Consider the following 144,179-nt stretch of genomic DNA (forward strand, 5'->3'; position numbering starts at 1 on the left):
TCGTGTGGACGGAGGAGAAGGTGGCACAAACCAGTGGAGCGGCAGCGGCTGCGGTGGACGCGGCAGCGGGGTTGCGGACCGCGTGGACGAGGGGGAGCCGGAGCGGTGTAGACAGGACTGTGGCAGGGCTTGGGCGGCGTGCACAGGGCAGCGGCGAGGCGTGGACGGGGCGCGCGGTGAGCGAGTGGCGTGGATCCGGATCGGCGAGTAGAAGCGGGGCGGGTTCCGGCTGCCCTCTCCCCGAGACTGGAGGGAGCGTCGTGCGGCCACGCGCGGCCACGCGCGGCCCCTTACCCGGTGGCGCAGCCGGGTCCCGCCACCCCCGGCAACTTTGCGCTGGCAGCTCGCGCAGGCCCCCTACCCACACCCAGTACCTTTCTTCTGATGGCTCCGTCGAGCCTGAATTCCCTGGAGGGGGCTGGGAGGGTTAGGTGCGAGCGGGGGTCGAACTTTTATTTAAAACAGTTCTAAGATTTGCTGCCCAAGCATAATGATTTCTGAATCTAGCACATGGACTGCTGCCGTTCTTGGTCATCTTTCTGTCCACCCAGTGAATGCTTGGAAGCCCTTGCTCTGCCCCCCAATTTCATGAATCAGAGCAGCTCGCTGGTTAGCGGATAGCGGAGCATTTCAATCCAGACCCAGTGAGTCCCCGAAGTCCCCGCCGTAACCACTACCCCACACTGCTCTGTGCAAAGTTTGCACACAGACCCAGGCTGCGAAATTGAGGCCAGAGAGCTCCCTGGCACTGAATGTTTCTGCCCCTCCCTCCACCCCAAGCTTGGGGGCTGGTGTGGCCTCCTGACCCCCACCAGTCCCAAAGTATTAGAAATAGAAGGGACCAAAGGGATGGCTTATCTAGTCCTGGCCTCTCATATTCAGAGATGTAAGCTGTCTTGTTCATTTATGCCTGGCAAAAAGCCTTCGTTAACAAAGTCAAAGAGAGGGGCCGAACTGAGGGAAATGATTTGAAATTGATATTAGAAAGGGCTCGTTCCCCTCATATATGTAAAGCTCTTAAGAACCATTAAGAAAACGATAAAGAACCCAAGAGAAAAATGAACAGTCTACGGACAGTGCACAGAAAATGCAATGGCTCCTATAAGCATAGGAGGTGCTAGTCACCTATATTGTTGCAGCCATGTATGTAAAGCAAAATCACAGTGAGATCATTTTTATCAATTACATTAGCAAAGAATTTTCAAAGTTGAATAGCATGATTTTGGAGAGACTGTGGAAAAACAAATGTTCTCATCCTTTCCAGGTGGGAGATTTAACGGGTACAGCCTCCATCCAGGCCATTTGTCAATATCCACAGAAATTCTAGATGCACATAGCCTTTAGCCCAGCAGTCCCACCTGCAGGAATGTATCCTTCAGCCAGACTCACTTGTATTGGTATGTGTTTGAGGTTGATCTTTTTGGCTTGTGGGACCTTAGTTCCCTGACCAGGGATTGAACCTGCGCCCTCGGCAGTGAAAGCGCGGGGTCCTAACCACTGGACCGCCAGGGAAGTCCCCATCAGCAGGGCACATCCTCAGGGAGTGGGGAGGGAGCCTGCAGGGTGTGCAGTGCTGCGGGGGCTCATTTCGCCGCCCCCCATGCTTGATGTTCTGCAGTGGCTTCCCAGTGGCACTCACAGTAGGTCTGCACCACAGCCTCCTACACCTAGATCACCTCACCTGTGTCCCCTCACCTCCATCCTGCTAGTGGCCCCCACTCCGCCTCCAGCGGTGAAATCCCAGCCCGCCGCCAGGCTTCTGTTCCTGCAACACATTCCCAAGATCTGTACTCATTCCCACTATCTTGGAACACGCTCCCAGGTTCTCCACCACCATCTCCCCGTCATTCAGGTCTTTGCCCAAATGTGCCCCAACTCCCAAAAGCCCCAAACTGACCACGACAGCTAATGTGCTCCCCCACCTACACACCCACCCCTCTGGTGACATCACTCACAATTCTCATCCCAGATGGCTGGTTCTCTGGTCTCTGCGCACTAAGTGCTGTCATATAGGCACAAAAGCAGGTCGTTTATATAAAAAAGTGTCAGGTCAGAGCCAGAGTGGAAAAGCAGACAAGACCTCAATCCCCCTAAAGCCATTTCTCATAGCAACACATGCAGCCCAGGGCTGGGTCCACATTCCCCAAGGTCATTGCATCTGCAAAAGAAAGCTCAGCCTGCATTAGATTCTGTCTGTGAGGGCTGGAAATAATTCCTTTTAAGGCAGATTTGTAGCCAAAATTCTAAAGTTAAAAAAAAAAAAGGTTTGTTGCTGAAAGTGTCAAATTCTTATTGTTAACAACTAATGCAACAGGCCTTCACTGAATTCCAGGCAGAAAAAAAGGAAAACCACCTATAAAGGATGTCATGGAGGCAGTCGGGGAAATGTGAATATAGACTGTGATACTAGATAATAGTATCGCATTGATGTTAAACTGAAATTTTTAAACATTAATGTTAAATTCCCCAGACATGATCATTGCATTGAATTATGGCATGAAGATGCCTGTGTTCTTAGAAAAAGGCTTCTGAAGAATTTAGGGTGAAACATGATGTCCTCAAACAATAATTGATCGATTGACCGATAGATGCTGGATAGAGCAAATGCAGCAAAACTGGGGAATCTAGGTGAAGGGTATGTAGGTCATTCTGTAGGTTTGGAATTTTTAAAAATAAATTGGGAGAATTTAAAAAAAACATAAATAGGGAAGAGCCTCCCTTACTGTCAGTGGATTTTCCTTCCTGAACAGAGACTAGCTGTGACGTTAAGATGTCATCAGTTTACCGCGTGGCCCCAGATTGGGTGTCATGCTCTCAGTCCTGACATTGGCTTGCCTGACGTGTACTTTCCAACTAACTTGTCTCATCAGCTCTGGTTTTTTGTTAATTTAGATATAAAACTCCTTTGCTAGGGGACATTATGGATGTACATATCCTAAGCTTCACTTCTTTACACCACCTTTAGCTTCTACTTTCATTCTGGCTAATTCTTCCCATCCAGATAAAGAGAGAAGTAATCAGCAAATAATCTCATTCCTACTATGTGCAAAGCAGTGCATCTCACTCTCCATCATTCTCACCCACAACAGGGAGCATTAAAGTTCAGGAGAGACTGCATAAGGCCACAAGTCCTTGGTCTCTCCAGTTGACACAAGGCAGTAGAGACTTGTGGTCACGAACATGGAGTCTCCAGCTGGACAACCTGGCTTCAGATTCTGGTTCTGCCACTAATCAGCTGTGTGATCTTGGGCAAGTTACCTAACCTCCCTGTACCTCAGTTTCCTAATCTGTAAAGCAGAGATAGATCATAACTCATGGGGTTGCTTCAAAGAGTACAGGAGTCGGTATCTGTTAAACACTTTGCAAAATTCCTGGCACATAGTAGGTGCTCAGTTAGTATTGGCTATACTCACTGTGATCTCGAGTCTTTCCTGGTATTTCTCTAAAATATCAAGTAACCCAAGGCACCTAGGCAAGCATCCAACTTTATAAATATTGATGACATCAATATAATGAATAGTTTTTTTTTGTTTTGTTTTTTGCGGTACGCGGGCCTCTCACTGCTGTGGCCTCTCCCGTTGCAGAGCACAGGCTCCGGACGCGCAGGCTCAGCGGCCATGGCTCACGGGCCCAGCTGCTCCGCGGCATGTGGGATTCTCCCGGACTGGGGCACGAACCCGTGTCCCCTGCATCGGCAGGCGTGCGCCACCAGGGAAGCTCCAATAATGAATAGTTTTGAGTGCCTGGCACATGCAGGGCACAGCTTGGCGATTTGCGTTATGGACAGTCATGGTTACAGAGCCAAGGTGAGCAGTGGACAATGGTGAAAGTTGATGCTTCAGGGGGTCTGGCCTTGGCAGCGTTCTCTTGAGGGCGGGCACCGTGCAAGGTCCTTCGTCCTGGTGGCCAGCCCTCTGTGGTGAGTGAGGTGCATTTTCTTTTAATAAACGATTTATTGACATATACACACAGCACCCTATAATTGTAGGAAGTGACCGAGATCAAGAGCAGCACGGTTTTTGTCACGTGCCGCCCCTCCATGTCTGGCTCTGTCCCCTGACCCTGGGCCCTGGGGTAGGATGGGCGGAAGCAGACTTCCTATTTGAGCTTATAGAAAGCTGTCTGCTGACGTCCATCATTGCTCTAAGTGGGCACCATCCTAAAGCCAGGGCATACGGACACCTACATTCTTGCTGGGGTGCAAGGCTAGGAGAGAGTGAGATGGGGCCAAGTGACGGACTGAAGGATGCCAACGGAAGTGCCCTGGAGCATCCGAGGTGGCCGAGCGCTTCATGCAGGAGGCTGGGCTTGTGTTTGGTTAGATCGTAAGAATAGGGAGAAGTGCATCCTGGGGCCGAGGGGTGTGCATTCCAGAATGCCCAAAGGTGGTGGAAGTGGATGCGTTTGGGCTGTACGGAGGGGACCGGCAGGAACAGTGTGTGCCTGCAGGTGACCGCAGGAGATCGGGCTGGGAAAGCTGGCCCTCCAGCAAGTCCCTCCGGACTCCTAGAGTGTCAGTGCAGAGTGGACCACCGGCCACACGTGAAGCAGCAGTTCAGTCCCGGGCCCCAGGATACCTTAATCCCAAACCAGTCGCAGCACCATCGCCACCTGCCACGTCCAGAGCACAGAATCCAGGGTCTGAGCCCCGCTAACACTGGGGCTTTGCGTGGGCAGACTCTTCCTCTGGGATGCAGAGCTGTGCGTCCGTCTCGGCCCTCAAGTGACCACTCCACACCCGAAAGGACGGGCAGGGTCAGGACAGCTGAGAGGAAGGGTGAGGGGATGGGTGAGGGGCTGGGGTGGGTACCAGTCTTCTAAGTGCCAGGTGCTTGGGCAGATTAGTGGGATGAAACTGCTGAAACCGGGAAGCTGATGACCAGGAGAGACGTGAGGCCTGCGGGGCTGGTGCAGGACGCTGTCTGTGCACCCCTCCCGGCCCCTGCCCCGTCCCCACCCAATAACCGTGGAAGAGCCCAGGCCAGCCTGGATGCCAGCCACCACAGAGCCCCACCTGGCATATGCCCCTCTGACCCCGTGCAGGTGTTCACTGTGCACCCACCCTCGGGCGACTGCTGGGACGGGGCGATGGATGGATAAAGGCTTCACGGCCCAAGGGGACAGCACTCCTCATAAGGTCCCTGGGGACCTTACAGGGTCACGTGGCCACTGGGGGACCCAAGCCAAGCAGACCCTGACTGGCAGCACCTACAATTCACCAGAACCCAAAAGTTCACGGGAGACATGGACGGTCTAGTAAATGATTTTTGCCCCAGGCCTAAAGCAGGTGCTAAGTGACTTACAAGTCACCTAAGGAGAATGTTAGGAGGACAGCTCCTGGTTTAGCCAGCTGACCAGGGTGGCGCCTGACAAAGGAAAGACCAGGATTCCGGCGCCTCAGAGAAGCCGCTGGACTTTGGGGACAGCGCAGGACTCGGCAAAAACGACTCAATGTTTAGTGTTGCATGGGCACGTTTATTTCCTTCAAAGACCGTTCGTGTTCCAGCCACACCTTCCCCGCATGAACCCAACTGCACAGGGCTGGCGCAGGACTGCAGTCTGTTTTTAAAATGCTTCCCAGGGATCCAATCATCGTCGGGTAAAGTCGTCACCACACTTGGTCATCAAGCCAAACCTCTCCACATACCTGGAAAACCTCTTATTTTCTTCTTTAAGAAAAAAAAAATGTAGCTTTGATACGATATCGGGGGGAAAAAACCCTACAAGCCTAAGTTATAAACGGCACGTCACTGACCAGTTGGCAGCTGGGTGAATGGGGCAGTTTGTTGTATTTCAAATGCGTCCTCATCCAGAAAGTAGGAATGTCCCCCCCCCCCCCAAAAGGAACCAGAGAGGTGTAACCTAAGTTTGCTTCGCAGGATTAGCGGTGCTGGCGTCCCTCTGCCACCTGCTTTGGTCATCACACCTTCGCAGGTTTGGGGCAGCAGAGGCAGGGCCTGGCCTCAGGGTCTAGGCCGGCGCTGAGACCTGTTTTTCCTCTGATGGGGTTAAGTGTTCTGACTTCGAACATCCACCAACTTACACTGTCAGGTTTCAAGAGAGCCGAGATGGTTACTCAGAAAACATTGGAATTGAGTGGCAGCAGCGTAAATGAATCTTTCCCTTTCTGTTCGAGAAGAAAATCTGCAAAATTCTTCTATAGGTGTGGCCAGCGAAACAAACATCTGGACAGGCACCCAGCTTGTGACTGGTTGGCAGCGGCAGGCCAGGTAGCCCTCTCTAGGAACCAAGGGCCGCTTGTGAACTTAAACTTGAGACCTGATTTAAATAAAGTGCTCGGTCTGAATCTTCTTCCTCACGGCAGGTTTTCAACTGGAACGATGAGATGGGTACTTCTGTTGATGCTACATGAAAACATACACGCACACCTAAAGGTCCATTTCATTCCTCCGCAAAGAACACAGGCTCGTCCTTAAACAAATCCAAGAGAATTGTTGACAGCTCACTAAAACCAACGTGACCAGCTGGTTCCGGACATACAGACGTACATTAACATTAGTGCTCGCGAGAAACTGCTTTCAGAGCACCACTCTGCAAAGATTTCATCGAGACAAAACAGAAACCAAACCAAAAGCCCTCAGAACACTCCAGCATGTGGAAAAGGTAAGGGAATAAGGTGACTGACAAATGGGTAGGTTTTGCATTTGGTGTATAATCTAGATTGATGTTATGACATTTACTTTGACATAAATATCCTACACCATTAAAAACCAGATCTGGATAAACAGCTTGGAAAGGGAACATTCACAGTATCGATACAGCCCCTGTTCTCATGGTGCGACCCTGACCCTACGCTTCTTTTCTCTCATCCTATTCCCTGCTACGTTAGTGTCCTCCGTAACTTCAGAAAAAGCCATTTGATGGTGACTATGTGTGTGTGTGTCTGGAGGGTAAGCTCTGGGATTGACTCAAATGTACAGGGTTCTTGATGTGCACCCAACAGACACCAAGAAATATGCATCTCCCAGCAACACTGTCCCCCTCGTGTTAATCCACGCGCTTCTCACACACGGAGTGGACGCAGCCCACCTGACACATGCCCAGGACCCTGAAGAGGTTTCAAGTCACGAGGAAGCTGAGAGAGCAGAGCCCCGGATAAAGGTATGAAGCAGAGAACAGAATGCTCATGGGGTCATTCAGGAATGGGAACAGCTAAGACTTCTTTTTAGAGCGAGAAACTTGGATCTAAAACTCTTGACACCTTCACGCTTGAATAAATCGAGTCCATCTGAATTTCCAAATCAAAAACAAATTGTACTAACTACTTCTGATCAGTGCCTGAAATTCGACACACAATATCCTCTTAGAATTAATTCTGGAACGTCACAGGTTCTGTCGACCACATGAGAGAGAACAGTAATCCTTCAAGTAGAAGAGAACATTAATGAGACCATCGGTTCCAAAAAGACTAGTAGCGATTACTAGCCTATGGGGACTAACTTGGTATGAATATACTGTATTTTGGAATACCGGGTGCTAATTTACAGTGATTACAATTGGAGTATAATCTTTGAAAGCAAACTATGCTGAAAAAGTCATTTTACAGTTACTCGATAATTCTTGGGATACCTAAGAATTTTAAATGTGCATTTTACAAAATTCTTAATGTAGCTTTCTAATCTCTCCCTCAAAACAAAGGAAAGGAAAAAATTCTATAATTTTGATTTTTATAAAGGTTTTGCTCATCCATGGCTCTCTTACTCCTGAAATATATGTTTAAGGATTCACAAAAGCAGCTATAGGAAGGAACTCACCCAATTTCACATCTGTGACAGGAGCCAAGTTTTCATTGTAGCCTTTAAATCTTATTGGAGGAAAATGAATCTTACTCAAAACCTTTCACCCTGATGACAAGTGCTTTTTTTTTTTTTTTTTTTTTGCGGTACAAGGGCCTCTCACTGCTGTGGCCTCTCCCGTTGCGGAGCACAGGCTCCGGACGCGCAGGCTCAGCGGCCATGGCTCACGGGCCCAGCCGCTCCGCGGCATGTGGGATCTTCCCGGACCGGGGCACGAACCCGCGTCCCCTGCATCGGCAGGCGGACTCTCAACCACTGCGCCACCAGGGAAGCCCAACAAGTGCTTTTTAATAAGCATGTCTCCTTAAAAGTGTTTCATTGAGAAGGAGTGGATGATGTGAAAACTGTGAATGAACCCCAGGGTAACGGCGTACAGATGAGAAAAGTGGTTTGGAAGACATGTAGGGATATTAACATCGTGTGCCGAACTGACTGTTTTTTCCACTGGAAATCAAAACAAGGGCATCCCAAGAGTTGCTAAACACAGTAGAATTCTGAAGAGCTCACAGAAGAAGTGTGACACACGTTTGGCTCATTTGTTATTAAACTTCCATTCCTAAGACTCACACCTGAGACATAAAATAATTTCCTCTCTTGCCCTAAAAGTACTTTGTTTCGGCTATGGGCGATATTTGGCAAACCAACCTTGGACTGCAGGAAAACCATATGTGTCTGGTGCCCGTGTCCCTCTAGCTGTGGCTTATTGCTCCTAACTTCATCTTTTGGTGCTTCTGTGAACAAGGAGGCCGCACGGGAGAGAAACATTCCCTGTGTTGGCTGCTCTGTTGGTATTATTACAGCTCTGATGCTATAGAGAAAAATATAAAAACCACATAAGGATTTATGTATCTCCCACTCGTAAATAGGCTCAAAGCAAACTTAGAAAAGTGTTCAGTGTAATATGCATAGGATATATTTAGTATTTGCATAATTTTTCAAGTTATATGGCTAATATCAAAGGCAAATGTCTTCCTACGTTTGTCAGTGTTTCCATTCCCATGGTAATTTCTCTTTGCCTGTGTCCCACCTCTCAGTACTCAGGGCGGCCTGCACTTTTTATTCTGAGCAGCCAATTAGGAGAGGTGACCCATCCATTCCGTTCACAGTGACAGCACAGAGGCGGCCTCCTCTTTGTGATGTGGTCCAGGCACAGACCAAAGTTAGAGCATGGAAGGCAAAGCTTGTCCCCCTCCCCTGCCCGTCCACAGCCCCTTATGGTAAGTTCCATAGTTCACACAGTGGTAAATATCCTTCTCCCATTTAACTTCAACTCTTAGACGTGAGCACCGCCCACGCTGCAGAGCCGTCGGGTCTCGTGGCTTCCGGTGGCGAACTGGGCTTTGTAGGTTCTCTCTGGGGGCAACCTCCTGGCTGGAGACTCAGACTGTTTTTTGTTGGGGTTTTTTTCCCCTTTAAAAGATGAAATTGTTGGAAAAAACCCCAGCTAGACTGGGGACAGGGAGGCCGTCCACAACTCACGGGCCCTCTGGCTGTGTCCTGGCAGGTGGCTACGGAGGGTCCACGTCTGCAGCATCGCGGGGAAGGAGGCGCGCGCCGGCCTACGGGCAGGGGTCCAGGGGGGCGCCGTTTGCAGTGCTCTGGCCCCGGTGTCTGGAGAGCAGCTTCTTGTTCAGGAACCGGGCAAGCGTCGACCCCTTCCTCCGCGGCCCTGCCGGCTGCTGCAGGAACACCAGGTCGTTGTGGGACTGGCTCAGGCCGGGGTCTTTCTGCTGGTGCCGCCGGCGGAAGAACAGCTTCGCGCCCTTCCTTAAAATCCCTCCTGCAAGAGCAAGGCACGGGGTCAGCGGGGCTGCGGGTGAAAAGCCGGGTGGGCGACGCGTCCAGGAGGAAAGGAAGGAAGGCGGCTCCCTCCAGCGACTCTAATAGAAGGCAGCCTGTGACTGCAGCGCGCCTCCCTGTTGGCACAAGAAAGGCAGCTGGGTCTGGCCTGAGCACAGCACAGGTGCTTCCAAGGCGCAGTGAGCAGGTAGGTCACTTGGAATCCATTCCCAGGCAGGCGTCTAGATCCCTGACTTTTAGAGACTCCCCATCACGAGGAGGGGTATAGACGGCAGAGTGCTGTGTGCCCCAGAAAGGACGCTCATGCTATTAAAACCAAATTAAGGACTCTGAGAACAGTGGGATTCACTCTCTTAGGAAATTTAAGGAACATTTATTCTTTTGGGGAGGAAGATCTTTTACAACTTCAGATCCAGCACGTGTGTATCAGGCTAAGTCACATGAAATGTCTGTTACTTGATCGCTTTAGACCTAAAACCCTCAATTTTGTTTCCTTCGACCTATCCGTATATGACGTCAAGTGGTGTCACATCCTGTGAACAAGGCCCAGGGGGATCAGGGGGGCCCTTCCAGCCAGGCTGGGAAACCCATGACCCCACCCCTGTAGGTGTGAGTGACTTTGAAAGAATGGCCTGACCATCTCAATAAGGAGCTTTACAGCTAATTTGGCAAAATCCATTCTTTTCACGACAGATCCAAAGAATACTTCAACACCTGTGACATACGCAGAAACCATCCTGGTTTATCCAGACGGGAGGCTGGAAGGCGTCACTTTGCTTTTCTACATGAAATGTATGGACAGTTGTGGAATCTGACTCAGCCTTGTCCACAGACCCTTGCATGATCAGCACTTACCTCGGGAAAACCAGCATGCCGGTGACCTTTAGAGGCCATGTACTGGACCTGAACTTAAGGATGCATGTCCGAGGGGATATACATATATATATATATATATATATATATATATATATATATGTATATGTAGAGCTGGTTCACTTTGCTGTACAGTAGAAACTAACACAACATTGCAAAGCAACTGTACTTCCATAAAATTTTTTAAAAGAAATTTTCCAATTAACAATGAAGAAAAAAGGAAAAGGATGTGTGTCCTACTTGCTCTGCCTGGGTTAACCAGCAGAACACAGCTCAAAGCTCAAGGAATGGGCCGAATTTAATTTGGTCAAAGCTGTCCAAAAGATGTGTTTTTCATTTGCTCTTTGGGTGCAATCAACCTATTGCAAAGACTCACTCGGACGTTTTCTACCATTATCTAAAGCTGGGAGGCGGTGTACGGGGGCGCTGAGGAAGGCTGCAAAGGGATGAAGCAGAAGGGCGAGTATAAAAGTGTCAGTGGCTTTAGGCTCAATGGGCTTCTCCTTGGGCCAGAAAGGTCTGTTCCGGGAGCCGTTCCAATCCCTGTAGGATGCAGCGTATCTCAAAAAACCACCGGGTAGGGTGTGTTACGGCAGGGGTCACCACCACCGACAGGGCTTGACTCTGGACTCTGGCCAGTCCCGGGGGCAGATGCAGTGATGCCCACCGGCCAGTTACCCAGCAGATTGCAAGTCCTGGGGCCTCCCAGCCTGACCAGGTTACCTCAGATTGGGGTGGGGGGGGACCTAGGAGGTATTTCTGATCTCTAGGTACCTGCTTTGGGTTAAGCTTGGAGCCCCCAAATAGCACGTGAATGGGGGGCTGTCACATTGGAACAGAGGCGAGGAAGGAAGGTCTGATGGATCTACTCCGTTAACCTGGACCCTAACGCCACACCCCACCCCCATCTCCCCGGGGCAGGGGGCAGGGGATGGAAGTGTGGAGAGGGGAACAGACCAGTCCGTCCCCCAGGCCAGCTGCAGATCTAGGGATGTCGAAGCCCGGCAGAAAGAGGATCTCCCCTGGAAGGCTCCATCTGCAAAGCCCATGCCATACATGTCCCTGTGCTGAAATTCAGTCTGGGGTCTGGAGCCAAGGTCTGAGGTGTGAGCGGGGGTGGTGTCATGGGTTGGATCGTGTCCCTCCAGAATTCTTATGTTGGGGTCCGAATCCCAGTACCTCAGAACGTGACCTTGTTTGGAGATACGGTCACTAAAGAGGCAATTATAAAGAGGCAATTAAGTTATAGTGAGGTCGTTAGGACAGGTGCTAATCCAGTATGACTACTGTCCTTCTAAAAACGGGAAATTTGGACAGAGACACAGCGAGACGCCATGTGAAGATGAGGGCAGAGCTCCAGGTGATGCGTCTACAAGCCTCGGAGTGACAACGATGGCTAACAAACCCTCAGAAGCTGGGGGAGAGCCTGGGACAGATTCTCCCTCGTAGCCTCAGGAGGAACCAGCCCTGCCACAACTTTATCGTGGACTTCCAGCCTCCAGAACTCAGAGAGAAGAAATCTCTGTTGTTTAAACCACCCCATCTGCGGTACTTTGTTACAGCAGCCCCAGGAATCTAACACCGACAAGAAAGGGCAGGGGAGGATGTGACTTAAGATGAGCGTCCTGAAGTAGCGGCCACGTCCTCCTGTTTATCCTCGGACCCTGGACGCCCCGTGTTAGATCAGGGCAGAGGGCAGATGCTAGAGCAGTCTTCTCAGCCCCAAGACACGCTGGAGTCGGGCAGCAACCTGGAAAAACTCCAGACGTCCAGATCTCAGCCCTGGGGAATCTGATGTGAGGGGTTCTGGGGAGACATCTGGACATTAGCATCTTTAAAAAATTCCCAGGTCTTTCTAACATGCAGCTGGGGCTGGAAACCACCCACCAAGGTCTGGTCAAACCGCCATCAGTACTTGGTACGTGGAAAACTGCTAAGGACACAGACGTCAGCACCGGGGACCGGACCAGAGGGCAGAAGGTAAGCAGGGCGTTCACTTTCTTCTACATAGTTTCCTGATGCCCCTTCACGTTTTAATATCTCAGGGCCGTGCGGGACGGGGGATGGGGACATGGCAGCCTAGCCCGCAGGGCACAGCACCCGGTGCTGAGGGTCTGGCTTTGCCCCCTGGATTGAGCGAGAAACCAGAACACAGGAACAGGCAAGGGGCAGCTGCGCTCAAAACTCCTTAAAAAGGGAGTCTGCACGCTTGTGAGCGGTCGCTTTCTCTCGTTTACATGACACGGCACCTGAAACGCCTAAACTTCAAATTCTCGGCACGTTAACAAAGAACAGCAAGGACTTGCGCCCTGGGAGCAGAGCTGGTAGAGGAGATGTGTCGGCCGTAACTGTTTAAACGGCCCTGCTGGCTGTGCTTTGTTTCAACAGCGTCCCCGCCCCAGCCAGCGCCATGTCGGCCGCGGACCTGGGCTGCCCCGACAGGCCTGCCACGCGGTGTTTCTGTTCTTGGTCCTTACGCCCACCCTCTGGAGCAGGTGTGCTGTGCTGTTAACTTTGCCTGTTCAGCGTCATCGCCTGAACCGGATGCTGTCATGTGTACCCTGGTGTGCTTCGTCCTGAGGTCACGTGCACGGCTCACCAGGTCCGCGTTTCCCCTAACTTGACACCACTTGTCATGGCTTCTGTGGGGACGTCGGCTTCTTGGACAGAGGACAGTCATGTGAGGGGAGACACAGAGGTTTGCAAATCTACAGGCTGGAGTCCCGGTTATGTCTCCCAGCCACCTCTGAGGGTGCTCTTATCTCTTGCTTACAGATAGGGAAGCAGAGACTCGGAGGGGTGACGTGCTCTGCCCTACAAAGCCGTGCTCTCGAGCCTGGCTCTTCTGTGCTGCTAAGGATGGCATCTGAGCTGGAAGTGGCCAGTAGGCGTCTGGAGCGCCGGTCTGCGGGTGGCCGCTGGCGAAGCCTCTGGAGGGCGAGATGGACGCAGCTCCCAGAGGGATCGCAGAGCAGAGCCCTGCTCTCTGGGAACGACTCTGACAGGCTTTCCAGAATGATGTAAATCTCCCGAGAGGCATGCTGGCAGCCTGGGTAGGACAGAACATTCTAGCATGTGAGCCCATCTCCAGGGTCCACAGACTAACTCATCAAACATGAAATATAACCGGCACAAACAGAGGTTATTCCATTTTCATGACTAAATTAAAAAGTTATCGTCCGTCTAAACTTGGCCAGTAAAGCACACGACCTTTGGGGTAAGTAACGCCGGAAGGACGTGGCCACAGGTGGGCTCAGCGGACGCTGATGTGGCCGCACCACAGGTGGGCGTGAGGTCGTAGCTCAGACGGGCCAGTGCCCCCTCGGCTGCTGGCAGGTGGCGCCGTAAGGCGCCGCTGTGACTAATGGACATCGGAGCTTGGTTTTCTGTGCCAGTTTGTCCCAGAACGCCCAGTGAGTCCATCCCAATACTGAGCTGAGTGCCGCAGGGAAGGCTCCTGGTCGATGTGGTCCAGATCTCCCTCAGTGCCTGAGCTCTAGGAGATAACCCGGAGTGAGGTGGGTGGGCTTCATCCAATCCCTGAATGCCTGAGAACAAAAGGAAGGTTCCCGGGGGTGGAGATTCTGCCCCAAGACTGCGGCGCCAGCTCCTGCCTGCCCTGCAGATTTCAGACTCATCAACGCGAACCGGTTCCTTGAAATACAGAACCTGTCGGTTCTGCCTCCCTGGAGAACCCTGGCCGAGAGAAGAACTCCAGTTTGGTATGTCACAGTTGACTCCGGGCCCACAGAATCTGTCACCTTTTGCTGAAAGGGAAATTCACATCAATGGGGCAAGGCCGCTGGGGCCGTTTGGGTTTAGGAAGCCCACCTCCTTCACTCTGGGCTACCTCGTCCACACAACAAGAAGCAAGACGCATGCCTCACTCCCAATCTTAAAGATGCCTGAAGGTAAGATCTGGAAACAGGTTATGTGAAATTTCAGGCAAATAACCAGAATCTTAGATGGGACAGGGAAGAAAACAGATCTTTCCCGGGTTCTAAAAACAATCGTAAGACTAAAGGTTAATACAAAGACAATCAGAAGGGCTAAGGTATAGACAGATAAATGAAGGAACTAAAAATAATTCCTCTAAATTATAGCTTTAATGTTGCAAACGTCCCCAAGTTTATTCCCACTCGTCTCAGTTCAACAGACGTAAACTGCTCATTGAAGAACGCATCTTAACATCTTATAGGTAGGAAAACAGTGACCAAAAGCAACCTTATAAATTACAGTCTGCTGCCCAAAGAACAGCTTTAGATTACAAGGGGAACCTCGGAAGGCCCAATTACAGAAGTGACGACTTTTTAGAACCAAGGACGATTAAGGGAGTCGGTCTGTCTGAATTTCTTGGCGAGGTGGTTTTGTCACGTCAGCTAACACAGGGATGCCTTCCCCTGAGATGATGGCCCTCTACTACCAGACCAGGGCACTCTGAAGGAGGAAGATGGGAAAACTGGCACCCGGGGACGGTCCAAGTGGAAAGCGATGGGAGGGAAAAGGAAGCGGGGAGGGGTTAACTTCCGGCTTAGTTACGATATGTGCTCTTCTCATAGCAAGGCTATACTTAATTAAAAATATATATATATAGAACAAAAATAACTTACTGTGTAGGCAATTAATTCTGGTTGGCATAGCGATCCTCTTAAGTTAAAGGGCATGAGCAGGGATGGAGAGAAGGAAGAGGTGAAAAGAAAAGTTTGCAACGGCAAAATCAGAACGAGAGACGTGCGAGTTTGAAGCGTTTGCGTTAAATACAACATGGGACGCTACTGCACAGGACGCTTGGAAAGGTTTGTTTTTTCCTTTTTAATATTTTTCAGAGTCTCCACCAATGCTTTTGTTCTTACTTGTGGTAAAATACACATAACATAAAATGCACCATCGTAGCCAGTTCTAAGTGTAGAGTCCGGTTGTATTAAGTACATTCACATATTTGTACTAGCACATCAATGCTTTGTTAAGATAAAAATGAAACCAAATTTGACGAAGGCATTTCCTGTCTTGGCTGTGTCATAACCATACGTACATTTCCAATCAGCAGGGCTCCAGGGGAATTCTAAAGAGGCAGTTCTGGAAAGCTAGAGCCAACTCCTTCCTAGGACAGGGGTGCAGGTGGTTCTTGAACTGAAAAATAGGCTTCAGTTTACAAAGGAGAGAAAACCCCACAGAGCTGCCCCCTAGATCACCAGTTTGGAAGAAATTCTGGTGGAAAAGGAAGACTATTTGGTACCCATAAAGCATAATCATCTAAGGTTCTGACAGTATCTCGTAGAGATGCCGAGTGCAAATCTCTCAGGAAACAACGGAATGAAAAGCAATTTTTAAAACGCTGCCCAGTGTGTCCCTTTAAAAACTCCCGGGTCTGTGCAGCGCTAAGAGTGAGGTGCATGACCGCTGGCTCAGCGTCCGTGCCCGGCCCCAGCTGCCAGGCCTCAGGGTGGAGCAAAAGGCACACCTGCCTTTTGGGCACCAGGTCCCCAAAAGTGAGGGTGTCATCCACCTGGCCGGTGACGGGAGAGGAGCGGGGTGGCCAGGACACAGCAAGGACGGAAACCCAAGGGAAAGAGCTCCCCGGAAGGGACAGCAGAGGGAGGGAGGGAGGCAGGGCAGGAGGGATGGGATGAAGGAACAGCGGTCTCCGAACGGGCCCGGGGTGGTGAGGCTCGGCCTTCCAGAATGAACGGACGGCGGGAGGGAGGGGCGGGTTCTGTGAGAAGAGGAGGTGGCCTGCTGGTCCATCAGGTCACAGATGGGGCACCCCACCTGCACTCCACCCTGCCCAGCGCCCACCTGCCTTCCTCAGGTCCAGGGGAGCCCCCTTGGGCTGCTCTGGCCCCAAGACAAAGCCCAGGCCGGGGGCACGTGCCGGGCTGTGTACCAGCGGCCAGGCCACCTTTTCCAGAACAGAAAGAAGCCAGGGAGCCACCACAGAGGGCGGTGCTCATTGCCACGCTGCTCCCGGCCCCCCGACAGGGTCCTCGGGATGACGCCAAGCCCAGGTAGCAGGCAGATAGAGCCCGACCTCCATCGCAGGGTCTGGAAATCACACCCAGGAACCTGCTTCTTCCTCTCTCTCCGCCTCTTCCTTGGCTTCCACCCCGTCTGTCCCGCTCTGCTCCGGCGAGGGGGTGGGTCATGGGGGAGCCCAGGAAGCGGACGGGAAAGAGGAGGGCCAGTCAGGATGCCGACCTTCCCCGGCGGGCCTCTCGCACAGGATGCTGTGGTGGGGTGCTGAGCGCCACCCCTGGCCTCCACCCACCTGAACCCCCAGCACCCTCTGCCCCCAGCTGTGCCAACTGAAACGGTCTCCAGCCATGGCTGGTGCCCCCCAGGGAGGGGGCACGATCGCCCCACGTAGGAACCACTGGTCCGTGGCACCAAGAACAGAGCAGCTCCCCAAGGTTTCCGACCCGATTGGCTGAGACTTCTAATGTCTACACTCGCGGGGGAGCCGGGACTTGGTGCAGAGTTGCACCCAGGACTGCTGGTTTGGCTCCGGCCCCTGCCTGGGCTCTCCCCGCCTGTCCTCCGCACTGGGCTCTCCTATCACCGCCTGGCCGGTGGGGTTCTCGGGGAGGTGGGCGCACGTGGTGGGCACATCCCCATTTACAGAGGAGGGAGCTGAGACTCAGTGAGTCTTGAAGCCTCACGTCTGGAACTGGCCCGAGCCTCTGGACTACATTCCCTCGGCAAGTATCTTCAGGTCACCATCGTGCCAAAGCACCGTCCGGGAAAAACGGCACGCGCTGAAGACATTTACAGGTTTAGAGCACTGATTTAGCGCTAACGGGAAACAGTCGCTTATTCCAATGCGATGATTCCCTCACTACTGCACACATATTAAGTTAATGGCTAGTTTTCTAGGGAGCTCATCTCCCCGTGGACCCTGTCAGGGTTGAGTCTGGTTTGCTTTCCGTTGGTGGGGGGGAGTCTGAGAGGCACACAAGGGGAGGGGTGCCCATCTCTGCAGCTGAGGGAAGCCCAGTCTCTGCCCGGCTGGTCTCTTTGGCTCCATCGTGGTACCTGGCTCTTGGTGACCCCTCTCAATGCTCTGGATACTTCTACTCCTGCGGGGAGGAGTGCCCAGACAGAGGAAGGGGCGCTTCTAGCCATGAACACAATTTGCCTCCACAAATGGAGAGATGACCCGGCCGCTCACACTGGGAAGGATTCTGAATACAGCCCGCACCCCCTACCTCTGCCCATGGGCTCTAAATGGGCTCGGATGTTCAGCGCAGGTGTTTCTGCAGGTGTAGGGGCGCTGAGGGTGGGGTGCCCTTGTAGAGGAGAAGGGAAGGAAAGCAGAGAGTGAGAACTTGCTTAGCTTGGAACTAGTAGGAGAGCAAAGCCGTGGGGCGGGGGGGAGTGGTGGGGAGTGAGGAGGGGTGGGCAGGGCGGGCATGGGAGGGGCTGGTACCTTTACGCTTCTGGGAAGTGCCCGGCTCCAGCTCAGACACACTCAGGGAGTGCTCCGACAGCTCATCCCCAGCGGGGTCCCGCGGGGCCTGGCCACCCCACGCGCCGGCCCCGGCTGGTGGCTCCTCTTCCAAGTCCCAGGAATCCAGCTCAGTCTCCTGGGGCTCCAGGGCCAGCCGGGCCCCTGCGGGGGTCTCCTTCCCCTCCTCGGGTGGGGCAGGGGCCACGGCCGCCCCTGGCTGGTCCGGGGCATCCTTCTGGCAGGTGCTGTCCATGGAGGCTGTGTAGTCCAGCATCAGGGAGGCGTTGTTGTCCTGAGATAGTGAGGTCTACCCGGGGGGTGAGAGACAAAGTCAGGGTGAGGAAGATGCCACGGATACTTGGAAGAAGCAGCGGGCGAGGAAAAGCCTCAGCGGCCCTGTCCAAATATCCTGGCTGACGGTTTCAGCGTCAGAAGGCACCCCGGCCCTCCAAGGAGGCAGCTAAGGGAAGCATGGGCTGAAACGCAGTGGACGAAGGTCTCCTGTGGCAGAGGGTCGGCCCGAGGTCGCAGGCTGGGGGGGTCTGGGGGAAGAGCATCCTTCCTACGTATGGGATGGCAGACAGGGTGACAGAGGATGTGAGCTCCGGGGTGCCAGATTCGATTTATCTTTAACCTTTGTTCCTACAGCATTTTTGTGTTTCCTGCAAGGAGGAACTGACCGCTGTGCACTTTGTATCCTAAGAGTTATATTTATATGTAAAAGAGATGTAGGTGCTTGGGGGTGGGAAAGTGGTTTGCTGGAGGGCAGGAAAGTGACTGCAGGGACATGGCGGGGGGGGGCACCTGGGGGCCGGTCTGCTGTTCCTGATCTGCGTGGCAGTTACACAGGAGAGTCTGCTAAGTGACAGGTGACAACTGCCCTTTTCTGAGCCAAGTCAGAAGTGCCCACTGACTCAGTTTGGGACAATTTTATCATCAGCAAAGATATTAACTGCAGTCGGTTGGATGGACTAAATGATCTAGAATAAAATCTCAGAGAAGGCACAGAGGAGGAGACGGTCACGAGCCTTGCCCTTATTTCACTCATTTATTTATTCATCCTAAAGAAAACCCAGACATTGGGCCAGGCGCTTCCGGGGACGCCATCGCCCCCTGCTGGCTGCCTCTGGAAGCGCACGCAGGTAAGCCCAGAGACTCACCCGGCCCCTGGACACTAAGGCCACATTGGTGACTCACCTCTGGCGCCTCCCAGGACCTGTTCTGGCCCCTCTCCCAGTAGCCAAGGGGTCAACTGTCATCATGTCCTCCCGCCCCACCCTCTCATGCCCTCAAAGTATCAACCCACCCTCCGTGTCTAAAAATTCATCTTCCTCATCCCTCTCCCAGCTACCCAATGTCCCACCCGCCCCTCTATTGCTCACATTCTCCTTGCTTGTTCTGAAACGTTAAAAAGAGTAAGGGACTGTAATGTGGGCCCTCGCCTGCCCGGCGTCCGCCAGGGACGCCTCGCACCCGCCAGCTGCTCTGGACAAAGGTCACAGAGCAGGAGAAGGAAGTAATGGGGGTCAGGATAAGTTTTAAAACAAGCTTCGTTTCTCTGATCGTGAAAGGCATAAACATTCACTGCAGAATGGAAACGGTTTGGAAACGTGTCATGTGTGAAGTGAAAGCTCCCCAGGATGGGGCAGCCGTGAGGGCGAAGGTTCTGCCCCAAAGGGGAGCTGACATCACGCTGGTCTTTTCTCTTTCAATAAGTTTCCTTCACATGATTCACCGACCTCTCGACAACCAAAGCATCCCTGGTCAGAAACTTTCAAGCTTCCTTCCTCAGCAGGACAAGCTGCGTCACGAATGACCCCCCGTGGGTGAGGGAACGTAGCTGACATTTGGGGGTGGAGCTCGCCGGAGCTGATCAAGGGCCGGGGCGGGCTGATGCGGAGCGAGTGGCAGAGGCTCACCTTGGAGACCCCAGATATGACGAGCGTGCTCTTCTTCCGCGGGGATTTGAGCTTCAGCTTCGAGGACTCGCTGAGCTGTCGGATGGCGACTTCGGCCACCGGGTCGGCACCGCTCAGCACCAGTAGCTCTGCCGGAGGAAAAGCGGGCGTGAAGCACATTAACAAAATCTGAAGCTTCGGCAGGAACTTCTGCGGCGACAGATTTGGTCTTTAAGCAGGGGTTGGCAAATATTTTCCGTAAAGGGCCAGACAGTGACTTCGTGGGCAGCCGGCCCGTCACAAGTACTCCACGCTGACTTGGAAGCTAGGAAGCAGAGGCCGGATGTCAAAGTATCCACGGCTGGGTTCTGGGGAAACTTCGTGAGCAGGACAGGTGACGCCCCTGGGTCTGGAGCTGATGCTCTGTGGTTACACACTCACCGAGGTGTACGCTTCAAAGCGTGCACTTTAATAAACGTAAATATGCCTCGACTGAGGTGAAAAACAGAAACCTCTGAGCTTTGGGGAGACTGTGAACTTTGAAAGGCAACGCAGCTACTCCCTGGCCCTCCCAGGAGTGGTCGAACACAAAAACTAGCGTTCAGGGTGACCGGGGGCTGGTTCACGGAAGCTGCTTCTTCCCAGGGTTAATTCCACACCCGGGCCAACATCCGGGGAGGGCTTAACACGGACCTGTGCCCTGCAAGGAGCTCCGTGCACATTATTTCAGGTAATTAACCCCAAGTCCTCTGAGGGAGGTGCCTTTCAGTTTCCATTTGAGAAATGGGGCAGGTAGGAGACAGCCAGGTGGGCGGCGGAGCTGAGATGCCCGGCCAGGTCTCTCCCACTCAGAGCTGATGCTGGAACTCACACTAAAGTGTCTGCTGCTGCAGAAAGATGAAAAGGACAATGGGATTAAGGGGCAGGATGTTACCAGGAACTTTTTCTCAGTTTGGCCTCGACCCGCTGACAACAGATGCTACATTTTGTGTGTGTGTGTGTGTGTGTGTATATTTTAACGACTTAAAACATACATTGATATCCCACAAAAGGAAGATCAACTTTTTTTGGTAAACATATACACATAAAACTTTATGATAACTTTCAGTTAAACAACAAAAAAAATTTATGATATCAATTCAAAGTAGTAAAGGAATTTTAATTCCTGAGAATGTTTTTTACAGAAAAAAATTTCTCAACTTAGAACTTCCTAGAAAATGTCTAGGTCAATGCCAGGAGGGTTTGGAAAGGCCCTTAAGAGAAGGCCAGCCCAGCATCTTTCTCGGAAGTAGAGGTGGATTTGGTTTCAAGAAACTAGGCCTGTTGGAAGTGATAAAATGGAAGAAATCCTTTAGGAATCACTGGATGTAAGATACTATTAAAATCTCTCTAAAAACACGGATGCTACATTTCCCAAGGCAGTGGCGAGGGACCGAGCGGCCGAGAACTCTGTAGCTGCCGACCCGGGGGGAAGAGCGGGACGTGGTGAGGACGCCTGGGGAGAGGGCTGCGCTGTGAGTCCCAGGCCTTGGGACACCAGTCGGGGGGGTGCGGAGCCCAGAGCTTCTGTCCCTCCTCGGCGAGCCCGTCCAGGTGCCAGCTGGGCCTGAGGAAGCTTGCAGGGCTCCTGGCTGCACGGTGCGGGCTGCTGCCAGCACCCACAGACCAGAGGGGGAACCACAGCAGGGATGTCAGCCTGGGGTGAAGGTGCCCCCGTGGTACAAAGCAGAGCTGAGACAGGGCCCCCAGGAGCGGCCAATGAGGGGCATTGCTTCTGTCTAGGATTTTGCAGCTGTGGGGGGGCCCTGCAGCTTCCAAACAACCAGGGAAGCTCCCACAGGGAAAGAGGCAGTTTTCCACTTCCGCCAGGTTCGGAGAACACACGGCCATCCCAAGACAGCAGCCATCACATGAGAGCTGCCTGCCCACTGCCTATCCCTCCCTGTCCTGTTCTTGACATTGGCAGGGTCAGAAACAGGACTCAGTGGACGGCGGTGGGGAGAAGCTGCCCACCCAGCCCTTCTTAGACTGCAGGTCACACGTGAGCGAAGGGAGAAAATCTAACCCCCAAATTTAGATGATGCTCTGATTCCAAGAGATAGTGACCCAGGCGACCATAAAAGTGGGAAATCTGCATTCAGAGTTCCAGGGGAAACTAATCCTATTAAACAGGTTTCAGGGGACAGTGGGGGACAAAATAAAGTTGCCTTTATGATTATGGCCCCTGAGTCCTGCTTATTTTATGACATCTGTGGAACTAGTACGTTGAACAAAAGAAAAAATAACATTCAGAAATTTTACACAGTGAGGCATGAGCTAGCTTTTTGTGCTTATTTTGTTCAAGTGTTCCCTAAAACTTACGGCAGGGATGCCAACGCCACACCTGGTCTTCCGTCGACTTCCATTTCCCTTCTCTCCTTCTAGTTAGTTCCTCACTTACTATATTAAAACACCTCTCCCCAAACTCTAAAAAGGGAAAGCGTCCTTCTCACCAGATGCGGGGCTCGAGGGCAGAGCCTGAAGGAGCTGAGCGGGGACCGTCTCGAGTGGCCTTGCGTTACCTGTATCTGAGGAAGAGAACATCTTGCTGACGGGGGCGCCGTGGCAGGAGATGGCCTGGATGGAGATGTCCTTCTCGATGACCTTCACCTTGACAGGTGTTCTCAGGGGAGATTCTGCCCGGGAGACATCCTGATCACAACAGCCCTCCGAAAGCTGTCTGACTCTTACAGTTACCGGGAAGTGAAATCACACCTCACTTCAGCTCTACTTCATGCAGTTGGAAAAGGTGAGAGGCAAACCTTAAGATATTTTCAACAACCTCTCTGATTCTTTTTTTGGGGAGGGGAGGAATGCCCAAAAGGGGCATTGGAAGCCCAGGTTTAAATAAAATTTCAGAAACCTTTTGATTAAGCCGGAATCTCACTTTCTGTTTTGCATTCAAGAACAGTGCCAGGTGATTTATTCTGGGATGATAATACTTTTGTACAGGCAGGAACACATTATAAATTTAAAAAAATAATAAATCATACACTTATACAGAAGTTGTCTCCAGGGCGGTGGCCATGGGGACAGGTACAGAATTCGGCTAGATCGAAAATGACTGCACGTCAAGCCTTCGAATGAATGGCTTTTTTAACATAAGAAACTCTATGCTGGCCACTCACATCTTATGTTTCAAGACAGTGTGCTGTCCCCACGTAAACACCATGGAGTACTTAATGTAACGGGATATTTCATCTAGTATCCAGATTTTACCTTCAGAATTCACTACAGGTTTGAACCTTGCTTTGGCTTGTCATGTGTCTGACAAGATAGAAAGATAATTGTCTGGAAAAAAAAAAGCTATGCAGAAGCCTTGCCAATTACCATTCTTCCCGTACCAGGACATTTTCTTACAGATAATCCTGCAGCCTACAGCGCTCTGCAGTTTATAGAGGCGAGACATTTACAGGGGAGGCGTGACTTCAGAGTTTCTGCGGGGAGGAAACTCACCGGAGCTCAGCGGGGACGCCCTCCCTGCATCGAAGCGAGGCTTGGTTTTCACGGCAGTGACAGTAGTGACCACGGTCCCGCACGGCATCACCGTGCGGTCTTTTTCTATCTTTGCAGCAGGAACAGATGGAGGCATTTGCCAGGATTTCGCTTCACCGGGTTCGATGTAAGAAAACTGCAGAGAGGGCTGGTTACATGCTTGGTAGTCAGTGCAGATGGACACCCCGCCATGGCACGCTGCCTGCCTTTGCAATAACCTCTGATTTCTTTAGCTGCCACTTAGTATCATAAGTAACTTATAATTACCCAATTTCCCCGGAACTGACACAGGATGACGAGACCCAGGCTCAAACCCAGCCACTCAGCACATAATGATGGGAACAAAAGCTGGAGAACCAAACGAAATAAAAGAGCCCTTTCTGGGTTAGGCCTGCGTGAAAGGGCATCACGGAAAGTTACGTCAGATAGGCAGTGCAACGCAACCCTGGGCAGGAAGCAACCCGTTCATGTCTAGAAATGCCTGGAAGGAAACATCAGGTCTTGGACAAGCTTCTCGCTTTACGTTGAAGCGAGGGCAAGACCCTGACAGACATAAATGAAGATGTCCCTTTTCTCGAGTGGGTTGAGCTGGGCCTTGGCATCGTAGAGAATGACGTCATACCTCTGCAGTGACCGAACCCAATGCTGAGCTGCCCGAGGAGGACCCGCCGGTCAGCGTAAAGCTCTGTGGCCCAGAAGGCTGCTTCTTGAACAAATCCAAGGGGACAGTCGTCATCGCCAACAGAGCTAAAGGGACAGGGGACAAACAGGGAACATCGGGGGTGTCTCCATGGGGTTCCACAGGAACAGGATGCCCGCGAGCGGCTGCAACCAGAACCAACTCTGGACACACGCCCCGCTCACTGGGAGATGCTCCCGTTTCAGAACGTTTTAGAAAAGTCAAGGGCATAAAAGACAAAGGAAGGCTGTGGAACTGTTCCAGACCAAGGGAGGCTACAGATGTGAAAATCAAGAGGTAGTATCTGATCCTACACAGGACTGGGAAATACTGCTGGGAAGGACCTCAGGGGCTTGGCTGATGGAAACTGGAATCTGGGCAGTAAAGAAGTGGACCAGTGTAACTCAGGAAGCTGGTAACTGTGCTGTGGACAAATAATATCCCTACTCTTAGGAAATACGCACTGAAGAATTTAGGGTAAAGGGCCAGGATGCCCGAAACTTACACTCACATGGTTCACACATCTACCCTCGGGGGGTGTGTGTGTGTAGACAGAGAGAGCAAAGTGAGAGCAACCAGCAATTGTGAGTACAAATAATAAAGGAAATGGGGCAAAATACTAAAAATATATGAGCCTGAGGAAAGGTTATATGGTGGTTGTTTGTTCTGGGTTGTTTTTTTTTTTAAGTTTGAAATCTCATAGATCCCATCAGGCTGGACTGGAATGAAATTCCAATGGAGCCAACAGGGGTGGTGCCCCAGGAATGGATTAGGCAAACGGTGGTTCAGCCCTGTGTTCAGACCACACGCCCTCTCTTGGAATGTCAGTTCTTATCTCAGGAGCATCTCTAGACTACAGAACCAGGGAAACTGCCTCAAAAATCCTTGCTAATACCTAGGAGCTTGAATTGTTTTCCCTATGCCTTTGTAACTTTAGGAGGTAACCAGATGGCTAGGTTTCACAGCTGAATAAGCCAGGGAAGGGTCACCTCTCCCAAGTTTGGTATGTTCATAGGGATTCCTAAAAACCTAATAAATACTGAAACTACTGATTTACACACATACACACCAGGTCCATGCTCACTTTAGTGATTTTTACCTCTATTTGTTGCTGACTTGTATCTAAAGCATGTGTCCAAGTTAAGCTGCTATGGCTTATTCTACAAGGAAAAGTCAGCTGTAATTCATGGAGACAGAGAGCAGAAGGGTGGGGGCCAGGGGCTGGGGGAGGGGCCTGGGGAGCGAGTGTCTAATGGGGACAGAGTTTCGGTTTTGTAAGATGAATTCTGGAGATGCATGGCAGTGATGGTTGCACAACCATGTGAATGCACTTAACACCACTGAATTCTACACTCAAAAGTTGCCAAGATGGTAACTTTTAAGTTATATGTATCAACACAATTAAAAACTGAAGAAAAAAAATAAAAGTAAAAGGTCTATTAAGGCTAAGAGGGTTGAGAACTGCTCTAAGCCAAGAACTGTTGAATAAAAGATTTTTGATATTTGTTTAAAAAAAAAGGAAAAGAAAAAGAACCAGTTGAATATACTTTCCCAAAATGTTTGACCTTGCTAATAACAGAATGGACTTCCAACCAAACATTCCCTTGGGAAGACCTGGAGTGGCTTAGGGGGAGGGGCCGAGGCTCTGCTGGGTCTCCCGCCCTCCCCACCCCAAGGCCCTGGTCAGGGCCACTGGATGACCCTCCCAGAGAGCAGGGTCTCCGTCCGCCTGCTGACCACCCACCTTCTGAGGATTGCCCATCCTCTGAAATCTGCAGGTGCAACTCCCTCGACTTGGCATTCAACTCACTGTGGAAAGGAAGAAGGGCCATGAATCCTTAAAAATGCTTTACTATTTTCTTGAAATAGTATTTTTTTTTCCTGATGATAGAAAGGAATGCAAATCACCATCAATATTTAAGAAACAACAGAGATATATAACCAAAATACAAAGATTATCTGCAACTTCACCATCCAGAAATAGTTAATGTTAATATTTGGTGACTAGTCTCCTAGGGTAATCCAATGGGACTTTCTGAATGATGGTGGAAATGTTCTGTAAAGCTGCTATCAAATTCGGTGGCCACTAGCCACATACAGCTATTCAGAACTTGAAACGAGGCCAGTGCAAACTGAGGAACTGGGTTTAATTTTGTTTGCTTTTAATTAATTGAAATTTAAAGAGCTACCTGTGGCTGGTAGGTACTGTATTGAAAGATATAGCCATATAGTTGTCTGAAAACAAATATAGAACATAACATACCTCTCTCCTCCTTTGTAACCTATTTTTTTCACTTAAGATATCATGGACATCTTTCCATGTCAGTAACTACAGAGCAACATCCTTTTTAACAGGTGTCTAGTATTCCACTATCTAGCCTTAAAAGATTTTATTCAGCCAGTTCCTTAATAACCAACCCTTAATAATGGGTTCTTTCCAATATTTTGTAACTATAAACAAGCTGAGATAAATATCCTCACACATGTATCTTTGCACACACTGTGTGATTATTTCCTTAGGAAAAGAGCAATTGCCAATCAAAAGGTACATGCATATAAGAGATTTTCTTTTTTTATACATATTGATGACCTCCAGAATGATTATTCTAATATATACAGTATTTCCACTGGCTTTTCTCACTTTTTCTTTACCAACCTATAAGGCGAAAAACAATCTCTTTTGTTTAAGTTTGCATTACTTCAGCTATTACTGAGATTGAACATCTTTTCAGATGTTTCTGGCTATCTACGGCTCTTACTTTTGCTTTTCTGGTACAGAAGTTTTGCCCAGTTTTCTAAGAGAGTGCTCATATTTTCACTAATAATTTATAAAGGCTCTTTATATTATACATGGGACACCTTCTTCCATTACTTTTTCTAATTATTGTTTATGCACCAGAAAGTGATTGATTTCTGTACTCAGCTACTTTACTGAAATATTATTTACGTTAGTTTTTATAATATTATTATTTCTACCCTATATTCATTATTTCTAATAGCTTCAATTGATTTTCTGGAGTTGTCTAAATATGCAATAATATTATCTCCAAGTAATGATTAGTTTTGCCTCTTAGTTGTGTACTATTTCTTTTTCTTATCTAATTGCATTAACTAGTACTTCTAGAACAAAACAGTTGGTATCCTTCTCTTGACTTTAGTGGGACTGTTCCTACTACTTATGACTTACAGTGATTTTTTGTTTTTAATCATATGAAAAAAGTGACCATAAATCTTGTTCTAATTAAGTTTTAAAAATTAGAGATGGTTATTAAATGTCACTGAATATCGTTTGGGCATACAGAGAAATAATAAGTTTGTTTTCTCCCTTGATCTAGTGACACAGTGGATTTCATTAATAGATCTCGTCACATTAAACCATCCTTGCATTTCTGGTACGAACTCAGTCGGTCTTGGTGTATTATTTTTAATGTGCTACTGGATTCTATTTGATAATACATTAGTCAGAATTCCTACATCATAATTTGTAAGTGGTCTACAATTTTCCTTTTTTCCATTCTCTTTGTCAGATTTTGGTATCAATCGGAAGTTCCCTTCCATTCTGCTCTGGAAGGTGTGTGTTTCTAAAGCAAGTGTGGAAGGCCCAACAACAGATCTCTCGTCACAGCAGGGCATGGGTATGTAGGTGAGGAGTGAATCGATACTAAGAGCTGCCTTCAAAAAGAAATCCAGGGCTTCCCTGGTGGTGCAGTGGTTGAGAGTCTGCCTGCCGATGCAGTGGACACGGGTTCTTGCCCCAGTCCGGGAAGATCCCACATGCCGCGGAGCGGCTGCTACCGTGAGCCATGACCGCTGAGCCTGCGCGTCCGGAAGCCTGTGCTCCGCAATGGGAGAGGCCACAACAGCGAGAGGCCCGCATACCGCAAAAAAAAAAAAAAAAAAAAAAGAAATCCATGTCTGACTTACAGCTTCCTCAGGTGCTTAATATACTTCTTTTTAATTTTTTATATTTTCTTTTTTCCTCCCTCCCTCCCTCCCTTCCATCCTCCCTCCCTCCCTTCTTTTGTATGAACGGTGCTGCAGAATGGTTTTAGAATTTGGCAGTCCTGAGTAGGTGTGGCCATGGAAACCCGGGCCCCTTACGCACAAGGTGAATTCTTCTTCCCAGGTGAGGGTGGTAGTGTTTTTCGAGAGGGTGCTGGAGAACTTCTGGATGGGATCATTCAGCTGAACTACACATACTGGGTTAATGTTGCCTGTAATCAAACAGAGGGGCACCATACTGGCTTTTATTTTTGTTTTCTAGTTGCATTAAGACAGTTTGCATCTAAAAGAAAGGCCGAGTTAAATGTCTGGTCTTGGCTCACTGGACCTGTGGCTCAGAGGGTCCAGTGTTCCTTTCATTTGCCATTTACAAACTCTCAAAGCACCTCATCTGGGGATACTCACTGGATGTCCACAGCCCCGGGCTGCCCCAAGTGCCCCTGCTCCCCCCTCGGTTCTGACTGCGGGCACAGCTCTCTGGTGAGGGCCCTCCCTGGGGGCCACATCACTCCAGCAGAGATGTGGGCCTCACTTTGGACAAAACTAACAGCTTGGAAAAGGAAGGGCATCTGGGGTAACTGCTAAATCTGGGGATACCTCCCAGAGAACCCATTTCCCTCTTACAAAGATGTAGGTTTGTTTTTTTTGCTTTTGTTTTTTTTTTGTGGTACGCGGGCCTCTCACTGTTGTGGCCTCTCCCGTTGCGGAGCAACAGGCTCCGGACGCGCAGGCTCAGCGGCCACGGCTCACGGGCCCAGACGCTCCGCGGCATGTGGGATCTTCCCGGACTGGGTCACGAACCCGCGTCCCCTGCATCGGCAGGCGGACTCTCAACCACTGCACCACCAGGGAAGCCCAGATGTAGGTTTTTATACCTAACTCAGCTCAGTCAAAACTTTTGGAGGTATTTGATCCAGATAACAGGACATTTCACTAGTGAACAATTGTGTCTGCTTCGAGGCAATGCTTGCCCCATGGCAGAAAGCCGTGAATATACTGTGTAATCAATAATCAACGGTAGGGCTTCCCTGGTGGCGCAGTGGTTGAGAGTCCGCCTGCCGATGCAGGGGACGCGGGTGCGCGCCCCGGTCCAGGAAGATCCCACATGCCGCGGAGCGGCTGGGCCCGTGAGCCATGGCCGCTGAGCCTGCGCGTCTGGGGCCTGTGCTCCGCAACGGGAGAGGCCACAGCAGTGAGACGCCCGCGTACCGCAAAAAAAAAAAAAAAAAAAAAAAAAAAATTCAACGGTAAAGGACTGGAATATGTTGGCCCTCTACCGCGTACCAGGTGGTGTTCGGTGTTCTACACACATCATCTTACTAACCACCACTGTCACTTTCAAGGAGAGATTCTGACTCAGATGGGGACCTGCTGGCAGAGGTTAGAAATTGGGACCCCAACCTTGGCGGACTGGGTCCCGGGAGCCCCTCCCGGCTGCTAAGCGGCGTGGCCTCAGGGGGCGAGGTGTGAGTTACCAAAACACCACCCACACCCAGCTTCATTCACAGAGTTTCTAGGTAGTTCAGTGTGTCCCACCTGCACTTCTGGAACAGGAGGAAACTCCCCACAAATCAATATAAGTAACCCCGATGTTCTCAGACAATACAAAGAACTCATCGCTACTCTTAGCAAAAACCACACCACAGTGGAAAGATGTGTCCAGTCCCAGGCTACTAGGCATCCGGGGTCTCAGCGCTGACTCAGAATCACCGAAAAGGAATCACCCATTCTGCAATGTTTCTGTCTTGTCTCCACAGCAGCCTCTCTGGGCAACACAGGGTTCCCGGTGGGCCCAAAGCCTTCCGGACACCCCAAATCCCCCCAGGTGGCACCCCCCTTCCACAGGAGGAAGCAAAGGCCACGGACAACCCACCAGGCACCTCCTCCCCTCTGCTCACACTGCACGCGGTCACATCCACAGCCAGCCGGGTGCCCTGCCCTCACCTGGGTGCCCCTGCCGCGCCACCACCCACCTGAAGCACCAGGATGGCTCAGCAGCGAGGCTCGAATATTCTTCACCAATAGTTTGAGCTCATGAGCCCTTGGAGGTTTGGGGGGGCAGGATTCCTGAGTAGATGAAGTGCGCTGCAGGTGCTGCAAAAAGGAAGACAAAGAACGGTGAGCCGTGGCAAAGAGGCCGTGGCCGCTGGACACCTGCTACGCGGAAGGAATCTTCAAGAAAACCTCCAGAGGGAGCCTGGCTCCCAGGCCTGCTCTGTCACAACTGGGGAGGGAGGGTACCAGTCACCCACAGCTGCTTCCCCTCCTTGGGAGCCTTGTACATCCCACAGAAAGCAAGCGAGGGAGTTAAGCATTCACCCAGAGAGGACTCCCCTGAATCTCACTGTGGGTGGAGATGGGGCCACGCGTGACCCAGGGAAGGAGCTTGAGACAGAGTGGGGTGCCCTCCCTGGGATGCAGGGGCCCACTGCCCACTAGCACTAAGTGTGACACCAGCCAGGACACTGGCTACTTCCCACCTCCTGGCAGACCTGCCATCCACGTGGGGAGGATCTAAGTGTCATCCAGGTGCCACGCTAGGGACAAAGCAGAGGCAGGTACCCCTTGAGCCTGCTTCATCACCATATCCTCAAATGGGCATCAAGGTGTTTCCCACAGAGAGCCTCCCCAAGATTGTGGGACCTCACCTTCAGACCAGCCTTTCTCAAGCTAGCTTCCACCTCCCACTCATGGCTACGAGTGTTATTTACAAGGGGCTCCTTAGGTACAAACATTTGGGAATCCTGGGAAAGCTTCCCAGAGACATCACAGGCCTCTGCACGGCGAGCGCCTCCCAGGGAGGGATCCTAAGAGCTGATCTGACCTCAGAGTGCTTTTGGGGGGGGAGGGGGGATGCTTACTAACATCTCAAGCGACTGTAGTGTTCTTTAGGTCACCACCTAGAAAACACGATTCTGAGCCAGGGCAGGGCCTTGCCCACTGTGAGCTGCAGGTGCTGGGAGGCCAAGAAGTAATCACAGAAGTCCTCAAGACCCAGGTCCCTGTGCACCGGGGACAGAGCAGCCACATGTCTGGGGCGGAGATGCAATGTTTCCTCAATTGAGTATGTGTGATGGCCAATCTTATGTGTTGACTTGACTGGACCACGGGGTGCCCAGCATGTGGTCAGACGTGATTCTGGGTATGTCTTCGAGGAGGTTTCTGCCTGAGATTTACATTTAGATCAACAGACCGTGGAAAGCAGATTGCCCTCCCCACTGCGGTGGGCCTCGTCCAATCAGGTGAAGGCCTGAATAGAACAAAGGGCTGACTCTCCCTCAGATAAGAGGGAATTCCTCATGCCTGACTGCCTTAGAGCTGGGATATCCATTTTTCCCTGTCTTTGGACTTGAGTGGAAACATCAGCTCTCCTGGGTCCCAGCCTGCTGGCTTCTCCTGCAACTCTTGGGGCTTGTCAGCCTCTGGCATGAGCCAACTCCGTAGAATAAGTCTCCTTATATATATAAATATATATATTTTATACATAAATATGTAATTGGCTCATGCGGTTATGAAGGCTATTTTATACACACACACACACCCATTGGTTCTGTTTCTCTAGAGAACCCTAATATAATATGCATGTTATTTTGATACATACACTCTACAAATTTATTTAAAAGCATTATTGAATTTATGGTAGTCCTGGTCCCTCTATTTTCTGAATCAGTGTATTCTAAAAATGCAGTACTATTTTGTGACGTTTCTCAAATTTTGACATTAAAAATGTATAGTCGTATTCAAAACAGGCAGCTCTGATTTGAACTAAGCCACCAGGATAGAATTACTGAAAGAGAGAACAGCCAAGCCTCTGCTCTCGCCTCTGGGAAGCCTGGCCTGAGCCCCCATCTCTGGGCCGAGCCCCACCTGGCGGCACAGCCCTGGGAACCCTGCGCGCACACCCGCAAACCCCTCCCTCTGCTCGTCTTACTCAGCTGTTCCTCTGATGCGTCAGGTTTCTCATGTTCTGATAACCCTCAACACCCAGAGCGAACCACAAAGCACTGTGATCCCCTGATATCTGTGCAGTGAATCAAAGAGATTTTGTCTCCACGCTCTACACATTCACAGCGGTGATGCCCTAACAGGAACCAGAGACCGAGAGCCTGCGTCAAAAAATCATATGAAGAGCTATACTTTAGGGACTTCCCTGGCTCTCCAGTGGTTAAGACTTCGCCTTCCAAGGCAGAGGGTGAGGGTTCGATCCCTGGTCAGGGAGCTAAGATCCTACATGCCTTGTGGCCAGAAACCCAAAACATAAAACACAGAAGCTATACTGGAATAAATTCAATAAAGACTTAAAAAGACACAAAGTTACACTTTCACACGGACTTCACCCCCCACTATATAATAGCAGTGGATAATCTACCCTGCCACATAAAAATACTGGAAAGACAGGAGAAACAACCCTAGCGACTGTAAATGTATGTTTTGCACAGTCATCACGAAAAGATCTGCTCACGACTGGGAGAATTAATTGACCTCAAGCCAAGGGTTTTAGATGTGTCGCCAAAAGAGATGTGCGTGACCAAGCCCAGGGAGGCTGTCCTGGGCAAATGCCCTGGACGTGAATTTAGCCAGAGAATTGGCACCTAATTGGGCGGTGGGGAGGGCCCCAGCATGGGGAGGGGGGTCGTCAGCGTGGGAAGGACCCCACAGAGGAGATGGCCTCATGTGTCCGCACTGCCTGAGGGCGACAGACCCCTGAGAGGCAGTGTGGACGGAGGCTGTCCCCGTCCTGGGCTAGAAGTCTGTGGGTCCAGTGCGCTCACTCTGCCTGCCTCGGGGCAGTCCCCAGGTACCTTAGTTCTGGAAGGGTGCGATCCCAGACAACAGGCTCTGGGGGCACAGCGAAAAGTCAAGTTCTGGCTCCTAAAAGGAGAGGATCTGGGCTACTTCGGCTTGGACTCTGCTGAGTGGGCCAGACTCCTCTTCCTTTCCTCCCATGAGGCTTCGGAACCCTGTGCCCTGAACTCAGAGCTTTGCCCCAGACCGTGGTCATCACTCACCAGCAAGCGACCGTGCAATCTCGCTCTACCGCGGCGGTTGGGGGGGGGGGGGCGGGGGCGGCGGCGGAGGCAAGGTGCAGGGATGGGGGGGCGACGTGGGAAATGCACACAAATTCTCCAGGCGGGTGGACCACGGTCCTTCAGGGGGTCATGAAGCACCCACAACCCGGTGAACTGGTTTACCTGAACTCCCCTCACATCCGTAGGCTTTGTGCTCAGAACCGCTGATGGGGACGCAGAGCTAACCAGGTGCTTCACAATGTCCTTGAGACTTTCAGAGACTGCGTCTGCCCCAACCGCCGGGTCCTGCCGAAAGAGGAGGGAGTCACCAAGCCAGCTCGCAACCAGGCACGTGTACAAGTGGGCAAGCAAATGCATGGCTCTCCAGATGTCCCTGGGACAAAACAGACTTGGGGTCACCAGGGCTCCAGGAGATCAGACTAGGACAGTGAGACACTCACTCACTCTTATCTTTGCCGATCTAGAAGTCACTCATCCTCCTTGTTTTTTTTTTTTTTGCGGTACGCGGGCCTCTCACTGCTGTGGCCTCTCCCGTTGCGGAGCAACAGGCTCCGGACGCGCAGGCTCAGCGGCCATGGCTCACGGGCGCAGCCGCTCTGCGGCACGTGGGATCTTCCCGGACCAGGGCACGAACCCGCGTCCCCCGCATCGGCAGGCGGACTCTCAACCACTGGGGCCACCAGGGAAGCCCCATCCTCCTTGTTTTTAAAAGTTAAAGATAAGACATGTGCAACACAGACATGTGTTAACATTTCTGTGTATATCTTTTCAGTCCTTTCCTGTAAACATACAGGCACACGTTTTTTCTTTCTTGCCTGATGTTTGATTTTTTTTTTTTTTTTTATTAAAAGGTAGTCAAGGGACTTCCCTGGTGGTCCGCTGGTTACAACGTCACCTTCCAATGCAGGGGTTGCGGGTTCAATCCCTGGTCGGGGAGCTAAGATCCCACATGCTTTGCGGCCAAAAACAAAACAAAACAAAACACCAAAACGTAAAAGCAGAAGCAATCATGTAACAAATTCAATAAAGACTTTAAAAATGGCCCACATCAAAAATAAATAAGAAGAAAAAAAAATAAATGGTATTCAAGTAAATGGAAAGGCTCAATAAAAATGAAGACAAGCTTGTAGAAGAATAACACAGCAGGATGACTTGCATCACCAGGTGTCAAGCTCTATAAGGCTACAATAATTAATACCCAACAGAAACGCACTCATGTGTCCTAGAATGTTCAGAGCACCACTATGCGTAACGACCCCAAACAGGAAACTACCTAAGTATCCATCAATACCTGAACAGATACACAAGTTCTGGTACAGTCACACAATGGAATACCACAGGGCGATGAGCACAAACAATGTACAAGCACACACAAAGACACACGTGAATCTCACAGACATAATGTTAAGTGAACGAAACCAGACACAGAAAAACACATACACAGTACTGCATGATTCCTTTATTTAAAGTACCAAAACAAGCAAAACTAAGCTAATGCCGTTTGTGGGCAGAATCCTAAGATGACCCTCAACGAGTCACGTTCTGCATCGTCCCCTCGCCTTGAGGGCAGGTGGCGCCCGTGACTTGCTTCCAGCCAACGGAATACGGCAAAGTGATGTGATGGCCAAAGGTTACGTTATATACCGCTCCCTCTTAGCAAACCAGAGCAAGAGGTTCTCCTCCTAACCTTGAAGAAGTCAGCTTCCATGTGTGAGGGGGCCACACGGCACAGAACCGCAGGGCTTCAAGGAGCTGAGAGCAGCCCCAGCCCACAGCCATCAAGGAACTGAGGACCTCAGTCCTACAACCACAAGGAACCAAGTTTTGCCAACAACCATAGGAGACTGGAAGAGGATCCCGAGCTCTAGGAAGAACAGTCAGCCCAGACCATGATGACAGCCCATGAGACCCCGAGCAGGGGACCCAGTTAAGCCTGGACTGACTGACAGATACTATGCGGTAAACGTGTGTTGTTTCACGCGGCTGGGTTTGAGGTGATTATTAGTTGCAAGCACAGATAAGTCATACATGTTAGAAGTCAGGGGCATGGTTACCCTTTGTAGGGGCTGCAGGTAGTGAGTGGAAGCGGGTGGAGGGGGGTTTTCTGGGGAGCTGACCCTGCTCTGTTTGTGGCGCTGGGCACTCATGAATGGTCAGTGTGTGAAAGCTTCAATCAGCTGCATGCTTACAATACGTGCACTTTTCTGCATATCTTATCTCTCATTTTTTAAGCAAGGAGGATCTATTTTTTAAAATCTCAGTTAAAAGCCTTGTTTAAATATAATAGCTTTCGTTTTGAACTCTTAAGAGCTGGATCTGGCTGGACACTTGCTGAAAGAAAATGTCGAACCCTGCCAGCTCTGCTGCCATCCACGCCATCATTCCGTGGTTTCAGGAGAGCAGCTGCAGTGTGGTGAGTGCCGGTGCTCGGCCACCCTGGCCATGATTCTGGCTCTGCCATTGACGGCTCCAGGGCCCTCTGTGTCCCTCGTCACTTCCGGTGTAAATGTCCCCACTGTGGGGCTCCAGCACCCCCCTGCGCAGGGGGATGGACACTGGCAGGACTTGATTTCCACCAGGACCACAGACCTATTGAAAAATCTTCCAACTTGCGGGGCTGGAAGTGATTTCAGAAATTGGTCTGTGGTGTCCCAAGGACAACCAGCTGGCCAGGCCTTGTTACAACAAACTTAGGCCAAATCGGCCATTTACTGAAAATCTACCCTCTCTGCCAGGAACTCTAAACTACTAATAATCAAAATGGCTCACACTTACGCCACTCTTAGGATGTGTCAGGCTCGATGCTACGCACTTACACATATTAACTAGTTTAATCCCCACAACCACGTTGAAAATCATCATCCCCATTTTACAGATGAGGAAACTGAGGCACAGAGAAATTAATTAGCATGTGTGGGGTCTCGCAGCTCATAAGCGGCAGAGGTGAGAGTTAAGCCCAGGCACTAAGGCTCCAGGGTCTGCACTGAGAACCGCTCCGCCATCATCCTTCTCTTATTGCAATAGGTTCTTGATACCCTGATTTTTAAACTGAGGTGAATTCATATAACATAAATGTAACCATTTTAAGGTATGCATTTCAGTGGTGTTTAGTACATACATACACGGTGTAAAACGATCACCTCTATCTAGTTCCGAAACATTTCCATCACCTCCAAAGTAAACACTTCACTCACTAGCAGTCGGTCCCCAATCCTCCCCACGACAGCCCCTGCCAGCCACTAATCTGCTTTGCATCTTCATGGATTTGTGCATTCTGGGTATTTCATAGAAATGGGATCATATGACAGGGTCACTTATGTCTGGCTTCTTTTACTGAGCACAATGTTTTCAAGGTTCATTCATAATCTAGCACATATTAGTACTCCCATCTTTTTAATGACTGAATAATAGACCATTTATGGATGTACTGCACTTGGTTTATCTATTTCTATCTCTTTTAACCCGCACATTTCTCCTCACTTGACAGAGGAGGAAACCAAGGGGGAAAGATGGGTTCTGGGGTGCTCAGAGACCATCACATTTTAGATCCACAGAGCAGCTGACTTGGCGACCTTCCTTTATAGCTGTCCCCCTGCCCCCGTGCCATCTCAACCACCAGGGGTCCAAGGGGTTACTAAGCCCACAGGACCCAGCTCCAAGGGGCTGTTTAATCCCACAGAATTACTTCATTGGGAAAGTCACGCTTCTCGTTAATATGGGGAGCCCATGGTTGGCAGAGAAACGTACAGGGCCTTGTGGGGAGCAAGGTGTGAAGACTGCGCACAGTATGCCACTGAGTGGGTGGGAATGGGGGAATAAGGTCCGTTTTTCAAAAGGAAACCTAGGATGGGTAAACGAAAACAAAAGAAACAAGCGAGCAGAGAGCAGGGCATGGATGGGGTGGGGGAGGGGAATGGAGACGGGACTTCTGCACACAGCAGTTCATGTAATTTTGACTTTTTTTTTTTTTTTTTTTTTTGCGGTACGCAGGTCTCTCACTGCTGTGGCCTCTCCCGCCGCGGAGCACAGGCTCCGGACGCGCAGGCTCAGCGGCCATGGCTCACAGGCCCAGCCGCTCCGCGGCATGTGGGATCCTCCCGGACCGGGGCACCAACCCGTGTCCCCTGCACTGGCAGGTGGACTCTCAACCACTGCGCCACCAGGGAAGCCCAATTTTGACTTTTGAAGTATGTTAATATTCTGCACGTTCAAAAACTATGTAAATCAACAGAGATGGGGGACAAAACCTGAAACGGCACCAACAGGAGCAAACGCTGACACCTGCTTACATGAACTCACATCAGGTTGGTAACATAACCACACAGAGGAAAGCACTTAATTTGACTAGCTTTTGAACACAGAACTCAGTACCCCCTCGGCGGGATACACTCTGCTATGAAGACCAGCAGAGCAATCTTGGACTTCAGAAGTTTGATGTCAGAGGTGGCAGGGGAGCCGTTTACGGAACCGTTCTGTGTGTACTGCAGGCCTGAAAAAGCAGTGCCAGGTGGGGGAAAGCAGATGCAAACGTGGGCGGAAGGAGAAAAAGAAAATAAAGCAGTGACTAGGGAAACACTTAACACGCGAACTTTGTACAACTAAACGGTCAGGCCAACAATTCCACTTCTGATGTATGCAAGGGAAAAGAATTACAATTCAAACTTCTTAGTCTTAAAAACAAACTGCCTACACCTATATCAAGGCACGAACTTGATTATACTATTTATGGACATGCTCGTTGTCCTATTATGGACAAATTAGTAAATTTTGTTACTATTTATGGACAAATTAGTAAATTTCGCACGATCTTTCCAGCAACTGAAAGTGACAGCACCCATGTGACTCGGCAGGCCCCTCCTTCTCCCAAATTCACTTCCTCACACCCCCAGGACCACAGGAAGCAGGGAGATCACCTTCAGACTTGAGAGACAGCTATGCAAAAGCTGTGGGGAGAAAGGAGGTGGTGGCCTTGGAAGCCAGGCTTTGGACTCAGGCTGAGCTGTAGGTGAGTCGAGCGCCCTCACAGTGAAGGAAAGCATCTGAGGGTCAGGTGTGATAGAACGGTGAGGAAAACCTAGGTTCCATCACTGCCATGGTTTTCAACCACTGCACACAAGTGCTTTAAAAAATCCCCGGTCCAGGGGCTTCCCTGGTGGCGCAGTGGTTGGGAGTCCGCCTGCCGATGCAGGGGAACACGGGTTCGTGCCCCGGTCTGGGAGGATCCCACGTGCCACGGAGCGGCTGGGTCCGTGAGCCATGGCCGCTGAGCCTGCGCGTCCGGAGCCTGTGCTCCGCAACGGGAGAGGCCACAATGGTGAGAGGCCCTCGTAACGCAAAAAAAAAAAAAAAAAAAAATCCCCGGTCCAATTAAACCTGCCTGGGGGACAGGGCAGGCTTCAGGATTTTTAAAAGCCTGGGGGACAGGGCAGGCTTCAGGATTTTTAAAAGCCTGGGGGACAGGGCAGGCTTCAGGATTTTTAAAAGCCTGGGGGACAGGGCAGGCTTCAGGATTTTTAAAAGCCTGGGGGACAGGGCAGGCTTCAGGATTTTTAAAAGCTGCCAGGTGATTGCAGGTGCAGCCCAGGTGAGAGCTGGCATTAAATCCACGGAAGGCCCTCCCCACCTCCCCTACCCCCCACCCCGCCCACCAACGCTGCCCCATCACTGCCCTGTGCATTCCCCGGGATCACACATCAGACACGCATTAATCAGAGGCCCCGTCTCCCAGAGCAGGTGGTCATAACGTGCCATGTTTGCACGTCCACGAGGCAGGAATCACAAAAACTCACGGACTGACCTCCCCCGGTGCTTTGGGCTGGATCGTAATGGCCATCTCTGGCGCGCTGATGAAGGACCACTTGATCTGAATGTCTTCTCTCTTCTCCTTCATGTGGAGCTCCAGCTATCAAAGAAAAAAAAAAAAAAGATTACTGGAGGACTGCTCTCTTCACTGGAGCCTCAAAATGTGTCTGTGTGTTCATTTGTTTTCTTAGAGCGTTATTTATCGCCTCCTTGGCATACTGTGTGCTTTCAAAATGGAAAGGAGGGTCCCAAATCCCCTGACCTCCCTTTCCCCGTTGCGTAGCCCACCCCGCCCTCCCCGGCGCCTTCCTCTGCCTCAGCCTGTCACTTGGAGAGGAACGTCAGGGTCGGGGCTAAAGGCCAGGTGCCATGAAAACCCTGCAGCCTCTTGATGACCAACCCTCTGCCTTGCACCTCTCTTCTGAGAGCATCACCAAGGCATAATGGAGCCGGAGGGACAAAGAGAAGGGAGCCGGACGCCCTGTCCAGCCCCACATGCTGACACAGCCCCCGAAGGTTGTGTACAGAGCCGTCAGCATTCTTATCCTCTCTTGCCGGGGCCACTACACAACCTCCACTTGGACTCTGATCTCTTCCGATGCCCCTTCCGGCCCTACCCATCTGTTGTGGCAGAATAACGCCTGCCCCCGCAAAGATGTCCACACCCCAATCCTTGGAACCTCTGGATATATTACCTCATATGGCAAAAGGGACTCTACAGGCGTGACTGGGGTAAGGACCTTGGGGTGTGGTGACAGCCCTGCATTAACCCAGTGATCCCTGGGGAAGCACAGGAGCCCTTAAAAATGGAAGAGGAAGACAGACGAGCATGCCAGGGAGATGTGACTGGAAGACAGAGAAGGATGCCAGGAACCCAGGAATGAGGTTGCCTCTCGAACCTGGGACCTTGCCCTTAGCTGACAGCCAGCAAGGAATTCGACCCGCAGTCCTGCAACCATAAGCAGCGGAATCCTGCTGATGACGGGTGAGCAAGGAAACAGATTCTCCCCCAAGAGCTTCCAGAAAGGAAGGCAGCCCACCAACACCAGGATTTTAGCCTGTGCTGGACATCCGACCTCCAGAATGGTGACATGATAAACGTGGGCTGTTTTCAGCTAAGATATGGTGACTTGTTTCAGCAGCTATAGCACACTAATACGCCATCCTTCCTCCTTCAGCTGGAGGCTCGTTCTAAGGCCAAAATCTTGACCCTTCCCACCTCCACGCCTCTGCCCCACCACCCAGGGAAAGGGAAGGAGAGAATGGCTTTAGACTTGTTTGCTCAGTACTCAGTACTCTCCCTCACACTAGCAACTAGCATGAAGACAAATGATGCTTCCCTTGCCCTATAATTCCGGGTGACTCTCGCAAAAGTGCACTTCAGGGCTTCCCTGGTGGCGCAGCGGTCGGGAGTCCGCCTGCCGACGCAGGGGACACGGGTTCGTGCCCCGGTCCGGGAAGATCCCACATGCCGCGGAGCGGCTGGGCCCGTGAGCCATGGCCGCTGAGCCTGCGCGTCCGGAGCCTGTGCTCCGCAATGGGAGAGGCCCCAGTAGTGAGAGGCCCGCGTACCGCAAAAAAAAAAAACCAAAAAGTGCACTTTAATTTCATTGCCACAGTCCCCGAGTCGCTCCCACCAGGTCGGGGAGAGGGGTTAGCCGCTCATCTCTATGCATCTTTTATCTGAAGAACGGCAGAGGACGGGATGCCTCCTGCCATGAGCATTAATAATTCACCAACCTCTAGCAGCTGCCCCTGCTCTGAGAGGTAATCCACAGGCTGCTTTGAAACTGTGGTAAGAGATCAAAGATACAATTGTGTTACCTGTATCTGAGCTGCCGAAAAGGGCACATAAACAGCATCTCAGAAACTATGTTTCCTCGGTGAATGTTTGTGGTCCTTGCTGGACTCACCCCACCCTGAAACGTGTGTCACATCGGGTACGTGTGTCCCAGACTTTAAAATAATCTTCTAATCACATTGTCCAAAAAACTAAGTGGGGGAGCAGCAGGGCTTTAACATCTGACAAGTCCACGAGGTCAACTCAACCTCTCCGACTCTCGGAAAGGGAATGTTACCAGGGTAGGGCTGGGGAGGCTGGGTTTCAGAGAAAAGCCATTTAGGGAGCCAGAAATTTTTGCTTGCTCTGGTTGTTTAAAACCATGTCTTTTAAGCAAAGCAAATGGAATATAATCTTCCCCTGCGGTTGAGAACCCTGAATGATTTGCGCTCGTCCCCCAAATTAGCAGTCAAGCACAAGGACAGAGGAGAGGGAACGGCTTGAATCAGCAGTGACCCCCGAAGCAGAAATTCACCATTTTTACACACCGGCTAAACAAGAGCTTCAGTGAACTCCTGCTTCTGTGTGTGTGACGTGCACAGCTACCTGATGGTTTAGGCATCCATAAGTTTCACTAATAAGTCTATTATAATTATTACATATGTCTCTATTTATAATTGCTTTATGTATAATTATTAATGTTATATATACAATATTTAACTATATCAATCATAAAAGTTATAATTATGTAAGTCTAATATAATTATTATAATCATGTCTATTATCCAAAAAACAATGGTGGTACTCATCCTTTAACATATAAAAATAAGAAGGGGTCTTTGAAAGCTGACTTTTTCAAACACTAAAAGGAGGAATGCCAAGTCCAGCCCCAAGCTGTTTTCCAAGCTGCAGGAGACTTCTGAGGTCTAGTACTTGATCCTGAAATAGAACCACCTGCCTTCTCTCAGATGACATTTTCCTTAATCTAACAGTCGACACACCCTTGATATGCTTCAGCGCCTTGAAAAATACCATATCTCCCGTACTTGATGGTTGGGAAACTCTGAATTCGTTATATATACGTGTACATATGTGTGTGTGTATATATATGTGTCTGTGTATACATCTATGTGTGTATATATGTGTGTGTGTATATACATACACCTATCTCACACACACTTTATTTCCTACAGAGACAATATGGAAGGTGCCAGTTCGAAACTTATGAAATGAACAGTAATTAAGGAAAACGGGAGCATGCACGTCTGATTGCACTCCTCTCACCCTGCAGGTTTATGAGAACTGTTTTCCTAGGACTCGCTCAGTCTCCCCAACTTTACCTGTAGATGAAGCGGGGAGAGCCGCACACTGTAGAGCGGGCGCCCCGTGTCCTCGGACGAGGGTAGCCCCACGCTGACCAGGAACTGGATGGTCTCGCCCATCACACGACAAAACACCACCTAGAGGAGGGGCCATAAAACAACGCAACTTTACACAAGAGAGAGGAGAGCTCGCACCTTACCCATCTTCATTTCACTGAACAAATAATCTGGACTCTATAAATCAGCAAGGACAGGAATTCAGAGTTTCAAATATGGATGAATACCCAGATTCACACCCTTTCTACCATGCAGTCATTTGAAAACTAGAAACAATATTTCAGATCTCTTCTTCCTGGTGGATTCCTGGGAGCTAACTCTGGCTTTGCCCAAATCTAGTTAGGATCTTTCCGCTCATAAAGATCTTTTTCTTTAAACATGGTTTCGTTCTATTTCTCCAAGCAGCCGATTTTAAATTGCCCAGACAGTTCCACATTCACATGGAGTAAACGCCATTAGCCACCGTCTCTCACTAAGAATGGGCCTTAAAAAGAAAACTTCTTATGGATGTTACAAGGAAAAAATAAAAAACGTACCCAGAACGCAAGAAATTGTTTCTATTTTAATAAATTTTAACCTATTGTGGTTTTCAAAGATGCAGGGATAATTCAAAGAACGAATGAAATATTAAACAGTTACAAAATGATATAGTATAGCCTTAACAAAAACAGAATTATAAAATGAGCTCAGGGCTTCCCTGGTGGCGCAGTGGTTGAGCGTCCGCCTGCCGATGCAGGGGACGCGGGTTCGTGCCCCGGTCCGGGAGGATCCCGCGTGCCACGGAGCGGCTGGGCCCGTGAGCCATGGCCGCTAGGCCTGCACGTCCGGAGCCTGTGCTCCGCAACGGGAGAGGCCACAACAGTGAGAGGCCCGCGTACCGCAAAAAAAAAAAGTTGTAAAATGAGCGCATTTAAAGACCTACGAGACAAAATTATTACATCAGGAATAAACCTGACCATAGTCCTGACATAAATCGCAAAGCATTTTAGAGGGATGAGTGTGAACGCTGCTACCGCCCAGAGAAGTATGGCGTTTCTGTCACAGAGTCCCCCTACTGGAGCAGACCTTCCAGAACGAGGGGTTGGCCACCCTACTGGCAAAGATGCCAAGCAAGCCCAGTGTGGGATGACCAGAAGGCCAGGTGCCAGGTGTGCAAAGGCAGAGGGAGGAAGGGCAGTGGGAGAGGATGGAGGGGGTCCAGCAGGCAGCCCGTGCATCTGGCCAAAGCCGGGTCGGCAGAGGCTGAGGGTACGGCAGGATGGATCCCACATTCCCCAGGGAACTGCTGACCCCATATTGGACGGTGTCACTTGGGAAGGAAGGAAAAATTCTTTGAATTCTCTGGTGGATTTAGAACCTAAAATACCAAGTAGGAAGACTGTCAAAACATTTACTTTGTCAGGATAACTGCTATTTCACAAAGTTCAGACTAAAAACATGTCCCCCTGCTGATCCCTGGCTAATCCTCTCCGCTCAGGGCCCACCTGCCCCTCCAACAAGAACCTGACCTGGACCATACCAGGCCCCCCAGCAAGGGGCCCATTTCCAGTGTCCACTATAAATGCTCTTGACAGAGCAGGGTTAGAAAAAGAAAATCTTGCCTTTTCCAAATACTGGCAGAAAACCGTACAACCCTTATTTTCATCCGTTCTTGTCAAGTCCCTCTCAGAGGACTGATTTATGTGGATTAGTTCTACATCTTCATCATGTTATTGCATCTCCAGAGCTCATCAAAGGGTGGCACAAAAAAATGTTTGTATAAGAAATGTCATCTATTCATTTTAAAAATAAACGCTCTATAAACAATCCTTTTAGAAGGAACTTGTTTTTGGTTTTGGCCAAGCCACATGGCATGCGGGATCTTAGTTCCCCGACCAGAGATAGAAGCTGGGCCCCCTGCATTGGGAGCGTGGTGTCTTAACCACTGGACCACCAGGGAAGTCCCAGAAGGAATGTATTTTGATGCCGGATGAGTTATACACACAAGTGACACGACCCTCTGTTCTTTGTCTCACTGCTTAAAATTAAAAACCAGACAGTGACTGGTTGACTTCTTCTTTGGAAACTTCTACGCTAAGCGAATTAGAATGTTACCGAGAACACTGACAGCTTCATTAGCGCCCTGACTCAAGAAAGAGTTTGGTTTCCGTTTGTACCCAGTTCTACCAAAAGCTACCCCACTGCTCCATTCCTGATACACAGATAGCCCAAGCACCCGGTTAAAAGCAAATAAACAAATACTCCAACAAAGATTTTAAAAGACTTTAAAACTTCTAGAATGCAAGCCTCCAAAGGTCACAATTACCATTCAAGTCACATGAGGAAAGTAAGTGGAGTCACTAAAAATGGGACATCTAAAGGTCTGAACGCCCTTTCATAGAGACCGCCCTGGAGGGTCTTCCCTGGCCCTATGGCTTTCTGACCCTCTAAATAACACCTGTCATAGAGACCGACCATTTCTTGGCCTCTCTTTAGTATATTCAGCTGGAAAAACTAATTAAATCAACAATCTGATCAGTTTTGATATGACCAAACAAAATGCCACCAGTGTTCCTATGGGTCCAGCTGGAGGGATATGACCATTAGGCCAAATCCGTGTCCAGGGCCAGGCTCTGCCCCTGCCTCTCTGAGAGTAGTAATATCCCATTTGCCAAATGGATGAGAACAAAACAGAAAGCAGGCTTTAAAAATAAGTAATCTTCTTTTAGTGCATTAAGGTGTCATCCACAACGGGGATTAAATTCTCTTACCCAGGCAAACAGCGGCGAGGCCGTCCGCACCCCCAAGGGGTCCCCTCTTGGAACAGCAGAAGGCAGAGTCACCTGATGCCAGGTCAAGCAGACCCTTCCAGCTAGTGCCAGAGCGTCTAGGGTTGACTTCTACCTACATATGGACGAGCGGGTAGAGACCCCGGTCTTGACCCTAGAGTCTCCCTGCCCCAAACACAGTCGTGTTCATGAGGCTCCCTTCTGAAGTTTACAGGTCAGCTCCTTGGAGCATCCCAATGATACAGGGCTGTTTAAATATGGTTGTCAAACCTTTTATGTGTGGGCCTCCCCCCGAAGCAGTCTGATATCGGTACTGGATTTTTAAAGTTAAACTGAAGCAATATCTAGCTTCTGTGGTGGAGGCCCTGAAGCAGGACTCCACAAAGCCAAGATCTGGACGCACAGAAGCGAGCTCCCTTGAAAGCAGCCAGCCACAAATCCACCTGCTTTATTCTTGAGGTTTTTTTCCCAAAGCAAGCAAAGAAATCCTCGATTACACAAACCATTTCAAAAATCACACAACAGGGGCTTCCCTGGTGGCGCAGTGGTTGAGAGTCCGCCTGCCGATGCAGGGGACGCGGGTTCGTGCCCCGGTCTGGGAAGATCCCACGTGCCGCGGAGCGGCTGGGCCCGTGAGCCATGGCCGCTGAGCCTGCGCGTCTGGAGCCTGTGCTCCGCAACACCAGAGGCCACAGCAGTGAGAGGCCCACGTACCGCAAAAAAAAAAAAAAAAAAAAAAAAAATCACACAACAGAAGGCTGAACCGTGTATTCAGATAAATCTCCTTCCTCCCTCCTCTCTACATACGAGAGGCTTTCATGGGGGGTGGGCTCCACATGGGGAGGGTTTCAAAGGTGCAAGTCTTTAGCCCAAGGAGCAGCTGCACTGACAGGTGAAGGGTCAGGGTCCCTGGTACACCCCCAAGGGTCAAGAGGGGAGGCAGCTGCGGGAAGCATCTTTAGGATGTGAAAGTGGACACATTTCGTTATAATGGCAGGGAGGCCATCAGTCAAGGTTTTTTTATTTCTCTCTAGCCTCCTGACCTTAAACTCAGTCACATACCTATGCAAATCGGTCTTATCTTCAACCTATATTCCTTTGTTTAGACAGGGGCCTAAAGAATTCCAGGCCTAGGTAGTCCCAGGTTTTGCTATTGCTTGCCAACAAGAAAGTCCTCGGATATCTGTCAATCTCACCACACTTTTCCACTTTCCTTTTCAATTAAGCCTCTTGTATGATTGCCTCAGCTCCTCCTCTGAGAACACTCTAGAGAACTGGAAATAGTTTAATTACTTTTGTCTCCAAAAGAATCAGGAATACAGCTGAGAAAAAGGACCTAAAAGGTTTATGTCACCCAATATATTTCACTTCAATCACGCTATATGACATCGTGTGGGAAAGAACTCCAAAATAAAAATGGAAGTAAAGACCCTTCGCTAACCCTTCAGAGTTCCCAGTCAGATTTCTTCCCCAACTCTGCAACCCAGTCTTGGCCCTGTTAAGTATGCTTTACGATGGCACGAGCCTGATAGAAAATATTCCTTCTACTCTGGAACAGACTCAATTTAAAAAGTAAACTGCGTCAGAGCTGACTGTTCTCAGAACATCTATAAAGTTAACCCTACTTGCCCGCTTGTTCACAATACCTGGCTGAAGGTGTATTTCTAGCAGGACTCTCCCGGTGGCCCCAGGTGAAAAATGCTGGAAACAAGATAGCAGCCAACCCCAAGGAATGCTGGGTAGATGCTCTATTTCATCCCCTCGAGGGGTGTGCCTTGGACCACACGGGCTCTGATACCCCACCCCCAACTACACCCTCCATCCCTTCTCTTGTTGGGATACTTTAAAAAGAACAACGAGGCTTTTCAGTAATAGTACACGACCAGAAGGTATTGTTACTACATCACGTGGTTTAATGTGAGCATTCCCTGGCTTAAGAATCCAAGAATGTGCTCTTCTCCTCCATGGACTCTATGCATTAAAAGACATATACAGGACACTTCCTTTAAAATGAAGGCACTTGGTCACACCTCCACCTAATGCCGCTGCTGCTTGATGTGTTCCAACTCACAAACAAAAGCCCAGCTTACCCGAGGGTCCTTTTACCTGGTCTTCACCAGGGGAAGTACCTGAGGGCTGACTCAGCCCAGAATTCCACATGCCTTTATCCAAACAAACAGGTGGCCCTCCCAGAGACACTGCTCCCATTCACATCTCAAAGGGCGGGGCCTCCAATGAGAAATTTTGCACCTGCCCTTGGAAAGACCTGGCTTCAAAACAATTTCACAACCGGTCAGTATTTTAGCATAAATACCAGGCTAATGGGGTACCTGGAATTTCAAGACATGCAAAGTCAAAAAAGAGTCAATCAAATTTCCTATTTGCAACTACAACTTTGCGTGCTCTACCCTTGCAAAGTAAGGGGTCCACCAAGGTCTGGAAAGAGCACAGGGGTGCCCAGAAGCTCCCAGGGTATATTTTAGTATATGAATGTATAACAGCCTTAGGTAGAAAAAACCCATGTGCTCACAATATACAATTCATCCCAGTGACGGCTGTGGGGTTCCCCGACATACACTGTGGAATGAGATTCCGGGGGAAATTCTATGCAATTGCCCAAGGTCTGTTTGTTGCTATGGTTTTACGGAAGCAAGGGTTGGTTAGTGCCTTTCAGTTCCTTTTTTCCCATTTTCACTGTCTCTTTCCTGGTGGGGGTGGGTGGGAGCTTAAGTGAAATGATAATAAAAATGTAAAGAACAATAGTAACAGTGCTGTTTATGGTGGATTGCGGTTGGAGCTGGTTTCTGGAGGCTGACTCGGGTTCAGTTCCAGCCTCTGTTATTCAGCAGCTCTTAGTTCCCTTGCCCGAGTGCCCCAGCCTCTCTTGGCCTCAGTTTCCTCCTCCGTACAATGGGCACAATGCTTCCTTGGGCAGAGAAGAGCTGTGGGCACTAATGAGGACAGACACGGCCCTTATTGCCTGACGGCATCAGAGCTACCACGTGGCAGGGGCCCTGCAGGTGCTGCACAGGCCGGGGCCAGGGAGGGATTCATCCTTTACAGACACAAAGCCTGTGGCTCAGTGAGGGCCTCACACCGAGAAGGCCAGCGTCACTGCAGTCCCCCAGCAGCAGGCGACCCCTGCTTTGCCTGGCAAGCCGTCCACTATACATCCCGTTCACAGGGACACTCGCCACGCTTGCTAAGTACATGTGTGGCCTTTGCAGCGAGTGCCTGTCTCCGTACAACACTCCTAACCCTGACTCGCGTTTGGAGGAGCTCCCACGCTGCCCTTGTAGACCTCACGCCTTCACAAAGCTTCCGAACCCACGCATTTGCCCTGGAGGGATTACGGCTGCACCCCAAGAAGGAAGAGCTGCTCTCAGGCCACTTGAAAAATTAAGTTTGCTCCTTCTGGGTCAAACATTCTGGAGCAAACCTCTCCTAGGACATGAGGAAAGAGAACATAGCTTACACTCTTGTGTAAGAGCGCAATTACAGTCTGGGAGAGAGAAATGTACTGGGGGCGTGCTGAGACTGGAAGGGAGGACACAGAGAGCCCTGGAGAGAAGTTGAAGGGCAATGCTCTCCTCCGCAAGAAGTGCCCCACCGAGAATGCCTCTTGGTACCGAGCCCTCACTGGGTCTGCCACCCGGCTAAGCTGAGCGTGTGTCTGCAGACCATGAGCCCTGGAGACCCAGGGGTGCCTCCAGTCGCCACCTGAAAAGATGCCCGTCCACACGAGCACAGGCATCCTGCCCTGCACGGGGAGAACTCCTTTAGAAAAACGCCCCTGCCCCAGCACAGCCTGCCTCTTGGGATAAATATCGCGTCTTTGTCCTCAGTTCCTGGCACACAGCTCCCAAAGCCCGAGGAATCTCGAATGTCTTTTGTATACTAAGGAGATGACTGGTGGTTGCAGGGCGGGGTGGGGGGGGAGCTAGATAACATCAGGATGGAGACTGGGGGCCAGAAAGACCAATGCGTGGTTACAGGGTAGCAGCTTTGCCACCTGGACTTCAGGGGAGGGGATGGCAACTAGAGAGGGAACACACCCATGCCTGTGATTTAATCAGCCATGCCTCCGTAATGGAACCTCCAGAAAACCCCTAAACAATGGGGTTCGGAGAGCTTCTGGTCCTGGGAGGGCGGTACACGTGGAGAGTGTGGAAGCTCCCCACCCCTTCTCCCTTCCCTGTCCCAGGCACCTGCCATTTGGCCGCTCCTGAGCCGTGTCCTTTATTAGACACTGATAATAGTAAGTAAAGTGCTTTCCCGAGTTCTGCGAGCTGTTCCAGCAAACGATCAAGCATTTGGAAGGGGTTGTGGGAACCTGCCGCTTTATAGCCAGTTGGTGGGTACAGGTGGCCCAGACTTGGGGTTGGCGTCTAAAGGGAGGGGCAGTCTTGGGCTGAGCCCTTTACCTGTAGGGTCTGTGCTGTGTGGGTAGTTAGTGCCAGAATCGAGTTGAATTGCAGGACACCCTGTTGGCGTCCCGAGAACTGGAGGACTGCTTGTTGCGTGCAAGAAAAATCGCACACATTTGGTGTCAGAAGAGTCATGAGTAAACTGCTCAGAAGCCCCCAATTCAGCCACAGCTGCAGGGTGTGGACTGTGCGTCTCCCACGGGTCCTGCAGGGTGACTCAGATGTTCTAAGCTATGCAAGACCCCGCTCTCTGTGCAGGACGGGGGGCGGGGGGCTTGCCGATGAGCCAGGTACTTGCAAAGGGAGCTGCTCTGGCACACGGGGGTCTTCGGGGGCTGCAGGAAAAAGTCCGAGCACATGGCAACTGGACGGCAGGGGAGACCCGGTTCTGCTCTGCGAGGGTCGTGCCGGGAGACTCAAGACCAAACCCAAGCTGGGAAGATGCTCACAGAGGGAGACCAGAACCCCATCCTCATCTACTTGATCGAAGACGTGACTAGACACCAGACCCCAGAGTCATCCCTTTCGTTACCTCAAACGTCATCCACATGTCCCTTGTCAGGACTGAGTCAGAAGGATGAGAAACACAGATCCTGACACTCCGGAGGGAGCGTGGAAAGGGGAGGGGGATGTCATTGAATCTCCTGTCTGCATTCCTTGGACACCTTCTGAGTCCTCAGACTCTGCTACGGTTCTTCCCTTCTCAAGAATTACACAGAGCAGAGAGAGCACGTGACGTTGCTGGCCCAGGATTCAACCTAAGTTTGGAACCCACGGCAGGTGTTTAGATCCTAAGAGGAGGAAGACACCGTCATCAGTGTCCTGCCCGACAGGCAGTCCTAGAGCACGAGCTCCTGGGACAACGCCCGTCCTTCGCTTAACGCAGGGGTCCCCAACCCCGGGGCCGGTCTGTGGCCTAACAGGAACCCACAGCAGGAGATGAGCGGTGGGCGAGCGAGTGAAGCTTCATCTGCCGTTCCCCACCGCTCACATTACTGCCTGAACCATCTCCCCTCCACTGCTTCCCACGCCCCATCCGTGGAAAAGTTGTCTTCCACAAAATCGGTCCCTGGTCAAAAAAACACAGGAGTCAAGAACTACGAAGAAACTTGTAAAAGAACACAAGATCGTGTGCACTTTCCCAGTAGTTTACTGGGTAAAAAGCTTCCTAGAAGATAGCGTGGACAGCCGTCCATGGTCCTATCCGGGGGGAGCAGAGGAAGGAAGGCTGAGAGCAGAGAGGAAGGGGGCAGACTTAAAACAAAGCTTACGCACTTCTATATATTGTTTTTAACTTTTTGACGGGTATGCACAATTTCTGTAATGGTATTAAAACAAACGCAGTTTAACTGTCCACTTTCCAAAGGGTGCTTTTCCAGCACTATATATCAAGACCTTTAAAAAGAGTCTATTGCCATTTCCAATCTCTGCTCCCTCCCGGCACCTCCAGGCCAGCCCCTGAGATCTGTCCCTCTCTTAACGCTGACAGTGTCAGGAATCAGCAAACAGAAACTGTCCACCACAAAGGGACCTGGGGTCTATTTGTAACAATAGGGCACTCACTGCACAGGGGCACTTCCCCAGCAGGGGCCTTGGGTAGGTGAGGCCAGCAGCGATCTTTCCCTCGGTCCCCCAGCCTTTGAAACAGGCACTGGAGCATCTGCTCGCAAGGCCCCTTCCAGCTGTTATGGGCTGTGCCGGTGGCAGCATCCTGCCTTGTGGCCACCAGTTTCCTCCCAATATCTTCCAGAGACTTCTCCACGCTTGTTGCAGGGGTTATGGAGCTCTGTGACCCCCGTATCGGCCAAGGGTGGGGAAAGAGAGCTTCCCTGCGCTGCCTCGGCAGAGGAAGCTGGGCCAGCCCCTGGGCGACCAATTCTGGAGTCCACGGCGGAGCTGAAGCGTAGGAATGCCACTCCCGCCCTGGAGATACGCCCGTTCTTGTGCCTGAGGACTCAGGAGACAGTCCACGGCAGCTCTGCTGTACTTGAGAAAAAGAGAAAACTACCTAATTATCCATCAGCGGAAGGTGGAAAAAGCAGCCCTGGTCCACCCAGAATCCTGAACTGTAGTTCCAGCTAATGAACTAGAGCGACACAGATCAACCTGGATGAACCTCCAAACTGTCACGTTCTATAAGGAGAAAGCTTCTTGTGAAATTGTGCACACAGAACAATAAACGTTCGAAATGCCCCAACAATGCTCTAGCTGAGCCAGGGAGGAAATACACAAGAGGTGGGGTTCCAGGGGGCTGGATGGGAGCTCCTTCTGGGCCCGGGGGGCCACCCAGGTGTCCCCTCCTTGCTGTCTGCTAAATGATATGCATTTAATTTGATAATAAAATATACAGAGATACAAGGGTAAGCCTTGTACCTAAGAGTTTCGCAGCACTTCTACAGATACTTTTTATTAAAAAAAAAAAAAAAAAGAAAAAAGAACTTACAATTATTTATGGTATTTGACCAGTCTAATAAAGTAACTTCAGCATGTGAGCTCTTAGCAGCTATAAAATAAACTCTACATAATATCTAAATGACTCAAATCTATATATCGTCTTACGGAAATTATTCACATATTATTTATATAACTATATATATAGAGAGAGAGAGAGATAATTCACCTATTTAAACTATAGAATTAAATGGTTTTTAAATATATTTCACAGCATTGTACAAATATCACCAGTTTAGAACATTTTCGTCACCCCCCAAAACCCTGTCCCCGTTCACCTGAGCAGTCAATGTTCACGTCCCCGCAAGCATTACCCGGCCCCAGCCCCTGGACACCACTAATCTACTTTCTGTCTCTATTGGTTTATCTATTCTGAATATTTCATATAAGGGGAATCTTATGTGTCCTTTCATGTCTGGCTTCTCTCACTTAGTGGACTGTCTCCGAGGCTCATCCACGTGGGAACACGTGTCGAAACTGCATTCCTTTAGGAGGCCAAATAATACTCCATCTTGTGGATATGCCGTATTTTATTTATCTAGTCATCAAGTTGATGGATCAGACTTATTTTTTTGATGTAAGGTGTCTGGCGTTTTCAATAATTCTAAGACAGAATAAATTCCCCCACCCCAGCTTTTCTTCTTTTTTCAGTTGAAGTCTAGCCGATTTACAATGCTGTGCCAATCCCTGCTGTACAGCAGCGTGACCCAGTTATCCAACCCCACTTTATTTTTATTTATTTATTTTTTTGGTACACGGGCCTCTCACTGCTGTGGCCTCTCCCGTTGCGGAGCACAGGCTCCGGACGCGCAGGCTCAGCGGCCATGGCTCACGGGCCCAGCCGCTCCGCGGCATGTGGGATCTTCCCAGACCGGGGCACGAACCCGCGTCCCCTGCATCGGCAGGCGGACCCTCAACCACTGCGCCACGAGGGAAGCCCTCCAACCCCACTTTAAATTCGCTTCCTCGGTGAGGAAAGGCCCAAGGCAGGTGACGGTGCCCGGCTCACCTTCTCCTGGGCTGACTGGGTCACGCTGGACACTTGTCCCATGGCCAGCTCCAGGGGCTGCTGCAGCGGGTCCTCCTGGAAGCAGAGGAGTGGCGGGCCCTGGAACGGAAAAGCACAGTGAGGAGATGGGTGCAGTGCCAGGCAGGGTGACTACTTTCTAAAGGCAGTGACGTACTTGCCGCAAAGCTCGGCAGACCTCAGAACGTATGGTCTGACTTCCTTTGGTTCAACCCATGCCTCTAAATAGCAGCGACGGGCCAATAACAGTAAGGAGCGCAGGGACGAACCCAAAGATGTTGCAGTAAAGGCGGCAAAGGGTATTTTGAGAGTTCGTGTTGACGGTGTAAGGGGAGAAGCCCAGGCTCCTGGGGTGGACGCTGGGTCTGGAGTACACGCACAGCACCTGGCCAGGTACAGCAGGTTCAAGGGCTGTGCTACCCTTCTTCTGGGAAAGCACTCTCTCCGGTTTCAGAGAATCACCTCTCCCTGTTCCACGTGGGCGCTGGCACTCTACTGAGGGTGGCCCCCTTCTCCTCTCCCACTGCCCAAACGGCGCGGGAGGGGGAACCCGGGGGCGGGGGCGCAGTGGGAGGCTGTGGCTGCCTCTCCCTGGAATTTGGGATTCCTTGGCTGGAAATGAACTTGGGCTGGTGGCCATGCCCAAGGATCGGGTTCCTCCAGAGCTGCCAGGCTCCTGCCCTCCAGGGTCTCCTGGTTCAACCCCGCCCTCGGCTCTGTGCATCCCCGTAAGCTTCCAGAAAAGTCCTCTGTGGCTTGTCGCCCTATGTCCATTTTGGTTCTTGCAATTAAAATCTCCAAGTGCAAGACGTGCAAGTGATGGATATGACCACAAGGCAACAAGACTGACGTTTTATAAAAGAACAAATCAGGCTTGGATTGCCAACCAAGTCTTGGCCTTTTAAAAATAAATTCTCTTGAGAAGCTGAACACTTATGCCTACGATACGACCCCCGGCACGAAACTCTTCTTAAATTCTTTTCCTGACATGTTCCAGAAAGTACATCATCGTCAAGCGAGCTCCGATCGACTGGTTAAAAAAAGAGATTCAGACCCACAACTTCCCTCCATATCTCATCGATTTCTGAGACTCTCAGCTGTGATGTGTTGGTTCCAACTACAAGGCCAGATCAAGGGTAGGGAATTAAAATGGTACAAAAAGGCACCAAAGCTCTGCTGGCAAGTGCAGTGCAGAGGAATAAGAATGAAGTCATCACGGGGCTGTGTCTTAAGAATTCCCAGTGACCCAGAGTAAACCTACAAGGCACAGAACATTGTCACTGACATGCTTCTAACCTCACCCTGTCTTAGCAACATTGATCTCACCCCCTAAAAATCATCAGGGAAGAATTAAATCTACTTCTCAAGCGTGATAGAGTCGTGCTTTGGGGGCTGCTCTGCTGACATTCTCCACGGCTAGAGCTTGTTTTGGTGTGACCTGCTGACCAGGGGCTTGGGGATGACATCGTCCTGTGTGCCAAGCTGCGTGGCTGAAAGTGCAGCACCCAGCACAGAGCCTAGCACCAGGCAGGGAGCTGACCCCTTGCGGGAGTCGTTACAGCCGCCGGGACTGCGTGTGAAACAACGCACCTTCTGCAGCAGCCTGAAGACACCATGTTGCCTTTAGCAGCCCCGATGCCACCTCCTGCCCCTGCCCGTCAGGAGGTGCCATCTATGCCCTCTTATGTATGACAGCTTCTGAATGAAAACCCTGGAAATATTTTGCTAGGGAAGTTAATGTCAAGGGGCAGTCTCACGAAGGAAATACATTATGAAATTAAAACAAGGACCCAGAGGTTCCCCATCCCTTTCTGCTTGATCCTTGCATTTCAGGAAGCCCGGCGTGCATGCAGCATAAGCACAAACTCCCACATCTCTGCACCCTGTCCTTGGGAAGGCAGCCCCGTTCCGGACTCAACCCCACTCAGACTAGAGCAAGATTTTACCTCCACAGGAAAAGCAACAGGCAGGAATGGCCAGGAAAACACTGCGAAAGCAAAACAAGAGACTAGCTCTCCTTGACGTTAAGACGTACTCTAGAACCTCTGTGATTCACAGCGTGAACACGCAGACGACTAGCAGGGCTGGGACAGGATGTCCAGAATAGACCCCAACACGTGTGGACACGGTATGTGACAAAGGTGGCATCCCAAATCACTGGCGAAAGATGGATTTTTGAAAAATCTGGATATGGGAGGAATCCCAGATAGAAGGCAAACCTCACTCCACTACAAGTAAAGAACACGACCACGCGAAGGGGTGGGGAACAGATCTAACCCGAGAAACTGAAGAAAACAGTATCCTGGCTGCACATAAATGCTAGAATCTAGTCAGTAAATGTGTTTCTCATGGGGGTACAGGTCAGCAATTCAAAAAGTAAGCTATGTGTAAACTAGAACTGGGCAAATAAATATGTTACAGAGAGTAAGTCCCAGATACATCACTTCTGGAGGAAGAAGTTCGAGATAAGGAAAGGGGAAGGTGAAAATGAACTCTGTGCCATTGACCTGGAATCCAGGATATAGGTATAGTCGTGGTTTCGAAGATGCAGACAGAGAGATGTGTGCACGTGAATGTGTTAGCATCCACATACACATTTCCTAGGTCTGTCCACTAAGAGGGTCTAGGAGCAATGAGACCCCAGCAGTAATGAGCACACCTGATGCCCAGATCTTGTTTTCTAAACACTTCTCCAGGAAAAGGAATCAGAGCGGCTTAGAAAAGTGGCTGAATCCAGGGCCAGAGAAGAGGAAAATACAAGACGAGCTCAGAGCAAACACCTTGTGGAACCGTCAAGAAAGGAAATGCTAAGAAAAGAAAAAAACTATGTGTGTGTATATATATATATCTCGATGGAAGAACACAAAAGAGCTTCTAATGGCCAAAACAAGAACAGTTCAAGCAACAAAATAAATAGTGATGGTACTGAATTATAACCCATGGAATAAAATAAATACCCATGAGTCCATACTGATGTCAATAATCAATTACATATACAGATGGAGAAGTGACAGCTCTTTCCTGCAGCGGAATTCCAATGAATAAATGTAGAAGGAGAGAGGGAAACAGAAAATCATCATTAGGCAAACTCCACGGAAGTCAATGGCTGCAGACCAGATACACAGATGGATGCCAAAATCAGTGAGTGAAAGTATGAGGGGTGACAGGATTTGTACAACCTCAAAGTATCTCCCCAAGTTATGTGGTAATTATAGCAGGAAAGGATAAGAGGAGACCTAAGATGTAAGAAGAGAAACAGGCGGAAATCACCTTAACCAAGGAATGAAGGCCACTGCTTCTCCCCAGCGGTACGCCACGCTGACATCACGCACCCCGTGGCGCAGCACACTGAAAGGGGCGCATCACTTCCGTGGTTTGTATAACTGCAGTCCAACCGTGTGAAAACACCAAACTGAGGGATATTTGGCAAAATAACAATCAATAGTCCTCAGAATTGTCAAGGTCACAAGGAAACAAGGGAAGACTGGGAAACTGTTACAGCCTGCAGGAGACAAACGCAAAGCAGCAACTCAATCATGCAGGACCTGAACTGGGACCCTGGAACGATAAAAGAACACTGGCGGAAAGCCGGTGAAATTCAGGCTGTTGCAAAGTCACGGCCTCTGCTGTTGCAGGCTTGCCCCGCATTCCAATTTTAACTACCGTACCCCTCCCTCCCCCACCCCTGCCCCCGGCCTGAGTGAGCCAGAGTCCCCTCATCAGCCACTGCTTTAACCCTGTCCTGTCTGGGCGGGAACAGATGCCTGAGGGCAACCTACATGTAGAGGCGGAGCCAAATCCAAAGCTGAGGCCCTGGAGCTGTGCGAACAAAGAACAGAAGGGAAATCTCTGTGCAGCCTCAGGAGCAGCGGATTAAATCCCCACAAGCGACGTGAGGTACCTGCATCTGTGGAATACCTGAATAGACAACACATCAACCCAAAATTGAGGCAGTGGACTTTGGGAGCAACTGTAGACTTGGGGTTTGCTGTCTACGACTGACTTGTTTCTAATTTTTATGTTTATCTTAGTATAGTTTTTAGCTCTTGTTATCACTGGCAGATTTGTTTATTGGTTTCGTAACTCTTCTTGTTTTTAAATTACTTTATAATTTTTTATTTTAATATTTTTTTTAATTATTATTTTATTTTATTATTATTTTTCTTTCTTTTTTTCTCCTGTTTCTTCTGAGCCATGTGGCTGACAGGGTCTGGTGCTCCGGTCTGGTGTCAGGCCTGAGACTCTGAGGTGGGAGAGCTGAGTTCAGGACATTGGACCACCAGAGACCTCCTGGCCCCATGTAATATCAATCGGCGAGAGCTCTCCCAGAGATCTCCATCTCAACACTAAGACACAGCTCCACCCAATGACCAGCAAGCCCCAGTGCTGGAGGCCCCATGCCAAACAACTAGCAAGACAGGAACACAACACCACCCAATAGCAGAGAGGCTGCCTAAAATCATACTAAGCTCACAGACACCCCAAAACACACCACCGGCCGCAGCCCTGCCCGCCAGAAAGACAAGATCCAGCCTCATCCACCAGAACACAGGCACCAGTCTGCTCCACCAGGAAGCCTACACAAGCCACTGAACCAACCTTACCCACCAATAAACAACGGGAACTACGAACCTGCAGCCGAGAAAAGGAGACCCCAAACACAGTAAATTAAGCAAAATAAGAAGACAGAGAAACACACAGCAGATGAAGGAGCAAGGTAAAAACCCACGAGACCAAACAAATGAAGAGGAAATAGGCAGTCTACCTGAAAAAGAATTCAGAGTAATGACAGTAAAGATAATCCAAAAATCTTGGAAACAGATTGGAGAAAATACAAGGAACGTTTAACAAGGACCTCGAAGAACTAAAAAGCTAACAAATAACGATGAACAGCACAATAAATGAAATTAAAAATTCTCTGGAAGGAATCAATAGCAGAACAACTGATGCAGAAGAATGGATAAGTGACCTGGAGGATAAAACGGTGGAAATAACTACCCCAGAGCAGAATAAAGAAAAAAGAATGAAAAGAATTGAGGACAGTCTCAGAGACCTCTGGGACAATATTAATCACACCAACATTTGAATTACAGGTGTCCCAGAAGAAGAAGACAAAAAGAAATGTCTGAGAAAATATTTGAAGAGATTATAGTTGAAAACTTCCTTAACATGGGAAAGGAAATAGTCAATCCAGTCCAGGAAGCACAGGGAGTACCATACAGGATAAATCCAATGAGAAACACACCAAGACACATACTAATGAAACTATCAAAAATTAAATACAAAGAAAAAATATTAAAAGCAGCAGGGGAAAAGCAACAAATAACATACAAGGGAATCCCCATAAGGTTAACAGCTGATCTTTCAGCAGAAACTCTGCAAGCCAGAAGGGAGTGGCAGGACATATTTAAAGTGATGAAAGGGAAAAACCTACAACCAAGATTTCTCTGCCCAGCAAGAATCTCTTTCAGATTCAACAGAGAAATTAAATCTTTACAGACAAGCAAAAGTTAAGAGAATTCAGCACCACCAAACCAGCTTTACAACAAATGCTAAAGGAACTTCTCTAGGCAGGAAACACAAGAGAAGGAAAAGATCTACAATAACAAACCCAAAACAATTGAGAAAATGGGAATAGGAACATACACATCGATAACTACCTTAAATGTAAATGGATTAAATGCTCCAACCAAAAGACACAGACTGGCTGAATGGATACAAAAACAAGACCCATATATATGCTGTCTACAAGAGACCCTCTTCACACCTAGGGACACATACAGACTGAAAGTGAGGGGATGGAAAAAGATATTCCATGCAAATAGAAATCAAAAGAAAGCTGGAGTAGCAATTCTCATATCAGACAAAATAGACTTTAAAATAAAGACTATTACAAGAGACAAAGAAGGACACTACATAAAGATCAATCCAAGAAGAAGATATAACAATTGTAAATATTCATGCACCCAACGTAGGAGCACTTCAATACATAAGGCAAATGCTAACAGCCATAAAAGCGGAAATCGACAGTAACATAATAATAGTAGGGGACTTTAACACTTCACTTTCACCAGTGGACAGATCATCCAAACAGAAAATAAATAAGGAAATTCAAGCTTTAAATGACCCATTAGACAAGATGGACTTAATTGATATTTATAGGACAGTCCATCCAAAAAACAACAGAATACATTTTCTTCTCAAGTGACCATGGAACATTCTCCAGGATAGATCATATCTTGGGTCACAAACCAAGCCTTGGTAAATTGAAGAAAATTGAAATTGTATCAAGTATCTTTTCTGACCACAATGCTATGAGACTAGATATCAATTACAGGGAAAAAAAGTGTAAAAAATACAAACACATGGAGGATAAACAATATGTTACTAAATAACCAAGAGATCACTGAAGAAACCAAAGAGGAAATCAAAAAGTACCTAGAAACAAATGACAATGACAACACAACGACCAAAAACCTATGGGATGCAGCAAAAGCAGTTCTAAGAGGGAAGTTTATAGCAATAAAATCCTACCTCAAGAAGCAAGAAAGATCTCAAATAAACAACATAACCTTATACCTAAAGCAATTAAGAGAAAGAAGAACAAAAAAACCCCAAAGTTAGCAGAAGGAAAGAAATCATAAAGATCAGATCAGAAATAAATGAAAAAGAGATGAAGGAAACAATAGCAAAGATCAATAAAACTAAAAGCTGGTTCTTTGAGAAGATAAACAAAATTGATAAATCACTAGCCAGACTCAAGAAGAAAAAAACGGAGAAGACTCAAGTCAACAGAATTAGACAAGAAAAAGGAGAAGCAACAACTGACACAGCAGAAATACAAAGGATCATGAGAGATTACTACAAGCAACTATATGCCAATAAAATGGACAGCCTGGAAGAAATGGACAAATTCTTAGAAAAGCACAGTCTTCCAAGACTGAACAAGGAAGAAATAGAAAATATGAACAGACCAATCACAAGCACTGAAATTGAAACTGTGATTAAAAATCTTCCAACAAACAAAAGCCCAGGACCAGATGGCTTCACAGGTGAATTCTATCAAACATTTAGAGAAGAGCTAACACCTATGCTTCTCAAACTCTTCCAAAATATAGCAGAGGGAGGAACATTCCCAAACTCATTCTACGAGGCCACCATCACCCTGATACCAAAACCAGACAAAGATGTCACAAAGAAAGAAAACTACAGGCCAATATCACTGATGAACGTAGATGCAAAAATCCTCAACAAAATACTAGCAAACAGAATCCAACAGCACATTAAAAGGATCATACACCATGATCAAGTGGGGGTTATCCCAGGAATGCAAGGATTCTTCAATATATGCAAATCAATCAATGTGATAAACCCTATGAACAAACTGAAGGATAAAAACCATATGATAATCTTAATAGATGCAGAAAATGCTTTCGACAAAATTCAACACCCATTTATGATAAAAACTCTCCAGAAAATAGGCATAGAGGTAACTTACCTCAACATATTATAGGCCATATATGACAAACCCACAGCCAACATCATTCTCAATGGTAAAAAACAGAAACCATTTCCCCTAAAATCAGGAACAAGACAAGGATGCCCACTCTCACCACTATTATTCAACACAGTTTTGGAAGTTTTAGCCACAGCAATCAGAGAAGAAAGAGAAATAAAAGGAATCCAAATCAGAAAAGAAGTAAAGCTGTCACTGTTTGCAGATGACATGATACTCTACATAGAGAATCCTAAAGATGCTACCAGAAAACTACTAGTGCTAATCAAAGAATTTGGTAAAGTACCAGGATACAAAATTTATGCACAGAAATCTCTTGCATTCTTATATGCTAATAATGAAAAATCTCAAAGAGAAATTAAGGAAACACTCCCATTTACCACTGCAACAAAAAGAATAAAATACCTAGGAATAAACCTACCTAAGGAGACAAAAGACCTGTACGCAGAAAACTATAAGACACTGATGAAAGAAATGAAAAATGATACAAACAGATGGAGAGATATACCATGTCCTTGGATTCGAAGAATCAACATTGTGAAAATGACTATACTACCCAAAGCAATCTTTGGGTAGTATCAATGCAATCCCTATCAAACTACCAATGGCATTTTTCACAGAACTAGAGCAAAAAATGTCACAATTTGTATGGAAACATAAAAGACCCCGAATAGCCAAAGCAGTCTTGAGAAAGAAAAACGGAGCTGGAGGAATCAGGCTCCCTGACTTCAGACCATACTACAAAGCTACAGTAATCAAGACAGTATGGTACTAGCACAAAAACAGAAATACAGATCAATGGAACAGGATAGAAAGCCCAGAGATAAACCCACGCACATACGGTCACCTTTTTTTTTTTTTTTTTTTTTTTTGGCGGTACACGGGCCTCTCATTGTTGTGGCCTCTCCCATTGCGGAGCACAGGCTCCGGATGCGCAGGCTCAGCGGCCATGGCTCACGGGCCCAGCCACTCCACGGCATGTGGGATCTTCCTGGACCGGGCCACGAACCCATGCCCCCTGCATTGGCAGGCGGACTCTCAACCACTGCGCCACCAGGGAAGCCCTATGATCACCTTATTTTTGATAAAGGAGGCAAGAATATACAATGGAGAAAAGACAGCCTCATCAATAAGTGGTGCTGGGAAAACTGGACAGCTACATGTAAAAGAATGAGATTAGAACACTGCCTAACACCATACACATAAATAAACTCAAAATGGACTAAAGACCTAAATGTAAGGCCAGACACTATAAAACTCTTAGAGGAAAACGTAGGAAGAACAATTTTGACATAAATCACAGCAAGATCCTTTTTGACCCACCTCCTAGAGAAATGGAAATAAAAAAAATAAACAAATGGGACCTAATGAAACTTAAAAGCTTTTGCACAGCAAAGGAAACCATAAACAAGATGAAAAGACAACCCTCAGAATGGGAGAAAATATTTCCAACCAAACAACTGACAAAGGATTAATCTCCAAAATTTACAAGCAGCTCATGCAGCTCAATATCAAGAAAACAGACAACCCAGTCCAAAAATGGGCAGAAGACCTGAACAGACATTTCTCCAAAGAAGATATACAGATTGCCAACAAACACATGAAACATCACTAATCATTAGAGAAATGCAAATCAAAACTACAATGAGGTATCACCTCACACCGTTCAGAATGGCCATCATCAAAAAATCTACAAATAAATGCTGGAGAGGGTGTGGAGAAAGGGGAACCCTCTTGCACTGTTGGTGGGAATGTAAATTGATACAGCCACTATGGAGAACAGTATGAAGGGCCTTAATAAACTAAAAATAGAACTACCATATGACCCAGCAATCCCACTACTCGGCCTACACCCAGAGAAAACCATAATTCAAAAAGAGTCATGTACCACAATGTTCATTGCAGCTCTATTTACAATGGCCAGGACATGGAAGCAACCTAAGTATCTGTTGACGGATGGATAAAGAAGATGTGGCACATATATATACTGGACTATTACTCAGCCATAAAAAGAAACGAAACTGAGTTATTTGTAGTGAGGTGGATGGACCTAGAGTGTGTCAAAAAGAGTGAAGTAAGTCAGAAAGAGAAAAACAAATACCATATGCTAACACATATATATGGAATCTAAAAAAAAAAAAAAAAAAATGGTTCTGATGAACCTAGGGGCAGGACAGGAATAAAGACACAGACGTAGAGAATGGACTTGAGGACACGGGGAAGGGGAAGGGGAAGCTGGGACGAATGAGAGAGTAGCATTGACATATATACACTACCAAATGTAAAATAGATAGCTAGTGGGAAGCAGCCGCATCGCACAGGGAGATCAGCTCGGTGCTTTGTGACCACCTAGAGGGGTGGGATAGAGAGGGTGGGAGGGAGACGCAAGAGGGAGGGGATATGGGGACATATGTGTACATATAGCTGATTCACTTTGTTATACAGCAGAAGCTAACACAACATTGTAAAGCAATTATATTCCAACAAAGATGTTAAAAAAGTAGGGTCTTCAGTTTAGTTAGAAACTTCTGTTAATTTCTTGTACTGTTACAATGTTAATATCATTTCATTATAAAATATAGTAACATTGTGCCAATATTAATTTCTTATAGGTTACAATGATAATGATTGTACCATGAAACATAGTAACATTATAGCAATGTTAATTTCTCATATTTTTACAGTGTTAGTATCATTATACTGTATTGTAGTGACATCGTACCAATGTTAATTTCTTGGTTCTGCCCTTGTGCTATGGTTATGTAAGGCTGGCTGAGGAAAGTATGGAAACTGAATTATTTTTGAAACTTCTCTCTAAATCTAAAAGCAGTAAAAAATTTAAAGCTTTTTTTTTTTTTAAGGAAGATGTTACAAGAAAGCAGCCCATCTTTATTGACTCTGTTGACTAAAGGCCTCGCACAGAACTCATCGCATCTGGAGTGGGTGCTGCTTTCCAGACTGAACCCAAACTTATCCTCTTCCAGGGATGAAGCACAGAGAGGTCAGGGCTTGCCCAAGGTCACACAGCCCCATAGCTGCCTTCCAGCCTAAGCAGTGGCCACACAGCTCTTGCGAGTGGCTCAAGAGGTCCCTTCCCTCCTCAGCAGCCCACGGGGGGCTGACAGGAGTGGATGCTAGCTTTGGCTGCATTTGAGTTGACACTAACACTACACCCACTCTTCCTTCCCCTGAATTCCCGTCTTGCTGAGAGAATGGGTGAATGCAAAGAACAACCCGAACTGGCGCCTACTCCTCGTGTCTATTGACGGTTTGCAAAGTCATCAGTGAGCCTCCTTTGATGTTGATTCTTTAGAAGTGAAAAACAAAGCACATTAAACAGCTTGTTTGGCCCAGGCCTGGCCAGCTCCCAAGCAGGGGAGGCCTGTGTCCAGACGGGGTGATGCGCATCTCCACCGTTTGTCCCCCTCCAGCGACAGGTTTCTAACAGGGCCTGTTATTCATGCTCCAATCGCCACCCGGCCCAAGCCAGCCATGCACTGGGCACCGGGTGCGCTGTGCCTGGACGGACAGGGCTCTGGCCTCCCTCACAATCCCGGGAGCTGATGAGGGCACCAGCGACCACAGGGTCCTGCTGGGGAGAGGGTGGGGCGGCAACCTCCAAAAAATGAGACGGTCAGGGACCCCTGTGCTGAGACCTGAAATACTGACAGGAGTTAAATAAGGAGAAAGGTTAAATAATGTTGGAGACACAAGAAATGCCTTGCGGGAAGATCCCACACAGGAGAGAACACTGAATGTTTGAGCTATGGAAAGGAGACCGGTTTGGGGGTCAGGTAGAGAGTGCCTTCCCATTCTTACCAGCTGACTTAGACTGTGGTCACGGTGGGTGGTCAAGGAGCTTGCATTTTTGGGAGCAGCGCTCAAAGGAAGCTCATTATAGAATAAGGAAACTCCCAAGTCTTGTCACTTTGTTTACTTTTCAAGTTGCCACACCTCCTATACGAGTCAGAGCTATTAATAACATGTTCTAAGTTCACAGGACATTTTTTTTTTTTTTTCCCCACAAAGACCACAAATTGTCCTACAGTCTCGGTCATTTGCATTTAGAACATTCCTCTGAAAAAAATCCTGGGGCAAAAGACTAAAGAGACAAACAGCTCTGTTAACCCTCCCCACCCGGGGCCTGGGCCGGCTGGACAAGTCCAGAACGTGGCCCTCACTCTCAGAATGCTGCTCCCCGCACGTGGTCCCAACAGCAGCAGCCTTGGGAGGAAGGCGCTGTCCAGCCCACCGGGAGGGGGCAGGGGACCATGGGCACACTGGCTTCCATAGCTGGTGACCTGCTGTGGAAACGGCAACACTGGAGCCACCAGGTGTGAACCATTGCTGGGGTGACTGTCACCCCAAACCACTTTGTAAACGTTCATGTAAATAAATGCAGGGGAACCAAAGGGAAAACCTCAGCTGTTGCCTTTAAATAATACAGCATTAGTTCCCAGTCTGGTGACTGAGCCAGTTCCAGGAACTTTCTGTTCTCTGGGACCGAACTGCCATCAGATCAGCTGGAATTAGGTGTTTGCGATGCCAGAGTGGAGAGACGTTGTGGGGTGAGGGGGACCTGACTGACTGACTGGTGGCTGGCTTACGGACACTGTGTGTATCCAGCAGCTTCTCACTAGTGAGGGGCTAGCTCGGGGAACTTGTGAAAAATACAGGAAGCTCCCTGCGCCCCCAACAACTTCCTAAGTCTGAAGTGGGGGAGGGAGCAGGCATGTGTATTTTTTCAAAGCTCTCTAGGCAATTTGCCAGTGTTCCCCAAACACCTGGCATCAGCCCGACCAGCTGGCAGAGCAGCCACGGTTTCCTCACCTGTCTCTCCAATTCACCATTCTAATTATTCAGAGTGAGGGTTACAATCCCAGGGGCCCTCTGACACAGGGAACCTGCAGTGCCACAGTCACTGGTCACCCGGGGCCAAAGGAGACTCCACAAGCTACTGACCCACCCTCAGCTCCTAGGAGATAGGAGCCCCTTTTGTTAGGGATGATGCATTAAACAATCGCACCCTTTTATCCTTTCTTGCTGGACCGCAACTAAAGGAAACATTTGGGTCTCAAGGTCAAGTTTGCTGCCCACAGGGGACCGTGACTGCAGACGTGGATGGGCCAGGAAGACCCCCCAGCCCAGGGTCTAGGTCAACCCTGGCAAGTCTCTCTAGCCCACGGGCCTCAGTCTCGCCTTTCGGAGAAGCAAGAGGTGCTGCGAGAAGCGTTTAGGGTTCCTTGCAGTCCTACAACACAAGCTGGAGTAAAACAGAATGGGAGGAGTCGCTCCATTCAGGAGAGAATCCCACCTCGCACGGAAGACGCTGGAGATGCCTGAGTTACCGCCAATCCCCCAGCGATAGGCAGAGAAGTGGTCTCCTCACGGGCCAGGGCAGACAGATAACAGGACAGGGTGGGGGCAGAAGGGGGACGCTAAGCTGTGGCTCGCCGGGCTGAGTGCAGGCTTGGAGGGTCAACCCTAATCAGGGATTAGTGGAAATCGTGTTGGAGGCAGGGCAGAGGGAGACTCCGCAGGGCTGGCTGCCAGGTCAGGACAGCCGCTAACGAAACACCAGGGCCTGCTCACCCACGCTGTCATGAGTGTCGCGGTCGGGATGGCCCAGGACGGGGGAGAGGTATGCCAAGGCCAGGGCAGGAGTTACCCAGATCCTATCAGCCTGCAGAACGTTCCATCAGAATTCAAATCGAGCAACATTTCCAGGCACCAGGGAGAGCAAAGTGACGCCAGCAATCCCCTCCCCCCATCACACACACACGCACACACACACACACCGCACCTGACACCACAGTCAGACCCAGTCTACCGTCAGAGGAGACTCAGGGCTGCCTTGAGCTTAAACCCAGTACATTATTGCCCCTTCCGGGCAGGAGCTCTGGGAAAACTGGTGTCTAAGACTGCAGTGCATGGCGAATAGCAGAGAACGGAGAAAAGGAGCCAGATCTCTCCCCGCCCCCTGAGCCAAGGGCCCTCTCTCCTCCCACACGGATTCAAGCGAGTAGGGAGAAAGGTTTGCCTCCGAAACCTTCAGGTATTTGCTTCAGTTCTCAGCCTTACCCGACCGGCTGCAGACAAATTCCAGAGCAGGGATATCCTCCTTTCTCTCTGAGGGCTCCAGGCAAGAGGGTAATCTGGAAGCGTTATATCGAAGGCAATCACAGTTTCTAAGCCAATCAGGAAATGTCAGGGAACACGGCAGAATGGTTTAAGCAGGACTGTCCCAGACTTACAGGAGGGAGGCTCGTGCCTCTGCCTGACCCTCTCAGGAGTCCCAGGGGGATGACCAGGACCCTACAGATCATTCACCCAACACCAACACGCAGGTTACAGCTCACGAAAGGCTGAGAAGCAGAATCAGCGGCCCACGTCACGCGCCCTGTCTCATCCAGCTGGGGCAAGACTTTCACCCGCTCACAACTCCAGCCTACAGTGTACTCAGCCCCGGAACGCAGGCCCTGGACACCAGGTCAACCAGGGATCAATGGCAGCAGCTTCGTGGGGAAACAAAGCTGTGTTTGCTCACATAGGTGAGGTCACATGGCTTTAGGGACTCCCACAAGAGGTGGGGTGGCCCCCCTGAAGAGCTGTCCGGTTCTGGCGGCCGCGGCACGGACTCCAGGCACCGAGGCAGACTGCAGTCAAATGACCTTGCAGGCTTTTTTCATCCAGAGGTTACGGTTATTTTTTTTTCCCCCCCAGGGTTCAGAACACGGTCTTCTGTTGGATTTATGCTCATTCACACTCAAAGCTATTTTGTTTTTTAAATCCGTGGCTCTGTGAGTCAGTCAAGGCCATGCGCAAAGACCACACAGAGGGCCCACCGTGGAATATTTTGGAGGTTGATGGTCCAGACACAACAGCACTCACTATTTCCAAAGCAAAGCGCCACAGGCTTCTCCACTGAGTTCCCAAGCCGGTGGCGGAATGTGGTACACCTGGGAGTCATCAGGACAGGCGAAGACTGGGAGGTACCCCAAACCCCCCAGGCCCCCGTTCCTCCTATGGAACACCTAGAAATAGCAGACGCCAGGAGCTTGTCATTAAACCAAGACGTCTTAGAAGCAAAAATAAGTCATCCAGTCATTAACCAGACAAGAAACATAACCACAGGAGCATGAGGTAGCAGAGCTCCGTCATAAGCCCCTGAGCTTTGAGGTAGGAGATAGGTGGGTTCAAATCCCAGCTCTGCCACCCACAGGCTGTGTGACCTTGGGCGGATTACTTAACCTTTCCAGGCCTCAGTTCCCCCACCTGTAAAATGTTGACAACGCCTCTGTCGCAGGAGTTGCGAGGATTCAGAGATGACAGACGTACCTGAAGCCCCCAGTACATGTCTGGCGAGTGGCTACCCCTCAACGGTCACTAATTTTAAATGCCAAGGAATGCAAACCTTCTGGAAATAACACGCTGGGCGAAATTCAGCTCTGTACGCGGAAGCATATTTGGTTCACAGTTATTCAGGTGCAAAAGCAGTTCGGTGTCCACCTGAATACGGGAATCCACCTGGGACGCCAGGAAGGGCGAGTATGAGCCTGAAGGGGAAGGGGCACCCCGAAAAGTCTCTCCAACAGCCAGTCTGTCCCTCCTGTGGAGCCTAGGGCCTGGCACACCTCATGTCTGGTTAATAAAATCGAATCATTTTGTCTTGATTCCCCATCAAGGGTCCTCCAGTCTTCAGGGTCTTTCTCCTAACTTTCAAGGATGCTCTGCCCCTTGAATCAGTCAAGGGCTGTGGCGAGGCTCCAGGGAAGAAGAGCTCTGCTCTGAACCCGCGCCCCGAGAACACCGCGCCCGACCCCGCAGCACGACCGGCCCTCACGGAAACTCACCGCTCTCCGTTTGGCCTCATCGTTCAGGGCGGCCACCCAGGCGGCCTGCCACTGCTTCCTCCAGATGCTCAGCGTCACGATCCAGGCGAGCAGCGCATCCGGCTCGGGGCGCTGGCCCTCGCCGGGCTCCGCCGCCCGCCTCGGGGAGCGGGGTCGTGCCCTGGCCAGCGCCCACTGCGCCAGGTACAGGCCCACAGTGCCCAAGGCCACGACGAAGAGCGCCACCAAGCCCAGCCACTGGACCTCACCGAGCCACGAGTCCAGGCGGGACATGGTGATGGCGCATACCCGGCGCGCCTCGCCCCAACTTCCCAGGCAGCCCCTGGCCGGGCGCACAGCCCGCGGGCGGCGAGCTCAGGACATCAGCTCGCGGCCGGCCGGGGCTCGCGGGGGGCGAGGAGGGGGCGCGGCGGGCGGATCCAGGCGGCTGGCGACGCGGGCCCCGGGCGCCGAGAGGCCGGCGGGCGGGGTGAGCGGGAGGAAAAGCCCAGCCGGCTCACGACGGCCACGGCCCGGGACTGCGCCTCCCCTGGCAAATGGGGACGCGGTGTCCCGCGTTCCCGACTCGGGCGTCTGGTAGTTCCCGGGGCCGTAGCCGGACGCCTTTCCTCTAGTGCGCCGCCCCAGGCGTCCCGCCCGCGGCCCAGCGGCGGCCGGAGGAGGGGCGGGGCCGCGGGGCGGGGGAAGGGGCGCGGCCTGCGGGGCGGGGCGGGGCGGGGCGTGGCCTGGGCCTTCCCTGAGCCCGGGTCGTCCTCGCCGCTCGCCGCTCCCCGCTCGCCGCTCCCCGCTCGCCGCTCCCCGCTCCCCGCGGCCCGCCCCGCCCGCCCCTTGAAAGGCCCAGCGCCCAGCTCCCCTGCCGCCCCCGCCCCCGCCCCCGCTGCGGCCTCGGCCCCCGCCGGCCGTGTGCGCGCGCCGCCTGCCACCTCCGGCGCCTTCGCCCGGACCATGGATGTGCGGTGGCCGCGTGTGCGCCCGGCGCTGCAACCTCCTGCGCGGACCTGTCTCCGGCGTGGAGACGCGAAAGCGCGGGACTTTCCAATTAGTCAGCCCAACCCCAGGGCTACAGTGGGGCGGGCTGGCGGGGCTTCCGTGAGCATGTGTGCGCGTGTGTGCACGCGTGTGCGTGCATGTGTGTGCGCGCGCCTGTGCGTGTGAAAGGGTGATTTCTAGGATCGCCATCTGCCCACCAGCAAAAGACAGTTGTCCGGTTTTAACATACTTGGAAAGCCCCTAGAAATCCACCACTCGCACCCTAAAGTCTGGAACCTCGCTTTAAGAGCTGCCATGATCACTCCTGGGAGGGTCTCAGGAAAATGCCCACTAAGAAGTTTGTGTGTGCGCATGTGTGTGGCGCGCTCCCTGCGCCCCTCACCTTGCAGTCAGCCCCCGTCGTTAGGCAACGCCTCAAAACACTAGCCTGAGATTCTCCAAGGCCTAATGCAAAGCCTGAATCATAAAATAGTGATTTGCTCGTAGTTCTGCGGCTGTATGAAGGAGATTTGACCTTGAATTGGGTTGGTTAGACCTGAGCACTTAGCCTTCTCCTACCTAGCCAGGGTCTGCCTGTCTGGTTGGTAACATCAGTGAGGATTCTGGCCCCGACACTGCAGCAGAGGGTCCTCACTGGCTCCTCCCCAGCCCCTCCCTCTGCCACGGCGGTGGGTAAAGAGAAACCTTACAACCTGGCTCAGAGGGGAGATGGCTAAGAAGACGGACTAGTTGGGCCGATGGAGGTTAGGGTCTGGATCCGGTTCAGAGGCTAATGGCATTTATTGACAGCTATTTTGCGAAAACCCTGGGAGCAGTAGAACAAAGAGAACCACAGATGCTGTGACGAATCTGCCCTGGATACCAAGTATTGAAGAGAGGGTGAGGTGCCAGGCTGGAAAGGGGGAGGTTGGATGTAATGGCATTTGAAGAAGTGTGTGTGTGCAAAGTCCCTGAGGCCTGCATGTAGCTCAGTACCCTAAGCCCTAGAGTGTGGGTCCTCACACGAGAGAGTATTTCTGGCTTAGAGACTGGAGGCCAGGAGATGAAGGTGAGTGAGGGTTTGTTTTTTTAAAAAAATTATTTTATTGAAGCATAGTTGATTTACAAGGTTGTGTTAATTTCTGCTGTACAACAGGGTGATTCTGTTATACATATATACATTCTTTTTCACATTCTTCCCCATTACGTTTTATCCCAGGAGGTTGAATATAGTTCCCTGTGCTCTACAGCAGGACCTTGTTGTTTATAGGGTGGGTGAGGCTACAGCAGTAGGAGGGTGAAGGAGTTTACACCCGAGGGCCCGATTTTCTTTGAGAAGGAGGAAGGAATTGGGAAGTAGGTGGACTGACAGCCCTAGTGGGAAACAGGACCAGGGCTGGCAGGGAGGGGAATTCATCAGGTTGCCCAGGTGAGCTGGGGCCGGGGAGAACCAGCCCTTACTAGGCAGGTCTGATATTAGAAAGTGGAAATAGAATGATCCTATCAACTTCCTGCGAGTTATCTATCCTTTAAACTGTAAGTCTTCCTTCAGCCCCCAGGCTCTAAAGGATTTGGGAGGAGTTGTTCTGCTTTTCTCAGAAATCTCTTCTTATTTGGAAGAAACATCTTAATATTTTCTGACCTGTAGCCAGATCTATGCAGTTGAATAATCCAAGTCATGCTGGCCCCGTTGCCAGAATAACCTGGATAACTGGATACCCAGGGCTCCTCGTCTCCCTGTTCGACGGTGAGTACAGATGTGCGCATGTGCGATGCCTAGCATGGCTGTGTGGCAGGTAGGAGACAGCCGTCCGCATCCCGTGCGACTGGTGGAACCAGTTTCATTCCTCTGCGACAGTGCCTCCAACGGCACGCTCACCCCACTGGCACATTTAGGGGCTTTGTCACACACTGTAAACTAACAACCACCCAGGGTTTAGAATTTGTCACACTGCTGTAAGTTTTTCCAAAGGGAAGGCAAACATATAAATATTGAACTACTTCTGTGTAGAAGCCAAGTGAGGGGAAATGAGGAATGTCATGGGCTTACAGGAAAATGCAGTTGGCCAAAACGTGCAATAGGAAGGAACTAAAACACCTTGTAAACCTACGGAAGAGAACAGACTCCCTTTACTTCTGCTCTGGTGCCCAATTCATCCACTGCCTGGAGTGGATACTGGACAGCTCAGTCTCCAGGAAGAGTAGCATTTCACCACTGTCACACATGGTGACAGTCCCTGCTCCTAGTATGTTGCCCTCTCCTCCACCCCGTGTCCCTTCAACCCAAGGAGCCAGACTGCAGCTCTGCCCAGGAAGGACACTCGCTGTCACCCACCAGACCTTCCAATGGATTGGGGTCCATCACACTCTACACCAGGGGTTTGCTGCTTTTAACCAGTCCTCAAAGGAAACTACCATGCTTTGAATCCTTCAAGCACCCGCACTGAGCTTCTGTGAGCAGGTGGGGCTGGGGTCTAGGGGTCTGGGTGCAGGGGAGGGGCCCACGGGTGCTAGCCATTGTTCCCAAGACAGTCACGCATACTGTGGCCCAAGGGAAACCGTCTTCACATCAACCTACTGGATCGCCCAGAGGCAGCCACCTGCCTGGAATTCTCTGGAATGCATGACTCTGAACCTGAGACCAGGTGGGTCCCATTACTGCGTGAGGAGACAACAGAAACTGTTTCCAAATTCCTCTTTGGAATGTTCCACAGTAACTGGTTGTGAGCCTACACACAGGAAACAGGAGTAAAGGCTCCTTGTTCCCTTCGGTGGCTCATCTCTGCGTCTTCCGTGGAAGGATTTCTTCTTTTAACCTTCTTCTTTTTTATGATGATGATTATTTTTTATTGGAGTACAGCTGCTCTACAATGTTGTGTTAGTTTCTGCTGTACAGCAAAGTGAATCATCTATACGTATACATCTATCCCCTCTTTTTTGGATTTCCTTCCCACTTAGGTCACCACAGAGCACTGAGTAGAGTTCCCTGTGCTATACAGTAGGTTCTCACTAGTTATCTGTTTTATACATAGTATCAATCCCCATCTCCCAATTCCTCCCACCCACCCCCTTCCCCATTGGTATCCATACGTTTGTTCTCTACATCTGTGTCTCTATTTCTGCTTTGCAGACAGGCTCACCTGTACCATTTTTCTAGATTCCACATATAGGCATTTAATATACGATACGTATTTAATATTTAATATACTTTCTGACTTACTTCACTCTGTATGACAGTCTCTAGGTCTATCTACGTCTCTGCCACTGGCACAATTTCTTTCCTTTTTATGGCTGAGTAATATTCTGTGGAAGTATTTTAATGTTTCCCTCTACCAAGCCCAGGAGGTTCTATGATGATGTTACATTTTTTTAAATTAATAAATATGTCTAGTGTCATATATGTTTCATAACTACAAACAAAGTTATACTTGTCAATACTAGAAAATATCCATTATCATTGAACCAGATATTCTTATGGGCTTTTAAAAATACTTAACAAAAAATTGGGATAGATACTTAAACACTTACCAACAGTGTCATTGAGTTTCCAGTTCCAATCTTACATTTCGAGAAGAGGAAAAGGGCAGATCTCGTTTGTCTCTGACTTGGTGGAGATGCTTCTCCCTCACGCTGCAGCCATCTGCGTGACTGTGAGGAAGATGATCGCCTGAACTATCACCTTGTGCCCGCACTGCCCCAATGGACCGATGGACCGGAGCCTGGGCCCCAGCGGGGCTGTGACGGGCGACCTGGGAAGACAAACGCGCAGCTTCCACTGGCAGTGCTTGATGGGAGACATTCCGAGAATTCCTTCTTAGCCAAACGCTTTTAAGATTTGGATCTGCGCCCACGCCCTCAGCAGCGGGGTCCGTGGGGACGTTTGACCCAATCTCCTAGGCTGCACTGGCAGGACTTAGTCATTTCCACAGTCGGAGGCTCGGGGGCTGGAGGCCATTTCCTGTTGGGCCTGAGGGCCGAGGGGGGTGGGTGGACGGGGCGGGGGGGTGCGGGGTGGAACGCAGGGAGCCTGCTCCAGGCATTAGAGGCCTTGGATCCTCTTGCTGGTTATTTTCAAGGTTTTGTGATGCCTTCCCTGGGAGAAAGGCAGCACCTCTGCATAACTGTCTTAACCCCAAATCACAGCATCACGAGGGCTGTGAGAAAGTTTTCTGAGCCTGAAGTTCAGACCACACGCAAGTCACCCCGGCTGCGTGAGATGGAGATATGGTCTGTCCTGCATGCCCCCTCCGCGAGGTCATAACTGCACCTGGGGGTGGGTCCCCCCACATGCAGCTGGTGTGGCTGGGTGGCTGCAGGCACTCACAACAGGCACGCTGGGGAGCCGCTCCACTTGAGGGGCTCACTTAATTTTCATGGCAATGTGAAGGATGGCATCATCCCGTGTTAAAGGAGAGGAAGCTGAGTTCAGAGAGGCTGAGTCACTTGCTCAGGGCCACACAGCGAGAAAATGGCAGCGCCAGAGGTGGCCCCCAGGTGGTGTCGACCCCAAAGCCCGTGTTCTTTCCATCAACTATTATAAAGCAAACAAATTCTGCTAAAAACAGAAACATGTTAAAAGCTGGAAATGAAGGCGTCCCATTTCTCACGTGCTCCGGCAAAGATCTGTCTAAAGAAGATGAATTGCCTTTTGTGTTTTGAAGTCCAGGAGACACGGATTCTTTAAACCCAGAGGGGAAGGAAGTTCATTCAGGGGTCATTCATACAAGAGGGACTTGCGGCGCTTCTGCTGTGTCCCAAGCCCTTTCTGGGGAAGATGGCAGGGAAGTCAGCCAGCCATCCTGCAGTGCCCACCAAGGAGGGCCCGAGCCCCTGCCCCCAGCCCCGCAGCGCCTTCCAGGCCGTCCACCTCCCACCCGGAGGTGAGCAGTCACAGGATGTGCCCTCATTCCCCCTGGTGATGGCCACTGAGGAGCCTGAGTCATCGGTGATTCAGGCGGGGCGGCCTGTGGGGGGGAGGGGGGGCAGAGGCAGGGCCTGGCAGCCTAGAGCCTGCCCTGGGCCACCCTGATGACGCAGTCCGGGTGACTCTGTGTCCACACCGGGTGGATGGAGGAATGTGATCCAGATGGCAGCTCCATCGCAGCCAGGTGGCTCAGTTAAGCCCCCTGTGTGACTGCCCAACAGCAAGGGGATTTGGCAAGTTTGCTCTGCACCCGAGGCGGGCACCTACATTATGAATGAAAATATTTGACCTCGTATTTTTTTATACACTGAAAAAGTCCTTCTGAGGAGGCAGTCACCTACAGGGTATGTTTTCCATGAATCGAAAGAATGCTGCCCTGCACCTGTCCACTGAAGTCTGAAGTCACGCTGTCGGAGAGTCAGATGTGTCCGCAGTGTAGAGGTCAAGTTCATGGGGGGTTGAGGGGGGGCGGCCTGGCGGGAGGGCGTGCCAAGGAAGAGAGAGATGAACTCACTGAAGACAGGCATCGCCCCCTCCCCCAACCTCGCTGGGACTTTGCCGTGGCTGCATCTGAGACTCCAACTGGAGGTGGCCGCCGTGCGGTCTTCTTGCTGGGTACAGGCTCCTGGGAACCAAGGGGCACTGCTCCGTCCTTCTCAGAACCCTTGGGATCTGCTTCTAGGTCCCCCTGACCTGGCATTCCTGGCGCTGACTTCAGAGAAACGCGGACTTGATGTACGGGATGGTGCAGCCGCGCGAGGGCGCTCTCATGGCTGCTCCCAAGCCCAGCAAGCTGGAGGGAGGGCCGTGGCTCGGCCAGCCCATGTGAGACCTCGGAAAGCTTCTCCCATCCCCCATCAAGGCACGTGCCTATAATTAATATTTTGCCTTCATTCTGGCCCCAAATTTTCCTTTGTGCTATGTATTTTTTTGAAAAAGCCTTACTGGCACAAGGATAGAGGCAAGAAAATAACAGGAGGAATATTTAGTCTCTTTGGGAGTTAAAGGAAACCACTATTAAACGGCTTTTTAAAACAACCCAAAGACACCTACTTACCTGCAAAGAATTGATGGTCTAATTACAAATGATTATTATCTATTCCAGCGGCTCACCGAGCAGTCCAATAAGACAAAGTGAACAATTTTGCTGGTCTGGAGAATACTGGAGTCTGGAAACAATCTAGGGATTAAAAGAGGAAAACACAAATGCCTTCTGTTTGCCTAGCTCTCTGCGATGATTCCTTTAGCAAGTAACTCAGCAAGGACCGCTTGGCTTGAGCAAAGCTAGACCTGGAATCCAGGTGTTCTCTGTGTGGTCCTCCCTGCTACACCTGTGGCCCATCCCTGTGCAATTAAAGAGCGATTCTTCACACAGATTTATTGCAATGTCTCATTTTTGACCGATTCTGATGGAGTCGTCATCTTCCCTTGCCACTCGGGGTGGAAGGTGTAACTGTACCTGTGAACACCTGAGATCATCACATGCATCTCTTGTTGCATCATTTCCTGCACAGTCACCTTCCAGAAGCTCTGCCAGCTCCCTCTCTGGGGGCCCCGCTGAGCCCAGGGACCGGGCAGCCAGCAGAGCTGGGGTGGGGAGGGAGACAACCCTGCGATTCCAGCTTCCCTCCACGTCCACTCCAATCGGCTTGACTCTCCTTGAGTTAAGGCGGGGGGTCACAAGGATGAAGCAGGAAATCTATGGAGGGAAGCAACTGAGCCCTTACCCTTCAGGCTCTTCCCCAGGTGACAGGAAGAAGGCAGCTGATGGGTCCCAGCAGGAGAAACAGTCCCGCCTCGGCCCCACCCTTTCTGTTTGTGCAAACACACTATAATCCTGCCTCAAGGGTGTTTGCGGCACTGCAATTCCTGATTATTCATACATATACTGTTTTTTTTAATATTTCTTCTTTATTGAAGTATTGTTGATTTACAGTGTTTTCAGGTGTACAGCAAGGGATTCGGTTATATATGTGTGTATATATATATATATTCTCTTTCGGATTCTTTTTCATTACGGATTATTACAAGATACCGGATATAGTTCCCTGTGCCATACAGTAGATCCCTGTTGTTTATTATTTTATATATAGTACTGCAGTTGTAACTGTTAATCCCAAACTCCTACTGTATGCCGCCCCCCTTCCCCTTTGGGAACCATAAGTTTGTTTTCTGTGTCTGTGAGTCTACATCTGTTTTGCAAATAAGTTCATTTGTATCCTTTTTTTAGATTCCACATATAAGTGATATATGATATTCGTCTTTCTCTGACTTATTTCGCTTAGTGTGATCATCTCTAGGTCCATCCATGTTGCTGCAAATGGCATTATTTCATTCTTCTTTATGGCTAATATTCCATTTTACATATATCTATATCTATATATATCACATCTTTATCCAGTCAGCTGTCAATGGGCATATAGGTTGCTTCCATGTCTTGGCTATTGTAAGTAGTGTTGCTATGAACATTGGGGTGCCCATATCTTTTCAAATTAGAGTTATCATTTCCAGATACATGGCCAGGAGTGGGATTGTTGGATCATAGGGTGACTCTATTTTTAGTTTTTTAAGGAACCTCCATACTGTTCTCCATAGTGTCTGTCTCAATTTACATTCCCACCAACAGTGCAAGAGGGTTCCCTTTTCTCCACACCCTCTCCAGCGTTTATTGTTTGTAGACTTTTGATGATGGCCATTCTGACCGGCGTGAGGTGATACCTTATTGTAGTTTTGATTTGCATTTCTCTAATAATTAACAATGTTGAGCATCTTTTCATGTGCCTGTCGGCCATCTTCATACATATATTGTTTTAACGCCATGCTTCTGTGTCCAGTGAGATGGGGGGAAAAATACACGGAGAACCGTCCTGCCTCCACACGTGGAAGAATGCCGCGGGGAGTGACACCTGCTGCCTTTCAAACGCACGGCTCAGCTTGACCGGAAAACAGCCAGAGTCCGAGGCTTCCCCAGAGGAATAGGAAGAAGCCCAGGGTGATTTCCCGTGCAGGCACCGGGACAGGGCAGGGCAGGCTCTGAGGTCTTTGTCACCAAGGAGCTGGGGGTTTAAGGCCACAGGGGAGCAGGTGAATAAGAGCAGGTGGAAATGAGGCCCCTCCCCCCTTTGAAGGAGAACCAGAAAAAGAATGTTCTGGGGGGAAAGGATGATGACAAGGAAGCTAGTCTACATTTATATTAAGTGCGTGATCTCACAAATCCACGCAGACATTTCTATAAAAGGGTTGTCACCTGTGACGCCCAGGGCAGTCGCAGAGACCTCTCACACGGTGATGTCATTCATCATTATCCCGAAGACCCTCGGCTAGACTGCTTCATGGAACATAGATTCCAAGTGAACAGAATCTTTGAGAAAGTTGTCAGCTGAAACCACCCAGAATCTTAGCCAATACGATTGAGCATACACTAGTCCAGGGTAAAAATGACCGGAGGCTCTTTAAAGGGAATCAAGACCATGAAGAAGGAAGAAGACGCATTCTGATTTTAGCCCTCACAATGCTATGAGGTACACACGATTACCCGCATTTTGGGGTAGGGGCCTCCAGTCCAGAGGGCCCTGCGTTTACTACGGACACAGCTGAGCAGTCATGGGTGTGTCCAGGGCCCTGCTGCTCCCACACTGCCCCCTGCTCACTGAGAACAGCCCTGGGGAAGAGACGTGACCAGGAGCAGAGAACCTCACACATCGGCCCCCCTGGATGCACCCTTGGGACCCCTACACGCTGGCCTCCCCCGGATGTGCACCCTTGGGACCCCTCGGTCTTTGGCCCGAGCTGTCGTAAAGGGCTGGTTGACGTTATTTGCTCCAATGATAAAGCCCCGCATATTCATTCAAAAAATATCATCAAAGTTGCTCTCAAGTGAAAAAGCGCACAGGCTTCATCAGGCGGGCTCCAGATGATGGAGTTGTTCATGCATCACTGTTCAAAGGCAGTATCCACCTCGACCGGGATTCTTTTGCCTTTTTATTTGTAAAGTTGATCTAAGAAGTTATGCAAACTTGAAAGAACAGGAAAGAGATGTGGTCTATGTGAAGTTCTGTCGCTGCCAGTGGCATGTCTAGTGTGGAAATGTGCCCCTCTGAGGGGCAGACCGATGGGGAACTGTCCTGCTCTGTGTCCTGCTCTGAGGTCCAGAAATGATGGATGAGAGTGACCCAGATGCTGTCTCCTCACCGAAGTTTCCCCTCCCTCCCAGGACGAGGTAGGCAGTACACCATGGGAGATGCTTCCTGACGCTGGGTTTATGAGATTGAAAGATTCTGGTTAGAGGTGGTGACAAAAAGAACATCCTTTTTTGCTGGGGGGAGCTAGACCGGCCGTCTCTGAATGTGGTAAGTGAGAGTCCTGGACCAGGGGGACAACCAAGGAGGCCATTAACGGAACTGTCCTCGTGCATGAGGCCAAGTGGCAGAGGTGGTCCATCCATCGTGTTTAATGAGCTCTGTCCCGAGAAGGCCAAGGAAAGAGGGAGCAAGGTGGGAGAGATGATGCCAGGTGAGCCTGGAGGGAACCTCTCCTTCATCCTATAGCTCTGGGACCAGCCACAAGAAGGCAAGGACTCCAGTCAGCTGAAACGACAGGGGAGACTCAAATGTCCATTGATAGATGAATGGATCAACAAAGGGGTCTACCCATACCACGGAATAGCATTCGGCCGTGAAGAGGAATGAAGTAGTGACACATGCTGCCACGTGGATGAACCTTAACTCCTGAGGCTAGTGGAGGAAGCCAGACACGAAAGGCCACATAGAGTGTGACTGCCTTGATATGAAATGTCCAGAACAGGCAAACGCGTAGAGACAGGAAAACAGATTTCAGTGGATGCCAGGGGCTGGGCGTGGGGAGGAACGCAGGCTGACTCCTAACGGCTATGGGTTCCCTTCTGGAATGATGAAGACGTCCTGAAATTAGGGTGATGGTTGCATAACCCTGTGAAGGTGCTACACGCCACCGAATTGTCCACTGTAAAACAGGGACTTCGATGTTATGGGACTTTTACCTTTAGTAAAGAAAAATCATAGTGAATGAATTGAAAGGAGAACATAGTAACCTACCCATGGTCAGTGATGGTTCTCTGTTAAACACGATCGAAGAAAGCGCAAAGGGAAGAGTCGCTCATTCATTCAGGCAACTCGTGCTTACTGAGCACTTACTTTGTTGGAGAGGTAACATACAAACACGATTTAAAATGTTCATGCCACACCAGAAATATTCCCACCCTCCGACTTCTCCATCTGTGCCCCAGTGGCCTCATTTTCTCTCACAAACACACCAGAATCATCTTTACCAGCCTCGTTTCTCCAACCCTGATCCCATCTCATCCGATGGGTCAGAACACAAATTCCATCCTTTCCAGTCAAAATGCAGCTTCTTGCTTCCCTCCTCCTGGAACCCGTCTACAGGGCTCTCTAGCCGGTCTTCCCGCGCTGTGTCGCTTTCTCCTCCGTGCCACCCTGCTCCTACCATCTGACCACCTGCTGTGGCCACCCGCTCCCCACCTCAGGCACCTTCCAGGCTGGTGACTTGGCACTTTTCCTGACCTTCCTTGAGCTCACCTCCCCTCGCAAAGCGGACACGTGGATGCCTAGCTCACCGGGCCGCTGGGGGGCCTGGAGACCCCTGCAGGGGTAGAGCTCCTGTACAGCGCTGGGTGCAGGTGAGAGAGCCAGGTGCTGTCCATGGCTGCCCAGTGCCCCCAGGATTGCTTCCTGGCACTGAGGGCACCCTGTCCCCTCCAGGCATATGCTCAGTCCCCCTCCGCTGCCCGTTCCCCCGACCGGTCCTCCTCTAGGTTCTAGCCCTCGGCCCGTGCTCCCCGCACGGCGTCCCTCCCGCGTGCTGTGTCCTGCCTGGGACCCGAGCCTGCACGCCCTCCACTGTCACACCTCCTCTAGCGTGCTGGACTGTCATGGGGATCTTCACAGAAGTATCTGTGTGTGTGTGCACGTGCGGCCCTGCTAGACTTCGAGTTCTTTTAGGACTGAGACCAGAGTCCTCTGAATTCTCTCTGCAAGAATCTGCAGGTATTCTGGAAACATCTCTTGATTTGGATTAGAGGTTTGTAGCTCGAGCCCCAGAGTTAAGTTGGATTTAGGGCTGCCGTCTGCACCCGAACCCAGGTGTGCACAGGTCCTGCTCCAGCCGAGTTCTCCAGGGCTGGGCTGGGTCTGCTTTCGGGGACCAGAGGCTCTGCCCCCGTTCTTGGGCTTGGTCCTTCCCACTGCGGCCAGGGTTGTCTCTCTGTGATCCCGACGGGCAGGTAGAGCTGCTTCCCCTCAGCCTGGAAGCAATGCCAAATGGTCCCTTTCTCATGATCACTCTGGGCCCTCCCCAGCCATGTCCAGCCTCCTGCGAGGCCTCCACAGACCCTAGACCCGTCCGATGGTCTGCATAACCCAGGCCGTTCTCTGCCAGCAGCTCCCCCCGTCCCCTCTCCGCCTGCAACCATCTCTCCTTCTTCCAGGATCAGGTCAAAGTCGTCCCGTAACAGGAACTGTCACATGGGGGTTAAGACCTCAAGCTCCAGGTCAGACCAACTGGGTTCAAATTTGGGCCCCTGTGATTTTAGGCAAGTAATTTCATACCTCCGTGCCTCAGTTTCCTCATCAGTACAAAGGGGTTATTATTCTTATCTCCAAGAGGACTGGACAAGCTAACACACGCGTGTAAATCACAGTGCTGGCAGTAGCCCAGCTCCCAGAGCCTCACTGCTGGCTCCGTCCAGCCCTCTCAGCACCTCTCTTGTGATGTGCAAAAGGGCGCATCTCATTTTCTGTGTCTCCTTCCCTCAGGAAGGACACAGAATTCCTGTCCTCTGCAGTGTCGTAGCCCAGCACGGAATAAGACACAGGTCAGAGGGCGCGGGCTCAATGGATGCTTGTTGTATGATTGAATGTGTTGACTGAAAAAAATGCATGACCTACAAGCTGAGAGTTATGCTTTATTCGGTGGGGAAAACTGAGGACTTAAGCCCGGGACACAGCATCTCAAATGGCGCCGAGGGACCGCTCTGAAGAGGCAAGGGGGGAGCCACGATATAGAGGAGTTTTTGCAGCAAAGACCAGGTAGTCGGAACATCAAAAGTTTACTGTTAATTAAAGAAAACCAGACATCTCAACTTAACGGATTTAGTGCTTTTCTCTGCATGGGAAGATGCAAGAGTCCGGGCTCGCTGAAATCATTCCCTTGATGTGCGCCTCAGCTCCCTGGGGCCAGAACCCTGTGCTTTCTCATCCTGAGCGTCCTCAGGGCTCACCATCAAGGAGGCTGTAATGTGATGGCTTGATGGCTGCAACATCTTTATTTACTGATATGGCAATAGTTTTCATTCACAAATGAATGAATGAATGAATGCAAGCGATAAAAATCAACAAGCAAGCTTTCAAGGGAAATTTGGGTCGTTGGCCCAGAATATAAAGTTACTCTGTTGGTGCAGGACAGGGAGGTCGCCTGTGTCTCCTTCGGGGAGGGCGCGCTGGGCGCAGGGCACCGCAGGGGTGGGTGGAGGAGAGTCCTCTGTCTCCTGCAGGGCCTCGGGTGAAGAGCAGGTGCCGGAACGTTCCAACGGAACCAAAGCCAAAATTCAGCCAGAGTCTGAATACACACCAGTGCCCACAGGCACCCAGGATTTGCTCCCCAGAGGTGGATGGCGAATGACAGGCCGAGAGTTGTCACTTGTTGCTTCCGGTCACTACAGGTGACTCCGTGTCCCTGTCCTCTCCTTACGAGCGTTCTTGGGGCTTCCTGAACAGGGACTCAAGTGCACGGCAGCCTTACTGAGCTGTTTACAGCCCCGAGTCCTGAGTCGGGGTGTTTCAATGCTTTCCCTGATTCGAAAGCTTCTGCTTAAAATACGTGTGATTTTGGCCTCAAAATCGAGGGTCGTGCCGTCATCCTAGCCCCTCAACAGGGGAAGTTTGAAGTTATTCACCTTGATGTAGCACGGACCATAAACAGATTTAAAAATCAAAGATCTCCACGCCACATTTATTTTACATCCATAAAGCCTGGAAGCTTTAAGTGAAGGCGCCAGCCTGTGGCTTCTCCGCTGTGTCTGGGTATTTGGCGCAGATTCACACACACTCCGGAGGAACTGCCCTTTTTCGCACTCCCGGGGGTTCTGGGTACCCCAGGGGCCACAAGGTCCGCTCCACTGGACACCCCCTTCGCGCCTTTTTGCACTGGCACAGAGGAGGCCCTGGCAGCAGCCGTGGAGGCTGAGACCCCCTCGTGGATTCCTATGACTACCCCTGACTTCCTGTTCAGTTGTTCAGGCTGCTCACTGCACAAGGACATCTGGTGGAGAGGCACCTGGGGCTGCCGTGCATCCTGCCTGGAGGAAGGGGCATCTTTTTCTGACACACACAGAATGTCCACGTGGGCCGGCAGCAGCCCCTGCTCCCTGTCTCCCTGGGCTGCATGGGGCTCAGGGCCTCACAGAGGCAGCCGCGCTGGCCCGGGTGGTAGAGACCCTCAGAAACTAAGGCTGCACAGTCTGTTAGCAGCCTCGGGGCAGGGAGAGTGTTCTCATTTTAAGGAAAGAAAAGCTATGCTCTGTTTCGCGCTGGGTACGAGGGGAGAGAGCTGGGTGGGTTCCACAGGTGAAGCTGCGAGACAAACAGGGTGGGGCTGGGCGGCTTGCTGGCTTTCTACTGGGGGCACTGCTGGGCGCCTCAGCTTCTAGTCACTCGTGGACGTCAGGTGCACTGGGCGTCTACAGGTGCCTTTGTGGAGGCCTGGAGACCTGGTCCCACGCCTCACACGGCCTCCCCCTCATGGCCCACGGCTCACCCACGACCCCTGGGAACACGGCTCCTCCTTGCAGGTGAGGGTTCGTGTTTTTGCTTTGGAAAAGCAGGCCGTTTCCTACGGGTGGTGCTGCCAGCAGCCCGCCACGCTCTCCGCGCCCCCTCCCGCTTTCTCTTCCTGCTGTGCGCGCAGCGTTGGTGTCCTCAGGCCTGAGATGCTCTTCCCCACCCTCTTCTCCCGGCAACATTACGGCTTCTAAATCGGTCCCTCAAGAGGCCTCCTTCTGGCACGCCGGCCTAGCTGGGTCCCCTGGGGAGATCCTTTGGCCCTTTGGTCGGGCTCACTCCACGGTCACCTGCCCGTCCCCTTTGAAATCCTTTCCGCGCTTGTAATTTGTGCGGGTGTCTTTCCTGTGGCGGGAGAGCCACACCAGGCAGCATCTGTGTCTGAGCTGTCAATCACCCATCACGGGAGCCTGGCCCCCTATCTATCACAGGCCTATACAGTCAGTCCCCTACATATGAATGAGTTCAGCTCCACGAGTGCGTTCGTAAGTCCAATCTGTTCGTTAAGTCCAACAAAGTTCGCCTAGGGGCTCAACTAACACGATCAGCTACACAGTACTGTCCTGTAATAGGTTTATGATACTTTACACACAAATAATATGTAAAAACAAACACAAATAAATAAAGAAAACATTTTCAGTCTTACAGGACAGTCCCTTGAAAAGTACAGCAGTCCAGTACAACGGCTGGCATCCAGGGGCTGGCATCACGTGAACAGGCAAGAAGAGTTACTGACAGGAGGAGGGAGAGGAGGTGGGAGACGGTAGAGCTGAAGGGTCGTCAGCAACAGGAGACGGAGGGCGAGCTGCAATGTCACTCACGCCTGACGCTGATGGCACAGGTTCTGGTTCCTTGCTGGATTCAATTCTATTTACCCTCTTGAAAGAACAATCCAGTGATGTCTGGGTAGTAGCTCTCTCTTTCTCATCATAAATGACACGGTAGCACTGGACTGCATTCTGAACGGCTGCTGCAATCTCTGTGTACTGTTCCACGTTCGGGCCCTGTGCCTCAAAAACTAACAGTGCCTCCTCAAGTAAAGACAACCCCCTTGCCATTTCCTGCGTTGTGAATCTCTTCGGTTCTTCAGTTACTTCTTCTTCCTCTTGTCCTTCTTCGTCCTTTCTCCGGGCCTCCAATTCCATCGGGTCTTCATTAGTGAGCTCCCTGTGCTGTGCAGCAAGAGTGCCGTACAGCAAAGTACACAAAAGCACAGCCACTCGAGGATGCACGCACGTGACAGTGGACGCCGGACACGTGAACGAACTTAGGTGATTGGACACGCGAACGCACGTTCACAACTTGACGATTTGTATGTAGGGGACTTGCTGTAAATAACTGTGCACCAGATTAGAGATGCACTTGAGAGCGCCCCTGCGGGCCCCCTCTTTGAAGACAGATGGGCTTTTGTCTGCGTGAGAACACAAGTCAGGGCCTTGAACCGTCACAGCAAAATATTGGTAGCCAAATGTCACACAGAGCTTGGTCCATCAGGCCCTGGTCCATGAAAGTCACCAGGGATGCAGGGAGACCCACGGGGCGCTGGGGCCCACCTCGACATCCAGGATTGGAAAGACGACTCACAGAGAATCAGGCGCTTACCTATACCTTGAGCAGCCTTTCCTCTGGGATTCTGAAGCTCCGTCTTGTTTTAAGTTAAATGGCGAGAAAAAAAGTACCTTGCTTCAGCCCCCCATGAGAAGAATCTCCCTGAGTTAACATGAATGACGGACCTTCAGCTTTTATTCTTCCAGCGCATGAAGTGGTTCTGCAGAGTCCTTGTTTTTTCCTGCTCCCACGAAGTTGTTTGTTTTGTTTTCTTTCTTTTTCATTTTGGCCTTGCCCGTGATCTACTTGATATTCTTCCAGCTTTTATTTTATCTGCGAATTTGATCAACGTCAGTCTGACTTCAACGTCTTTGGACAGAGAAATGGGGGCCAGCACTGGCTGAGGCCCGAGAAAGATGGAGAATCCCCCAGGAACGGCCTGGTCCCCAGCCTCTGCCTTGAGGCTGGTTCTCCGGATGGCGGTGGATGTGGGCTGTACACTCGGATCCACTTCTCCGTCCTCCCTGCAAGCCCATCAGGAGTGGTCTTGATTAGTTCCTGGTTGTCAACCTGACAACCGGATCCACAAAGAAAACGAAGCCACTTGTTCTCATCCATCTGTCCATCCATCATCCGTCCGATCCGTCCAGCATCCTGGCGCTCACAGCCGGCAGCAGGCCCCGAGCCTGGTGCAGCGGTCCCCGCTCTGAGCTGTGCCCGAGGGGAGCTGCGATCCCGCCCAGTGTCAGGTGCTTTGGGCCTCACCCTCCCACCCTCCTCCCTCTCGCCTCAGCCCCGCCCGGTGCCCACTGTTCCCGGTGGGCACAGTCACCCTCTGTTACCTCCCGTGGACGGCACAACTATTCTGAACACACGTAAATCTTGAGATGACAGAACAACGATATGCTCCGGCCAGCCCTGACCGGTGGTGACAGGAGATGCAGGGTAAGCACTCCCCTCTTCGTGTCTTCCTTCGCAGAGGCCCCGTCCGCCTGTCCTCAGAGGCGTCCCAGCGGGAGGGGCCCCTGGGCCTACAGCGTAACTAGCTTGATACCGTACCTTCTGGGCGGGGGTGGGGGGTGGGAGGGGCCTTCTTCCCAGCCTCCACCTGTTCTCTAGAATAGCTTCCAAAAGTGAAACGCCAGGGGGCAGGCTCCTGTCCCTTGGGGAGACCTGAAGAAGCTGCACAAGGGCTCCCGGTCCAGAGGGATGGACGAAGGTACCCCCGAACCATTAGTTACGGAACAGCATGCATGGGGGCCACAGAGGAAGGACAGCCCGACTGTTACGGGTGGCAGTGCGTCCGGGAAAGTCTGAACAGGGTCTTGAGTGTCGGCAGAAGTCAACAAGCCTGAAGAGGAAGTGGGGCGGGAAGGCCGGGCACAGAGAGGGGCGGGCACAGCGGGGAGTTCAAAGGCCAGGAAGTGAGAGCGGGCGCTGGGCTTCTCGCTCCTGCAGCTCATGTTTAACAGGTTCGGTGGGACCCGATGGAGAGGGGTCTGGAGATGCAGGCAGGGCCGGGCCGGCAGTGGCCCTGCTGAGAGTCGGCTCTTAGCCCTAAAGGGACGGGGAACTGGCCAAGGGCTGAGCAAGGAAGAGTTTGTACAGCATGTCACCCAGAGCCTCGCTAGGCAGAGAGCGGCCTGGGACCAGCTGCTGCAGTGTCACCTCGGAGCCTGTAGGAAATGCAGACTCTCAGGCCCTGTGGAAGCCAAGCCTGCACTTTAAGAAGAGCCCGGAGAATTTCAACGCACATTAAAATTTGAGAAGTCCCGTCGCAGGACACTTTGAAGCAGACGCTCCTGGCCGGGTGGGCACCGCGTCCTGTGGGGCTCTGCGGGCAGAGATGAGGAGGTGGGCGAGAGGTCAGGGGCACTTGGTGAGGAATCTGGGGAGGCGGGGGCGGAGGCGGGGACAAGGCGACCGCCGGGCCTCCTCCGCGGCTGGGGGTGAGATCCTTCATCGAGCTGCGGGGCTGAGAGCAGGTTGGAGGATGGTGGGCCCCATGCGGTGGACGCTACATCTTAGGTGTCTGTAGTGATGGCTCTAGAACTTGGAAACCAGAGACGTGCAGTGGGAGTGGATGGTGGTGACCCGGGTGGCTTTGAGTCTCTGCTGTTTTCTAAATCCTTGCAAACCATCTGCGTAACGATCCGTCTGACATGCTGTCAGGGGTCAGTGCCAGATTGAACTATCTGGGAGCCACCTTGCGGACAATGAGGACGTTTCCGCTTCCCCTTTCATTGCACCTTATATTAGAATCTCTGAGTGGGGCCCCCGCCCTACATTAGCACCCTCCTTCCTCACCGCAGCTCTGAAAATGCTGGGAGTGAAGTAACCAGTAAACAAGGGGGCAGACTGGCATCGTTAGTGCCGGTGAGCCAAGTGGACCATTTGGCACGGGTCTCTTAGCCGAGCCCCCAGATCAGGTAGGTCCAGGCGGCCGAGCACAGGCAGGGCTGGGACAGACCTGCTTCCTCCGGGGCAGCGGGCCCAAGGGCCGCAGGAGGCCGGGGCTCACAGCAAGGACGCCTGAGGTTGGGAGATCTCCCCCTACACACCTGTCTCTGCTCGCCCAGCTCCAAGGACAGGGATCCTGTTGTCACATCTGCCAGCTCGGCGGCATCTTTGTGTTGACCCACCTGGGCCTGAGGATCTGACCCAAATAGTCTCCTTCTCCGGCTGCAACCCAGTCCTGCTGGATGTGTTTAGTTTGGGGACCGCCGTCGATGGTGAGGGATGAGAAGCAGATCAGAACAGAATGGGGCCCCTAGAGTGGAGGGGCGGGCGCTCTCCCAGGCTGCCAGCCTCGCTCAGGGACGCCCAGGAGGGCCCAGCTCTGTTTCTAGCTGGCCGGCCAGGGTGCCGTCATCGTGGGAGCTCTGTGGAACCTCCCTTGAGATGAAGGGGTGTCCCTAGGGTCCCTGTTTTCCGTCCCCACCTGCGCAGTGCCGACAGCCCACTGCAAGCTGCCTCCCCGCTTGGAATGTGCCTCCTGCCCTTGGCTGGTTTCTCTTCCTCTTAAAAATCATTTTTAAAAGTAGCTTCTGGGGCTTCCCTGGTGGCGCAGTGGTTGAGAATCCGCCTGCCGATGCAGGGGATGCGGGTTCGTGTCCCGGTCCGGGAAGATCCCACATGCCGCGGAGCGGCTGGGCCCGTGAGCCATGGCCGCTGAGCCTGCGCGTCCGGAGCCTGTGCTCCGCAACGGGAGAGGCCACAACAGTGAGAGGCCCGCGTACTGCAAAAAAAAGAAAAAAAGTAGCGTCTGGGCTTCCCTGGCGGCACAGTGGTTGAGACTCTGCCTGCCAATGCAGGGGACACGGGTTCGAGCCCTGGTCTGGGAAGATCCCACATGCCGCGGAGCAACTAGGCCCGTGAGCCACAACTACTGAGCCTGCGCGTCTGGAGCCTGTGCTCTGCAGCAAGAGAGGCCGCGACAGTGAGAGGCCCGCGCACCGCGATGAAGAGTGGCCCCCGCTCGTCGCAACTAGAGAAAGCCCTCGCACAGAAACGAAGACCAAACACAGCCAAAAATAATAAATAAATAAATAAATAAAAATTTAAAGGTAGCTTCTAAAATCCCTTTCGCCAACTTTCTCATCTGAAGAAAAAGTGAATTCTAAGGAAAATCTCACCACCTGATGAAGCAGTTGGGAACTCGATCGGTGTCTTTCAAACCTGCCTAAGAACCCGTGCTTGTTTAAAATGCAGGTACCCAGGCACGGACAGCGAACGGTCACTGCCTGGCTACCCCCAGGCGGTGCTGTGTCAGCAGCATCGGTGCCACTGGGCTTGTTCAAACGCAATCAGGAATGCAGAGTCCTGGGCCCGCCTGGGCCCGGGAGACAGGGGCTGCAGTTAACGAGATGCCAGGCGAGTTGATCCACACTGACGTCTGAGAGGCACTGCGCTCGGTTCCCACGTCAGAACCTATTGGGGTGCCCGGAGAGCTGGCGAAGCTGCCTCAGACCTGGGGCTCACCCCCCAAACTCTGATTGTCCTGCTGTGGGCCCAGCATTGTGTACTTTATAGTTACGTTGTGAACGTTTGCTGCGGTATAATGTACCCGAAAAGGTGTACACATCTTGTGTTCAGCTCCGTGAGCTGTCACCAGTGGGCGCCCCCCACGTAACCCAGATCGGGAATCTAAAAGGCCCAGCACCTGGGGCCCAGCGATGGACTCCCTCTCAGTCACACCCCATCGCCTCCTCCAGAGATAGCCAGGTGATGACGGCTGACAGTCCAGGGTCGGCGGCTTGGGTCCTTCTAGAAGCTGCTGTGCTGCCCCTTCCACACCGCAGTGTACAAGTCCATCGTAGGGACACATCAGGCTACCCTTGGGGGACGACAGGTTGCTTCCCGTTTGGACTGTTGTGACTATGCACCTGTTTCTTAACAGTTCCCGTGATGATTTTAACGTAGAGCTAGGTCAGAGCCGCTGGCCTGCGCGATGCTTCATCCCCTCCCGGCACGCCGTCCCCACCCCATTCCCATCCGCTCCACCTTCGGAGCCCACTGAGCGGCGCTGACAGCAGCCCTTTCTTCTAGTCTTGCACCCAGCTGCCCAAGGATAAGAAACGACCATTTCTGGAAGCTTCTGTGCTCCTGCAGGACAGCAGGAGCTGTGATACATTTTCAAGTCCAACCTCATTTTCTTTAAGTCAAGACCTCTGACGAAGAACGATGTGAGGAGCTTGTACCCTCAACCAAAAGGTTTCAAGCGTCTGGCTGGGGCAAAAGGCTGCAGCGCCATCTCTGCCCATTTTCCCTGCTCCTGGGAGGTGGACGGCTCAGGATGGAGGTTGGGTCCCAGCGCCAGGGCGAGGGTAAGGTGCGGAAGGCACTTGTCTGGGTGCAAAATTTAAGAGGACGCCAAACACTCGGTAATCAAGTATAAACACAGTTTTAATACAATATTTAGGAAAAAAATCAAAATTCATGCAAAAAGTCCATGATGAACAGAATATCGACATTTTAAACAAAGGCCATCGCTGACCTGAGCCATACTGGACCACAGGCAAAAGAAAAAAATGTGCACCATACATGGCCTTACTTTTTCTTTTTTTTTAACATCTTTATTGGAGTATAATTGCTTTACAGTGGTGTGTTAGTTTCTGCTGTACAACAGAGTGAATCAGCTATACGCATACATATTTCCCCATATCTCCTCCCTCTTGCGTCTCCCTCCCACCCTCCCTATCCCACCCCTCTAGGTGGTCACAAAGCCCTGAGCTGATCTCCCTGTGCCGTGCGGCTGCTTCCCACTAGCTATCTATTTTACCTTTGGTAGTGTATATATGTCCATGCCACTCTCTCACTTTGTCCCAGCTTACCCTTCCCCCTCCCGGTGTCCTCAAGTCCATTCTCTACTTCTGTGTCTTTATTCCTGTCCTGACCCTAGGTTCATCAGAACGTTTTGTGTTGTTTTTTTGGATTCCATATATATATGTGTTAGCATATGGTATTTGTTTTTCCCTTTCTGACTTACTTCACTCTGTATGACAGATTCTAAGTCCGTCCACCTCACTACAAATAACTCAATTTCCTTTCTTTTTATGGCTGAGTAACATTCCATCGTATATACGTGCCATATCTTCTTTCTCCATTCATCTGTCGATGGACACTTAGGCTGCTTCCATGTCCTGGCTATTGTAAATAGAGCTGCAGTGAACATTGGGGTGCATGTGTCTTTTTGAATTATGGTTTTCTCAGGGTATGTGCCCAGTAGTGGGATTGCTGGGTCATATGGTAGCTCTATTTTTAGTTTTTTAAGGACCTCCATACTGTTCTCCATAGTGTCTGTCTCAATTTACATTCCCACCAACAGTGCAAGAGGGTTCCCTTTTCTCCACACCCTCTCCAGCATTTACTGTTTGTAGATTTTCAGCAAGATCCTTTTTGACCCACCTCCTAGAGAAATGGAAATAAAAACAAAAATAAACAAATGGGACCTAATGAAACAAAAGCTTTTGCACAGCAAAGGAAACCATAAACAAGACCAAAAGACAACCCTCAGAATGGGAGAAAATATTTGCAAACGAAGCAACTGACAAAGGATTAATCTCCAAAATTTACAAGCAGCTCATGCAGCTCAATATCAAGAAAACAAACAACCCAATCCAAAAATGGGCAGAAGACCTAAATAGACATTTCTCCAAAGAAGATATACAGATTGCCAACAAACACATGAAAGGATGCTCAACATCATTAATCATTAGAGAAATGCAAATCAAAGGTCTTACTTTTTTTTTAATGGCTTGGGTTTTTTCCAGAAAATTAAGATAATTGAAAAATATTGAAGAATGGAAAGTACACATACTGAAATGCATGACATTATTTTAAGTATTTTACTAACACCATAAACAGAATTTATACGTTTCCTTTCCTGGTTTTAATGGAAAAAAACCTCTTCAATAGTATTTTCAAAATCTACTTCTTTGCTTTTCTCATTTTTAATTCAGTAAATGCTATGTCTGACAATATATCTAGACCAAGTGATGATCTAAAATAATTTAAAATTAATATTAAATATTTTAGGTATTAAATAACATTAAACATCAAATACTTTAATAATATAAAAATTATCTAAAATTGTCACTTGATCAAGAGAAATTACTATGCATGGCAATGCTCTCATTAACATTAAATATCATTATTATAAAGTATTAATGTTAAATAGCATTAAATATTTAATGTTTTAGTACCATTAAAATATTTAAGAGTTGTCTGTTGCTTGGAATCCAATGCCTTGAGGGCTGTAGCTATATTTTATCCAGTGTTTTAGTTGTTTTAGGTGGAGAGGTAAATCCAGTCCCTATTATTCCATCTTGACCAGAGTGGAAATCCTCTATAACTTTGAAGTTTTCCTCCATATTCTCAAACTTTTTGTCTCTTTGTGCTGATTCTGTGTAACTTTTTTTTTTTTTTTAAGTATAGTTGATTTACAACTTTTCAGTTGTAGAGCAAAGTGATTCAGTTATACAAACACATACACACACATATATATACATACATATATATTTTTTTCAGATTATTTCCACTTTAGGTTATTATAAGATATCAAATATAGTTCCCTGTGCTACACAGTAGGTCCTTGCTGGTTATCTATTATATATATATATATATATAGTAGTGTGTATCTGTTAATCCCAAACTCCTAATTTATCCCCCCCACCCTTTTCCCCTTTGGTAACCATAAGTTTGTTCTCTATGCCTGTGAGTCTATTTCTGTTTTGTAGATAAGTTCATTTGTGCCATATTTTAGATTCCACACATAAGTGATATCATATGATATTTGCCTTTGTCTGTCTGACTTACTTCACTTGGTATGATAATCTCTAGGTCCATCCATGTTGCAGCAAATGGCGTTATTTCATTCTTTTTTATGGGTGAGTAATATTCCATTATATATATATACACATATACATATATGACATCTTCTTTCATCTGTTGATGGACATTTAGGTGCTTCCACATCTTGGCTATTGTAAATAGTGCTGCTCTGAACACTGGGGTGTATGTATTTTTTTGAATTAGAGTTTTCATTTTTTCCGGATATATGCCCAGGAGTGGGATTCCTGGGTCATATGGTAATTCTATTTTTAGGTTTTTAAGGAACTTCCATACTGTTTTCCAAAGTGGCTGCACCAATTTACATTCCCACCAACAGTGTAGGAGGGTTTCCTTTTCTCCACACTCTCTCCAGCACTTATAATTTGTAGACATTTTGATGATGGCCATTCTGTAGATTCTGTGTCATTTTCTTCTGATGTATCTGCTAGTTCATTAATTCTCTTTGGCCATATGAAATCTGTTCTTTGACCAGTTGCCTTAGTCCATTTGATCTGCTAAAACAGAAAACCACAGACTGGGTGGCTTATAAACAACAGAAATTTATTTAGGCTGGAAGTCCAAGATCAAGGCACCAGCGGATTCGGTGCCTGGTGAGGGCTCTTTTCCTGGTCCACAGATGGCGTCTTCTCACTGTGTCCTCACCCAGCAGAAGGGCTGAGAGCGCTCTCTGGGGCCTCTTTTATAAGGGCACTAATCCCATTCATGAGGGCTCCACCCCCGTGACCTAGTCACCTTCTAGGGGCGCCACCTCCAAACATCATTACACATTCTTATGTAAGGCATCAGGGACACAAATATTCAGTCCACAGCACCATTCATTGAGGTGTTTTTTTTTTTAATATCAAATTATTATTTTTTCTCTAGATGTGCCATTTGTTTCTTTCTCAAATATACCTGATCAGTCCCTATACTGTCCAGTTATTTGTCATCTTTATTATTTCACTTTATTATTTTAAAATGTTTCATAAATATCTATTGTGTACCTGCCCTATGACAGTGTAAGACTGGCAGCTTCCGGTGATCTAATTCTGTTGCTGGTTGTCACTGCCAAATCTCACCCAGGGGGTCTGCCTCCTCACGTGTTCACTGTGAGCTCTTGGCTTGATCTGCTGGAATCATGAGCGACTATATTTGGGGTGCTTTCAAACACAGGGGACTATTGTCTGATTCAATTGTGAGCCGTGGGTGACATGGATTTGAAACTGCGTATTGGGGGTCCCAAGACCACCCCCAGGTTGGGTGGTTTGCTAGGACTCACAGGACGCATGGACATGATACACTGCAGTGAGAGGATACAAAGCAAATGCAGCAGAGGGGAAATGTGCATGAGGTGAGACCTAGAGGAACCAAGAGCAAGCCTCCTGGTGGAGCCATGTTCCTTCAGCCCTGAGTGTGACAGCGCATCACACGTCACACCTACCAGGGACGCTCATTAGTGGCTTGGTGCCAGTTGTTCTACTGGGAGCTGGTCATGTGGCACCTTCTGCCCGGCATACCAAAATTCCAGACTCTCCGAAGGACACCAGGTATTCAGCATAAACCGTATTGTTTGTACAAACAGCTGAGGCACAGTGAGACGCTCTGGCCCTTGCACACTTCCTAAGGAGGGCAGGCTGGCTGTGGTCACACTTTTCTGCACAGCCCGGCTGCCCCGCCCCACAGTCCCAGCTCCCCCACCTTGTCACTGCCCAAGGCTCAGCATCCCCGAGAGTGATGCCAGGGGCGCCCAGCCTCAGGCAAGCCAACTCTCTCCAGCTCACGAGATTTTTTGCTTCTTGGGGGTGAGCTGGAGAGGGGGCTTGGAAAATCCCCCTATTTCTTATGGGTCTGGTAATTCATCAGAAAGTGTGTACTATCAAGAATCCAAGTGCTTCCCAGCAGGAAATCTCAGAGCATCTAATTCATCATGCATCAGAAATAAAAGTGTTTCATAATTATTTTTTAAAAGAATTAAAAAAGATAAACCCAGTAAGAATTCCTGATCTCAGGTATCAGGCTAAAAAGTAAACATAAAGTTGGGAGGTGATCATCCACTGAGTAATAACTTCTCTAACAGAAAGTTTGGAAGCCCAAGTTCTGTCTCTCTATCTGGGGAATCTGGCCTCTTGGCAGCTTGCATGGTTGCTGGCCTTGCTCTTCCTGTAATCAGGGTCGATTTATCCACTAGGCACAGGGTTTAGGGTCCATGGTACTTTCAGGGGACCACAAAAGTGTTTTTATGGGGACCACAAAAATTTTTTAATTTCTTTGAAAAGCAGAAGGAAAAGAAATGAGGTTTTAGCGCTGAACTCACTTCAGCCGGTTATATTTTTCTCTTTTAATGAAAATGATATTATATCTTAAATATAAAATATAATTTTTAATCTATATGTTTCTATGGAAGAAAGGTTCTCCTGAAGTGTCTAGGGTCAACAAAAGTTATAATGTGTCCCTGTCTTCAATGTATTAAAAAAAATCACTTATTGGGAACATACTATATTCTTAGTATTGACACTGGAAATATGGTTATTTCAAAAAAAAATTTCCAAGTTGTGTCCATTGTAAGACTGTTCCAGAGCTCTGGTAACTCTTTCAACTGTAACTCTTTGGACCAATCAAAGTAAGTTTGCAGGGAAAGAGCTTCAGCTCGTGAACTGTGTAAACCTTTCCTTAGTGGTTGGCTACAGCCATTTCCAACTATTCAGTGCAACAAATCAGGAAAAGTTCCCTGGGTGTTTCTAACATTCTATGGGTGTGTAGGTGGCTAGAAACAGAGCTCAACTCTTCCTAGAGACCCAACAGCTCTTGATGAAAATGATTTTATTTTAAATGAGAGGGCTATTCAAGGCTATTTTGTACTTTAAGTTCTTTTACGTTGCTAAAAAACAGACAAAAATAACATCAAATGTTACAAACTATTCAGTAATCCATCTTTGGTCTTTGATTTTGTGAACAGAAACAGGTTCTTTTTTTGGGGGGGGGGTGGGCACACCACGTGGCACGTGGGATCTTAGTTCTCCATTCCCCGACCAGGGATCGAAACTGTGCCCCCTGCAGTGGAAGCGTGTGATTTAACCACTGGACCGCCAGGGAGGTCCCAGAAATGGTTTCTTGATAAGCTCTTTGACCTGAACTTGGAGACCCAACTTGAATGCCTGTGAACACCTATTTTTCATCACTGAGACCATTAGAACCAAATCTCTGCTTCCTTACACACCAAATTTCTGTTTCGAGGGGAACAAATTAAGGTGTCATCCTGATGTGTTTATCACATGAGGGAGAAGAATAGGTCTGGCGTGCTTACCATTTTAATTACTTATCTCCTCTGCCACCAAAAACACTGAGGATTAAAAGGGACGGCTCTTCCCTCAGCCAGCAAGTTCCAGGTCCCCTGGCCTCCTCCTATAGAGGACACCTTGCCACCCAGTTATCTGATGACCTGGGCAGGACAAAGCGTCTAACGGTGGGTTGTGACCCATTACCAGGTTAGGAAGTTCACATAATGGGTTGTGACCTAGGTTTTTCACTATAAATGAACAAAACAGAGGCAGATTTACTGTGCGGCTAATGAAGCTGGGCTCCAGGGCCCCTCACTTGTGCAGGCCACCTCGTAAACTATCTTACTATGGCAAATCGTATAAAAGTGCGACCAGACACATACTGATCACAAGAGAGAGGTCTGTCTGTTTCCATCCTGACAACCCGTCCACCATCATTTCTTTTGCGATAGTTGGTGTTGAGGTGAACATAGGCTTTCTGAGACCTGACTGAAAGGTAAGCTGAGGAGGGGACAAGTTTAGTTTGGATTTAGTGAGATGTATGTGTGATTTTTCGGTCAAGTTGGAGAAAATTTCATTTATGAGCTGCTTAGAATTTGGAAGAATTTCTCAGACACACAGTGCTAGACACTTTAGGACATGTTAGCTAAGCTATTAATAATAAAATAACGAGTCTCAGCTCCCCTTCTGACCAAGATGGAGTAACAGGACTGCATTTGCCATCCTGCTTGAAACAACTGAATTCCAGACAAAACATATGAAAGAACGATTTTCCAAACATTGATCATCAGGCAACGAAGAGCAGTGACCACTGAGGGATGTGGAAAAAAGAGGCAAAGCAGCATCCCTCTGACTGAGGAGCTGGGGCCACGAGTCCAGGGAAGACATGGTGGCTGGGGTTCAAGGGGAGACGGCCAGAGAGGAGAAGGCTGCCCAGAGAGGCCACCTGACTCTTCAGCACATACAGATCAACACACGTGAGGAAACTTCTGACACCAGAAAAGAGCCACCCAAACATATTAGAGGGGACAATCCCAGAACTCATGCTGCTTTAAATAATTCATGGGACATTGGGTAGAAGGGGTGTATCTGCCTCAACAGTGGAGCAAAATTAGCCCTAGATTAAATGCCACTTGGATCCCACTTAACATGGTTTAAAAACAAAACCTAAATGGATAGAGCTGTTTCCAAGTAAGCTAATTATGTCCCCCAAACAAAGTTCTAGCATATTTATAGGAATACAAAAATACCCAGCACCCAACAAGGTAAAATTCACAATGTCTTCCATCCAACAAAAAATTACCAGATATGCCAAGAGGCAAAAAACTGTTACCCGGAATGAGAAGAAAAAGAAGTAAATTGAAACCAAACCAGAAATGGAACAGATGATAGAATTAGTACACAAGGACATTAAAAAGTTGTTATAACTGTATTCCATATGTTCAAGAAGCTGGAGGAAAGATTGAAAATGTTAAGTAGAGACGTACAAGATAAATGTAAGATCCAAATCAAATTTCTAGAGATGAAAACTACACCAGATGGTTAATGGCAGATTAGACATTGCAGAAAAAAAAGATTAGTAAACTAGAAGCACAGCAATAGAAACCATCCAAAATGAAACAGAAAGAACAAAAGGGAAAATTTTAATAAAGCAACAGTGAACTCTGGAACAATTTCAAGTGGTCTAATAAATGTGTAATTGGAGCTGTGGAAGGAGAGAGGAGAGAGGGCAGGAAAGGAAAAAATATTTAAAGAAATAACGGCTGAAAATTTTCCAAATCTGATAAGAACTATAAACTCAAACACCTAAGAAATTAAACGAGCCCAAGTGTGCATGGGCATACACACACACACACACACACACACACACACACACACACACACACACGATAAAAGTACACCATGGTGTGTCATAATCAGATTGCATAAAATTGATAACAAAGAGAAGAGGAACCAAGATGGTGGAGTAGAAGGACGTGCTCTCACTCCCTCTTGTGAGAACACCAGAATCACAACTAGCTGCTGGACAGTCATCGACAGGAAGACACTGGAACTCACCAAAAAAGATACCCCACATCCAAAGACAAAGGAGAAGCCACAATGAGATGGTAGGAGGGGCACAATCACAGTAAAATCAAAACCCATAACTGCTGGGTGGGTGACTCACAGACTGGCGAACACTTATACCACAGAAGTCCACCCACTGGAGTGAAGATTCTGAGCCCAACGTCAGGCTTGCGAACCTGGGGGGGCCAGCAACGGGAGGAGGAATTCCTAGAGAATCAGACTTTGAGGCCTAGTGGGAATTGATTGCAGGACTTCGACAGGACTGGGGGAAACAGAGACTCCACTCTTGGAGGGCACACACAAAGTAGTGTGTGCATCGGGACCCAGGGGAAGGAGCAGTGACCCCAGGGGAGACTGAACCAGACCTACCTGCTAGTGTTGGAGGGTCTCCTGCAGAGGCGGGGGGTGGCTGTAGCTCACCGTGGGGACAAGGACACTGGCAGCAGAAGTTCTGGGAAGTACTCCTTGGTGTGAGCCCTCCCAGAGTCTGTCATTAGCCCCACCAAAGAGCCCAGGTAGGCTCCAGTGTTGGGTTGCCTCAGGCCAAACAACCAACTGGGGAGGGAACGCAGCCCCACCCGTCAGCAGTCAAGCAGATTAAAGTTTTACTGAGCTCTGCCCACCAGAGCAACAGCCACCTCTACCCACCACCAGTCCCTCCCATCAGGAAGCTTGCACAAGCCTCTTAGATAGCCTCATCCACCAGAGGGCAGACAGCAGAAGCAAGAAGAACTACAATCCTGCAGCCTGTGGAACAAAAACCACATTGACAGAAAGTTAGACAAGATGAAAAGGCAGAGGGCTATGTACCAGATGAAGGAACAAGATAAAACCCCAGAAAAACAACTAAATGAAGTGAAGATAGGCAACCTTCCAGAAAAGGAATTCAGAATAATGATAGTGAAGATGATCCAGGACCTTGGAAAAAGAATGGAGGCAAAGATCGAGAAGATGCAAGAAATGTTTATCAAAGACCTAGAAGAATTAAAGAACAAACAAACAGAGATGAACAATACAATAACTGAAATGAAAACTACACTAGAAGGAATCAATAGCAGAATAACTGAGACAGAAGAACGGATAAGTGACCAGGAAGACAGAATGGTGGAATTCACTGCTGCGGAACAGAATAAAGAAAAAAGAATGCAAAGAAATGAAGGCAGCCTAAGAGACCTCAGGGACAACATTAAATGCAACAACATTTGCATTATAGGGGTCCCAGTAGGAGAAGAGAGAGAGAAAGGACCAGAGAAAATATTTGAAGACATTATAGTCGAAAACTTCCCTAACCTGGGAAAGGAAATAGCCACCCAAGTCCAGGAAGTGCAGAGAGTCCCATACAGGATAAACCCAAGGAGAAACATGCTGAGACTCACAGTAATCAAATTGGCAAAAATTAAAGACAAAGAAAAATTATTGAAGGCAGCAAGGGAAAAATGACAAATAACATACAAGGGAACTCCCATAACAGCTGATTTCTCAGCAGAAACTCTACAAGCCAGAAGGGAGTGGCATGATATACTTAAAGTGATGAAAGGGAAGAACCTACAACCAAGATTACTCTACCCAGCAAGGATCTCATTCAGATTCGATGGAGAAATCAAAAGCTTTACAGACAATCAAAAGCTAAGAGAATTCAGCACCACCAAACCAGCTCTACAACAAATGCTAAAGGAACTTCTGTAAGTGGGAAACACAAGAGAAGAAAAGGACCTACAAAAACAAACCCAAAACAATTAAGAAAATGGTCATAGGAACATACATATTGATAATTACCTTAAACACGAATGGATTAAATGCTCCAACCAAAAGACACAGGCTTGCTGAATGGATACAAAAACAAGACCCACATATATGCTGTCTACAAGAGATCCACTTCAGACCTAGGGACACATACAGACTGAAAGTGAGGGGATGGAAAAAGATATTCCATGCAAATGGAAATCAAAAGAAAGCTGGAGTAGCAATACTCATATCAGATAAAATAGACTTTAAAATAAAGAATGTTACAAGAGACAAGGAAGGACACTACATAATGATCAAGGGATGAATCCAAGAAGAAGATATAACAATTATAAATATATATGCACCCAACAGAGGAGCACCTCAATACAAAAGGCAACTGCTAACAGCTATAAATGAGGAAATCGACGGTAACACAATAATAGTGGGGGACTTTAACACCTCACTGACACCAATGGACAGATCAGCCAAACATAAAATTACTAAGGAAACACAAGCTTTAAATGACACACTAGACCAGATAGATTTAATTGATATCTATAGGACATTCCATCCAAAAACAGCAGATTACACTTTCTTCTCAAGTGCACACGGAACATTCTCCAGGATAGATCACATCTTCAGTCACAAATCAAGCCTCCGTAAATTTAAGAAAATTGAAATCATATCAAGCATCTTTTCTGACCACAACGCTATGAGATTAGAAATGAATTACAGGGAAAAAGAAACTGGAAAAAACCTCACAAACACATGGAAGCTAAACAAAACGTTACTAAATAACCAAGAGATCACTGAAGAAATCAAAGAGGAAATCAAAAAATACCTAGAGACAAATGACAATGAAAACACGACGATCCACAACCTATGGGATGCAACAAAAGCAGTTCTAAGAGGGAATTTTATAGCTATACAAGCCTACCTCAAGAAACAAGAAAAATCTCAAATAAACAATCTAACCTTACACCTAAAGGAACCAGAGAAAGAAGAACAAACAAAACCCAAAGTTAGCAGAAGGAATGAAATCATAAAGATCAGAGCAGAAATAGAAACAAAGAAAACAACAGCCAAGATCAACAAAACTAAAAGCTGGTTTTTGAGAAGATAAAGAAAATTGATAGACCATTAGCCAGAGTCATCAAGAAAAAGAGGTAGAGGACTCAAATCAATAAAATTAGAAATGAAAAAGGAGAAGTTACAACAGACACCGCAGAAATACAAAGCATCCTAAGAGAGTACTACAAGCATCTCTATGCCAATAAAATGGACAACCTGGAAGAAAAAGACAAATTATTAGAAAGGTATAACCTTCCAAGACTGAACCAGGAAGAAATAGAAAATATGAACAGACCAATCACAAGTAATGAAATTGAAACTGTGATTAAAAATCTTCCAACAAACAAAAGTCCAGGACCAGGTGGCTTTTGAAATCTATCATTTAGAGAAGAGTTAACACCCATCCTTCTCAAACTGTTCCAAAAAATTGCAGAGGGAGGAACACTCCCAAACTCATTCTATGAGGGCACCATCACCCTGATACCAAAACCAGACAGACAAAGATACTACAAAAAAAGAAAATTACAGACAAGTATCACTGATGAATATAGATGCAAAAATCCTCAACAAAATACTAGCAAACAGTATCCAACAACACATTAAAAGGATCATACACCATGATCAAGTGGGATATATCCCAGGGATGCAAGGATTCTTCAATATATGCAAATCAATGTGGTACACCATATTAACAAACTGAAGAATAAAAACCATGTGATCATCTCAACAGATGCAGAAAAAGCTTTTGACAAAATTCAACACCCATTTATGATAAAAACTCTCCAGAAAGTGGGCATAGAGGGAGCCTACCTCAACATAATAAAGGCCATATACAACAAACCCACAGCAAACATCCTTATCAATGGTGAAAAACTGAAAGCATTTCCTCTAAGATCAGGAACAAGACAAGGATGTCCAGTCTCACCACTTGCATTCCTATACGCTATATGTATAGGATCTCTTGCATTCCTATATGCTAATGATGAAAAATCTGAAAGAGAAATTAAGGAAACACTCCCATTTACCACTGCAACAAAAAGAATAAAATACCTAGGAATAAACCTACCTGGGGAGACAAAAGACCTGTATGCAGAAAACTATAAGACACTGATGAAAGAAATTATAGATGTACCAACAGATACCATGTTCTTGGATTGGAAGAATGAATATTGTGAAAATGACTATACTACCCAAAGCAATCTACAGATTGAATGAAATCCATATCAAATTACCAATGGCATTTTTTACAGAACTAGAGCAAAAAATCTTAAAATTTGTATGGAGACACAAAAGACCCCGAATATCCAAAGTGGTCTTGAAGGAAAAACACAGAGGTGGAGGAATCAGACTCCCTGACTTCACACTATACTACAAAGTGACAGTAATCAAGACAGTATGGTACTGGCACAAAAACAGACACATAGATCAATGGAACAAGATAGAAAGCCCAGAGATAAACCCACACACCTATGGTCAACTAATCTATGGCAAAGGAGGCAAGGGTATATAATGGAGAAAAGACAGTCTCTTCAATAAGTGGTGCTGGGAAAACTGGACAGCTACATGTAAAAGAATGAAATTAGTCTTCTCTTTGTTTTCTTAAGAGTTGGATAGGAGCGAGAGGGGGAAGATGGCGGAAGAGTAAGATGCGGAGATCACCTTCCTCCCCAAGATACACCAGAAATACATCTACACGTGGAACAACTCCTACAGAACACCTACTGAACGATGGCAGAAGACCTCAGACCTCCCAAAAGGCAAGAAACCCCCCCACATACCTGGGTAGGGCAAAAGAGAAAAGACTAAACAGAGACAAAAGGATAGGGACCGCACCTGCACCAGTGGGAGGGAGCCGTGAAGGAGGAAAAGTTTCCACACACTAGGTGCCCCTTCGCGGGAAAGGTTTCCACACACTAGGCGCCCCTTCGTGGGCGTAGACTGCGGGTGGCGAAGGGGGGAAGCTTCGGAGCCGCGGAGGAGAGCGCAGCAACAGGGGGTGCGGAGAGCAAAGCGGAGAGATTCCCGCACAGAGGATCGGTGCCGACAGGCATGCACCAGTCCGAGAGGTTTGTCTGTTCACCCGCCGGGGCGGGCGGGGCTGGGAGCTGAGGCTCGGGCTTCGGTCGGAGCGGAGCGCAGGGAGGACTGGGGTTGGCGGCGTGAACACTGCCTGCAGGGGCTAGTGCACCACGGCTGGCCGGGAGGGAGTCCAGGAAAAATCTGGACCTGCCTTAGAGGCAAGAGACTTTTTTTTCCCTCTTTGTTTCCTGGTGCGCGAGGAGAGGGGATTAAGAGCGCTGCTTAAAGGAGCTCCAGAGACGGGCGCGAGCTAAAAGCGCGGACCCCAGAGACGGGCATGAGTCGCTAAGGCTGCTGCTGCCGCCCCCAAGAAGCCTGTGTGCGAGCACAGGTCACCATCCACACCTCCCTTCCGGGAGCCTGTGCAGCCCGCCACCGCCAGGGTCCCGGGATCCAGGGACAACTCCCCCAGAGAACGCACGGCGTGCCTCAGGCTGGTGCAACGTCAGGCTGGCCTCTGCCGCCGCAGGCTCACCCCACACTCCGTGCCGCTCCCTCCCCTCGGCCTGAGTGAGCCAGAGCCCCCGAATCAGCTGCTCCTTTAACCCTGTCCCGTCTGATTGAAGAACAGACGCCCTCCAGCGACCTACCCGCAGAGGCGGGGCCAAATCCAAAGCTGAGCCCCTGGGAGCTGTGAGAACAAAGAAGAGAAAGGGAAATCTCTCCCAGCAGCCTCAGGGGCAGCGGATTAAAGCTCCACGATCAATTTGATGTACCTGCATCTGTGGAATACATGAATAGACAACGAATCATCCCAAATTGAGGAGGTGGACTTTGAGAGCAAGATTTATTATTTTTTCCCCTTTTCCTATTTTTGTGAGTGTGTATGCTTCTGTGTGAGATATTGTCTGTATAGCTTTGCTTCCAGCATTTGTCCTAGGGTTCTATCCATCTGTTTTTGTTTTTTTTCTTTAAATTTTTTTTCTTAATAATTATCTTTTATTTTAATGATTTTATTTTTATCTCCTTCCTTCCTTCCTTCCTTCCTTCTTTTTCTCCCTTTTATTCTGAGCCGTGTGGATGAAAGGCTCTTGGTGCCACAGCCAGGAGTCAGTGCTGTACCTCTGAGGTGGGAGAGCCAACTTCAGGACGCTGGTCCACAAGAGACCTCCCAGCTGCACATAATATCAAACGGCAAAAATCTTCCAGAGATCTCCATCTCAACACCAGCACCCAGCTTCACTCAATGACCAGCAAGCTACAGTGCTGGACACCCTATGCCAAAGAACTAGTAAGACAGGAACACAACCCCACCCGTTAGCAGAGAGGCTGCCTAAAAGCATAATAAGTCCACAGACACCCCAAAACACACCACCAGGCATGGACCTGCCAACCAGAAAGACAAGATCCAGCCTCATCCACCAGAACACAGGCACTAGTCCCCTCCACCAGGAAGCCTACACAACCCACTGAACCATCTTTAGCCACTGGGCACGGACACCAAAAACAACGGGAACTACGAACCTGCAGCCTGCAAAAAGGAGACCCCAAACACAGTAAGATAAGCAAAATGAGAAGACAGAAAAACACACAGCAGATGAAGGAGCAAAATAAAAACCCACCAGACCTAACAAATGAAGAGGAAATAGGCAGTCTACCTGAAAAAGAATTCAGAATAATGATAGTAAAGATGATCCAAAATCTTGGAAATAGAATAGAGAAAATGCAAGAAACATTTAACAAGGACCTAGAAGAACTAAAGATGAAACAAGCAGTGATGAACAACACAATAAATGAAATGAAAAATACTCTACATGGGATCAATAGCAGAATAACTGAGGCAGAAGAACGGATAAGTGAACTGGAAGATAAAATAGTGGAAATAACTACCCCAGAGCAGAATAAAGAAAAAAGAATGAAAATAACTGAGGACAGTCTCAGAGACCTCTGGGACAACATTAAACACACCAACATTCGGATTATAGGGGTACAAGAAGAAGAAGAGAAAAAGAAAGGGACTGAGAAAATATTTGAAGAGATTATAGTTGAAAACTTCCCTAATATGGGAAAGGAAATAGTTAATCAAGTCCAGGAAGCACAGAGAGTCCCATACAGGATAAATCCAAGGAGAAACACGCCAAGACACATATTAATCAAATTGTCAAAAATTAAATACAAAGAAAACATACTAAAAGCAGCAAGGGAAAAACAACACACAAGGGAGTCCCCATAAGGTTAACAGCTGATCTTTCAGCACAAACTCTGCAAGCCAGAAGGGACTGGCAGGACATATTTAAAGTGATGAAGGAGAAAAACCTGCAACCAAGATTACTCTACCCAGCAAGGATCTCATTCAGATTTGCTGGAGAAATTAAAACCTTTACAGACAAGCAAAAGCTGAGAGAGTTCAGCACCACAAAACCAGCTTTACAACAAATGCTAAAGGAACTTCTCTAGGCAAGAAACACAAGAGAAGGAAAAGACCTATAATAACAAACCCAAAACAATTAAGAAAATGGGAATAGGAACTTACATATCGATAATTACCTTAAATGTAAATGGATTAAATGCTCCCACCAAGAGACACAGACTGGCTGAATGGATACAAAAACAAGACCCGGATATATGTTGTCTACAAGAGACCGGCTTCAGACCTAGAGAAACATACAGACTGAAAGTAAGGGGATGGAAAAAGATATTCCATGCAAATGGAAACCAAAAGAAAGGTGGGGTAGCAATTCTCATATCAGACAAAATAGACTTTCAAATAAAGACTATTAGAGGAGACAAAGAAGGACACTACATAATGATCAAGGGATCGATCCAAGAGGAAGATAAAACAATTGTAAATATTTATGTACCCGACAGAGGAGCACCTCAATACATAAGGCAAATACTAACAGCCATAAAAGGGGAAATCGACAGTAACACATTCATAGTAGGGGACTTTAACACCCCACTTTCACCCATGGACAGATCATCCAAAATGAAAATAAATAAGGAAACACAAGCTTTAAATGATATATTAAACGAGATGGACTTAACTGATATTTATAGGACATTCCATCCAAAAACAACAGAATACACATTTTTCTCAAGTGTTCATGGAACATTCTCCAGGATAGATCATATCTTGGGTCACAAATCAAGGCTTGGTAAATTTAAGAAAATTGAAATTGTATCAAGTATCTTTTCCGACCACAACGCCATGAGACTAGATATCAATTACAGGAAAAGATCTGTAAAAAATACAAACACATGGAGGCTAAACAATACACTACTTAATAATGAAGTGATCACTGAAGAAATCAAAGAGGAAATAAAAAAATACCTAGAAACAAATGACAATGGAGACACAACGACCCAAAACCTATGGGATGCAGCAAAAGCAGTTCTAAGGGGGAAGTTTATAGCAATACAAGCCCACCTTAAGAAGCAAGAAACATCTCGAATAAACAACCTAACCTTGCACCTCAAGCAATTAGAGAAAGAAGAACAAAAAAACCCCAAAGCTAGCAGAAGGAAAGAAATCATAAAAATCAGATCAGAAATAAATGAAAAAGAAATGAAGGAAACAATAGCAAAGATCAATAAAACTAAAAGCTGGTTCTTTGAGAAGATAAACAAAATAGATAAACCACTAGCCAGACTCATCAAGAAAAAAAGGGAGAAGACTCAAATCAATAGAATTAGAAATGAAAAAGGAGAAGTAACAACTGACACTGCAGAAATAAAAAAAATCATGAGAGATTATTACAAGCAACTCTATGCCAATAAAATGGACAACCTGGAAGAAATGGACAAATTCTTAGAAATGCACAACCTGCCAAGACTGAATCAGGAAGAAATAGAAAATATGAACAGACCAATCACAAGCACTGAAATTGAAACTGTGATTAAAAACCTTCCAACAAACAAAAGCCCAGGACCAGATGGCTTCACAGGTGAATTCTATCAAACGTTTAGAGAAGAGCTAACACCTATCCTTCTCAAACTCTTCCAAAATATAGCAGAGGGAGGAACACTCCCAAATTCCTTCTATGAAGCCACCATCACCTTGATACCAAAACCAGACAAGGATGTCACAAAGAAAGAAAACTACAGGCCAATATCACTGATGAACATAGATGCAAAAATCCTCAACAAAATACTAGCAAACAGAATCCAACAGCACATTAAAAGGATCATACACCATGATCAAGTGGGGTTTATTCCAGGAATGCAAGGATTCTTCAATATACGCAAATCTATCAATGTGATAAACCATATTAACAAATTGAAGGAGAAAAACCATATGATCATCTCAATAGATGCAGAGAAAGCTTTCGACAAAATTCAACACCCATTTATGATAAAAACCCTCCAGAAAGTAGGCATAGAGGGAACTTTCCTAAACATAATAAAAGCCATATATGACAAGCCCACAGCAAACATCATCCTCAATGGTGAAAAACTGAAAGCATTTCCACTAAGATCAGGAACAAGACAAGGTTGCCCACTCTCACCACTCTTATTCAACATAGTTTTGGAAGTTTTAGCCACAGCAATCAGAGAAGAAAAGGAAATAAAAGGAATCCAAATCGGAAAAGAAGAAGTAAAGCTGTCACTGTTTGCAGATGACATGATACTATACATAGAGAATCCTAAAGATGCTACCAGAAAACTACTAGAGCTAATCAATGAATTTGGTAAAGTAGCAGGATACAAAATTAATGCACAGAAATCTCTGGCATTCCTATATACTAATGATGAAAAATCTGAAAGTGAAATCAAGAAAACACTCCCATTTACCATTGCAACAAAAAGAATAAAATATCTAGGAATAAACCTACCTAAGGATACGAAAGACCTGTATGCAGAAAATTATAAGACACTGATGAAAGAAATTAAAGATGATACAAATAGATGGAGAGATATACCATGTTCTTGGATGGGAAGAATCAACATTGTGAAAATGACTCTACTACCCAAAGCAATCTACAGATTCAATGCAATCCCTATCAAACTACCACTGGCATTTTTCACAGAACTAGAACAAAAAATTTCGCAATTTGTATGGAAACACAAAAGACCCCGAATAGCCAAAGCAATCTTGAGAACGAAAAAAGGAGCTGGAGGAATAAGGCTCCCTGACTTCAGACTATATTACAAAGCAACAGTAATCAAGACAGTATGGTACTGGCACAAAAACAGAAAGATAGATCAGTGGAACAGGATAGAAAGCCCAGAGATAAACCCACGCACATATGGACACCTTATCTTTGATAAAGGAGGCAGGAATGTACAGTGGAGAAAGGACAGCCTCTTCAATAAATGGTGCTGGGAAAACTGGACAGGTACATGTAAAAGTATGAGATTAGATCACTCCCTAACACCATACACAAAAATAAGCTCAAAATGGATTAAAGACCTAAATGTAAGGCCAGAAACTATCAAACTCTTAGAAGAAAACATAGGAAGAACACTCTATGACATAAATCACAGCAAGATCCTTTCTGACCCACCTCCTAGAGTAATGGAAATAAAAACAAAAATAAACAAATGGGACCTAATGAAACTTCAAAGCTTTTGCACAGCAAAGGAAAACATAACCAAGACCAAAAGACAACCCTCAGAATGGGAGAAAACATTTGCAAATGAAGCAACTGACAAAGGATTAATCTCCAAAATTTACAAGCAGCTCATGCAGCTCAATAACAAAAAAACAAACAACCCCATCCAAAAATGGGCAGAAGACCTAAATAGACATTTCTCCAAAGAAGATATACAGAATGCCAACAAACACATGAAAGAATGCTCAACATCATTAATCATTAGAGAAATGCAAATCAAAACTACAATGAGATATCATCTCACACCAGTCAGAATGGCCATCATCAAAAAATCTGGAAACAATAAATGCTGGAGAGGGTGTGGAGAAAAGGGGACACTCTTGCACTGCTGGTGGGAATGTGAATTGGTTCAGCCACTGTGGAGAACAGTATGGAGGTTCCTTAAAAAACTACAAATAGAATTACCATATGACCCAGCAATCCCACTACTTGGCATATACCCTGAGAAAACCAAAATTCAAAGAGAGTCATGTACCAAAATGTTCATTGCAGCTCTATTTACAATAGCCAGGACATGGAAACAACCTAAGCGCCCATCATCGGATGAATGGATAAAGAAGATGTGGCACATATACACAATGGAATATTACTCAGCCTTAAAAAGAAATGAAATTGAGCTATTTGTAATGAGATGGATAGACCTAGAATCTGTCATACAGAGTGAAGTAAGTCAGAAAGAAAAAGACAAATACCGTATGCTAACACATATATATGGAATTTAAGGGAAAAAAATGTCATGAAGAACCTAGGGGTAAGATAGGAATAAAGACACAGACCTACTGGAGAACGGACTTAAGGATATGGGGAGGGGGAAGGGTGAGTTTTGACAGGGCGAGAGAGAGTCATGGACATATACACACTAACAAACGTAGTAAGGTAGATAGCTGGGGGGAAGCAGCCGCAAGGCACAGGGATATTAGCTCGGTGCTTTGTGACAGCCTGGAAGGGTGGGATGGGGAGAGTGGGAGGGAGGGAGACGCAAGAGGGAAGACATATGGGAACATATGTATATGTATAGCTGATTCACTTTGTTGTAAAGCAGAAACTAACACACCATTGTAAAGCAATTATACCCCAATAAAGATGTTTAAAAAAAAAAAAAAAAAAAAAAGAAACAGGAAACATCTCGAAAACACAACCTAACCTTGCACCTAAAGCAATTAGAGAAAGAAGAACAAAAAAACTCCAAAGTTAGCAGAAGGGAAGAAATCATAAAGATCAGATCAGAAATAAATGAAAAAGAAATGAAGGAAACAATAGCAAAGATCAATAAAACTAAAAGCTGGTTCTTTGATAAGATAAACAAAATTGATAAACCATTAGCCAGACTCATCAAGAAAAGAAGGGAGAAGACTCAGATCAATAGAATCAGAAATGAAACAGGAGAAGTAACAATTGACACTGCAGAAATATAAAAGATCATGAGAGATTACTACAAGCAACTCTATGCCAATAAAATGGACAACCTGGAAGAAATGGGCAAATTCTTAGAAATGCACACCGTGCCAAGACTGAATCAGGAAAAAACAGAAAATATTAACAGACCAATCACAAGCACTGAAATTGAAACTGTGATTAAAAATCTTCCAACAAACAAAAGCCCAGAACCAGATGGCTTCACAGGCGAATTCTATCAAACATTTAGAGAAGAGCTAACACCTATCCTTCTCAAACTCTTCCAAAATATAGCAGAGGGAGGAACACTCCCAAACTCATTCTACGAGGCCACCATCACCCTGATACCAAAACCAGACAAGGATGTCACAAAGAAAGAAAACTACAGGCCAATATCACTGATGAACATAGATGCAAAAATCCTCAACAAAATACTAGCAAACAGAATCCAACAGCACATTAAAAGGATCATACACCATGATCAAGTGGGGTTTATTCCAGGAATGCAAGGATTCTTCAATATACGCAAATCAATCAACGTGATACACCATAGTAACAAATTGAAGGAGATAAACCATATGATCATCTCAATAGATGCAGAGAAAGCGTTCGACAAAATTCAACACCCATTTATGATAAAAACCTTGCAGAAAGTAGGCATAGAGGGAACTTTCCTCAACATAGTAAAGGCCGTATATGACAAACCCACAGCCAACATCATCCTCAATGGTGAAAAACTGAAAGCATTTCCACTAAGATCAGGAACAAGATAAGGTTGCCCACTCTCACCACTCTTATTCAACATAGTTTTGGAAGTTTTTGCCACAGCAATCAGAGAAGAAAAGGAAATAAAGGAATCCAAATCGGAAAAGAAGAAGTAAAGCTGTCACTGTTTGCAGATGACATGATAAAGATGCTACCAGAAAACTATTAGAGCAAATGAATGAATTTGGTAAAGTAGCAGGATACAAAATTAATGCACAGAAATCTCTTGCATTCCTATACACTAATGATGAAAAATCTGAAAGTGAAATCAAGAAAGCACTCCCATTTACCATTGCAACAAAAAGAATAAAATATCTAGGAATAAACCTACCTAAGGAGACAAAAGACCTGTATGCAGAAAATTATAAGACACTGATGAAAGAAATTTAAGATGATACAAATAGATGGAGAGATATACCCTATTCTCGGATTGGAAGAATCAACATTGTGAAAATGACCCTACTACCCAAAGCAGTCTACAGATTCAGTGCAATCCCTATCAAACTACCACTGGCATTTTTCACAGAACTAGAACAAAAAATCTCACAATTTGTATGGAAATACAAAAGACTCCGAATAGCCAAAGCAATCTTGAGAACGAAAAATGGAGCTAGAGGAATCAGGCTCCCTGACTTCAGACTATACTACAAAGCTACAGTAATCAAGACAGTATGGTACTGGCACAAAAACAGAAATATAGATCAGTGGAACAGGATAGAAAGTCCAGGGATAAACCCATGCACATATGGTCACCTTATCTTTGATAATGGAGGCAGGAATGTACAGTGGAGAAAGGACAGCCTCTTCAATAAGTGGTGCTGGGAAAACGGGACAGGTACATGTAAAAGTATGAGATTAGAACACTCCCTAACACCATACACAAAAATAAGCTCAAAATGGATTAAAGACCTAAATGTAAGGCCAGAAACTATCAAACTCTTAGAGGAAAACATAGGCAGAACACTCTATGACATAAATCACAGCAAGATCCTTTTTGACCCACCTCCTAGAGTAATGGAAATAAAAACAAAAATAAACAAATGGGACCTAATGAAGCTACAAAGCTTTTGCACAGCAAAGGAAACCATAAACAAGACCAAAAGACAGCCCTCAGAATGGGAGAAAATATTGGCAAATGAAGCATCTGACAGAGGACTAATCTCCAAAATTTATAAGCAGCTCATGCAGGTCAATAACAAAAAAACAAACAACCCAATCCAAAAATGGGCAGAAGACCTAAAGAGACATTTCTCCAAAGAAGATATACAGATTGCCAACAAACACATGAAAGAATGCTCAACATCATTAATCATTAGAGAAATGCAAATGAAAACTACAATGAGATATCACCCCACACCTGTCAGAATGGCCATCATCAAAAAATCCAGAAACAATAAATGCTGGAGAGGGTGTGGAGAGAAGGGAACACTCTTGCACTGCTGGTGGGAATGTGAATTGGTACAGCCACTATGGAGAACAGTGTGGAGGTTCCTTAAAAAACTACAAATAGAACAACCATATGACCCAACAATCCCACTACTGGGCATATACCCTGAGAAAACCATAATTCAAAAAGAGTCATGTAGCAAAATGTTCTTTGCAGCTCTATTTACAATAGCCAGGAGATGGAAAAAACCTAAGTGTCCATCATTTGATGAATGGATAAAGAAGATGTGGCACATATATGCAATGGAATATTACTCGGCCATAAAAAGAAACAAAATTGAGTTATTTGTAGTGAGGTGGATGGACCTAGAGTCTGTCATACAGAGTGAAGTAAGTCAGAAAGAGAAAGACAAATACCGTATGCTAACACATATATATGGAATATAAGAAAAAAAATTTCATGAAGAACCTAGGGGTAAGATGGGAATAAAGACACAGACCTACTAGAGAATGGACTTGAGGATATGGGGAGGGGAAAGGGTAAGCTGTGACAAACTGAGAGAGTGGCATGGACATATACACACTACCAAATGTAAAATAGATAGCTAGTGGGAAGCAGCCACATAGCACAGGGAGATCAGCTCGGTGCTTTGTGACCCCCTGGATGGGTGGGATAGGGAGGGTGGGAGGGAGGGAGACGCAAGAGGGAGGAGATATGGGAACATATGTATATGTATAACTGATTCACTTTGTTATAAAGCAGAAACTAACACACCATTGTAAAGTAATTATACTCCAATAAAGATGTTAAAAATAAAAAGAATGAAATTAGAACACTCCCCAACACTATACACAAAAATAAACTAAAAATGGATTCAAGACCTAAATGTAAGACCAGGCACTATAAAACTCTTAGAGGAAAACATAGGAAGAACACTCTTTGACATAAATCACAGCAAGATCTTTCTTGCTGGAGTAATGGAAATAAAAAGATAAATAAACAAATGGAACCTAATGAAACGTGAAAGTTTTTGCATAGCAAAGGAAACTGTAAACAAGACGAAAAGACAACCCTCAGAATGGGAGAAAATATTTGCAAATGAATCAATGGACAAAGGATTAATCTCCAAAATATATAAACAGCTCATGCAGCTCAATATTAAAGAAAGAAAAAACCCAATGCAAAAATGGGCAGAAGACCTAAATAGACATTTCTCCAAAGAAGACATACAGATGGCCAAGAAGCACATGAAAGGATGCTCAACATCACTAATTATTAGAGAAATGCAAATCAAAAGTACAGTGAGGTATCACCTCACATCACTTAGAATGGGCATCATCAGAAAATCTACAAACAACAAATGCTGGAGAGGGTGTGGAGAAAAGGGAACCCTGTTGCAGTGTTGGTGGGAATGTAAATTGATACAGCCACTATGGAGAACAGTATGGAGGTTCCTTAAAAAACTAAAAATAGAATTACCATATGATCCAGCAATCCCACTACTGGGTATATACCCAGAGAAAACCATAATTCAAAAAGACACATGCACCCCAATGTTCATTGTAGCACTCTTTGCAATAGCCAGGTCATGGAAGCAACCTAAATGCCCATCGACAGACGAATGGATAAAGAAGATGTTGTACATATACACAATGGAATATTACTCAGCCATAAAAAGGAACAAAATTGAGTCATTTGTTGAGACGTGGATGGATCTAGAGACTGTCATACAGAGTGAAGTAAGTCAGAAAGTGAAAAACAAATATCGTATATTAATGCATGTATGTGGAACTTAGAAAAATGGTACAGATGAACCAGTTCGCAGGGCAGAAGTTGAGACACAGATGTAGAGAACAAACGTATGGACACCAAGGGGGGAAAGCCGCGGGGGGGGGTGGGGTGGGGATGGTGGTGTGCTGAATTGGGCGATTGGGATTAACATGTATACACTGATATGTATGATGATGTGTCTTATACATAAAATTGATGACTAATAAGAACCTGCTGTATAAAAAAATAAAATAAAATTCAAAAATTAGAAAAAACACTAGAAAAACTAATACTAAACTTTCTTTGGGGTATTTGTATGGAAATATGTTAATATAAATGTTTCAGACATTACATGAAATTCCTAAAAATCTTATGTGTTCTGGTATAACGTTATAAGTCATAATTCTAGTTATTACTTTAAAATGTATATCTCAGAAATAACTAAATTTCCTTGTCAATTGCATTATTATGAACTTTCTTCAAATCTTTAACGGTGGTCATTTTAAAGTCTTTTGTCATTTACAGACAGTTCTGGGTGTACTCTGATGCTTTTGCAAAAATGTTCCTATAAAAGGGTTTCATCTTCAAGGAATTCATGGAAAAGACTCTGACAAGTACAGGTTTCTAGTAACTGACTGTACTGCTGAACTGAATGAATAAGCCTTTTCAGAACTGTAATGGAAAACTGGTGAATTCATAAAATTGCTAACAAATGATCAAGATGGAAAAAAATTAATTACATGGGACTGAGTGAACTGATGAGGATGATTATAATTTTTGTGACTTTCTGTTTGAATAAAAACATGTGATGTAAATTTATGTAAAAAGAACTTAATGTAAAACAATGCCACTCTTCTCACACACAAAAAAATTCGGTAACAGAGAAAAACTTAAAAGCAAAATTGGTATATTATGTATACGAGAACAAAGATAAGGAAAGCAGATTTCTCACTGGAAATAATTCAAGGTAGAAACAGCGAAGCAATATCTTTAAAATGGGATAAAAACCCTACCCATTCTAGAATTCTATACCCAGCAAAACAATCTTTCAAAATTGGCAAAATAAAACCTATAATGGAAAAGAATTTTAAAAGAAGAATATATACATATATATGTATAACAAACAGAATCACTTTGCTGTACACCTGAAAGTAACACAATATTGTAAATCAAATATATTTCAATAAAAAATAAACAAAATTGGGAAAATAAAGATTTTTCTAGACAAGCTGAAATAATTTAGTACCAGTAGACCTTTTCTACAAGAAATATTAATGTTAATGTCCTTCAGGCAGAAGGACAATGATACCATATGGAAACTTGGATCTGCAGGTGAAATGAAGGGCTCAAGGCATGGAAACTTATATGGGCAAATATAAAGACTTTGTTTCTTATTAATTAAATTCCTTTAAAAATTTAATTGACTATTTAAAGCAAAATAATGACAATGTATTGTGGGGCTAATGACATACACAGACATGAAATGTATGACAACCAAGCACAAAGACTGAGAAGCATATACCGTCAATTCTTATATCACCCATAAGGTAAGGTAATTAAAAAATCATTAACGAAATCATAAAAACTCAGTTAATCCAAAAAAAGAAAACAGGGAACACAGAATAGGTGAAATAATTAGAAAATGAATAATAAGATGGTCGATTTAAATGCAACCAGATCAGTAATCACCTTAAATGTAAATGATCTAAATACCCTGATTAAAAGACAGCGGACGCCAGATTGGATTTAAAAAATCAGTACCCAAATACATGCCTACAGGAAATATGCTTTAAATATAATGACACAAATAGGTTACAAGTAGAAGGACGGAAAAAAAAATACCACGTTCAAATTAGTCAAAAGAAAGCTGGAGTAGTTATATTAATACAAACAAAGGAGGTTTCACAGTAGATAAAGAAGGTCAATTTAAAAATGTTAAAGGGGTCAATTAATCAACCCTGTACATTTATGCACCTAATATCACAGTGTTAAACTACATGATATAAAAACTGATAGAACTGAAAGGAAAAAGAAACAATTATAGTCCTCCCTCCCTCCCTCCCTCCCTCCTTCCTTCCTCCCTTCCTTCCTTCCTCCTTTCCTTCCCTCCTTCCTTCCTTCCATCCTTCTCTCCTCTGTTAAAAGCCATAAGGTAGATCCCCACGTGGACGGCAGTCAGCCTGAGTGTGGAAAGCAGGACCAAGGGGGGCTGGAGATTGGCTACATGGCAGGGAAACTGAGGTAACGGGAGCTGAGTTTCTCACCGTCACAGAGGAGAGATACAAACCTGGAGAGAGGCAGCCAAAGAATACATCGTGTGGTATTGGATTGGAATTGAAGCTATGGATGTGAACTCATAGATTTCTGAATATGTCAGTAGGTCTACAGGATTCCCAGATAAATTCAGATGTGTGTGTGTGGTTTTTTTTTTTTTTTTTTTTTTTTTTTTTTGCGGTATGCGGGCCTCTCACTACTGCGGCCTCTCCCGTTGCGGAGCACAGGCTCCGGACGTGCAGGCCCAGCGGCCATGGCCCACGGGCCCAGCCGCTCCGCGGCACGCGGGATCCCCCCGGACCGGGGGACGAACCCGCGTCCCCTGCATCAGCAGGCAGACTCTCAACCACTGCGCCACCAGGGAAGCCCCATGTGTGTGTGTGTTTTTCCCCTTTAAGCCTGTCCACAGAAGGGCCTGGGAGCCTCCACACGTTAGTTAGAATCAGCATGCTTAACGCCCAGATCCTGGTCTTCAAACACCACCATTCTCCACTAAAAGGAATCAGACTCTCCAGGCTCCGGCAGAGAAGGAATGAGATGGGTCTGGAACATCTTGATGTGTCAGGAAGTGAGAAGCTACTCAAGGAATGAAGGGGGCATGCCAAAGGTCAGAGAAGCCAGTGTAACGCTCCCACTGGCTAAATCTAGGATAATCTGAGCATGAAAATGAAAAAAAAAAAAAATGGTGGCAACTGATTATAACCCATTGAATAGAACAGGAATCCATGAATCCACAAGACATAGACAAGTAAATGAACAAATTAATTTCTTGTAGTAGAAAGCCCACAGACAAATGAAGAAAGAATGAAGGTTTGAGAAAATCTCCCTTTGGAAACAATTATAAAAATAATTCAGGCAAGACACAGAAACATCAACAGATGGCTAAAGTTAGTGGGTAAAACTGAGATGAATAGTGGGATTTTACATAGTCTCAGAACGTCTCCCTGCAAAGTATTAACAACAAAGGGGAAAAACATAATGAAGAAACCTGGTAGAAAAGATCTCAATCGAATGATTAAAATGAATACCACCAGTAACAAGACAAACAGGCGTTGCATGCCACCCATAGGCTGACATGGAAAGAACACGGCCTCTGTGACATTCCGGTACAAAAATGCATGACATGGTCTCATCATGAGAAAACACCAGACAAACTCCAGTTGAGGGAATCTACAGGATGACTGGTCCACAATCTTCAAAATGATCAAGGCCATAAAAGTCAAAGACAGACTGAGGAATATTCCAGAGTGAGGGAGACCAGAGAGGACTGGGGTATCTGAGAAGGGGGCGGGGGAGCAGGGGACAGGAAGGGAAAGTCAAAAATAATATGGGAGGGCTTCCCTGGTGGCGCAGTGGTCGGGAGTCCGCCTGCCGATGCAGGGGACACGGGTTCGTGCCCCGGTCCGGGAAGATCCCACATGCCGCGGAGCGGCTGGGCCCGTGAGCCGTGGCCGCTGAGCCTGCGCGTCCGGAGCCTGTGCTCCGCAACGGGAGAGGCCACAGCACTGCGAGGCCCGCGTACCGCAAAATAAATAAATTAATAAAAATAATAAAAATAATATGGGAGGAAAACGAGCCTGTTGCTATTTTACAAACTCTCAGACACACGTGTGCCTGCTTCACATGCAGTGAGAGCAAGTGAGAGCACCTGCATCAGTTATTCCTACATCACCAGGAAGAGCTATCGATTAGCTACTGCTACTCCTAGGTTTACTGATGAACTTACCAGGCAACTGGCCACACTGGCGTGACCTAACGGGCACTTTAGCCGTGATGGGCCACACACCCAGAACTGCGAGAGCAGCACAAGGGTGATGCGTCTGCACGGTTCAAGGGGCTCGTCAACCTAAGACCTGCTAACTGAACATTTCCATTCCTCCTTGGGCTTGCTGAGAACCATGGAAAAATTAAAATACACTCTGGGTCTCTTATTAAGTAGCTGAATCAAAATATTCTGGGAAATATATGCAGAAGTATTCAGGAAGTCTCCTAATATTAGCTGAAAATAATCAGTCTGGTTGTCTTTCATCTCAGACAGGATTTTGTTGCTGCATTTATGTATCAAATACTTAATAGATCCCTTCCCTTGCCTGGCCCTGGAGATGAGGATGGACAATAACAGCCCCTGCCCTCGGGCCCCTCCCAGCCTCGTGGCATAAACCATACATGGTTAGACAAGCGGTGGCAAGGGGAATGGCAGGACCGTGTCAGGGTCTTATGGGAACACTTAGGAGGACGAGTACTTTGGGCTGGAGTGAGGAGTGGGTGGATAGGGGAAGGAAGTATTTTCTGGAAGAAATGATGCCAACCGCAGTAAGTGGGACCTAAGACATACAGCTGGCTGAAAAGCAGGTTTGCATTACTGTGAGGTCAACAAACGGACCCAGGCACCCTAATGTAGTGGGTAGGGGCTGATGGCCGATCACGATAGCCAAGTTCAGGCTACAGCAGGGCTACACCAGGCTTTATTTTTAAAGTGCCTCTGTGACAACACGGGGAACGTTTTCCCCAGACAAATGCCGTGTAGGAGGAATACCTGCCACTCAACTTCCACGGTTCACAGAGCCAAGATCTGGCCTCTGGCTGGGGAAGCATTCCATGTTGGAGACATGGTTTTGTCACCACAAGCGTTTGCCTGTCTTGGGTGTGTGCCTAGGACCGAGGATGTAACAGGAGTGCCACAATCCCAACCTCAAAAAGCCGTGATTATTAAGAACAAAAGGCAAACCTAAGTTTTTTAAACAAAACAAAATTTGGTGGCATATTGAATAGCAGGGCTAAAGCAGATTAAAATAAAGATTAAACCACTTATTCCTGGTGCCGTGTGTTCAAGAAACTTTTAACCAGAGACTCCCAGGAGAGGCTAGTTTGGGATATCAGGTGGGGAAAATAAAACCACGGGAAGAGGCGAGGGCAAGCCCAGATGGATGGTCTCGGCTTTGGTCACCCCAGCTGTTCACTTGCAGGGAAAGCTAACAGCAAAGGAGTGAACACGTCTTGGTGTTTTGGAAGAGCTAGATTAGAATGATAAAAGATGCTGCTGCGTGGAAACCCTTAAAATATGAAACAAAACTAGTTTATTGATTGCTACGCTGAAATGTCAACGAAGGGTGCTAAACACATTCCTTTCATGCATTTACCCCACAATCAGCTTAAAAACTACTCATCTGAACAGTAAAAAAAAAAAAAAAAAAAAAAAAAAAGGTGGATAAAGATTGCCGCTTATGGTTTTTTTTCTTTATTTGGCCTCGCCACGTGGCATGTGGGATCTTACTTTCCCCACCAGGGATCGAACCCACGCCTCGCCCCCTGCAGGGGAAGTGCGGAGTCTTAACCACTGGACCACCAGGGAAGTCCCCGATGGGGTTTTAATTATCATGTATTTGTGGTGTCCAAGTAATTTAAGCTTCGGTGCAAATTTCATTCTACAAGCCACCTGGAGCGGTAGGGGAATTAAATCTCTCTCACGATTCAAGGGGCTATTCATACTACCCAAAGAGGAGGGCTTTACCTCATAAATTAAATTTTCATAAATTTAAACTCTATTCATTATATAATTAAAGTCCAAAACATCCCAATGAGACCATGATTCAAAACAAAATACAGTACAAATTTATTGACTCCAATCAACCTTAGTCAAGATTTAAGCAAAGTAAACAGATAATTGGATACAAATAAGCAATGGCTTAACATTAGGTAGAAGTCCTATTTTACTATGAGTTTTCAGTCCAAAAAAGCTTATTCCTAAATAAAATTGAACAATGATTTCTCTGCTGAGGCGTATGACAAAATACACACAGTTATAAAGCAGCCACGTCTGTTTTTCTTTTAGCAATAAGCATTCATTCAATGAAAATTTTGAAACTGCCTTGGATTAATGTCGATAAGAAATTATCACCTTTTGAGAATTAGTATTAACCAAGTATAACTTTGTGGAAAATCTGGACAGCACTAATAAATGACTAAAGAGCACTGAATTCAACTGTTTTAAAGATTTACAGTAAAATACTTTGGTTCCCAAACGACTGTCTCTAAATGGAATTTTTTAAAAACCTGACATTGACTCATTTTTTCTCTTCCAGAATCTAAACACGGACAGTGAGTTTTCTCCCCAGTCACGTGGCAACGGGGCACCCTAGTGCACACAGCCGGGAAGCGCTGAGTGGGCACACCAAAAACTATGCAAACGTCAAGCTCCTTAAAGTGCTAAAGCCACAAGAGAAAAACCTATTTGTAAAACTTAAAAGAAAAAGCCAGTGTTAAAGAACTTATTAAAGAATATGTGCTAGCATTATTTAAATCAATAATGCTTTTCACAATTATTGCAAAAAAACCTCAGACACATCAGAAATTGATAAACTGACTCGTAACATTCCAATATTAATTAGTGCAATTTATAAAGAAACCTGTTATGAATGACATTATTTTTGCAGTAAGAAAATGAAAATAACTTTACTTCCTTAAGTTCCAGATTTTGGCTGTACACACACACATCCCTACACGCACACACACACACGTGCACACACACACACAGTTTGAGGGAACAAAGGCCGACTTGGATCAGTCCATTCCTGTCCCTCCCTCATCCGACCGTCCGGCTGGCCTGATTACAACCTCTTTTCTTCACCAAAGGGCACATTTTATTCTTGTCTCAGTTTCTACTCTTAGCACCAATGGGTGCTGTGTGTGGATCAGACTATCACCGAGATTAAGTGCTGGGGCATATTTTTAAAGAGAAGGCCATGATGATCTCTTCCCAAACAGAAAACCAGGAACCACATCCATCTCTCTACAAATGGCAGACAACATCACTGCCAAACTGTTAGCTGTATATTTTGACAAAATTATAAACTCATACTAACCACAACTAGTTTTAAAGGTGAATATTCTATTACTCTTTAGATATTTTACCTGTAAAAAATGCACACGATTGGTCACCTCCATTGCTTACTTGGATAAAAACACTTTCTGTGGTGTTCCTCCCTCCCCCAAATGAAGAAAACGATTCAATAACAAGTTTTCAGATTAACAAAGAATATATTAAAACATCTGACATTCTTTCCACAATTGCATAAAAAAGCAGGCATCCTGAATACTTACAAGGAATAATGAGCTTTTTACATTCTCAAAAATTAATTACAATCAGAAAAAAACATCTTCAAGAATATCTTTACTAGCTAACGTGTTTCAGCAAGAAAAGGCCAACCTGTCTTATACCAAGTATTTGCCTACTGGCTGAGATAAACATTCTTAAACAAAACTTTACTGAATAAAGCAATTTATGTGTCTTTCATTATTTTACATCTTAACATTTAAAATAGTTAAATGAGTGGAAGCCTATCTTTTGACCACCAAAATAAACTCTTTCAGCCTGATGCTTTTAAGGTACAGTATAAAAAGTAATAGAAAAACCAGAACTGCATTACAAATGTTTTTGGTTCAAAATTTTCTTTGAAATCTTATGTTCCTTGCCTAGACAAAAATGTGAACAAGACCAAACACTGGCACTTTTTAAAATCCAACAGATATGCAGAGCCTATATTTAGATCAAAAATATCTTTTATTCATTAATGGTATTAAAAAATCTTCAAAAATGTAGCATAAAGGTTCAAGTCCTGGGATCCCGAATTTACAACGCCAAGATCCCATGTATCATGGAATTACTAACCCATCCTTCCACAGCCGTAAGTAATGATCACTCTGAGGGAAACTGGCTTGTTTTGAAGTGATAGCTACCAGGACGTTCAGAGTAAGAAATACCACAGTATACAGGCAGTGAATTCAAAGAACAGTAATCCATCACCTAAAATCACATGTTTTCGTTTTGTCTTTAAGATGTATAGATTTCTTCAAGACACCATGAAGATGGCAACAATCAATAACTGCAACTTGATTTGATTTTACTTTCTCCATCAAATTTAAGAACAAAAATAGGAAGTATCCATATTTGGGGACTTTTGACAGTTTCCAAATGAAAGAATAAAAGGCAAACTTTCATATGTAATTTCTACCATGTACAAAGTCAGTTAGAATTTTATAAAAACGCTTGTGTTTCGATAAAAAATAAGAATCGCCTTCCTACCGCCGGTATGGAATGCGGGTTATGAGACTGGTGAGGAGACTTCTCTTCTGCTAGAGCACCAATTTAAGCACTCAGCAGATTACTTCTCAGTCACAGTAGTTGACTTTCTTATCTGAAAGAACAGCTTTGCAAAAAAATTAATAAACCTGGAGGCTTAATCCATCATTACCTTGAAAGAATTTAGTGGGTTCAACAATATTTCTACTTTTATATAGCTCACTTCCCCACCCCTGCCAATGAAATAAAACTTTTCCTTTTGAAACACCCCACTGAACTTTGGATTACACCCACCGAAAGGCTTTGAATTACAATTTACACAAAATAATAAAACAGAAAAGAAGCCCAAGTCCTATGGGCCAAAATAAGTAGCAAAGTCTAATTCTGGACCCTTGATAGTACTTTAATACATATTTATGGAATATTAAGCAGTGACTTAAAGCAGAATGGCCTCACTGTGGACATCTTACCACCATAAACTCCAAAAAATTCTACCAGAAATCACAAGACAGAGAGGCAGGAAAACTGATATTGTATATATTGTTCTTGAAAAGCATATGGAGACTACAGTGTGGCTTCTTCCTCTGCTTCAAGTGTCTGGGAGTAAACGGTAATTTGGGATTTAGAGCAGCTGTACTCACTCCGGGGGCTTGGGATCTATGTAAATATATGTCCTGACCTTACTTGTTACACTAACGTCGTTAAATTCAAAATGTGTGCCATATGCTAGCTTTGTTCTCTGTCCCCAATACACTGAGAGTTTCAATTTGTGACAGCGCAAACCAGAGGAAAGCAAACACGCACAGCCCCTCGATGCTGGTCTGGATTCAGAGCCGTGACGGAGCACGTTTGATTACCATGCCCGCCACTACCGAAGCTTTGGAAACCGACGTGGAGGGCTTCCAGAAATCTTAATGTTTTCATTTCCCAAGTCTTCCATCACTAATTATATGAAATGACCCAAGAGCAAGTTTTTGTTATTTTATAAAAATCTAAGTGTTACTATTGCTGATTTATATTTCTCACAATTTTCATACAAAAAAAAGTTCTCAGTGACCACAAAATACCAAATATTTATTTTTATCAAGTGTCAGGATAACTTATTAAAGTTGAGGTTTATCATTTTTTATTGCTGAAGTATTCTAAGATCTTAATACTGCAAACTACTCCACTTCGATCCGATACATTTTGGACTTACAAACACAGCCGAGATTTAACCAGAACTTAGGCGTCTTAAGAGAATCAAGAGAAGAAATACTTGAACAGTGTTTCATTAATTGCAAATCAGTAAAAACAAAAAAACCCAAACCACCTCAAGTAAAAGATTATACGGATACCATGGAATGAGGAACCATGCACACGACCAAGAACAAATTTCAACAGTAACGAAGTCAAGCCATCCTGTGACTGTAGGTCCAGAAGCACAAGGTGTTTTGGAGCTTTTCTGGGTTGAGTGAGGACATTGCTGATTAACATTAGTTTCCCTCAAACTTATATTCAAGCATGACAGTTCGCACCCTTTATTACTCCTTTCGGAAAGATATGACACAGTTGTTCCTTATGACACAGTTCACGACACAGGCTGAAATCCGGCGAGGGGCTCCGGTCTCCTAGGAGCGAGGCGGGCGGCCTTTTAGCTGTGGGTTTGCTCGTGGCTCCAGAGACTGAACGCCGTCTTGAATGTCCTATGGCAGAGCTTGCACATAAACTGTCTTTTAAACGTGATCGCGGAGAGGGGCGGCGCGTGGTAGAACAGCGTGTCTGACTCCCGGGCCGCGAAGAGCTTGTCGGCGCTGGGAGCCGGGTTCTCGGGCAAGCCCGTGGGGCTGTCGGGCTCCAGGGGCTGGATCTTGGGCAGCGGCGGGGGCAGAGGGGGCGGCGACGGGGAGCCAGTGGGGCCCGGGCCCACCTCGGGCTCCCTGTGCGCCGGGTCCTCGGCGGCCTGAGCCATGTGGGACTGGAAGTGACTCCAGAGCCGGAAGTTGGTGCGGAAAGCCTTGTTGCAGACGTGGCAGATGAAGGGCTTCACGGAGCACAGCAGCTCCTGGTGCCGCTCCAGCTGCTTGGGCGCCGGGAAGGTCTTGCCGCACTTCTCGCATGGCCACAGGTCCTTGGGGGCCGCGCCGGGCTCGGGCGCCTCCTCCTCGGCCCCCTCCGCCGGCTCCTCTTTGACCTGGACCTTCAGCGGCCTGGAGAGGCTGAGGTCTTCGGGGAGGCAGGGCGCGTCTTCCGGGTCGAAGTTCACGGGCTCGGGGCCGCGGCCGCCCGCGGGGTCGTCTTCGGAGGCGGCGGCGGCGGTGGCTGTGGCGGCGTCGGCCCGGCCGGGTTCGGGCAGGGCCTGCGGCCGGGTCGGGCCGCTGGCCTCACCGTTGACGTCGGGCCGGGGCGGGGAGGCGCCCGCGGCCGGGGCCATGCTGTTCTGGTTGTGCACCTCCACCTGGTGCCGCCAGATGCTGAAGGCCGACTTGAAGGTGCGCATGCACTCCAGGCAGGTCAGCTTGCGGTACTCGCACTTGCCCTCGTGCTCGCGCTTGAGCTCGGGCGAGAAGAACCTGAGGCTGCAGTAGGGGCACACGGTGGCCGTGCGGCACAGGCGCTCGTGGCTCCCCTGCTCTAGAAGAGAAGAGAGCTTGGCATTACAGAGGCGGCACAGGTAGAGCTCGGAGCCGCCGCCCGCCGGGCCCCCGGGCGCCGCGCGCTCCCTGGGCCTGGTGGCCCTGCCGGCCCCAAGGGCCTTCTCTCCCGGATGCATCTTCACGTGCTGCTTGAGCTGGGAGAGGAAGCGGTAGGCCTTCCCGCAGGCCGTGCACACGTACGCGCCTTTGGCCCGGGACCTCAGGCTCCTCTTGATGGCTTGCACGGGGGAGCCGCCGGGGCCCTGGAAGCCGGGCCGGCCTCGCCGCAGCTTCAGGATCAGGGCCTTCTTAATCTCCCGCTCCCTCACGATGTCGATCAGCTTCCTCTGGAATTTCTCGTCCAAAACGGCGTGCGAGCTGGCGGCCGGGGACGGGTTCTTCACGATGCCGTGCTGCGTCTGGCAGTGCGTCCACACTTTGAAGTTGGTGTGAAAGCGCTTGTGACAGATGTCGCAGGCGTACGGCTTCTCGGGGTTGTGGTACATGTTCACGTGCCGGTGAAGGCCGGCCGTGGATCTAAAGATCTTAAGGCAGTGTTTGCATTTAAATTTTTTGTTTGGTCTCGCACCCTCCAGCTCGCCGAATTCGTCCTTGCTCAAGTCAGAACCCGGGAAGTCGGCCTCGAGGAGAGGCGGGCTCGAGCGCTCCGCACAGGGGTCTCCCGCGCCCGGCGAGCCCCGGCCCTCGGCCTTCGGCTGCTTGGCCGGCAGCCTCCTGTCCGCCTGGAACCGCCTCTTGGCCGGGAGTCGGCTCGCGTCTTGCCGGTCGTCGTCCGCCTGCGGGACCAGGTCCCTCGTGGCGGCCGCAGCGTCCCCCACTGTGACACGGATGATGTCGCCGGGCTCCGGGGGACTGCGCGGCTCGGCCTTGACCCGCACCTCGGGCCCGGGGGCTGCCCCCGGCCGCTCCGCCGGCTGAGACGCGCTGAAGGACCGGAGGCGGTGCGGCTGCGGGGCCGGGGCCCGGGCGTCGGGGACCGCCGCCTCGCTTGCGTCCCTGGAGGACGGCCCCTGAGAGAAGGCGCCAAGCGAGCTCCCCGCCGCGTCGCCCGAGCCCGAGCAGGAGCCCTGCGGGGGCTGCAGGTCGGCGGCGGGCGCGAAGACGGGGACCTGGCTGTCCATTGACAGCGAGCGGCGGAGGAGGCTCTTGACGAGCGGGCCGCTTCTGTCCACGCCCTGGCCCCCGGGCACCGGCCCCCCGGCCGGGATCACCAGCCCCAGCCTGGAGTAGTAGAGCAGGTTCCTGTCCTCGCCCGGCCCGCCGCCCCGGCCCGCCTCCTTCAGCAGGAAGGGCGTCTCCGGGGCGCCGCGCAGAGACAGCACGGGCGGCCGCGGGCTCCGCAGCGCCAGCTCCACGGCCACGCCTCGGGGGAGCGGAGCGCTGGCGCCCGGCCTCTCGTCCGCGGCCGCCCGGTCCTGCGGCGGCTTCGAAGGCGGCGCCGCGCCCCGCTTGGCCAGGCCGCCTCGGCTCGGCTCCTCCGATGGCCCGGCGAGCTCGGGGGGCCTCGCGAGGCCCGCGGGGCCATCTTTCGGCCGACTCTTCTCAGCTGCTGCCACGTGGTGCGCTGGCTCCGCGGGCTTGGGACCGGGGGCCTTACTGGCGTTGGCCTGGACGGCGATGCCGGGGGAGGGCCGAGGAGGGTGGCTGAGGTCGGCTGGATTCGGACTCACGGGTTTCCCCTGGGCCTCGTTTCTACTTTGACAAACGATGACGCTTCTCTTCTGAGAACTGGTCTCATCGTCTTCCGCGAAGGGCTTCTTTCTGCTGGGACACGTTGGAAAGGGGGCCTGGGGCGTCTTAGAAGCGATGTTGGTCAGAAAGGAGATGCCCAGGCTGTAGCCTAGCTCCTGCACAGCAGCAAGGCTGCCTTTCTCCACAAATAAAGACGAAGAATAGATGTAGTTCAGCACGTTGTCGAAAGCATCTGGCTCACAAAAGTCCAGCTGGAACACAGTCTGTGACCCGTTCTCCTGACTTGTGAACAAGCTCTGGAAGTACTCGCTGCTGGCGGCCAGGACGTTCTTATGCGCGCGGAACTTCTGGTCCCCCACGATCAGGAGCACGTCGCACAGCTGCCCTTTGAGGCGCTCCTCGTTGAGGGCGCTCAGGAGAGAGATGGCGTGGGCTGGGTTGATGTAATGCAGCAGCCCCTCCATGCTCAGGCTTACCTGAAAGACAAACGTGCAATCGCCGTGAACAGGGTGGTGAGAAGCTCCCCCAGATGAGGGCTCCTCAAGGGCCGGGAACATCAGCTGTCTTCTCACAGGTGCCAGTGCTTAGCAGACTGTGGCCCAACAAGAGGTTTCTGGATGAATAATCTGACTTAAATAACAAGGAAAATATACAGAAACAAGTCTCATGGCTTAAGTAGGTCATCAATCATTAAAACTGAAGAATTTTAAGCACTAAGGTCTGTAACAGGCATTTCCATACCAGCAAAAAAAGGCAGCTAGAACTTGGCAGGTACGTAGAGAAGCAATATTTGAAAACAAGGTTTATTATCCATATTTAGGGCCCATATCCGTTGGAGGCTTAATTCTATCCTTCATTGGCTCAGAGAGTAAGTATGAAGTACCGAACCCCATAAAGTCCGTAATTCTGAAAGGAAAGCAGTTTTATTACTGAATATGATTAAACACAATGTGAATTAACAATAGGCTGTAAAGTAGAGGTCTCAAAAATAGGTAAGAGGGCTTCCCTGGTGGCGCAGTGGTTGAGAGTCCGCCTGCCGATGCAGGGGACACGGGTTCGTGCCCCAGTCCGGGAAGATCCCACATGCCATGGAGCGGCTGGGCCCGTGAGCCATGGCCGCTGAGCCTGTGCGTCCGGAGCCTGTGCTCCGCAACGGGAGAGGCCACAACAGTGAGAGGCCCGTGTACCGCAAAAATAAATAAATAAATAAATTTTAAAAATAGGTAAGAATTTGGAAAGAGGAAAATCATTTGCTAATTACGATTGCATCAAAGTGTTTAGCAAAGCTTAGAAATATTAAAGAATAAAAAAGTTTGTTTTCTTTCTTATGCTAAACACCTTGCAATCCGAACACTATTTCCTTACCAAATTACACTTTCAACAATAGCACAGTAGAAGCTTTAGCCTGGATCTAGACTTAATTATACTAATTCTAAACTAAGGGGTTTGACTTGAGATTTCACTGAAACTCCCTTCAAATCTAAAGGCCTAGTGGGGGGCTGGTGGCGGGGGTGGGTGTCTACCGAGAGGATGGGGTTGAGATCCTCCCTTGTGGTCCACTAGCATCTCAGATTAGCAGGTCCCTCACGTGAGACGGGTAACAGCTGTGCCCTCCTTTAGGGCTGCTGCGAAAATTACATGAGCCTGTATGTCATACCTAGTTAAGGACCTGACAAACGTGCAATTAATTTTCAGAAACTGCAGGGTTAATAGATACTTAATTCAGCATAAAAGGGTCCAGATTAACCTCTGACGAAGATGAAGCCATTTCACACAGAGAGGACGCCTGACTCTCCAAATCTGACACTTCCCTCAGGCAGCTGCTACGGTAATGTCTCGTCTCTGGGTTGGTTTTATAATGTCATCTTGTTCTTTAAAATAGTTATGACATTTATTGTTTAATATAAAATGGATTCAGAGTAACTAAGACTATTTGGACAGTTTTATCATTCCCTAGAGGGTGAACTAGAGATACACCAAACAAGGTACCCGCACGTTTGCAGGTTCTCCTCGGGCTTCAAAGGACCAGGCTTTGCTGGTCAACCAGCCTTGGCGCTCTTCAGGAGAATATGCAGGGAAGAGTTTCCCAGGCCACCACCTGGAGTGACCAAGCGTGATCCCCGGTCTTCTTCACCACTGATCTGGCTCCTGTTGAGGTACTGACTCCATTCGACTGACCTGGAGATGTGACTTTGCTTCCAGAGACGACGCCTGGAGCCCGTCCACAGACAACTGCCTTGGTCAGCTTGTACCGAGCTGCGGTTCATTCTTGCCTGGCATCGCTTCACCTCCATGGTGAGTGCTTGAGAAGGAGATTTTCCCTTCCTTTTTTTTGATTAGCCATTTAAATTCCTCCCTTAATCCTACTATACTGTCTTTGTAATCACACATCTGTTTATGTGCAAAGAAACCCCTGTCATCATTTACAGAGGTCAGCAGAGAAAAGAACAAGCTTATAATGCCACACTCATAACTCAGCCGTGATGTGAACACTATTTTTAGTGCAATTAATTTTTGAGACAGCTAGTTCAGATGTTGCCACAGGGAAAAACAGCAGACGCAGAATCAAAAGCTTGGACAAGTACTTTTCAAAAGGGTTTCTTAAAATCACTTTAGTGGTCTGAAGTGAACAACTGAAAAAAATGACTAGGGCAGAGTAGAAAAGTCCAAATGTCTCAAATGTAGTAAGGCTGACTACGATCTTGTGAAACTTTCACAAGTTATACGCATACATTTCCACACATGTAAGCCGGCACTGGGGTGAGATGTACAGCGGTCCCTCAGTATCTGCAGGGGATTGGTTCCAGGAAGCCTGCGGATACCAAAATCCACAGATGCTCAAGTCCCTTATATAAAATGGTGTAGTATCTGCATATAACCTATGCACATCCTCCCATATACTTTAAATCATCTCTAGATTACCTGTGGGTCAGAGTTAAGACAGTTTGAAGGTCAGTGCTCTAAGCTAATCAACCTCTCTGAGCCTCAGTTTTCCCCACTGTAAAGTAGGGATAATAATGTTACTGTGAGAATCAGGAAAGAAAACCATAATCGCTACCATTTATTCAGCACCTGTAACATACTACAAATTTTACCAGGACTTCACGTCATTCACCTATTCACTCACTCAACAAAGTGACATTTCAGAAGGCTTGAAGGACGCAAGGATGAGCCATAAGGATCACTGAGGGAAGAGCATATAGGCATAGGGAAGAGACAAGGTAACAGCAGGGCTGGAGCAGAGCTAAAGAAGCCGTGGATGATGACACTGAAGGAGCTTGGGGAGGAGACACTGTGCAGGGCTGGGGGGACCACTGGAAGGACTGCACTTTTTACCAGGGCAGCTGTTGGAAGATTCTGAGAAGAGGAATGACAACAACCTGAATTTTGTTTCAGAAAGATTCCTCTGGCTTTGTCGCAAAGAATGGACCATGGGAGAGGGTGTAAGCTGGGAAGTCAGCTAGGAGTCCACCGCATTGATGCAGGTGAGACAGGACAGTGCCTGGACCAGCGGGGCAGCGGTGGAGGTAAAGACAGTCATTAGGATTTCTAACGGACTGACTGCAGAGGGTAAGAAGGTGAGGAGGTAAGGGTGTCTCCAAGGTTTCTGCCAGAACTAGAAGGATGTCCTTACTTGAGATGAAGCTTGAAAAATTGGTTCAGAATTTTTTCAGGAATTCAGTTTAGATATTCTAAATGTGAGCAGGAACCTGGTAATTAATGTACCCTTCACGGGCATCCTTTCCTGCTTCACTTCCCCTGCAACATTTTTTTTTTTTTTTTTTTTTTTTTTTTTTTTTTTTGCGATACACGGGCCTCTCACTGCTGTGGCCTCTCCCGTTGCGGAGCACAGGCTCCGGACGCGCAGGCTCAGCGGCCATGGCTCACGGGCCCAGCCGCTCCACGGCATGTTGGATCCTCCCGGACCGGGGCACGAACCCACGTCCCCTGCATCGGCAGGCGGACTCTCAACCACTGCGCCACCAGGGAAGCCCTCCCTGCAAGCTTTCTTATGCTTCCTGGGATCACTTCCCAAATAAACATCTACACTTGAATCCTTGTCTCAGGGTCTGCTTTTGGGGGAACCCCAACTAAGAAACCGAGGGACTGTGTGAGGACTAAACCAAGTGAGCTTTTCTACATCCCTGGACATGAAGCAACGCTAATGCACATATCATCCGCTCCCTATTCCTACGGGCCAAGAAACCCGCATTTTCTCACTGTTCATTGTTCGGAAAAGTTTCCTTCTTTTTCTTCCTTCAATTTATCGTGACCTCTATTTTTGTTCTAAGTAACTGCTTCTAATCCGTAAACCACAGGCTTCCATACTTTTTGAACGAAACAGGAAGTTAGGGAAAAATAAGTCACTGAGAGTTGAGTTGTAAGAGGAATGGTCTCCGTCCCTGAAAAGTATTTGGAATTGAAAACTATTCATTCGACTCTAGCCTTAATTTATAGTCATCATCGAGAGCGCCTGCTTGAGAAGTGGCTACGCATGTCCAAATTCCTGATAACCAGTGCAGAACAGCTCCAGGCACTGATTTTTCCATACCATTCCCTAGACACTGATCGGGCAAGAACCGCAGCTAACATCTGAGCGCTTGCTCTGCCATGCAGCCCTGTGAACAGTTTTCAGGCTTTAACTCAATATTTACACCAACCCTAGGAGGTAGTACCATCATTATCCCCATTTTACAGTTGAGAAAACGGAGGCACACAGGGTTAAGGCTATGTGCCTGAGGCTCAAGTTTGCACCGACGGTCAGGAGCAGAGCAGAACTCACACCAGGTGACCTGGCTCTGGAGGCCATGCTCTTCACCTGAATACCGTACCTTTTAATTCCCACGTAAACATCTGAGCTAGGTACTGCCATCATCCCTGTTTTACAGATTAGGAAACCGAGGCGTCGAGAGGTCAGGCAGTGTGCCCAAAGTCATCCAGTCAGTTAACTGTGGGGCTGGGAGTCGGGCCCCAGAGCCTGGATCCTTGGTCATCACGTTACACACTTCCATGGTCGGGCACCGGTCTAGTATGTGCTAGAACTGGCCAGACAGGGAGGGTGGCAGTCTGACAAGCACGGTCCTGCCTTACAGCTCCTGGTCTTGCGTGGGGACAGGGCAAGTCAAACCACCACACACTCCGGTGTGCGAAGCACCTGAGCACCAGGCGGCAGGGTGCAGAGGGGCAGGTGGAGTACGGGTGACGGCGCTGGATCCAGGTGAGCAGAAGGTCAGGGAAGGGGTTCTACAAAAGAAGTTTCCTGAACAGGCAGGACTCAGAAAATATGGGCGTCAGGAAGGAAGGGTGAAGGACACTTCAAGGACAGGAGCAGTGTGTTCAGTAAGAGCCAAGGCCAAGTGCCTGGCTGGAGCAAAAGACACATGTAGGGGTGGGCAGGTCATGAGGCTGGGGAGGGGGTGGAGGCATGAGGCCCCCGGAGCAAAATTAAGGCCCCCCAAGGGTCATCGGAGGACAGTGACCTCTCCCATCCTCTTCAGGAGCCCAGGACAAGGGCTCTCGGTGTCTGGGGTGACAGGAGCACACAGTGCAGACTCCCCTCCTTCACACAGAGGCCCTTGCTTTTACCTTTTAATTCAATCATCAAAGCTTAACGATGGCCCCTTTCCTGGTCTAGCTGCAAACAATTAACATTTTGGACTTTTGTGTTTTAATGACACAGTAGGTATGTTTATTGAGCTTCACGACTTCATTAAAAATATAAAATGCTACACTAAGAACGCAGGCAAAAGCGGGGGTGAGAATCGTGACTGCTGCGTGTCATGAGATGATCCAGAAAACCCTTTGTAGCTGGTGGATGTGCGGACTGAACGCTCAAAGCCGCGTGCCTGTCTGCTCTTCAGCCTCAGTGAGGCCAGCTTTCGTGCTGGAGGTACCTTTTCCTCCATAAATCTGCTGGGTCATCAAACTCCAATCTCTCGTGGACGCTCAGGACCTCTGACTCACAGAGGACAGAGCATCCCAGGTCTGAAGGCTCTGACGTGGACATGTGCGCTGTCGCTGCATCCCTGGCCCCTCCTGCCCACTGCGCATCTGCATGAGCCTCCAGCGCCTGAGCTCCCGCCACCACTTGAGTCACGGTGGAAACCTTGGTGCTCTTACAAGAACAGTGGGTGAAACATGGAAGAAAAGGTCCCTCTACCACAGAAAAGGCTGGGAGGAAATCCCCCAGGAAAACCAGCTCCTGAAACGGGGCGGGCTTGCTTACCACTTGGGGCCCTGCACACAAGTATCTTCCCAAACTCTGCCTGAATTGTTTCTATTTCATGTTGTTTCCTGATATTTCAAAATGAGAGAATCTTTATACAGTTAACAATTCATGGCCATCACTACAGCTCCACGGGAAAGACTTTCAAATTAGTCTCCTTGTCTCAAATCCTGGCTTTGCCACCTATTAAGTACGTAACCTTGTAAAGATCACTCAACCTGAGCACACGTTTCCTCAACCTGTTCAATGGGGCTAACACTGCCCACCACGCAGGATTCCTACGAAGAACAAAAGGCGCCGTATGTGTGCGAGCTCCTGGTGCATGTAGTGTTTCCCGTCTGCACGCGGGCACTTTACTTCCTCTGCTTCCTTTCCTGAACGTTTCCATGGTAGGACAGACATGTAAGACTAAATATAACGAAGCATACAAAAAGTGCCGAGAATACTGTTTACAGGAAGCAGTTAATTTGGCCGAGGGGTGGGAGGGTCGATGAGTGAACGGTGGGGACCTGTGGGAAGATGGGGGACTCATTGCTAACCGGACAATTATAATGATATCAATACTACAAGTTCCACTCTTCACCATTCTACTGTAGATACTTTCCAGAAACCTGCATCTAATAGCGCCAGGGCTTAAAAACTCCAGAAGCCCCTGGCCTGAATGAAGTTCCAATTCCCTAGAATGGCTACGGCGTACTTCACAGCTGGATTCCAGAGAACTATTTCATACCACCACCTCCAAGTCCTCAGGTACCGAGTGCTGAGAGGGGCAGGGAATTCATATCTTAATATAACGTAGTTCAATGCAAATAATTCCCTCTTTATACCAACTGTAGGAAGTTACGATCTTTAAGGAGATGGAGGAAAGGTAGGCAGTTCTGGACTATAGAACATGCCAGGGATATAAACAGAAGCAAAGCAGAGCTAGACACTCGGACAAAAGGACATCAGGACGTGAACAGTGGGCGCAGAAGGGGAGATGAGAAGGGACCAAATAACCTCACAGCAGCTTTCGAGTTTTGGAGACGAACACTCAGGCTGGTATCAGAGCTAAGGTACACAGTAAATCAAACTTGCTCCAAGACCAGCCCACAAAACCCTTACTCCAGTTCTACAGGAAAATCTCTCTTTAATCCAAAACATTAACGTGAAACTGAACTCTGGGCACACAAGCCTTTGGAATGCTGGAGATCGCTTATATAGCCCTAACCATGACACTGGGAGAAAGAAGGAATGCATATAACACAAAGCAAACATGTGGTTAGAAAAACAAAGCATCTACATTTGGCTTCGGAATATAAACACACACCCCGCTCACTCCCAAACCCTCACCTCTGGGTCTGGCCTGACTCTCTCCATTTGATTTTACTATGAGATGGTGGCAGGCAGTCAGCTCTGAGTTTACATCTCATCATGGCTCACTTGGAGACGATGCAGATGTCCAGACATCCTCGAAAGCGCCTGGGCTTTCAAAGCCAGCCTCGCTGATCTGACCCTTCAAGAGCAGCGATGTCACCCCCTTGGACCCCATCTCACCACAGGTTTCGTGTCCCCCGAGGAGGTCTGATTTGGTCTTAGGGTGTGCGCGCCGCCTCACCCAGCAGAACGCACCCCGGCTAACAGAGCAGCCTCCTGTTGTGCCCCTCCCGCTGGAGCACCCCCGTCCCGAGGAGTCTGAGGCGCCGTGCTCCCCTCGCTCAGGACTGGGCACACAACCAATGCCCAGTCCATTAGCAACTTTCTCCTTTGGAATATGGGCTGAGAACAACAAAGGCAGCAACTAGTGGAGCTGGTTTATCTCAGCCCTGGCCTGAAAGTGCAGCCCGCAGTGCCCGCTACACGGGCTCCTGCAGTTACCTTGGTTTCCGGCCTTCCCGGCCCAATTCTTTGTCTTTCCTTCAATGTCAAGAGCAGCCCTCTCTCTACCTTTCAATTTCTTGTTCTATTCAAGCTGGCCTGGCGGTTTCTGCCCTTGTCATTAAAGGACCCTGACCGACAGGTTTCCAAGTGGTACTCGTCCTTCCTATCACGGCCTCCAAATCCATCTTGACTGAGCTTCCGAAAACAAAACTTTGATCATCCACTGGACGCACACATTAAGTATTACTATTATGAATTCAGCTTCTTTACCGAGCTCCTATTACAGGCAAGGCACAGTTAGACACAGGTGAGATACAGGGTCGCACAGGACAAGGCCCCCACTTTCCAGTGGGGTAAATCAGACGATGAACAGGGAAACAAGTAAAAAAAGATAACTTTTGACTGTGCTAAGAGCTACAATGGAAATAAATAGGAAGCTATGACGGGGGGTAGGTAACCAGAGTTTGGAGGGGATGGTCGGGAAATGCCTCGATGTGACAGTTTAGCTGAGACCTAAGACCTGAGTAAAAAGAAATAAAATGATAAAAACGATGGTTCTCCATTAGGTTAAAATGAAAAACTTTAAAAACATGGACTTCAAGGCTCTGTAAATCTGGTTTCAAACTACTTTTTAAATTTTCTTTCCTTTAGTTATCGCCTCGTGATAACTTCCTGCTTCAGATACTCTGTCTCTGAGACACCACCCGCAGGTCTTGCTTCTCCTGTCACCCAACCTGCAATGTCCCAGACCCCCGCCCCCGCCCCCGCCCCCGCCCAGCTGAACGTTACTCACCCTTCAAAGCTCAGCTCAAGGCCGTTTCCTCCATTAAGCCTTCGGTCGTGGCCTGGACTGTCCCCTGCGATTCCTAGGTCGAAGTCCTAACCCCCAGCACCTCAGAATGTAAGCGTATGTGGAGACAGGGTCTTCTAAGAGGCCGTAGGTTGTAATGAGGCCTTAAGGGTGGGCCCTAATCCAACGTGACTGGTGTTCCTGTAAGAGGTGGAGATAAGGACACAGACACAGAGAGAAACCATGTGAAGACAGAGAAGATGACCGTCCACAAGCTGAGGGCTCGGGAGAAATCAAGCCTGCCAGAGCCTTCATCTTGGCCTTCTAGGCTCCAGAATTGTGGGAAATACACTGCTGGTGTTCAGGGCCCCCAGTCTGTGGTGCTCTGTTACGGCAGCCCTAGCTAACTAATATACACACCTTCCTTGACCACTGCAGTTTGTAACGAGCAAACGCCTCTCAACCGCAGCATTACAGAGGGACACCATTTACGCAGTGTTTATTCAGTGCCGAATACTGTAAGTTGTCTGTCTCCCCAGCAGAAATGTAAAAGCTATTTAAGGACTAGGAATCTATTTAATGTCTTTTGACACTCTTCGCAGTGCCCAACGTGGTGTCTCACACAACAATATATATCTGTTGATTCTTCTGTACTCTGACACTCTGATTAGATGCAGCAGTGGAGACCGTGCCTTTTGTTTTCCTAAAGCAGAGCTGGTCCCACCAGTGCCCTTTAGAATACTATATTGATTTCTCTATTCCTCCCTAGGTAAAATGCAAACTCTACAGACTGGCATGCAAGAGTCTTCATATTCTGATCACAATTCGTCTCTCCACCCTTACTGGACAGCAAGAGGGTGAGCATCTACCCTACAAACTTGCACACCCAATTTCCACCGACTGTCTTTCTTACCTTTCCTTTACTTGGCTAACCTCTACAGAAAGATCCAGCTCAACCGTCACCATCTCTACAAAGCTCTAGTGATGTGCTCCTAGCCAGTAGCTCAGCCATCTAAGCTACCACAGTACTTCGTCCCCTCTGCAGTAACACATCTATTTTGAATGATCTGCCTTTATATCTACCCTCTCATGAGAGTCCTTAAAAGGAAGAACCCCTGTCGTCAGCTGTGTGTTCCTAATGCTTAGTGCAGGCCCAGCAGGTGCCTACTGGCTAAAGAGAGAAACCATCACCAAGGCTCGAGGCCTGGGCTGGCTCATCTCTGCTGCTCCAGCATCTGGCACAGATAGCGGCGCGTGGCAGTGGTCTTCGCTTTGTGCATGAGTGCCTGTGGCCATAATTGCTACCGGCCTGTGACTTCCAACTCTGTATCCCTGCTGAGGCTTCTCGGGACTCATCCATCACAGGACAGCCCTCTTGTCCAGCATGGTACCTAGGACCCTACCCTCCCACATCTGCCGGTCCCCACGTATTTCCTGTTTAGTTCGGTGTGCTGCCAGCCAGCAGGTCTCCCAAACTGGAAACCTCTTCTCTTTCCTTTCTAGCCAGTGCCCACCCCCCGTCAAGCCTTGCTCGTGGTCAGCTCTGGCGTCTGCTCTCCTCACCCCCGCTGGCTTTGGTCCCTCTGGTCGTCTCCCCTCACCCAGAGACCCTCTCAATACCCTGGCTCCTCTCCTGTTACACACCTAACACGCCCTGCCATGAACACGGTCAGGTTCCTCAAGGGCAGGGGTCATATCCTTTGCAACTTTTATTTCCAGAGAATGAAGCACACTCTACACCGAACAGTGTAAAAAGGAAGAATAAATTAGATGCAACGTTATTTTGAAGTGAACCAATGCCCCCCATGTCTACTTTCTTTTTACCATTGATATTTACTGGTACTCATATTTAAACGTCATGACTATTAGTCATTAAGGTGGATGAAGGATTTACTCCAAGCACCAGCGGGTAAAAGTTTTCAAAAGTAACTGTCAACGAGAAGCCTTTCTGACACGGATTAACCCACTTTCTTCCGAACAAGGAATCAGACCACAACGCAGGCTCCCCATGGATGACGCAGGGTCACCGCTGTCAACAGTCCTGGATGCTGCGCAATACCTGGCGCCCTCAGATGCCGGGCGTGAGCGGGGCTGGTGGCTCCCGCCCTAAGACCCCCAGGGCGCTGTGCACTGCGCGGGCTCCGGTCACCGCTTCCCCCACCTCCCACTGCCAGGCCGCCCCGCTGGAGAACCTGTCTCTACGGTCACCCCTCTGAACGGTGCTGCCGAAGCGGCGTCCTCCAGAACCGCGCGGCGCTGCGGTCGGAGCGCGCAGCAACCCGGGTGGAGGGCCGGGACCGAGGGGCGCTCCCGCGGTCACAGCCATGCTCTCCCGTACGGGGGCCAGCGAACGCGCGCCAGGTAAGCGGTCTGGGCGAGAAAAGATCTCGGGGAGTCCGGCCAGCGGAGGTCTCTGGGCGGGGGTCTCCAGCGCGGCCGGTCGGCAACCTACGCCTCCGGCCGCAGGTTTCAGACGGGGGCTTTCCCGAGCGGCGGGGGAGGCGCTCCGCATTCCAGCAGAGACGCTCGGGGCCAGCGCTGGAGAGTCGGGGAGACCGGTCCTCCCGGGGGTCTGCGGGGAGCCGGCCAGGAGGCGAGGCGAGGCGGGGCAAGCAGTCCACTCGGGTCAATGGTTGGATGCGCCGGCGGCCGCCAGGCGGGGCTCGAGGGCCGGTGGGGCGGGGGCGCGGGCCGCGGCAGGTGCGGGGGTCCCCCGGCCCCGCAGCTTCCGCGTACGCCCGCGCGCCCCGGCAGACACCAGCCGGCCGCCACGCCTGCCCGGGATGGAGCACGCGCCCGCGGCCGGAAGGCGCCCCAACCGCCCGGCGCAACGGCGCCGGGCCCGGCGAGGGAAGCCCAGTGAGGGACGGAGCGTGCGCAGTGGCGAGGGCGAGGCCAAGTGCGGGCAAGGAGCATGCGCAGTGTGAAGGCACAACGGGCTACGTGGGAGCCCGGGGCATGCTCGGTGAGAGCCGGGCCCGGCGCACGCGCAGAAGCGCTCCGAGCCCGCAACCCGCCGGCGGAGAGAAAAAGGAGGAGAGAAATCACCTCAGAGTTACGTCAGGAAAGGCCGCGTTTTGCGGGGAGGCTGTGGCCTCCCACGGGCCCCGCAGTTCTCCTAGGGCCAGGGGCCTGACAGTTACTCACCGGTCTTCAGCCCCGAGGCAGACGCCAGGCCCCTTCCCGCTCACACTCGGCTCGCGCGCGCCGCAGCCGCCGCTGCCGCTGTGATTCCATCCATCTTGAATTTGACGTCATCCCACACCAGGGATGAGGTCATCGCAGGCAGCGCTCGTCACGTGCGCGGCCCTGTGATTGGCCGCCAGGCGCCGGGGGGCGGGGCGAGGGAGGTGCGCGGCGCGGGGGGCCGGGCGGGGGCGGGCCCGATGGCCGGCGGCTAGCCGCCACCGCCGCCGCGTCCTCCCGCGCGCGCCTTCCGCCCGGTGTTCCTCCTCCTGAGCCGCACGCGCCGGCGTCCTCCCCCGGCCCGAGGCGGGGCGCGCCTCCCCCGTGGGACGCCCTGATGGGAGGCGGCGGCGGCTGGAGGGGCGCGTATCGCGGAGGCGCGAACCGCGCTCTGCCTGGCGGTCCCGGTGGGCTTGGCGCCGCGGGGACACGCGCCGGTGGGCACGCCGGGTGGTGCCCCTTCCCGGCCCGGTGCGCTGCGGCGGCGCCTCCGCTCGGCCCTCGGAGGACTGTTTTCCGACGGCAGCCCCTTGGTGCCCGGGTCCAGGTGCATCTCGGCGGCGCGGACGCCTCTCGACGGGCGTGGAGGCGCGCGGCGTGCGGCGTCCGACCTGCTGAGAACCAACCTGGGCGCTAACGCTTCCTCCCAGCTGGGCGTTCCGATCGCTGGGGACCGCTCGGTGCTGACTTGGGGTGAAGGGCCTCCAGGTTCACCCCGCCTGAGCAGATAGGGGTGGCAGCTCTGCTCTTCAGCCTCGCGTGGCATCCACTTGTCAGTTGCGTGTTCACAGACAAAACCTTCATTTTTAATAGGCATTGGCTTACTGGGCAACTAACTTACTTTATCTAATATCAATTCTCAATTGCTGTCTCCTGGACTGTCGTTTTCTTGCATGAGTATTACAAGCCCATTATTTAGAAAACTCACTTCCCTCTCATTCAAAACCAGAAAATTAGTGTAAAAGAAATGCCAAACTGTAAACACTAGCTCTACAGAAAGGTTCTGTTAGGCAAGGTAAACAGAACACATCAGATTGGAATGGAGAGGAGACTGCGTGTTGTTTTGTTTTTTGGCCGGGGTGCATGCAGGATCTTAGTTTCCCGACCAGGGATGGAACCGGTGCCCCCTGCAGTGGAAGCGCTGAGTCCTAACCACTGGACCGCTAGAGAATTCCCGAGACTGCCTTTTAAAGTGATAATTTTTAGGACCAATGCTTAAATTCCTGGCTTTTAAATCCATGTTGTTTAATATTTTCCAAATGTCAGTTTTCAGATAAATTTAATTTTTTAAAGTTGAGTTTATACATACGACCCTAGGTAAAAAAAAATTTATGAAACGTCTGAGGAACATGTGCAAGAAATAATCTTGCATTAGGTTGATTAAAATTAAAAACGTGTTGCAAAATGAACAGCTCTATTGTCAATTGTTTTCGTTCCACTAATTTTAAGAGGACTCAGTCTCAAAGGAAGAATCTTGCACCTAAAAGTTTTCTTCTGCAACTCTTTAAAAACTTGAAAAAGTCTTTTTGTATTTTGAACTGAATGGTGGTGGAGCAAAAAGTGGCTTTGAACTAAAAGAACAGTGATTATAAGTCTTTCAAAGGGCCTTGAGTTTTAGGGTCCCCTGTGGTTAGGCTGGGCGAGCACACATAGTTGTCCCCACGTTACGGGTGAGAAAACGTGTACCAGCTGTGTAACCAGAGCTAGAAGCTGGCTTTTCTAGTTTTCAGTGTACTGTACCGTATGCCAAAAGCAATCGCCTTCTGCCTGCATCCCTTCCAGCTGCCTCAGGAAGATACACGTTGGTGTCTCCTCTTTAAGCCATGTGATCAGGCCATTTCACTAAAAGAGACCTGACTGCTAAATCCAGCAGTTTGTTCAGTTGGCTCTTTGGTTTGTGACCCTACCAATTCCTCCTTCAAACCTACTTGTTTCAGTGATGCTTCATTCCCCTGGATTTTCTTTTCTTTTTCTTTTTTGGCCTCGCAGCCCATGGCTTGTGGGACCTTAGTTCCCCGACCAGGGATTGAACCTGCACCCTCGGCAGTGAGAGCGCGGAGTCCTAGCCACTGGACTTCCAGGGAATTCCCTCCCCTGGATTTTCTACCCGTTATCTGACCTCTGGTTCTCAGCCTCCTGTGTCAGCTCCTCTGCCCAGACCGTCCTCACAGTTTGGGTCTCCTGACGTTCTGACTGTGGCCCTCCTGTTTCACTCACCCCATGCAGTCCTGTCCATCCCTGGGACGTGAGCCCAGCTGCCTGAGCCAGAGCCCCTCCCTCATCACCAGTATTCGGCCCGTCACCAAATCGGGGCCATCCACCTCCTGGCTGTACCTCTGATAATGTAACCACGGGCCAGTCCCCAACTTCCTAACTGCTCCCCAGCCTCCAGGATGTTCCCGTTCAATCCACCCTCGTGCTGCAGTTCAAGTGATCCTCTTGAAAAGCCAAAGGTGTCATGCCACTCCCTTGCTTAAGTTGCTGATGGCTCTCTATTGCTTTAAGGATGACATTCAAATTTCGTAATGTGACTGACCAAACTGGTGACAGCCCGCCTCTAATCCCGCGTCCCCCCGCACCCACGTGGACACACGTCCTCTCCGAACAAGTCACACTCTGCCTCTCACCTCTGAGTGTCCTTGTCCGTTGTCCTCTCCCCTGAGCTCTTCCTCCCCCTGCCCTGTGCACACTCTCCCCTTGATAATTTTATCTTGCTGGTTCACGTTCCTTCCTCCAGGACTCCCCCAGCCCCCTCCCCTGTTATCACTCAGCCTCATTATGCATTTGGGGCCCCCCTCTGTGCTCCCATAGCAGCTTGTGTAGCTTGTTATACACGTGTGCACTTGCTATTGGATTTGCCTGCCAGCAACCTCTCCCCCTCAGTGGGCTTCCTGTTCCCCTCTGCCTGCCCGGTGCCCAGCGTGGTGCCTGACCTTGTGTTCATATTTTTATTTTGTGTCATCCATACACGGATGCATCCCGGCAGGAGTTCTAGCTCCATGTACATGTAGATTTATTTAGACACAGTTCACATCATTTATCTGGACAGCTTCTCGTTAGATATCACCGTTTGGATAACCTACAGCTCTGCGCTCACATAGCTCAACTTCCTAAGTTCTTTCTGTCGTCCCTTGAACCTTTTCTTCCTCCCCTATCCCTGTCCTACTTAGTGGGACTGCCCTGTCACCCCAGCCAGAGGCTGATGGTAATTTTAGACTCTTCTCTCTCAGTGTCTGCATTCAGCCGTCACTCAGTCTTATCAATCTACCTCTAAACACCCCTGATCTGTCCTCACCTGCCCTTCTACTGCCGCTCCCTGGCTCCAGGGCCTCTGGCCAGTCATTGTAGCCACTCAGCCACGTTCCTGCTTCGGGTTTGCGCCTTTCCGTGCCAACCCAGAACGTTTTTAGTCCGATTTATCTCTCTAAGTGCAAATTGGATGTTGTCTGCGGCCTCAGTGCTGGCACGACCTACAAAGTGGAGTGGAGATGGCTCTGGGCGTCCCCCCTGCACCAACTGCTCCAGCCACGCATGGCTGGGACCGGCACTGCCCAGATGCCCTTTTCCTATTCAGCCTGCCGGCAGATCCCGTTTCTCCTCCAAACTTCAGCCCCAGGCCACCTGCCCCTGTGCTGCGGTGGCTTTGCTGTGACATTATTCATCGGTTACCAGCTGCTGGCAGGTCAGCTGCTTCACTTGTGGGCTCTTGGTGCAGAGACTGTGCCTGTGAACCTGTGAGTCCCAGAGCTTTGGGCCTGTCGCTAGCGCTGTGTCCTGGGCCATCTGCCCTCGATGGCCAGTTTTCCCTCAGAGACTATCACAGTGATGTCTGAGTCTGTGTCAGTAATACCATAACTCGACTTGTTTGTATCTCTTGTACCAAACAGCCCTTTTGTAAATTGGGGTTTAAAAACATAAGCCTCTACATATTTGGAAGTGGGAAGATTTTATTTATTTATTATTATGATTTTTGGCCATGTGGCTTACGGGATCTAGACCCCTGACCAGGGATTGAACCTGCACCCTTGGCAGTGGAAACGCAGAGTCCTAACCACTGGACCGCCAGGGAATTCCCTGGAAGTGGGAAGTTTTAACTGGCTGTGATTCTCTGTTTCATTTTGAACTTGTGTCTAGGCGTCCAAATTTGCCCAACCTGTTAAGTTGAGGGGTTGTCCCTTTAAACAGTCAGGTTAAGGTAGAGAGAGGTGGATTCATTTTCCGTGGTTTCTTTCACAAATTACCCCAATCTTGGTGACTTAAAACAGCAGAAATTTATTCTTTCATGGTTCTGGAGGTCAGAAATCTGAAGTCAGTATCACTGGGCTGAAATCAAGGTGCCAGTGGGACCGTGGTACCTCAGGAGGATACAGGGGAGAAACTCTTGGTGGCCTCTGACCTTTGGATGGCTGCTGGCATTCCTTGTCTTGCGGCCTTTCTCTTCTAAGGACGCTTGGGATGGCATTTAGGCCTCACCCAGGTAATCAGGGATCATCTTCCGATCTCAAGACCTTTAACTTAATCACATCTGCAGAGACCCCTTTTCCATAATAAGGTCACATCACAGGTTCCAGAGATTAGGACCAGATGCTTTTGGAGGCTACTCTTTAACCTACGACACGTGAACACAGTGTCCCTGTTTCCATGTCAGCCGTGGGGGAAAAAAGAGGAAATGAGAAGTGGTGACATGTTCGATTCTGTGTGAATGGATTATGACAACCACCCTCATGGTGTATGCCATATGAGATACCAGCGAACCTCAGAACTGGGTGGGCCCCAGCTCTCTCTTGAGCATGGTTGAGACTGGGCTGGGTTGAGTGTCAATTCCACTGTGTCCTCACTGTTGAGAAGCCTGGCCTTTGCACATCACGGTAAGAAAAGGGAGGGTACCGAACTGAAGAACCCCCCGAGTAGAAGGTTCAGCCCGCCGTGCTCTTTTCTTTAGAGGCAGGACCTGCTCGCCCCTCCTCTCTCTTCCCACCACCCTGGTCCTTAAAGACCTAGGCACCTCCAGGTCCTCCAATTCGGCTGACAGTTGCCACTGATAGCAACTGAATCACGTCAGCACCTCAACGCCAGTTCCTAGCAGCCCTTTTACCTTCGGCAAGATTGGGAGAGGACTCTGTGTGTGTGTGTGTGTGTGTGTGTGTTTCCAATAGAAGTTGTAATTCTGGGTATTTGATTATGAACCGTGCAATAAGAACATGGATTTAGATGGGTTTTCTTGTGTGCCCTTCCATAAGCTGCTCTCATGAAAGATGGGGAGGAATGCAGTTCTTTTAATAGCTGCACTGTGGGATTCCTTTGGTAAAGGAAGATGGATCTACGTCCCCAGGCCGTGGAGCAGGGTGAAAAATGGCAGCCCCTGCTGAACAAATGTCTTTCCTCAATCGTGATCAGACCCACACGGCTCCCCTGCCCTTTAGAATGACCACGGCTGTCTACACCCCAGGAAGGTGAGGCTCGTAAAGGCCAGGCCGTGGAGCAATAGAGGTCAGAACCAGGGCAGACAGCAAAGGCTGAGACCTGCAGATAAGCCGCTCTGAAAATATTTCAGATCTCTGGAAGCATGGTTAACTGGTTGGCCCTTATCTTCTTTCTCTTCTAATGGGGAGGGGTAACCCAGGGCCCAGAGCTGAGGTTGGGTGGTCGGGGCAGGGAGAAAGGCGTGTGTAGCCAGGAGACCTAGAAGGAAGCAGGAAGCTGAGGGACCTGCAGCCCACTGCCTGTGCTTGACGAGCTACTTTTTCTGTGAAGAGTGAGGCGTGTGAGGAAGCGGATCGGGTCCACCCCTCGGCCATCTCTCCTCTTCACCCTCCCCACCTTCAGTATTATGATTTACGTGCCCGCCGTGCCCCAGGCTCTTGGACTGCAAAGATGAATACCGGGTGGTCCCTGCCCTCAAGGAACTGGCATCCTCTCTGGGGAGATAGATGTGAATTGTCAGTCCAGGTGTAAACTCTGTGAGACCCGTGTGTGCTCAGAGCTGTGGAGCCCAAGGCAGGCGGTTCCGCCTCTCCCGGGGACCCAGATGCAGGGCGGGCCTGAGGCAGGAGGTGGCCCTGCCAGCCTCTGTCCTCTCTGTGCCACAATGAGAGCTCTGGAGTCAATCAGCCACCCGCTTCCCGTAAACGGCCACGAAGCAAGGTGTTCCAGCTTCATCCCTGACACAGGCTGTGCTGGGTCCAGGGCAGGCACGAGGGAGCTGACAGGCATTCTGGATCTCTAGACCAAGACACCAGATTGTGGGAGAAAAACGAACTCAGCAAAGGGTATTGGTGGGGCGGCCCTTCCCAAACAGCAGTTTGTTCTGGGTACCTACGAGCGGAATGGGGGTGTCTCTCACCAGGACACTCACAAATGGCTAACTTTGTCCCGTTTGGACCTCCAGCGTTGTGTGTTTCCGTGTACAGAGTGAACAGAGGGCTAAAAACGCTGACAAAATTGATCTGACCCTGAAGCCATTTTTAAAAGATCAGAGGTGCCACTGTTTTTTGTTTCTTTCTCTTTTCCTTTTTAAAAAAAGTCTTGGAGACTTTAAAACTTTGCCCCTTTTCTTTCAGTAAGAGTCAGCGCCGTTGACCCTGGTCCAGAACGTGAGTCACCCTACTGAAAAAAGAAATACAAACGTGCATTTAAATTTGATTTTAAAAGTACTTACTGTAC

At 48.7% G+C, this 144,179-nt stretch overlaps 2 protein-coding genes across 3 annotated transcripts; both read right to left on the reverse strand.

The window, feature by feature from the left end:
• Window positions 1-9,225: 9,225 nt before the first annotated feature.
• On the reverse strand, window positions 9,226-68,500 carry C2CD2 (C2 calcium dependent domain containing 2). Its single transcript, XM_065876581.1, has 14 exons — window positions 68,081-68,500; window positions 52,694-52,792; window positions 42,000-42,119; window positions 38,875-38,979; window positions 33,240-33,362; window positions 30,021-30,141; window positions 28,151-28,259; window positions 25,790-25,854; window positions 23,989-24,113; window positions 23,328-23,502; window positions 22,394-22,507; window positions 19,854-19,981; window positions 17,914-18,241; window positions 9,226-9,597 (listed from the first exon to the last, which is right to left on the reverse strand). Exons 1-14 carry the CDS (start codon window positions 68,351-68,353, stop codon window positions 9,377-9,379), a joined length of 2,106 nt encoding a protein of 701 aa, XP_065732653.1. The 5' UTR covers window positions 68,354-68,500; the 3' UTR covers window positions 9,226-9,376.
• Window positions 68,501-118,647: 50,147 nt separating this feature from the next.
• On the reverse strand, window positions 118,648-137,583 carry ZBTB21 (zinc finger and BTB domain containing 21). 2 transcript variants are annotated; one of them, XM_065876575.1, is made up of 3 exons: window positions 137,478-137,583; window positions 124,343-125,930; window positions 118,648-123,739 (listed from the first exon to the last, which is right to left on the reverse strand). In XM_065876575.1, the coding sequence occupies exons 2-3, from the start codon at window positions 125,916-125,918 to the stop codon at window positions 122,760-122,762; spliced, it is 2,556 nt and encodes an 851-aa protein (XP_065732647.1). In that variant the 5' UTR covers window positions 125,919-125,930; window positions 137,478-137,583; the 3' UTR covers window positions 118,648-122,759. The 2 variants fall into 2 exon arrangements, with proteins under 2 accessions (XP_065732647.1, XP_065732646.1); XM_065876574.1 differs by lacking the exon at window positions 137,478-137,583 and having other exon boundaries at window positions 122,760-125,918.
• Between the last annotated feature and the right edge of the window lie 6,596 nt (window positions 137,584-144,179).

Source organism: Phocoena phocoena, chromosome 4 (assembly GCF_963924675.1).
Source record: "Phocoena phocoena chromosome 4, mPhoPho1.1, whole genome shotgun sequence".
Taxonomy (NCBI): Eukaryota; Metazoa; Chordata; class Mammalia; order Artiodactyla; family Phocoenidae; genus Phocoena; species Phocoena phocoena.

What these genes read in the sequence shown, in the direction of transcription:
- C2CD2 (XM_065876581.1), bottom strand. Translation starts at nt 68,353, where the DNA reads ATGTCCCGCCTGGACTCGTGGCTCGGTGAGGTCCAGTGGCTGGGCTTG. An exon ending in CGGATGTGAGGGGAGTTCAG is followed by an intron (nt 30,142 to 33,239) that starts GTAAACCAGTTC and finishes TCCTTTTTGCAG; the next exon opens with CACCTGCAGCGCACTTCATC. An exon ending in TGGGAAGAAGAATTCACCTT is followed by an intron (nt 25,855 to 28,150) that starts GTGCGTAAGGGG and finishes TCCTTTCCACAG; the next exon opens with TGAGTTGAATGCCAAGTCGA.
- ZBTB21 (XM_065876574.1), bottom strand. Translation starts at nt 125,918, where the DNA reads ATGGAGGGGCTGCTGCATTACATCAACCCAGCCCACGCCATCTCTCTC.